Source organism: Beta vulgaris, chromosome 4 (genome assembly GCF_026745355.1).
Source record: "Beta vulgaris subsp. vulgaris cultivar EL10 chromosome 4, EL10.2, whole genome shotgun sequence".
NCBI lineage: Eukaryota > Viridiplantae > Streptophyta > Magnoliopsida > Caryophyllales > Amaranthaceae > Beta > Beta vulgaris.
The window spans coordinates 48,676,804-48,820,982 of NC_079205.1; the positions used below are offsets into that span (position 1 = coordinate 48,676,804).

General features: G+C 35.5%; 6 protein-coding genes across 12 annotated transcripts; 4 read left to right on the top strand and 2 right to left on the bottom strand.

The window, feature by feature from the left end:
* The first annotated feature begins 29,808 nt into the window (after positions 1-29,808).
* LOC104890970 (uncharacterized) lies at positions 29,809-63,716 on the top strand. 7 transcript variants are annotated; one of them, XM_010676594.3, is made up of 44 exons: positions 29,809-30,089; positions 34,493-34,678; positions 35,270-35,359; positions 35,451-35,524; positions 35,643-35,798; positions 36,007-36,121; positions 36,305-36,360; positions 39,149-39,203; positions 39,299-39,355; positions 39,442-39,543; positions 42,897-42,977; positions 43,067-43,119; positions 44,760-44,829; positions 45,031-45,094; positions 45,289-45,437; positions 45,526-45,653; positions 45,730-45,787; positions 45,957-46,054; positions 46,356-46,440; positions 46,557-46,622; positions 46,702-46,761; positions 46,948-47,031; positions 47,131-47,317; positions 49,603-49,646; positions 49,726-49,857; positions 49,937-50,068; positions 50,158-50,210; positions 50,313-50,361; positions 50,766-50,824; positions 51,229-51,362; positions 51,476-51,627; positions 56,273-56,401; positions 56,496-56,581; positions 56,662-56,777; positions 57,239-57,351; positions 57,432-57,555; positions 57,773-57,891; positions 59,424-59,607; positions 59,694-59,901; positions 61,257-61,581; positions 61,779-61,918; positions 62,352-62,476; positions 62,640-62,844; positions 63,350-63,716. In XM_010676594.3, exons 1-44 carry the CDS (start codon positions 29,985-29,987, stop codon positions 63,441-63,443), a joined length of 4,902 nt encoding a protein of 1,633 aa, XP_010674896.2. In that variant the 5' UTR covers positions 29,809-29,984; the 3' UTR covers positions 63,444-63,716. The 7 variants fall into 7 exon arrangements, with proteins under 7 accessions (XP_010674896.2, XP_010674897.2, XP_048499191.1 ...); XM_010676595.3 differs by having other exon boundaries at positions 59,700-59,901; XM_010676596.4 differs by lacking the exon at positions 29,809-30,089 and having other exon boundaries at positions 34,516-34,567; positions 34,647-34,678.
* A 2,812-nt stretch (positions 63,717-66,528) lies between these two features.
* LOC104890971 (late embryogenesis abundant protein 47) lies at positions 66,529-73,728 on the bottom strand. Its single transcript, XM_010676598.3, has 3 exons — positions 73,606-73,728; positions 72,701-73,093; positions 66,529-66,815 (listed from the first exon to the last, which is right to left on the bottom strand). The coding sequence occupies exons 1-3, from the start codon at positions 73,702-73,704 to the stop codon at positions 66,642-66,644; spliced, it is 666 nt and encodes a 221-aa protein (XP_010674900.2). The 5' UTR covers positions 73,705-73,728; the 3' UTR covers positions 66,529-66,641.
* Positions 73,729-109,433: 35,705 nt separating this feature from the next.
* On the top strand, positions 109,434-111,083 carry LOC104890972 (aldehyde oxidase GLOX). Its single transcript, XM_010676599.3, has one exon. It carries the CDS (start codon positions 109,434-109,436, stop codon positions 111,081-111,083), a length of 1,650 nt encoding a protein of 549 aa, XP_010674901.1.
* Positions 111,084-113,158: 2,075 nt separating this feature from the next.
* LOC130591168 (uncharacterized) lies at positions 113,159-114,186 on the top strand. Its single transcript, XM_057394104.1, has 4 exons — positions 113,159-113,210; positions 113,310-113,551; positions 113,647-113,890; positions 114,065-114,186. The coding sequence occupies exons 1-4, from the start codon at positions 113,159-113,161 to the stop codon at positions 114,184-114,186; spliced, it is 660 nt and encodes a 219-aa protein (XP_057250087.1).
* A 5,633-nt stretch (positions 114,187-119,819) lies between these two features.
* LOC104891065 (bifunctional TH2 protein, mitochondrial) lies at positions 119,820-127,613 on the bottom strand. Its single transcript, XM_019249022.3, has 6 exons — positions 127,335-127,613; positions 127,106-127,228; positions 124,127-124,390; positions 122,190-122,490; positions 120,844-121,065; positions 119,820-120,457 (listed from the first exon to the last, which is right to left on the bottom strand). Exons 2-6 carry the CDS (start codon positions 127,166-127,168, stop codon positions 120,090-120,092), a joined length of 1,218 nt encoding a protein of 405 aa, XP_019104567.1. The 5' UTR covers positions 127,169-127,228; positions 127,335-127,613; the 3' UTR covers positions 119,820-120,089.
* An 11,130-nt stretch (positions 127,614-138,743) lies between these two features.
* Positions 138,744-140,075, top strand: LOC104891066 (uncharacterized). The gene has a single exon (XM_010676715.2). It carries the CDS (start codon positions 138,744-138,746, stop codon positions 140,073-140,075), a length of 1,332 nt encoding a protein of 443 aa, XP_010675017.2.
* The last annotated feature ends 4,104 nt before the right edge of the window (positions 140,076-144,179 follow it).

A 144,179-nucleotide genomic window follows, 5' to 3' on the forward strand; every position in this document is an offset into this window, starting at 1 on the left:
ACGTGGTTTATAAAACTTGAAGCCTAATTAAACTAATTAAATAAATTAAGGCTTTAATAAAATAATCAAGCCCATTACTCCACAAACAGTAAACGTGTAGCAGTAAGCTTAAACGTGATATTAGTTTGCTTGGGGAGTAATTAAACCATATAAATTAATTAATACTTGGGAAATAAGCAAGCCACTAAACCCACTAAAAAAATAAAACGTTTAACAGTAAACATTACGTGGTTTTAGATACTTGGGGAATAATGAAACTATTTAAAAATAAATGATTTAAGAAAATATATCTTTTTAAAATATTTAAATAAAAACTGAAAATCAGATTTTATTTAAAAAGAAAATCTTTTGATTTACTTAGAATAAAAAGATAAGATTTTAAAATAAGATATTATCCTTTTCAAAACAGAAAATCATTTTAAAATCTTTTCCTAACAAACTAATAACAAACTCCCTAAAATAGTGGATCTAGTCAAAACTAACCTAAAACTTCTAACTAACCTGTTAGGCGCACAAGTAATGTTAGGCGCACTACATAGGACGTTTTAGGTCTGTTCCTAACATGTGCTCCCAAACTGTACCAACGTTTGTTCCCAACATAGGAACATAACTCAATTCCCAATTCTCAAACTTTGGAAACATTGATTAACATTTAACTCAAGTTCCTATGTGTTTGTGTGTTCCTATATTACCACAGCATGTTCCCATCTACTAAGTTCCCATGCCAAAGGAACTCGTAGACTTAATTAATAGAAACCGACACAACCTTTTTACCATTTAGACTCATTAAACCTAGGAACTTAACTAGAGACTCTAAACCTTCATTCCAACTTTATAACTCAAATTTCCTTACATTTCCGGATCTTGTTCCCTTTTTACATTTAGGAACTTAAGTACAAACTCATGCATTCTAAGCTTCCTTTATGTTAGGATAGTTGTTCCTTTGAATATCTTCACTTCAATCTTCAAGTCAAGCCTCTTCACTTCAACCTTGATTGTAGTATTCTCTTTATCCATATGAACAATGCACCTCGCACACCTTTCATAACAAGCATTCTCAATGCTATAGGCATAACCTTTTACAATGATTCTTGCACACATAAAACTCATAAACTATATTAGTTAAATTACTTTAGTTTGTCATCATCAAAACCATATTGGGTCAACACACGAACTATTGCAAAAGGAGCTTGGAGTACTCCAAATGCTATCTCGACATCTTATCTTGCACTCTCATGTTTTTTTTTTGAAACAAAGTCTTTTAGGATCTTGAGGATGTGAGAAGCTCTTAACAAATGCAGCCCATTCAGGATATATACCATCTGTAAGGTAGTAACCCATGGTGTATGTAGTACCATTAACATTAAAATAAACTTTTGGAGCTCTACCTTGTAATTCATCTTTAAAAAAGTTTGATCTACTCAATACATTAAGGTCGTTGTTGGATCCAGCCACACCAAAATATGCATGCCATATCCAGAGATCCACCAAGGCAACTGCTTCAAGCATGATTGTGGTATGACCATGATCACCTCGTGTATATTGGCCTTTTCATGCTACTGGACAATTTTTCCAGGCCCAATGCATGCAATCAAGGCTTCCAAGCATGCTTGGAAAGCCATGACAATCTTCGTGCATTTGAAGCAGTCGTTGAACATCATCAGCATTAGGCCTTCTCATGTACACCTCGCCAAATACATCGATAATAGTTTTACAAAAATATTTAAACATTCAATTGTCGAACTTTCACCGATTTGTATATATTCATCAAGTATATCAGCTGGGAATCCATATGCAAGCATGTGAATAGCTGCTGTGCATTTCTGCAATGGCGACAATCCAGGTCATTGTGCAGCATCTTTCCTCTGTTTGAAATAGTTACAGCGTTGTTCAACTGCATTTACTATCTTGACAAACAAATTCTCCCTATCCTAAATCTCCTTCGGAAAATTTGTTCCGGATATACCGGATTGGGAGAAAAATAGTCGTTGAAAAGACGATCTGCACCGCCTTCATAATCCCGTGGAATCATTTTCCTGGGCGGATTTGAAATATTTTCAATTATTTGGAGCGCCATTTGCTTGTCTGTTTCATCCCAAAAATCATCATCCATATCCTTCATCCAATCTGTGATATTGGTTGAAGAACCAAGATTGTGAGACATATTGAAATAACAGGTATGTATGGAAGGATGATTATTTGACTTATATGGGAAAGAGAATATGAATAAGTGTTGTGAGGTTATACCAAAGATGATATATTTATAGGGAAACATGATTCCCTTTGTCAGATTTGTAATGGCTACATTCCAACGGCTATAATGTTGTTAAATAAATTCCCAGTTGCTACATTCCAAAAAAGTAGTTTCCAACGGCTATATTCCAACAGCTCAACTATTTGTTACTACATCCCAAAAACTAAACCCCAACAACTACTGTCCAACAGCTAGAATCCAAATTTTTTAATTGAAATACATAGAGGAAATAATTGAAATACATAGATTTAATAATTAAAATACATAAATAAAATAACTTAAACATATTCGCTAAAATAACTAAAAAAACATAGCTAAAATATTTGAAATACATAGCCAGAATAAGTGACATACATAGCTAAAACAACTTAAATTAAACGTTAAAATAACCAAAATGCATAGGTTATTTTTTTCAAATACATTGCTAAAATGACTTGAACTTATCGTATATTGTACTTAGCCTTGAGATCGAGCAAACTTGATTCTGAGTGTTTCGAGTGTTTTCGTCCATATGTGAAGTATCCTTGAAAAGAATTTCAAAATCTACAACACGAATACGCTCCTGGTACATGGCCATTTTTTCCTCCTATAACTCTTCAAACTTATTCCATGTTTGAGTAGCATCCTCAGTAACCTTCTTGCTCGTCGACTTCCCCTTTCCCCTTGCTGCTGCTTTAGCTGCCATTTGACCCGGAGGATGCTCATCCATCATCGTTACGATGATAGTGTCACTTGCATCCGCGTTTGAACTTGATGAAGTGTAAGCGCCCGAGACAGTATTTTTTGTTCTCTTTGACTTACTACCTTCTTTAGTAACAAACTCTTTTCGTTTTTGTTGATCTCGAAGAATTTTCCAACTATGTAGGTAAAGGAAAATTTCTATCAATTGGGTTGCGATTCTTCCAAAGTATGATGGCCATCTCGATTACTTGATCTTCATCATGGCCACTAGGATGTGTATCCTTAACTTGAATGTAGCACCCATTGAACTTTGAAACCTCGACACTCATTTTGTACCAATGATTTGAGGCTTTTTCAACATCAACCTCGAGACCTTCTGTCCTCCACTCGTTGTAGTATTGAACAATTTTCTCCCATAAATCCTCGTACGACTGATCGGTTCCGATAACAGCATCGTTTGAAATTGTCAACCAGCTTTTACATAAATCTTGATCTTGTTCGTTGCTCCACTTAAAATTTGTTCCTCCAACCCCTCTTCCTCTTTTTCTCTCTCTACCTCTACCATTATTGCCTCTTCCTCTGCCACCATTATTCTTCTGAACCTCTACAACCTCTTTTTCTTCATCAACATCGATAGTTGCTCTTGAAATTGGAGAGTCTTGGTGCACGATAGAAGCTCCAATACTCTCTCTTCGTGAACTTTCATGAACCACATATGATTCATGAGGGAAAGGAGGATGAGAGTAGTACATAGGTGTAGTCGGACGATTACTCGGCCTAGGCTGGTAATAATAGGATGGATGGTAATACATTTGAGCGTCGGGGGGAATCACTTGATTTAGATTATAGTAAGATCGGGAAGTTGGGCGAATCAGTGCATTTTGGGAATTTGGATTATTTTGGGTTGGATTTTCGGATGTTTGATATTCTAAATTTTGAAATTTTTTTAAATACGGATAATATTGACTTTATGGATCTTGAGAATAATCATCCATTTGTGGGTATGTTTTTCTGAAGGAAATAATATATGAGACAAGAGATTATAGAAATTTTGTGGGTATATTTTTTGACAACATTGTTACTCATATTTGTAGACTAATATTTGAAAAAAAAAAGTTGCATATACTGTAGCACAACATTACCGTTGCAAATTACTGAACAGCTCAATTATTCTACAGAACTAAATTTTACCGTTGCATAACTCCAATTATATATAGAGAAAGTGTATTGGAAATTAAAATATAAAAGAGAAAAGTGAAAGTGGGGCCCACAAAAATTGACAAAGCTAGTAGCTTTGTGGAGCTACTTGGCTTCACAAAGCAACAAGCTACATTTGTCTCCAACAATAAAGCTAGTAGCTCTATCTTTTGGAAAATTGCAAGCAAGGACTTCCTACCAACCGGCGGAGTTGCTCTAATGGTCACGTCATGCAAAAAAATTGTAACGAAATTATTGAAATTAAAGCTTCTTGTCAGGTGATTTTTTTATATCTTCTCCGTGCTGAAAAAATATCAACACTGGCTAAACATGTAGTTTAAAGTGATAATTTGTATTGTGGTTATCAAATTTTACTTTATGTAAAAGTAGATGTGATAAAAGTTAATGATTTTTTAAATTAAAGGAGAGATAAAGTCAAATATTTTTAGATTGTAGAGAATAGTGGGATTATGCCAAACCGGAAAATTATTCTGAGACCGAACGAACATAAAAAGTGAACGAACTATTTTTGGGAGTTATTCTTTTATAACTAAAAAAATATAAAGAATAAAGCGAAAGTATTTTAATATTATGCATAAAAAATATACAGTTTGGGTAAGCCAACAGTTATAACTTATAAAACCTACAACCTATACTAATTATATTATATTTTGGTTTTATTTTATTTTCGAAATAAATAAAATAAGAAATAGAGATTTGATTTGGGAACAAATCCTATTAAAATTAGTTTTATCATCCTATAAATAGGAGAGAAGAAAAAAAAAATTAAAAGATAGCAAACCCTAAGCCTCAACCGTTTTTCCTCCCTCAATTTTTCTCTCTCCTCTCTCCTTCTCCCTCATCACTCTTCATCCTCCCTTGCCCTAGTTCGTCAGCCTTTTGTGGTGTGCGAGTGTGTCTGTGTGCGAGCGTCGAGTGTGCGAGGTTGTGTGTGTGTGCGAGCATCGAGTGTGTGACGATGTGTGTGCGCGACGAGAGACTAATCGTCATTGTTGTTGTGCGAATGCTCGAAGGCGAGCGTCGTGCTTTGTGTGCGAGTGTGTTGTGGTCGCGCGAGGTAGGCGACGGTGTTGTGCTTCGAGTGTGTTGTGCGAAGTGTGGTTCGAGGGTGTGCATGCAATAGGTTGTGCGAGGGTCGTGTTTGCGAGCATGTGTGTGTGCTGGGCGTGCGAGGCTCCATGTGCGACGAGTTGTGCGAGACTTGAGGCGAGGCTACGAGTCAAGTTGTTTGTCGTGCGTGCGAGCGATGGTGCGTGGCTAGTGTGCTGCTGTAACTCCATCGTCGGCGAGTCTGTTCGGTATAAAAAAATAATAATATAAATTTTCTCTTTTTCTACTTTAAATTAAATTGTATAATCTAAATTTGTAATTATAAGTTGTAATTTGAGTAAGTTGTAATTTGATTAAGTTTGTAAATACTAGCAACTTATAAATTAAGTAAAGAAAATCAGATTTATAACTATATTGGTAGTTCTTATGGTAATTTTATTATTCAAATCTGATTTTTATAAGACTTGTACTGGGTTAAGTTTTGGTTATTATGAATAAGGATGTGTTCTCTTTAACTTATTGGCCTTGAACTTATTTGAACTGAATTTATTGAACCTGAACTAAACTGATTGGAACTTATTATATCTGATTGGACTTGATTCAACTTATTGGACTTGATTGAACCTGATTGAGACTTATTGACTTGATTGAAACTAATTAGACCTTATTGGCCTGATTGAAACTTATTAGACCTTATTGGACCTGATTGAAACTTATTAGACCTTATTGGATCTGATTGAAACTTATTTGACCTTATTAGACAAAAAAATTGACGAGTAATAACATAAATATTACCCCTAACGTAAATACTATCCCTCAAATTTTATTATGAAGTAATAATTATTAAAATTCGTCTATTAAAAAAACAATTATTATTAATTATCTCTTATGATAAATAATTTAACAAAAAAAATTATTATTTATATATTTGCCTATACATAATTTAATATTTTTTAACAATAATATAATCAGCTAATAGTTATATGAATAATCAAATAATAGACAATAATACAAGTATAATACTATATAATCATTGTGGTACTTTAGCTAAAATTCTAATAATAACTTAATAATCAGCTAATAACGATATGCATAATAAAATAATGGATAATAATACACATGTTTATTGAACATTGACTATTTGGACCTGATTAGACTTGATTGAAACTTATTGCACCTAATTAGAACTTATTGGACCTTATTAGACCTGATTGGAACTTATTGCACCTGATTGGAACTTATTGGACCTTATTAGACCTGATTGGAACTTATTGCCCTGATTGGACCTGATTGCAACTTATCTGAACTTATCTGAACTTATTGGACCTGAAACTTAATTTTTTAAGTTGAAGAGAACGCACCTACCCTAAGTATAATATAAGCTAACTAAAATAAGATTTGTAAACATATTATTTATTAGTTCCCAAAGACGTTAGTGTCAATAAAGTTTATGAAAAAGGAAGTTTAAACAACAAGATTGGTTATTTTTATATTTCGAAACACTAAGTTTTACATTGTTAGTCAAGCTACTTTTATTTTAATAATATCATGCACGTAGCACTGAAATATTTCATTATTCGATTAGGTCCCAATTTCATAAGTGGAGCGTTTAAATAGTCAGCGAAGATTCTTCGTTACAAGGTACGTACGCGTACTAGTTCAGTTGGATATGTTAGTATCATGTTAGGTTATGAATTCTTTCATTGGAACCTAGAATCATGATAGGAAATAACTGTATGATTCTGATTGATGAGATTGTTTGGTAGCATGAAACCGATTGGAAATTTGTATGTATTTCCTGATTGAATGACTTGTGAATTGGATTGCATTATTATCGAAATTCGTAATTCTATCGTATCACAAGCATGAAATGTATCGGATTGGAATCCTTTGATTTATTGTGTAGCAAGGATGTTACAAGAATTAAGGAATTAAGCAATGTATCTAAGAAAGAACATTAAATGATTACATGTTTGATGTTGTGTGAATGGACAATACTAAAAAATGATTTTGGCAATAAACTTGTAGTCAGACTCCCTACAAGTAATGAACAATGGGGGAGTGTGGGACTTGCTCTACACTCCTATGCAGGCCTAATGTGACGACAGTAGTGTTCTTATAAATTCTGATAACTCAAGTAGGCGGAAGTTTCCGTGCGATCTTGGGGGGCGGGTATGCATACTAAGGGGATGGATGTGGGACGGAACGAAACCGTATTTGCATTTCATCTAATAGACCAAGTTGTCTATTAAGGATTAAGTAGCCCGTATGATTCTAGTAAGATGACGGTGTCTGTTCGCTGCCAACTAAATTATAAAAGTAATACTATCGTAGTATCATATCTAGGAATGATTCTTATTGTTTCGATTATGCTTAGTTTATTATCTCAATGTTTTAGTATGTACTCAACATATTGTTATTTGTGTTTGTTTGTTGAGTTGTGATGAACCATTAATGCTTCAATGAGGAGCAGACTAGGTTTGCTGGTGTTGCTGCATGAGAATGGGCATACGGGGAATATTCTCTGATTTCTAAGCTTTTAAATGTTTTTGTCGAACATTATAGAACTTATTGGATGATATTATATGTAAAGGGTAGAATGGTGCTTTCATAGTCATAGGTCAGTATTGTAAACACTACATATATTGAATGCTAGGTTAACCTACAACAGGTTAACAAAATTATTTCCCACAATTGTACATGGTATCAAGAGCCTAGGTTTTTCTAAAAGAAACACACACAAAAAAAAACCAAAAACTCAATTTTTTTTCTTCTTCCATCAGCAGTTTCTTGATTTCCTGGACATGGCTTTCACGACCTCGTCTTCCACTGTCTCTGCTGCCCAAACGCCGCCACTGCCGGCAGTCTTTTCCGGCGCCCAGACCACCTCGCCGGCGTTGCTCATCACCACGTCGTTGGCCGACGCTGCTGCCGGTTTCCAGCCTTATGCTGGATCGTATTTTTCGCAACCTCTTCACGCTGCCAGTGCCCATGGTTTCTCACCGGCGTCCTTCTCCTCGTCGGCTTCGTCGAGCCGCACGCCCCCACCTCGATTTCCCCCTGGATTCGGCGCCCTCACTTCGGCCCCACCGGCTGTCACCTCTTCTTCGCCGGCGCACATACCTCACGGCCACCCATATGCAGCCACCACCATGGGGTTCAACTCGCCGACCTCTTTTAATCTTCCCCATTTATCAGCCCCTAATCCGACGAATCTGGTAACGATTACTTTATCTTCCCCTGAAGATTATTTATTATGGAAAACGCAAATAACTTGCCTGCTACTTTCACATCAATTACTTGGTATTATTGATGGTACTGCTATTATTCCTCCTGCCACTATTGTTGATGAATCTGGTAATACTGTTCCCAACGTTCACTTTTATGAATATTTGCGTGTTGATCAACAAGTTAAATCCTGGATTTGTGCCACCTTATCACGTGATGTATTTGTGGATGTTCATGATTTACATACCTCTGTGGATATTTGGACTCGATTACAATCTAGATTTATGCATGCTAGTATGGCCGGATCAATGGAATTAAAGGGTTGGTTAACTCGTATTAAAAATTCTGCTTCCCAGACCATGGATGGATATTTACGTGAGATTAAGGTGATTGCTGATTCCCTTGCTGCTATTCAATGTCCAGTGTCGAACCAGGATTTAGTGTTGTATACCCTTTTTGGTTTAGATCGTGATTCTGAGTACGATCATATAGTTACTACCCTCCTGCATTATCCATTCCCAATTAGTTTTGATGATTTGCGTCCCAAGTTGTTACTGCATGAACAAAGATTGATAAATTCTAAGGATGCATCTGATCCATCATCCCATCATGCCTTACTTGCCGTTAAATCTACTGGTACTGGTTCAAGTTCCTCCTCCCAGACTAATTCTGGAGGGAGAAATCGGGGAAGGAATAACATAAACAGAGGTGGTAATAATAATCGTGGGGCAACAATGCTCGGGGTAATAATGGTGGGAATGGAGGAAACAATAATAATCGTGGCTCTGGAGGAAACAACAACAACAACAATGGTAATCGGGGACGACCAAATGGTATAAGTAAATTTTCTAACTTGTCATCCTATAGTATGCCTTGCCTAGATGATATTACTAATAATTTGTCGTCTGCGGGGAGTAATTCATCAAATAGTAACAATGTTACCTCTACCCCTACTTCCGATACATGTGGTTTGTGTTGGTTTCCAGGTCACCAAGCTGCTATGTCCCAGCGTTTCAATTCAGCTTTGTTCCCTCCTCCTCAGAAAGTGTCACTCGAGCCTTAGCTGCACTGTCTGTTGGTGGTGAAGCTAATGACTCAGTCTGGTACCCGGATTCGGGAGCTGCATCTCACATGACTCCTCAGGATGGTACGTTCTCTATTAAAACTCCTTATACTGGGTCTAGTTCTTTGTATTGGTAATGGTACCTTACTCCCAATTAAAAGTACTGGAATTTAACTTTAAAAACTGCAAGTCGTCCCCTCCGTTTATCATCTGTCTGTCATGTCCCTAATTTAAAACATAATTTATTATCAGTTAACAAGTTGTGTCATGAAAATGATTGTGTTGTGAGTTTTGATAAAAATTCTGTTTATGTTAAGGACCAGATAACGGGGGAAGTTCTGCTTCAGGGAACCAGTAAACAAGGTGTCTACCCTCTTCAGCCCAGCATTGTCCCTCCTGAGCCTTCAGTTCCTGCTTTCCTAGCCATTAAGGAGTCGGGTGACGTGTGGCATGCTCGCCTGGGTCATACATCTTCTAGCATTATAGGAAATTATGTTCAAATAAATATATCACATGTACCTCTAAGTTTCATGATGATTGTTGGTGTAAGCTAGGAAAATACATCGTTTACCTTTTGATTCAGTTGAACATATTTTCACATATCCATTATATAAAATTCATAGTGATCTTTGGCAATCTCCTGTTTTGTCAAATCAATTATTTCGCTATTATGTTGTGTTTGTTGATGATTTTTCACGCTATTCCTGGATTTATCCTTTACGTCGAAAATCGGAAGCTTATTCAAAATTCCTTATGTTTCAAAAGATGGTTGAAAACCTTTTAATTGCAAAATTAAAATATTTCAAAGTGATGGAGGAAGGGAATTTGAAAATTCTCCTCTTCTTCAACATTTTTCTGACAATGGTATTATTTTTCAAAAATCTTGTCCCCACACTCCAGCTCAAAACGGTGTTGCAGAACGCAAACATCGTCATATCATTGAAATGGCTCGTACTATGATTATTCATTCTGACTTTCCTGCGGAATTTTGGGTTGATGCATCATATACTGCCACTTACACTATCAATAGATTACCCAGCTCGGTTTTAGGGGGTGTTTCTCCTTTTGAAAAATTATTTCATCGTCCTCCTTCCTATCAATTTTTGAAAACATTTGGATGTGAATGCTTTCCTTGTTTCTGACTCTAAAAATCACAAACTGCAACCTAAATCTAAAACATGTGTTTTTATTGGATATGCATTGGAATATAAAGGGTATCGTTATTTTGATCCTACTACCCAGAAAGTCTACACCAGTCGTCATGTTCTTTTTCATGAACATAAATTTCCATATCATGCTTTAGTTGGCTCTGAGCTAGTGTGCCTTACACTTCGCCTTTGGTCCTGACCTTTGACTGGCCTTTAACCAATGTTGCTCATGGCTCATCTGCGTCGTCTGGCCCGACGACTCAAAAGGCACAATCGACCCCCGCCCATTCCCCTCTTCTTGCGTCTGCTCGGTCTGCGACATCAGACACGCACGATGGTGCGTCGTCCCACGCGTGCAGCGTCGCCAGCTCCGAGCGCTGGCCCTTCGCCTCCCGCAGCTATTCATTAAGCTTCTTATAGTAGATATACTAGCAGATTATAGTGACTTGAATGGTACAACCGCAATTCCCCGGACACGCATGCTTCAGCGTCGTCTCTTGCTGCGTCCTCTGCGTCTGCCTCGCCCGCTGCTGCCCAGCGCCTAGCGAGCCCAGCAGCCTCGCCTGCCCTCGGTCCCTCGTATCCTATGTCGCCTGCCCTTGGGTCTCCCCCCATCCCCCCTCCTCCCTCGTCTTCAGTCGCTAATCATCATCCAATGGTTACACGACTAAAGAGTGGTGTGTCTAAGCCTAAAATATTCATGAACTTAAAAACTGATCTCACCGAGTCTGAACCCACTAATTTTAAACAAACGTCTAAAGACTCACGTTGGCGTCAAGCTATGTTAGATGAATATAATGCTTTGATTAAAAATGACACATGGGAGTTGGTACCTCGCAACTATGATAAGAATTTGCTTGGTTGTAAGTGGGTTTCAGGATTAAATATCATTCTGATGGTTCTGTGGAGTGGTTCAAAGCCAGACTTGTTGTTTTTGGCAATCATCAGCAGGCAGGTATTGATTACTTTGAAACGTTTAGTCCTGTTGTTAAACCTACTACTGTTCGATTGGTTCTTACTATTGTTGTTTCTCTTAAATGGTCTATTCGTCAATTAGATGTCAAAAATGCGTTTCTTCATGGTTTTCTCAATGAAGAGGTTTATATGCGTCAACCTCCGGATTTTGTTCATCTATCCATCTAAACCTACTCATGTTTGTCGTCTTCGTAAGTCCATTTATGGTTTGAAACAAGCTCATAGAACTTGGTTTTCTCGGTTTAGCAACTTTCTCTTATCTATTGGTTTCAAGTGCAGCAGTTGTGACACTTCTATGTTTACTCTGAAATATCGTGGTCATCTCATTATTCTTCTCTTATATGTTTATGACATTGTCCTTACTGGTAGTAGTCCTCCTCTTGTTGCCAAATTCATTTCTGTTCTTTCTTCTCAGTTTGCTATGAAGGATTTAGGGGATCTTCATTACTTCTTAGGTGTGCAGGTTGTGCGTACTCCTTCTGGTTTATTTTTGTCTCAACATAAGTATGTCTCTGATTTACTACGTAAATTCCATCTTCATACTGTTAAACCAGTTACCACTTCTGTTGTCTCTAGAGTAACATTGTCTCTACTTGATGGAGAACTTCTTGTTGATCCCACAGATTATCGTAGTATGGTTGGTGCATTGCAGTACTTAAATATGACTCATCCTGATATTGCTTATGCTGTTAATATGGTGTCTCAGTTTATGCATGCTCCTCGTACTACTCACCTTCATGCTGTGAAAAGAATTTTCAGATATCTGCAGCGCACTCTGGATTATGGACTTTATTTATATAACAGCATCTCTCCTACTGTTATTATTGCCTATTCTGATGCAGATTTGGCAGGATGTCCTGACACAAGACGTTCTACTACTGGTTATGCTGTTTTTCTTGGGAAGAATCTTATTTCCTGGCGTTCGAAAAAGCAACCTACTGTCTCCAAGTCCTCCACTGAAGCTGAATACAGGGCCATTGCTTACACAGCTGCAGAAACCATTTGGGTCAAGCAACTTCTTGCTGACATTGGCCATTTTCTCCGTCGTCTTGTGATTGTCTATTGCAATAATGTCTCTGCTACTTATCTTACTGCTAATCCAGTTCATCATGATCGTAGCAAACATATCGATGTTGACTATCACTTTGTTCGAGAAATGGTTGCCAAGGGAGGTCTTATTGTTCGACATGTTCCTACTCAGTCTCAGGTTGCAGACATTTTTACTAAAGGTCTATCTACTGACTTATTTACTAAACATCGTACCAATCTATTCGTTGTTTCACCTCGTAAAGATTGAGGGGGTGTATTGGATAATATTTATATGTAAAGGGATAATATTATATGTAAAGGGTAGAATGGTACTTTCATAGTCATAGGTCTGTATTGTAAACACTATATATATTGAATGCCAGGTTAACCTACAACAGGTTAACACAATTATTTCCCACAATTGTACAGAACTATTATAATTTACTTAGTTTGTGGTTTGAATAAAAAGGGGTCAACGATGATTTCCGGATTGTAGTTAACATTTTATTTCCGCCGCAATTTAGTTTTCATAATAATGTAATAAGTTATTGTTTAATTTCATAAAAGTAATAACACTCCCAAAGTCATTGCAACGTAGTTTTGACGTGTATGGACTTTGAGGGTATTACAAATAATGTTTGAGTGAATTGTTTTTTTTGTTGAAACGATGTTCGACTGAACTTAGTCTTAGCCAATATAGGTGAAAAAGGATTCCTATCTAGTTTATATACATCATATAATCATTATATAAAGCAATTTAATATGTGGGGTTTTTATCTATATATAAATATATTAGAAGACGTTCCTAAACAATTTAGAAATTGCATAGTATAGGCTTTGCTCCCATGACCTCATGTATACTAAAGTCATAACCACTAGACCAAGTGGTATTTTTTTTTTTTTTTGGAAAGAGACCAAGTGATATTTAGTGTTATCATTTTAAAGTACAATATTAATAAATGAAAATTTTCCTTAACCGGGGCATAGCCCAAGCCTAATAACTAGTTTAACATTACTTGTCGCGCCATCTAAAGATGTCACTTAAGATAAATGATATGATAATAGTAGAAGCATTAAAGTTTTGACATCAATAACATTTTGTAACATTTCTCCGAGCAAATCTACTATAACTTTTAGTACAAAATTTTATTAATTTAAGATACTTAGGGTTTTTCTACGGTGTATCACTAGCGGCAAAAATGCCAGATGCTCTGGTCAAAAGGGCTTTATTTTCTCCTTTTCACCAGAGCACTTGGCATAAGAGCCAATGAGAATATTCATCTGTTGAACCGGAGCCAATAAAAGTTACTGGCTCTGATTTCCAGCAAAACCCAGAAGTTATTGGCTCCGATTTTCAGTAAAATCGGAGCCAATAACATACTTAATTGATTGAGTTTCAGCAAAATCGAGACCAATATTTTAAAAATTGGCTGCTACGCTAGGGCTCCTGCTAGTATTGTGCTCCCATAGTGCAATGAGTGCAAAATTGCGTGCAATTTAATGTCATGAAAAAACAAGTACGACAAGAATAAACGCAATTACCAAATTTATAATTATCGAAAATCTACAAAGCAAATAGTAAAATTCTACTAGAAATAAAAAATTAAATCAAATAGTTCTTGCAAAATCCTAAGATGTCATATACACTCATTGTAAATAAAGTGTGTCAGCTTGTCTCAAACATGTATTTCTTGAATGGTGAAAGCCTGAACGACTCTAATCTAGCTTGTTTTTTTTTTTTTTTGAAAATTTACGTTGTATCACTACTTAAGTTGGTATCCTTGCACATTTAAATGTGTCTTAAGTGACAATGCACTCTCGTCTTCAACATGAAATTAATGTTTTCTTTAGTTACATACTTCTTTTGTTTATTAACTAGAGAAAAATTTTCATTTATTAATATTGTACTTTGATATGATATCACCAAATACAACTTGGTCTAGTGGTTAAAACTTTAGTACATGAACTTGAGGTCACGGGATCAAAACCTATACCATGCAATTTCTAATTTTTTTCATTGTACATGGATTACATGAACTAAAACTCCCTAGGGAGAGCGACACGTGGCACCGTTCCTGGTTTATGCACGCCTTTTAATATATTAGTACTAGAATTTTTTGCACGCGATGCGTGCTTGAATTTTTTTCGAAACAGAAACTCGATTTTCTTCGGCATAAGAGTCAAAATTTCAACATTAGAAATACAAAGTATAATTGTTTTTAGTTGCAAAATTTGATTAGTTTAGTTTCTGTCACTTAAGTCTCTCACCATTCTTTTTGTTTTTTTTTTTTTACTTTTCAAAGTTAAATTCTATAAACAAAATAGATATTTTATTGAATTTATTTACGTTTTCTAATATTATAATTTTTTAGTTGATTTTTGAATTAAGTACAGTACTTCATAAATTGTAAAGAAAGTGGACACTTTGATTTCAAGTCAATTTTTTCATTGGTTGTAGTTTGTAAGTGAATTTTTAAGTTTTTATAAAGATTCCTCAATTTAGTGATTTGCATAACGTAAATTATGCAATTTTATGATTTTAGTTGACTTGTGAGTGATTGTTATAATTATATTTTTGGTATTTTTGTTTGAAGCCTCCTTTGATTTGTAAGTGAATTTGTAATTTAGAATGGGAAGGGCGCGAAATAGGCATTTCAAAAGAGGACACCATTGCTCCCCCCTTCCCTTATATAATAGAGATAGATAGATTGATGCATCATATTGATCGAGCTTACCTAAAGCTAGTATTATTGTTAGTTATGTACTTCTCTCATCACCTCTTTGTTTATTTTAATTTTTTTAAAAATAAGAGGTGCCTGCAATGGAGCACCCATCACCGGCATAGGCGTTCATAACATATAGTTTTCTTCTTTAATTTATTAAAAGATCATCCAATTTAAAACAGTCGTATGATGAATAGGGGAAGGGTAAGTAATGGAAAGGACCAATGGTATAGCGTGGTGGCGGCGACTCTAACGGTGGTGGTGGATAAAGAAGGGAAGGGAAAGTGAGGGAAAATAAGGAAGATGAGAAAGAAATGCAGTGCGTCTTGCATACAATCTGCCACACGCGAAACTATAGGTGTGGCCGCGCACGAGATACCCTGTCAACTCATTTTTAAATGGCCATATCTCACTCGTTTCTTATCGGAATCAAACTTTTGACCAGGAGTTGGAAAGTAGCTATCGAGCCAAATTTTTATATCCAACTTGAATCTTCCCAAAATATTAAGTGTTGTGTGAGATATGACCTTTTAAAGTTGACACTTGTGCACAAATTCTCATGAACAAATGAAGTTACTTTTATGAGAAAATGGAGTTACTTGTATGAATGTATGGTTATTATTAGTAATAAAAGGGTGTTAGTCTTATAAACATAATGTGGTTACTTTTATTACAAAAGAAAATACTAATCAGTTTACTTTTATGAACGAATGAGGTTACTCGTATGAAGAAAAATGGGTTACTTTTGTGAACAATTGAGGTTACTTGATCAAATAGGGCATCGTATGATTAAATAAGATTTATATTGTGAATTAATAAGGTTACTCGTACAAAAAAATGGGGTTACTTTTGTGAACAATTGGGGTTACTTGTATGATTAAATAGGGTCGTCTAATTATTTAGTAAGGTTAGTTATATGAAAAAATGGGGTTACTTTAGTGAATAATTGGAGTTACTTGTATGATTAAATAGTTAAATGAGGTTGCTTTTATGAACGAACGAGGTTATTCGTATGAAATAATGGGGTTACACGTATGAACAAATGGGGGTTACTCGTACGATCAAATAGCATCATCGTATGATTAAATGAGGTTACTCTTATAAACGAATGAAGTTACTCGTATCAATAAACACTAGTGGGAAAAACCTTATATGTCACTTAGTAATAGATGCGGTTTCACTTAGTAACAAATGCGATTTTATAACCGCATCCGAAAATAAACCAAAAAATGGGAGGGAAATTTTAAATCTGATGCGGTTTTTCATGAACTTGATGCGGTTCATGGGACCGCATCCGAAAATCCGTTACTAACACTCGTGGCCCAATTATAAAAAAATGTGCATCCCATGAAATACAACCCAACTCGGTCTGGCCTCCTTCATTTAAACCCATATCCCCTCTCATTTCTCTCTCTTCTCTAAACCTAATGACCCATCTCCCTTCTCCCTTCTCACAAGTTGTCATCCTCCTTGTCCTCTTTTCCCTTCGCCTTCAATCTCTCTCCTTTACTTTTTCCGCGTTTCTCTCCCGAAAAATTCATCGGACTTCGTTCGTGTTCGTTGTCACCGAAAGCTCGTCGATTTCGTTCGTTGTTCGTCGACAACTCTCAGTTTTGTCATCACTTAAGCTTCGAAAATTTGTCGTCTCTTAAGCTTCGTCGCCGCGCACGAAATCACCATTCTCTTCATCATCGTCGTTCGTTTTCGTCGTTCATCGAAAGCAATAACTACTTTGTCATCTCTCTCTTCGCATCAATTGTAATTTCGTTGGTAAATAGGTTTTTTTTATTTAGGATTTCGTGTATTATTATTAGTTTATAATTAGTTTTTCGAATTTATTATATATTTTATAGATCTAGGGTTTAGTTTTGTATTTTAGTTGTAAATTTCTTTTCTTCTTTTAGATTCTGTTTATATATATGTTACATATATTTTTGTAAGTTTTTATTTTTTTGTACAAGTTTGTCAGATTTTTATATTTTTTGTACACAATTTAATTTTTTAATTTGATGTATAATTTTTTTTCTGTATTTTGTCTATATATGTAAAATTATTGCGCATATTTTATATCAAAAATTGTTGAGCATATTTATATATGTGAAATTGTTGTATGTTGTTATACATTGTAGTATATAAAAAATGGGTGAGGGTAGTAAAATATGACATTGTTGACTTTCTTTGGCGCCCCTTCATGCTTATTTAGGGGGGAATTTGGAAACGTGATGCGGTTTTCATGGCAGCACGCCACTTTTTCTTTATTTTTCAACACCCACAATCTGATGCGGTTATTGTGGAAAACCGCATCAGATTCTCACTATACTGATGCGGTTTTAACCGTATCTGTTTTTTTGGTTAGCTGATGCGGGACCATCTGATGCGGACGAAAACCGCATCAGTAAGCCTGAGTTTGACCGCATCAGATGGGTTTTTTTTCCACTAGTGAAATGTGGTTACTCTTATGAGTGAATGGGGTTACTTATTTGGATAGATGAGGTTACCAATCAGTTTACTTTTATGAATGAATGATGTTACTCGTTTAAATAAATATGGTTACTTTTGTGAACCTTTACAATTACTCATATGATTAAATGAAGTTACTCATATGATTTATTGAAGTTACGTATATAAATAAATGAGGTTACTAATATGAATAAATGAGGTTACTGGATGAATAAATGAGGTTCCTCATATAATTAAACAAGGTTACTCCAAAAAAATTTTAGGGTTACGCATACAATAGAAGAGGTTACTCTTATGAACATAATGAGCTTACTTATATGATTAAATAGGGTTACTAGTATGATTAAACGAAGTTAGTCCAAAAAATAATTGGGGTTATTCATATACTAATTTTTTAAAGGTTACGCATCTAATAAAAGGTGTTACTCTTATAAATGAATGAGGTTATTTATAAAAACACGATGCAGAAGTATTTATCAATTGTTGTGCTCTCCACTCTTCTCCATTAGTAATTAAAATGATTTTCAAATCAACTACATACAAAAACAAATGGAATTCAAATAATAAAAATTAAAATCAAAATACAAAATAACTTCAACATCCTGCTATCTGAAGTGAAAAACAAATTCGAAATACAACATGAAATTTGAATCAAGTGTGTCTTTCATTGATTTGTAGTTTACAGCTTTACATCGCACCAATACAATCTCTTACAAGTATTTTCTTCATTGCTTGGATCTTTTCTTCTCAACAGTTGAACTGTGCAACAAAATATGGCGACAAACTCCCTAAGGTTACTTCCAAATTAATCACCTTCAACTTATTTCTCTTAGTCAGGTTCCTTTTTTTTCATCTTTTGAATCTAGGTCTGAAATGTTTCGTTTGGTTCAAACAACAGATGAGAGCAAGAGGGTTGACGGCTAAAAGGGGGAGGATGAGAAAGAAAGAGCACTAGAGTTAGGGATTTGACTGAGGAAGAAAGGAAGAAATGCATGTATTGTGCTCCCTAGTGCATAATGAGAATTGTGCTTCCAGGAGCACAATGAGAATTGTGCTTCCAGGAGCACAATGAGAATTGTGCTTCCACAATACAAAATAGAACATTTACTGTAACATCTCGATAATTCTCTCTTTTCAGAAATACCTTTTCAATATTAAACATAGAGAACTACCAAAACATTATCGCCCGTGTGATAACGTATCGGCTTATTCAGAATTTTGCAGCGGAAAACATATAACTAAACTACATACCTTAATATAATAAATAAACAAGTACTTAAACCAAACACTCTCTAAATGTCTACTCAAATCAAACTTATTATAATATGTTCCTACTAAGGCAATAAATATAATAATATGTTACACAAGTTCTCCATCCCAGATTCCCAATGATGCAACATTTGCGAACCTGTAAATGTCAATGCTCTAGAGAATCTGCTCACCAAAATGAGTCATCACAGGATCAATAAGGCAAAGCCTTGATCAACAATCACAAACAAAGCACATAATCAGCCAAGCTGAGTACTACATAGTATAACATAAACATTCCTAACATGTACTAATAAATAACATGCAGGGATAAATAATAGGAAAAATTGACATGAATAATCCTAACTTTTACCTGTCTTCACAAAATGATCCCAACTTTAATTCCAGAATAATCCAAACTTTAGGGGTTACCTTCTCAAAATAATCCGAATTGTTAATGTTCAACATATTATGGACCTAAAATGGATTAGTGTAAGCAAGAAAAAATATAGTTTGGTTTATTTTGAGAAGCTCCCCACAAAAGTTGGGATTATTTTGAAATAATTCAAAGTTGGGATCATTTTGAGAAGACAGGCGAAAGTTGGGATTATTCATGTCAATTTTTCCTAAATAATAATATAACATTTTGTAGATAACTTTTTTACTTAACTAAACTTTAAACATCTTTTTATTATTTTAATGGAATAATTATTGAACCGAGTTGTCTCATCTAAACTTACCTTCACCTAGGAAGACGAAGTACGGGCGCGACTCCGTATTCCAGAATGATCTGCGATAACGAGGAACCTTTTGAAAAATAGAAATGGTGATCCATCCATTTCCCAGAAAAAAGCCATGGGCTACCACCATGTATTCCAACTCCTGATTGTCCAACTCTAGACGTGTACCAGTCTGAAGTTTATTACTATCCAAGTTACATTTTACGTGATTTACAATTTATTACTTGTTATGACACACATACACGTAGCATAGAAATATCAAGCTAAACATTCACAACTGAACTTCTTTTATCTTTGGATTTAATTAGTGATCACACAACTTACAATCCAATACTACTTTCCTTAATCTCAATATTTCTTATTTTGTGGAACCTAGCCAACAATCAATCTTAACTTTCAAAGGCATAACTTGTCAACTTACCAAATAAGGCCCACAATAGTCCTTATAAAGGCTATGTTTAGTTCACCTGAAATATTCTGATATGAACTTATCTGATCTGATCTGAACTTATTTTTTCTGATTGGATCTGATCTGAACTGATCTGATCTGATCTGATCTGATTACAAGATCTTATCTTTTAGATTTTTCTCAATATATAAGAAAAAATATAGTCATGTGGGGTCTTATTTGATTCGTCTCAATGAGTACTTTATTAATATTTAATTATTATAATCTTTACTAATATGTAATGAAAGATATTTAATAGTAAAATTATTTTAAAATATAAGCATGATCATATCTGAATAATTAAATTTGAAATAAACAAAAAATAAGGTGAACTGAACATAGCCAAAGTAGTGAAAATAATACTGTAAGGGAACACATGAATAACATGATTCAATCTCAATAATATTATTAATTCCCTCACGTGAATTGATAGCTAAAGTTCTCATCTACATGCTTGCATCAATAATTCCATACAAATATGATCATCTTTAACTCATAATCAATCTCATAATTAACATGTTTGCACACAGGCATAAAACATGTAAAATCCAATCATACAAGAAATCACGTATGAACTTATAAAAAAGTTTTTATACATGATACTACAACTTTCCTTTTTAAATCATGATACTATATGACGTAACACATAGATATGTACGTGTGTAAACCAGTTGATAGGCCACCTTTAATTCCTTAAAAGTCACCTACTGAATATTCTCCGCCTAAAATAATTGATATAAACTAAAATCAATATTCTAAATAAAATACAGCAACTTTAAAATACTTTAAATTCCCTTTAAAAATATTCAAAAGTTGTTTTTTACTATTAAAACTTCAATTACATTTAATATCTAACATAGTACTACCATACGAGTAATTAAAATCCTTAAAACTTCATTATTAAACCCCTTTCTAAAATTTCAGCAACTTATAAAATTATAAATCTCTCTTTAAACATACATAAACATGCTTAAATTCATAATTTTAAAAAATCTCATAGTTTATAACATGTTACTATGATTTTCCAATAAAAAATTCAATTTAAAAATAATAATCAAATCTGAAATTTTTATTCTTTTAATACATAATATATATGAATCAAGATTAATCATTAAAATAGTAATTTAAAGTTAATAATCATGATTAGAATTAAAATAAAGCATAAAAACATGATCTTCAATGGAAACTTGAGGAAGAAGAAAAGAAATTAACCAACAATTCAAAGCACAAAGAACAAGGAGAGGCGCCGGAAACAATGAAGGCACACAGCAGCAGTGGCGCACAAGGGATTTATGATTTTGAAGGTGTGGTGACGTTTCTTGTCGAAGAAGAGCGCTACTTGAAGCAGAAAAAAGAAACTTGAGAGAGAAAATCGAAACTCATGTGGAAGAGGAAGAGAAAAAGTGGCGGCAGCTTATGTGAGGAGAGAGAAAAATAAATCTTGTGTGGTAAAATAATTGGGTATTAAGGTATTTATAAAGAGGCTTTTCTTTTTGGGCTTAGGAAAAGGAGATTGAGTTCAAATAGAGTTTGATGATGAATATAATCAATGAATTAGAACTCCTAACATCAATATAAATCATTTTCCTAATCTACTTAGAATTTAGGGTTCCTCAAGTCCATTTAGACTTCTTTTCCAAATCAAATTAGTATTTCAAATATTTTTCAAAGCATGTCTTAATAAAATATTTTTAACTTCCTAAAATCCTTAAAATAATTTCTTTTGACTTTCAAAATAGTCAACCTTCTTTAAATAATTAAATCATTAAAAACTAAATTATGTTTAAATATAAATATATAAATACTAGAATATATTTATAAAACCCATAAAATTACGGGGAATTACATTTACGAATACGAAAACGAATATTTTACTATTGAAGTGGAACATAACAAAAATTCACTTACAAAAACGAACATTTTATTGTTGAAATGAAACATTACAAGAATTGATTTACAAAAACGAAAATTTACAATTGAAGTGAATGTAACACCCCGATAATTCTCTCTTTCTAGAAATAACGTTATAATATAAAACTTAGAGAATTACCCAGGCATTATCGCCCGTGTGATAACGTATCGGCTTATTCAGAATTTTGCAGCGGAAAACAATTTACTAAAAACCAACTTTATTAAAACTCACTGAATAAAAGACAAGTGTTTGAAACTTAAACACACCAACTTAAATAAACCACAAACTGAAATAAAGATGTTCCTACGAAAACAGAACTTAAACTATGCTAGATATATAAATAGCCTCTCCACTCCAGATTCCGAATGTGATGCACATCTGCGAACCTGTAATGTCAATGCAATATTAACTCTGCTCACCAGAAGGATCATCACAAGATCAATAGGGCAATGCCATGATCACACACACAAACAAGCACGTAATCAGCAAAGCTGGGTACTACATATCAGACATAAATAATCTTAAACATGATACTACATAAATAATATGCAAGGATAAATAATAATATAAGCATATAATAATTTGCATACAGCTTTTACTGAACTAGACTCTAAACTTTATTTCTTCCTTTAAATGGAATAGTTATTGGACGAGTTGCCTTATCTAATAATATGAAATACGGGAGCTACCATGTATTCCAGAAATGACATGCGATATCGAGGAACCTTTGAACTGAAAGAGGGATGATGATCAATCCATTCCTAGAAAAGCCATGGGCAACCACCATGTACTCCAACCCTTAGTGTCCAACTCTAGACGTGCACAGTCTAAAGTCTATAACTTATTCTCGTTATACTTTACGTTATTTACATGTTATTACTTGTGTTGACACTTACAGACAAGTAACACATATTTTATAACCAAACATTTATAACATAACTTCTTTTATCTTTGGATTAACAAGTAATCACAATTTACAATCCAAGACTACTTAATTCCTTTCTATTCTTTACTCACTTCCTTGTTGAACCTAGCCAACAATAAACTTTACCTTTATATAGGTATAACTTGTAACTTACCAAATAAGGTCCACAGTCCTCATAAGATAATCAATAATACTCAAAGAATACATGCATTACATGATTCACTTTAACTTATATTAATTCGTACAAGAATTAATAATTAAACTAACTTAACATGCTTGCATCAATAATTCCATACAAACATTATAATCTGATAACATAATCACTTCTAGATTACATGTTGCACACAGGCATATAACATGTAAAATAAATTTCAGCAATCATATATATGAACAAATAGGTTCCTATACATGATACTAATATTTAAATACTCCTTAGAACATGTTTCTAAACCACGTAGCACGTAATAATGTACGTACCTTGTATATACTAGCTTGTAGGCCACTTTTAAATCGTTAATAGTCTCCTACAACGTAATCTCCGCCTAGAAAATAAAATAACTAACATTAATAACTTGAACCAAAAATTACAGCAGCTTTAAAACGATCAAAACCCCTTAAAACACGTTTTAAAAGTCGTTTTTAAGTGTCAACTTAATTTATTTTTAATTCCGAGTATAGTACTACTATTCTAGCAATTAAAAATCCTTAAAAACTCCATAAATACTTCGTTTCTGAAATTACAGCACTTTTAAAATCTAATAACTCTTCTGAAAATATATACAACGTATTTAAAATTACGTACTAAACAAATCTCATAGTTTATAATATATTTCTTTAGTTTCTAGCAAATAAAAACCCTAAAAACTCTTATTTCCATGATTAAAACTAAAAATAAACTTAATATAATAAATCTGAAATTTCTTGTATTATATACTATCATAACCGAAATTATAAACATAAAGAAAACAGTAATTTAATTAGTAAACATGATAAATAATAATAAAATAACATAAAAACTTGTCTTCTAATGGAATCTTAGGAAGGAAGAAAGAAAACAACCGACAACAATGGAAGAAGACTTGCGCCGGCAGCACAGCAGCAACAAGGACACTCATCGGCAACAACGTTTCTTGTTGAACAAGAAACGTTACTTGAAAAAGAAGAAACGAATTTTGAGAGAGAAAGGCCGAAGAACGACGCACGAAGGAGAGAGAGAAAAGTCGAAGAGTGAGGAGAGAGAATGACGTGAGATTGAGAGAAAAATAATGTGTAGGGTGAGATAATTTGAGTTTTTAGGATATTTATATAAAGGCTTCCCTTTATGGGCTTAGGAAAAGAGATTATAATTAATGAAACTTGATGACTAATAAGATGGACAACGTAAGATTTTAGTCATCAAATGACTCTTTCCCTTTTTATCCTTTTTTGGATTTTCGATTCCATTAAACTTCTTTTTCAATATACTTTAATATTCAAAACCTTTATTAAAACATGCTTAATTAAAATATTTCTAATTAATTGTATTAAGCTATGAAAAATAATTTCATTTGACTTTTAAAATAGTCAACCCTCTTTAAAAGTCAAATCATTTTCCCAAATTCATTTGAATTTAAATACAACTATATAAATACTTAAATATATTTATAAAATTTCTTTAAAATTGTGGGGGATTACAGTGAAACATTACTAGGATTCAATTACGAAAATAAACATTTTATTGTTAAAGTGGAACACTACTAGAATCAATTACTTAAATAGAACATTTGCTTATCAAATAGGAAAAATTGATAGGCATAATCCCACCTTTTGGTGTTCTTCTCTGAACATTTCCACTTTTTATTAATCTCAAAATAATCCCATCTTTGCACCTCTCATTCTTAAAATGGTCCTAACCTGTTTAATATGTAAATTTTGATACATGTCATTTTTAATTCTCTTATACCCCCTTCCCCTCGGACATTGATTGAGTGACCCTAAGGGTTGCCAACCCTCTTATTATTGAATTTTCATTGGTTAGGAATATATTAAAACATTATTTTTGTATCTCTTCTCTCCTCATTTATTACATACATATCAATATTTTAAACTAATGTGTCTAAGAGGGTTGGCAACCCTAAGGGTTACTCAAACATTTTCCCTTCCCCTCAATTGCCTCCCTCTCTCTCCTCCCGTGCCTGCCACCAACGCCTCAGCCACCCTTTCTCTCTCTTCCTACCCTGTCACCAACGATCGTCCATCGTCCTTTCTCTCTCAAACCCCCCCCCCCGCTAACACCCTAGCCGGCCATTAGCACCCCCTTTCACCATCCTTTTGCTCTCCCCTTGTCCACCACCCTTTCTCTCTCTACTCTTGTTGATAATTGCAAGTGAAATTGCAATCCAACCAAACAATTTCCATTATATATAAAATCTTTCCCCTTACTTACAGTCATTTTGGGTAAGACTGAAAAGATGCAGGGAGATGCCAGAACTTTCAGAGAAGACTGGTCACTAGTGAGCGCTGATAAGCGCATACCCGATATTTGTAAATATCGGGCAAAGTTGTAAATAAATACAACTTTTCTTTTTTTCTTTTGTTTTTCCTTTTTTTTTTTGCTTTTTACTTACATATATCTGATCTGATTCACATTGTAGTTGATCTGATTCATTATAGTTGATCTGATTTCTCTCCTACATGTAGGGCCAACTTTTTTTGTCTTTTCTGGCAAAATTTAACATACCCCGGTATGGACACTGTTGGCCCATACCGGGTATGCGCAAATACTTTCTCGGTCACTAGTCTGATTGTTTTGACAAGACTTCAATAACAAGATTAAAAGAAATTCTATAAGACCAAGGAAAACATCAATTTATAATTCAATCAAGAAAAAAAGACATCAATAGTTATGGAAGGACGCTATTAACAATAGTTTAATCACACTCAAGATGATTAGATGGTAATTACCAGTTTTTTGATGCAGAATTACCAGTGGTAACACTCAAAACTAGCATTCAACATAATATCGTGGGCCAATTACCAATAGGGAGAAGATGAAGATGCAAACCTTGCCTCAAGAAAGGCCGCAAAACCACTAATCTAGTCAATGGTTCATCACCAAGAGACCAACCCCAATTCTCTCTCCTCGTTTCTTCATCACACCCAATTTGTTTTGCCTAATTCGAGTTAGCTTGTTGCTTTTCAATTTTTTTCTGTTTTACGTGTGATTGTAATTAAGGAATCAGTTATCTCTATTATATAAGAGAAAAAGAGGGGACACCAAAAATGACAATTTCTTTTATATATCCTTAAGTAATAAAATACAAATTCACCATATTTTATCATTATACCCTTAATTAACAAAATATTTACATCATCCTTGATTTATTGATTTTCAAAAAACAGAAGAAAATTATACAATGAACTTTATGAACAAACTTTCATATATATTATTACGCAATTGACATTTTATTTGTTTTCGCACGCATCGCGTGCATACAAGGCTAGTATTGGTGACAAAACATTTGTAGGTTTGGTTTTTCGTGGATTTTGGTTGCTTCTTAAATTGGATGAAAAATATAAGCAGGTTTTTGGTTGGGTAGGGTGGGGTTTGTGGTTGTGGGTTGGTGATTTTGGTGTGGGACTGGGTGTATCAGTTACTCAGTTAGGGGTACTGGTTGTGGAGGAGAGAGAAAGAGGTAGTTGTGGGGTTGAGTATAGGGAGAAGAAAGAAGGAGCTTAATGAAAAAAAAAACGAAAAGAAAGAAAAGTGATTTGAACCTATTCAATAAGTTTCAGGTACAAAAGTCCAATTAAAGAAGATAAGGTGTAAAGGTAGGATTATTTTGAGATTAGTAAATGGTGGGACTCTTCATATAAGACTACTAAAAGGTGGAATTATTCTTATCAATTTTTCCTATCAAATACAGAACATATTTTCAGGGAAAATAGAACATATTTTTTGCTAGAAAATAAGTTTTTAAAGAATATTTCTTAAAATAGAACATTTGCTTATAAAAAAAACAATTTTCATGGAAGAAGAACATAATTCTTTGCAAAAGATAAGCTTAAAATGAACATTGTTGAAATATAACATTTGCTTATTGAAAATAGAACAACTTTTACTGAATAGAACATATTTTTTTGTTGAAAAATATGCTTAAAACGAACATTTTGTTGAAATAGAACATCTATACTAATATATTAAAAGGCGAGCCTAAGTCAGAAACGGTGCCACGTGGCGCTCTCCCTAAGGGAGTTTTACTCCATGTAATCACAACAATAAAAAATTTAGAAAATTGCATAGGTAAGGTTTGATCCCGGAACTCAAGAACATACACTAAAGTCTAACCACTAAACCAAATAATATTTAGTGTTATCATCTTAAATTATAATTTTAATAAATGAAAATTTTCCTTGCCCGGGGCGTAGCCCGGGCCTAATAACTAGTTTACTCATAAAAAATGGAACAAATTTAATGGGTGCATGGTGTGCACCATGCTCCTGGGAGCACAATAGAATTTTCAAAATGGAAGGAGTAGGAATTTCCTCTTTAATTTCTAACTGGCTTTATATATGGGCCGGCCACACAGAAAATTATAGGCAGTGACGGATCCAGGAATTTGAATCTAGGGATACGAAGTTATGGACACTTGTTGATGGTACATTATTATTTATTTGAATTTTGAACCACCCATTTCCATATTATTTTCTTGACTTTGAGGGACACTTGTTGATGGGAATGAAGGGGAATCATTACTTTCATTCGATACATTTTTATTGGGAGGTGCAAGTGAAGAACAAGAATTACCTTCTGAGGATCTCATTTTTTTACAAATGAATTGTCGAAGATCGGGTTGCTTAACTTGCTTTCCCTGGATTTACTTGACTTGGGTGTATCATTTGTTATTTCCTAATTGAATTCATAAAATTAATTGCCAATTTCAATTTCGAATTTCAACAAGCAAACCCTAACTCATTAACCAACATTGCCCACATTCAACAATTTACATCTAAATATTTAATTAATCTAAGAATCTAACATATATAAACTTGTAAAAGTTGAAAAATATGAAATTAAAACACAAGCTGAAGAAAATATGAAAACTTAACAATTAGCAATTTACTTGTTCGGCACTTTGGTGGTCGTGGTTCCGTCGGAAACTTACTGCTCGAACTTCGAAGTTCGAAGTAAAGACGGCGAAGTGCGAACGTAAGTTCGAATTAAAGGCGACAAAGTGCGAACGACGGTCGCGAAGTTCTCGCTGGTTTGGTGGTTCCGTCGGGAACTTACTGCTCGAACTTCGAAGTTAGAACTAAAGGCGGCGAAGTGCGAATGATGGTCGCAAAGTCCTCACTGGTTCGGTCGTTCCGTCGACCGTCGGTGGTTTGAGTGCCGTTCAGAACTTCAGAGTTTCAGACGTGAGAGAGGAGTGTGAGAGTTTGAGAGAGAGGAGACGGGGGAATTGAATAAATCGCGTGTGGCGTGCCCCTTTCTCGCTCCAACAATTTTTTTAAAAAATGTTTTTAAGCTTATTTTTTTTTTAAAATTTGGGAATACAATTGTACCCCATGTACCCCTCTTGATCCGCCACTAATTATAAAGTATGGTCGATCGCATATAAAAATTTGAGAAAAAATAAAATTCAAAAGAAATTATAGGACACTGAATAGCAAAACACATATCATTGCACTTTAACCGTTTCAACAAAGAAAAAGAAAAGGTACGTTGGCCAAAAGGAATGGAGAAAGGAAAGAACGAAGGGCAGAGCATCTAGCTTCTCAAATCTCAACGCACTTAGAGCATCATTAACCATGAGTGAAAAACAAGAATTATGAGATGATTGAGAAAAAAAGGTCTTAATCATGATTGAAAAAAAGATCATGTGTTGAATGAGAGTGAGTGGGGCAAAAAAATGGAATGGGGTGAGTGAAATGGTGATCAGGCGTGGGAGTGGGACCCACTGCTTGATCTGACGAAAATCAATTTTTTTTGGCTTTCCCCCAGCCAAAACGACGTGTTTTGGCTGAAAATTAGCCAAAAACGCGTCGTTTTGGCTTGGGGAAAGCCAAAAAAAATTGACTTTGTCAGAATTCTGACGCGTGTGTCAGATTTTCTGACGCGTGTGTCAGATTTTCTGACACGCGCGTCAGAATTTGACACTTGTCAAATTCTGACAGGTGAGAGAAATAATACAATTATAAATATTAAAAATGCATTATCTTAAAAAATACAAAGCGAAAAAAATTTAAAAAAATACCAATGGCTCTATTTTTCAGAGATCTACAATTAGAGACCATTTTGTAATATTTGGATAAATTTTTTTTAGCTATTTACAATTTTCTATAATTTTGCTTATTTTATATGAAATATGTCCACTTTTCACTTTAAAAAAAATAAATATTATTTTTGTACATTTAATTTAGTTAATGCTAAAAACGCTAATTATGTATTTATAAATTAATTTTTTTATCAATTAGTAATGAATATTTAATATTATTAAAACGTAAATAATAAAAATATTATATAATGGTGATGGGGTGATGAGAGAGAAAAGTAGTTGGGTGGGATAAAAAAGTAGTTGAGTAAGTAAAAGTAGTTGGGATGATTGAAAAATGGTTCATGGTTAAGGAGATGAGTGGGGAAAGATTGTGGGATGCTATTTTTTAGAGAGAGAAAGTTAGAAAGAGAGTGAGATGATTGAGTTTTTCACTCATGAATAATGGTGCTCTTACAACTTACACCCACACCCTGTTCCTCCATCGTCCTCAATTGCACCTCTTCATTTTCTCTCTCCTCAATTGCACAATGTCAACTACTTTGAGTTCTTGATCTCACCTTTTCGAAAATCTCAAGCATTTTAGCCAAGTAAACTCATTTTACAGCGCGCGATCTTACACAGAAAGATGGCTTTCATGGCTGTCCTCGAATCAGATCTGCGCGCACTCTCTGCCGAAGCTCGCCGCCGTTATCCCGCTGTTAAAGATGGCGCCGAACACGCTATCATCAAGGTTTTTATTTATTATTGAAATTTCTATTTTCGCCACATCATTTTCATTGTTTTTTTTTTTTAAATTTCTGTTTAAATTTGATCCTATTTGAATTTTTTTGGTAATGTTGTTCTTCAATTTGGATTCCTCTATGATAATCGGTTGTTGCGTAGTTTAAATCATACTTTTAGTTTGTTACTAAGTAAAGATGCTAACGAAAATGAATTGAATTTTGTAACTTTATCTGGAATCAAGTGAAAGATGCGGTGGCGTGCGGTTTTTGAGACTGGAGAGTGAGTTTATGTGTAGTGTGTGTTTGATTTTTGATTCGGATTCGATATTTTATGAATGCCAGTCTTAGGGAATGCTGCTCTATGCTTATATAGTTCATTGGTTTGTAATTGCTGACCAATTTTGATAATACTGATTAATTGTTGCAATATAAAGTTGTCAACTCATAATTTTGAGGTTCTTATTGTAGTTGGATCAATTTAAGCGATAAGGTTTAGTTATTCGATGGTTAGTGTGGTAAATGAATATAAGCTGAGTGGAGCATTTATCAGATACTCTTGTATTGGCAGAAGTAGTGTTTTCGCATAGATATTATGTTCATGATTGATCAATAGATATATAATTCCAACCTTAAATGACTGAATGATAAATTGGTCACATGGTTGTTCAATAAAATTTATAAAATTTTTCAAGGTTGCCCTACCCAAGAGAGTGAAAAAATTTACTAAGATGAAGAGATTGAGTTGCAGTTATATGACCAAGTAAAGTTGCAGTGTCCTTTGTATCAATTTCAACATTGAGCCACGTTGTATATGAGGAAGGATTAGCTTGCTTAAATTTGGTGGCTTCTAATTTATGAGGTACTAGAGGCTTGATTGAGGTAGGAGACAGCATTATTGTTTGGATTATTTTGGTTGTGATGTTTTATCGTAAAGAGGTACTTTTTTTACACTCGATTCTGCATCTATAGGATGCGGTGGAGAAGTGAGATGGAGCTTAGTTAAGGCTCAAGGAAAGTGCATTTTGGTTAAATGTAAACCTAATATGATTGGGATTGAAATATTGTGAAGCGGTTCTTTTTTTTTTTTTTCTTTTTCTGTTCTATTTCTACACTCTGAGTTCAATCTCTGAGGGTCCTTGAGTTACTCACCGTACCTGTTATTATATCCCAGACTATCTTACTGGAAAACTGACAGAGAGGTCTAAGGTCTTAGTGTCGCATATTTAAATGTCCAATGTCCATGCTATCTGATTTGGGTACTTCCTTTTGCCCACTCGATCTAAACCTAAAAGGTTGCATTTCTTCTAATCTACTCTAATTGACGGGGGCTTGTGTGGGAGATCTTGTAGCTTTAGCTTTGGCTTGAGTGTCCATGTGGCTTTAAATCTAGAGAAGATTGGACTTGACTTCCTGTGTGACAACAACAAAATGGAGAAGGATTTTCTTCGGTTGAAGTGGGATGATGTGTGTTGCGTGTAGTGTGGTCACAGGTTATTTTTATTTTTTTTTTTTAATTTGAGCATCTAGACCGAGTAGCTTTGGAGATCTATGAGTCTTTAAGTCCTGAGTTTCAAGGCATAGCCACTGTTGCGGTAACGATTACGGTGATGCGGGAACAGGGATGATCGCTGAATATCGGCTTAAACCATGAAATATCCCTAAAACCCGCCTAAAATGCGGTTTTGTTTACACCTTTACGATGCGGGTAATATCGGTTTGGTAGATTTAAAAACCTTTACGACACGGGCGATACGATACGATGTGGCCTTGTTTTGACACCATGTTTCAAGGTCAAATTCGGATGACAGTATTAATATGGCTTGACATGTAATGCAAATATGAACCTTTGAAAGCCTTATCTCTCATATCTGTTTAGGATTACCTTGCTTAAGCAGACTGTTGCTGTTGAAGTGTATAAAGTGACTTCTTGTAATGGTACCTGGCTTCCATGACTAGCTATTAGCTAATCGTGACTTGGAAGAAGAATCTATTCTGAAAGAGCTAATCGTTTGAGGAGGCTGCATGATAAGAGAGCTTTTTTCCTGCTTATATTTTGCTACTTTCTCAAAGGGAATTCCTGTGTCGAATTTCGTTTTAGTGATACTTGGAAGAAATTTTCTCTTTCTGAAATCCTTTGCATCTTTTACTGTTTTTTTTTTTCTGAAGAGAAAAATATAAAATTTGCAATATCTTAAGAAGAGGAAGAGAATATTGATCATGTCTTACACTTTGTTTGGATAACAATCATGGAGGGAAAGGTAGGGGAGGCAGAGGCGAATCCAAGATTTTATATTTGGGTGGTCCTGATCAAACTATCGAAGAACATAATAGGTATGATAAAGAAATAGAACAATAATTTCATGACACATGTATAGACAATGAGAACTGAGTTTTCAGTTTGACGATAGCTAAAACTTGTGGAGGTGGTTGTTGTGGGGTGGTTGTGGGAGTGAGGTGGGTGGTCAATGGGGTTTCCCTTACCCTTGTTTCTAAGTGGAGGGGGGATGGGGAATCAAAGTAGAGGGATTTGGAGTAATGGATGGGGGGAAAGGGAAGAGCAAAACCCTGTAACCAAACAACTTTTTTAAGGGAATGGAATCCATGTTTTCCCTTTTCCTTTCTTGTAAACATGTGGAATAGTGAGCTTGGAAATATGATAAAACATGTCGAAGAAAAATAAAAAGAAAAAGGGTTTGAACTTGGAAATGATAGATAGAAAACAGGAAAATAAAAAGAAAGAGAACAAGGAAAACTAAATGTGACTTCAACATGAATTGGACCCCGACCAGTGGTATAAATGCATGACAACGCAAGGTACAGTAACCGCTGGAGCAATTGCTCTTTGATGAAATGAAGGCAGAGAATTTGCTTATATACGTGGCTTTGCATTTCACGCAAACAGCAGAAATATTAATTTTTAAATTTTGGGGGGCAGGCCCCCTAGGACTTTTCATGGATCCGCCCCTAAAGGGTGGGAAGCAAAAGGATGTGGAGGGAAGTTAATTTGGTTTACTAAGAGAGGAAGGCAAATGAATCCTTGCAATTCTTGGTTTTCCCTTCCCTCATACTGTACCCAAACAAGGAAAATTGAGTCCCCCCACTTTCCCTACAAAATCCCCTATCCAAACAAACTATCACTAATTTGTCCTTGGTAGTTGGTATTTGCATCTTCGATACTTGTTCTTCAGTTTGTTTGGGAAGGGTTGCCTCATACAACCAAAGATATTCTTGTAACATGGACAAAAAGGATGAAGAAAGGTTAAATTCTTGACTCGTAGTTGATAATTATAGTTGATGGTGTTTGTTTTAAGATATAAATCAACAACCTTTTGGGGATAGAGCTTGGTTGTGTCAATGGTAATATTTTTTCTGGAACCTATTGTATAGCTGGAGCAAAGTTTTATAAACCCAGTGACTCTGAATTTGGCTTTCGCTCTCCTTTTATATGTAAAGATTTCGTAAGTACATTTTTTGGTTTTCCTTTTGATATATAAATCTATTATTTATCTCTCCTGCCCACAAATTACCGTTCTTCCTTCACACAAAGAAAGCCTAGAACTCTTGGTATCAAGAAGAGTATGAGAGCTTTATTAGTCCAGAGCTTCATTATGGTTCATGCTAGAACAGATAGATTATGGAAGGGCATTATTCATGTTTTCTTAAGGGTTTGATGTTATTGGTAATGAATTTGAATAGAATGAGCCAATGAGGACATGCCATTTTTACAAAATGTTAGGAATTTGGTGATTTCATCGTCTAACATGTAAGATAACTTGTTATAAAGTACAATGGTATTTCCTGCCGTCCAAATAGGGCCAAACTCATTTCTATCTCTATCTTCCCAATAAATCGTGGAGGAAGGTTGATACCCTGTGAAGTTGGCAGAATCACAACCTTTTTCTTTGTCTATTCATTGCATTTTTGTTTTCATTTTTTCTAGCCATGTTTTTCTTTAAAATTAGATAGACTCTCTGGATATTAATAAAAATAGTTAATCAATTAATCCCTCAAACTGTGGTCTATTGTGATAGCATCATGCGTAGTGGAATTTGGAGCATGTCATGGAGAATTACACGCGAATTATATTAGCCTCATATCAGAATTTTCTGTTTATAGAGCCTAGATGGTTTCATTATTATGCTTTTTTGTTGTTTGTACACTTCTCTTCAAGTGTTGTTATGTTAATATATGTGATAGTCTTTATTTGGCTTTGAGAGCTTAAATTAGTTATCTTCCCGTATAAGACTAATCCTCTTGCTTGGGCTATTGCTGTGAAACTGAGGACCCATATTATTATGCCTTTTTTCTTTTCCATGTATCATCTTATTGATCAAGTTCTTATGAGAGTAATTAAAATTTAATACTCTACTTTAACTATTCTAAATCATCTTGTTTTGGAATTAAAATGCAGCTACGGTCATTGTCAAGTCCAAGTGAAATTGCTCATAATGAGGATATTTTGCGGATCTTTTTGATGGCTTGTGAGGTTAGAACTGTGAAGTTGAGTGTTATTGGACTTTCATGCCTCCAGAAGCTAATATCTCATGATGCTGTTGCTCCCTCAGCACTGAAGGAGATACTATTTACCTTGAAAGAGGTAAGCGGTACTTTATTGCTTTTTGGCGTCCCCTTCGAAGTTGATTTTAAACATATTAAGTAATAGAAGATGGTATAGTGATTATTACGTAATAGATTGTTTACCATGTGTTGGGATTTGAAGTTGTGGTTTGCCATGCTTATTTCTGCTTTGAGGTTGATGTTTGATTGTATTTACCCCTAGCCCTTGTTTTGTGTATAGCTGACATCCTGTTGGGGCCTTTCTTATGCATTTTTCTACCCCCTCCATATCAATTTGAATGTCCATAACTCTGACTTGCACCTGATAGAACTTGTCAAATTGAGGAGGAGGTTCCTTCCTGAAAGTGAATCACATGTGTCTGCTAGAGGCCAATCTCTGTTGAATTTAAGTAATAAGAAATTTGTCAAACAATAATTACATCATCTTTTGCTAAGGCTTCTTTTTCTGCATTACGCGTTGCAAATATTGATTGGTTTTGTAAATGTTGAAGTATGTCTGGTTTTTTATGGTTGTCACAGTTTGTTGCTGTCACCCATTGGTAATTCCCAGGCTGCCTCATTATTGTGCACCTCAATGTTTCTTATTATTATGACTGTTAATTTACTGCAGCATGCTGAAATGACTGATGAGACAGTACAGCTGAAGACCCTCCAGACCATATTAATCATATTCCAGTCTCACATGCATCCAGAAGATGAGGTGATCTTTCATCATTTCTGGTTCATTTCAATTTTTTTTGTAGATAATTTTGTCCGGAAGCACCTAATACTTGTTTATTTGCTCTTCCTAGGATAGTACGGCTCAAGCTCTTGGGATTTGTCTCCGGCTATTAGAAAGTAATCGTTCATCGGATAGTGTACAGAAGTAAGATATTTCTATTTGTTAGCTATTTCCCATCTTTCCAATTACTAATATAAATTTCCAATTTGTGTTTCCTGATCAACTTATATTCCACATCATGAATCTCATTATTAATTTCCAGTACTGCAGCAGCTACTTTTAGACAAGCCGTGGCCTTGGTTTTTGACCATGTGGTCCATGCAGAGTCACTACCTTCAGGAAAATACAGTTCTGGAGGTCAAATCTTTCGAACAAGCTCTGTTACCGGGGATGTTAGCCGCAGCATCCGTCGTTCAGAGTACGTATCATTCTGCTGGCAACTTTACCGTTCTGAAAGTGGCATTTTGTCCTGATCATCTGATTTGATGAATTTCCCGCACGAGTTCTGTATATTTGGGCAAGCTGATAGTCTTTTCCCTGACATACTACTTACTAGTGATGTTGCTCTGTTATTATCTGGATATTATTTCTTTGTATTAGCATCTCACTCACAGGGGTATTGACAGCGAATATGATACTGTAGCTGGAGTAACACCTGTGACAAGGGAAAGCCTTACGAAAGCTGGAACAGTTGGGCTTCGTTTGCTTGAGGATCTGACGGCTCTTGCAGCAGGTGGATCTGTATGTGCTGGTTTGAAACTTGAAGTTCCTTTAAATTATTCCTATCATAACGGAACCTTAGTTCAGCTCAGTTTAGTGGAAGATGAAGATGTCTTTGCTGTCATTTAATTCAAGTGCTCTCATTTAAGAATTCTGGGCTATAGTTTCCTTTGCTTATAATAATGGATCGATACTGCGTTTCAGGCGACTTGGTTACGTATCAGTTCTGTTCAACGATCCTTTGCTCTTGACATACTCGAGTAAGGAATTATCCCTTTCTTTCGCTCTAATGTGTTCTTTCGTATTTATTAGGTTTATATTTTGGTTTACATGATAAGGAGAAAGATCCTACTGGACAAACAACTGTCGTAATTAACCAATTCAGCTATTAATAGGTCAGACCCTTTTGGGTTTAGGAGGGAGGAGGATAAGGCGAAATTCCCAATCCCAAAAAGGCCCTAATTGGGTTTGAATGTTTGATCCCATGACCTTCAGGTCATAGGAGGCATCCCTTATACTACTTGGTACGTATGACTTAAATATTACAACCATGGGGACATTGAATTCTAAAAGATTCATGGTCTTGGTGCATTGCACCCTAGTAAGTGTGTCTGATGAAGATAAATGCGAAGATGTAAGAATTATGGGTGATAGTTATGCCTTTTGAACTCTAGCACGTACTGTTTGATGCTAAATTGAATGCGCCATCTAATTATGAGAATGAAAAGATATGAAATTGATGCTGCACTACATAACCATGAAATTTAGCATGTGCCAACTATAATGATTACAATATCTCCACCACATTATTGTCTTTACAGGTGTCAGGTGATAAATGAACTCCCTTGATTTTGTAGAATAAAAAACTCCATGATGGCATGAGGGATTGAGCTTTTTGTCACTAGCCCTCCTTTCTATTTGGGCGGCACCCCCTTGGTTCTTTCACATCTAATTCTATATGTACTTATCATAAAAGAGAAAATGTTAATTATTATAGTATCATTCAAGTTAACATTAAAGAATAATTACTGCAATACAGGTGGATATTTGCGTCATTGCAGTCAACCACACATGAGCCATAATATACTTTTTTGACCTCATCAATATTTTCTTTAAGCTTTTGCACACTAAGCTTTTGCTCACTGCTCACTGCCACTGTGCACTGCGCGCACAACTCTGTGCAACTGGGCGCCCCACACCTTGCCCGCACACCGCACAGTGCTGAGTAACCTTTTCTAGAATAGAATGTGTTCACTAAAAAAAAAGAAGAAATGAAAGCACAGATATGATTGCGGTAACGGTCACAGTGATGCGGGAACGGGATGATGCGGTTGTCGTACCGCCAAATATCGGCTTAAACCATGAGATATCCCTAGAGCCCGCTTAAAATGCGGTTGTTTACACCTTTACAATGCGGGTAGTATCGGTTCAGTAGATCTGAAAACCATTACGACACGGGGTATACGATACGATGCGGCCTTGTTCTAACACCATGGGACAGGGTTTTCTATGACAGAAATCAAGAATGACAAGTTTGCTAGCAGCATTACAGAGTGTCTGAAGAGTATCCTTGAAAGATCACCATAGAGTTCTGGTAGAGTGACACAACACTACTCTATATTCTCTATCCCACGAATTCTAAGAACAACTCCCTCCGTTTCCAATTAGACTTCCCATTTCTTTCGGGATCAAGTATTGAGGAGAAGTTCTAGGTGGGCCTGAAGGTTGCATAAAATTGGAATAAAAAATTGCAGTTGGTACATTATTCATAAATTCTTTATTGAGGAGAGAGATTGTAAGTGGGTAAGTGAGTGGACCCATGATTGATTTATGGGAAATTGAGTAATATAATAAATAATAGAAGGTAAACAATATTTTAATGAGTGGACCCATGCCAAATAAGGAAATGGAAAATGTATTTGGGACATCCATAAATGGAAATATGGAAAATCTATTGGAGGACACAGGGAGTAATAGTTTATCTTTTCTGAAATCCTCTCATTCCTGTCTAGCCCACAAAACCCAAGGATTGGCCAAGGAAATTAATTGTTCCTCTTACTCCTAGCTAATATGGCATTATTGACTGGCAGATGTTGCAGAAAAGAGGGAGCGGCATTGTTGTTATGTGGTTTATATTCACAAAGAAAACAGCAAATGCCATTTGACAAACTCTGCCCAAAATATGATAAATCAAGAATTGCATTGAAACGGGTAAATGTGAGATGAATTGCATTTAGCGGAGGAGGTTGAGGGTGAACAATAGAAACTGAGACAGAAAGAAGTTTGACAGGCAATCGTGTTCCTGGTAAGAACGGGCCTGATGGAAGTACTAAGAGAAGGCATGGAGCTGAAGAGTGGTGGAAGCTAGGTAAACAACAGTAGAAAGGGATGAATTATTGGCCAACTAGAAGTAGACGGGGAAGAACTGTAGAGGCAGCAGTAGAAGAACTGTAGAGGCAGCAGTAGAAACATAAGGAAGCGGCCAAGGGTTTTTTTTTTTTTTTTTTCCTTCTCAAAGGATGATGGGTGGGAAGAATTGTTGGAGCCTGGAGGTTACAATTGCCATGGGGTTTCTGCCTCTTTTAGATGAATCTTAGGGGGGGGGGGGTAAAGCAGCTACTGAACGGTCTCAAGGGCAAATTTGGATTTGTTTGTGGAAGGTGAAAAGGAGCGGTGAAGAATGGAAGCTTGGATCGTGGATTAAGATTATATAAGGAAGGACGTGAAAGTTGGGGGGCAGGAGTCATAGTTACCGAAGGAGCTATCCCCTGAAACTTTCAGCTGATACTGGAGAGAATAGGTGATTAATTCCATTTTGTCATGTCCCTATACAACAATAGTACAATTAAGCATCTCCACACGCTCATGTAATGCAGGATCATCTTTAATTTTCCATTTAGATATTGACCTAGTAAAAATACAGTTACAACCATTATGATTTGAATCATTCAGTTTGACCTTTTTAATTGGGTGCTTTTGGGATTTGTGCAACTAGCATGACCAAATCTTCTGAGCTATTGCTGCCAAATCTGTTAATCTTTTGTGCAGGTTTGTTTTATCAAATTATGTGGCCGTTTTCAGAACACTGGTTCCATATGAGCAGGTAATTACGTGTCTCCATCAGACGCGCCTCCATGCAGTTGTGTTGGTAAATCTTACTTTGAGTCTATATCCTAAAAGGTGGGTTGAACGATGCAGGTCTTGCGCCATAAGATATGTTCTCTTTTGATGACTTCTCTTCGCACCAATGCCGAGGTAACACCCTGTTGTGTATGCTATTGTTGTAACCATGTAGTTTGAGAGTAATATCAAATTGTTCAATTTCATTATCTTTCTGCCAGCTTGAAGGAGAAGCAGGAGAGGCCTTCTTTCGCCGCTTGTTGTTGCGTTCAGTTGCTCACATTATCAGGCTATACAGTTCATTTCTTATCACTGAAACTGAGGTATATTAGTCGTTTCTACTACTTAATTATGGATGGAAGAGATGATTGATACTTATATATTAGTGCTTTATTACACCCATTAAGAATAGATAGCTTTAGAAATGGGGCACCTGTTTCTTTGTCATAAAAGAAAGTATAATTGTCTTGATCCAAAGTAGTCCTCGCAAATATTTCTCTTGCATATGTATTATGTATATGCTCTTTTTTTTTTTTTTTTTTTTTTTTTTTTTTTTTTGCAGTAGGTTGCATGTGATTAGGGCGGTCAATTGATCTGCATCTAGACTCTGATGGAGCAATTGCAAGTCCAATTGAGATCATGGCGACCAGCTCGCATGGCTATTCCTTAGGTGTTTTGGATGGACAACAAGTCCTCTAATCTTTTTGGGATAGATTTGTTTTTCCACTTTTGCATTTCTCTGGAATCAACTTCTTTGTTGTTATAGGGATCGGGTTAATATTATGATTAAATCGTTTTAAGAGACAAAATGACAACCCTTTCTGAGAACAATGACGAGTGGAAGAAGGTTACATTTTATATAAAGGGAGGATTTCTTTGGTTTTGATATGTGATAATTGAATCGTTTAGCTCATTACGTAGTTTTGCTACAGATTGAAGTGATTGCGATGATTTGTTTATGTTATGATGTCTCGAGGAGTAGAATGATCATATGATTTGGTGGAACTATGTTTTGTAATAACATGGTGAAAAAGAGGCGTGGTTTTGCTTTTATGACATCTTAAAACATGTTTATAGTGTAGATTAGAAGTAGTCATGGGTTGTCCTTGCCTTTCTGTGCCTTTTGAAAAGGGTGATTACCAGTATGCCACCTTGAATATTAATTTATGTTCTTTTAAATTAAGTTCCATCATCTATGATATCCTTTTTGGACCTTTTCCCTATGTCTTTATCAGTGTTCCTATACAGTGTATAAAACAGCGCACCTAGGTGGTGATGCACAAGACGTTTTGGGTCAAGCCTTTTTTTGGATTAGGCGAAGTGATTTTAAAGAGATGCACTTTGGGGGAAAACAAAAGTGCATTAAGGCGCACCTAAGGCCATTATTATTTTTTCTTTTGCATAAAATTTTATTAATCTTCCTTAGGCGCGCCTAAGGCGCTCCTAGGCGCACTAGTATCCTTATTGCCTCAATGCGCCTTGAGCTTTTCTTATGATTGTTCCTATATCACAATCTAGACAACAGCTAATGCAGTATAGTTAATGCGTTAACACAAATTTCCATCATCAACTTGCATGTTATAACCCATTGGACAAGAATTTGAGAAGGGTCTACCAACTATTGTGGTTTTCTGTTTAACATACGGTTGAAGTGATTTGATGATAGCTTTGCGTGTAGATGGCATATTGCTGTTTGACGAGAAAGGGATTCTCACTCCTCATCTGAAATCGTTGTCTAAAGAACTAGCTAAGGAGAGGGGTAGAATGGGTAATTTCGATTAAGGGTAGCTTGATGAAGAAGTAGAGAATTAGTTAGAGGAGAGATAGTGTAGCAAGAAGAAGCTATGGTGGTCGGACTTCGAGACCTATGTTTGACACAGATTTGTGTCCAAGTATCTGACTCGGCAATTTTGTGGAACGTTTTCATTTATTTTTGGCCCAAATGAAGTTTCTTACCCATGTTTGAGTGTAAGGATCTGACACGGGTATCTGAGGTGAATTAAGGGAAAGGGAATAACTTGTCTGTAGATTAAGGGGAATGTAGAGTAAAAGGGATTTGTGATGATTGTCTTGGTTGCTTAGTTGTGGGGGAGATTAAGCATCTCAAAAGCTTGAACCTATTTTTAAATTTTACAGGTTCTAATTTATTATTTCATAATCTTCTTCTTCTCCTGGTTTTCTTTAGCTCATAGTAGTTGGTATCACAGTGGTTCTGTCTAGGATTCTTAATGGAACCTAATAGTGAGCCAAAGTAGATTTAGTGGAACAGAAGGTTTCTAGATTCCAGGAGACTAAACTGAGATAACTCGCAGACTTCTGACTGGCCTTGCAGATCTCTTGAAATTTTGATCCCACAAGTTCGGGAAACTAGATTCCAGAAGTCCGGACAAGGCTAACATGTCAATTTAGTCGTTTGAGTACCTTTTTATCAGATTAGTATACAACCTCATTTAGAGGTAATCAGCATTACCTCGCCGGGCCCAAAAAAACCCGGATTTGGACAAAAAAAGGGCTTTGGGGCTTGGGCAGTACAAAACCAAACTTTATGGCTAAAATTTGGTCCGAGCGGGTTTTGGCGCAAAAAATGGCCTGATCATATCCCGACCCATGATCAGCATCCCACTTCTCACCCTTCTCGAAACATCAGGCGTGCTTCATTTGAGTAGCAGCTCCTTGTTGGAGAGAGTTGGTATTCCTCACAATAACTTAGCCATGAAAGAAAATTTAAGCAAATGGTCATGGAAGGATATTAGGTTTTGAGTAGACTAGGTGTAGAGGATAGTGGAGAGGGATAAGAATCAGAATTGTCCACAATAAGAGGAGAGTAGAGAGAGAGAAAATCATGAAGAAATTTTGAAGAAATAATTTTGATTTAGTTGTTTGTTGTGACTTGTGAGAGTGAATCAAGCCTCTCAAAACCTTGAACCTATATTTGAGGATTTTCTTCTTTAATGTTTGCTTTTGAATCAAGCCTTTAAAACTTTTGAAGTTAGGAAAGGGAAAAAAAGTGTTTCGTGTCACCTTTTGTCCCACTTTTTGTTTCACACTTGTATGCCACTTTATTTTATTGGTTAGTAATATCACTATGGCCCACCAATTTCTATTCAAATTTATACACATTATAATCAACTAATTAGAATAAGTGGCACAATAATGGCACACAAAATGTAGGACAGAGTGGGTTAGCCATAATTTTGCTTGACAAAGGCACCTACTATTTTAAACATTATCATAGGATCACTAACGAAAAGTGATTGTAGTTTATCTTTTGAAAGGCTCCGAACCCACATGGTTGAAATTCCTAGATCCGCCACTAGGCTAGTCTGATTCTTTTAAAGTCCTCTTTGTGAAGAGAACTGACCAAATTTTGATTTGGATTTTACTTTGCGAATCTCACAAGTCACAACTCACAACTCACAAGTGGTTTCCTCAGTGGCTAGGTGTAGAAAAGGTTATTTCTTTACTGTTTCCATTTTTCTCTTAGTTTTGCTTATATCTCTCTGGTTTTAACACGAAGATAAACAAACTGAATCTTACAATCTTTCAGTTGTTTCCTCCCTACTCCCTGTGGTCCCTAGCTAATACAATCTTTATGAAAATTGTTTTCTTTGACTTTCATGGATACAACAATAGTACTTTTATATACTTATCCCATGCGCTTTTGAAATTTTCGCAGGTTTTTTTGAGTATGCTAGTTAGGGTCACAACTCTTGATCTTCCGTTGTGGCACCACATTCTTGTTCTTGAAATTCTGAGGGTATGTCAGATAAGTTTTCCTGTTTCTGCAGTGTTTCTTTGTTAACTTGATGTGGTGTCTTTGTGTATAATATGTGTGCAATATGGCAGGGCTTTTGCGTTGAAGTGAGAACAATGCGAGTTCTTTTCCAGACTTTTGATATGTAAGCATTAGCACCATTCTTTTGTCTTATATGTTCAAATGTAGTGATTGGGTTTTCATATTTTACTTGCTTTAAGGACCATTCTTGACACATAATTTATGATAGGGTTTTCATACTTGCTTACATTTCCTCCTACTTGACACATAATACCATGCTTGACATTAGTAGCTTGATTTGGATTTTCTTGGTAATAGTTTTATCTTTATATCCTTTATATATACTATCTCCATATTTTTTTAGTTGTATGCAAAGACCACACATCTGTTGATCCATGTTAATATCTTTCATTATGTATAAGTAAAATCAATAAAAGTTGATGTTATAATAATTTTATGCAACAAGACAAATTTAACAAGATTCCATATGAATATGTTTTTCCTTATGGATTAATAGAAGTAGGTCAAAGTGGAATATGTGAATAGTGTCAAAAGTCCATGTGGTAGAGCCAAAGGAAAACATAGGAAGTGTATTTAATAAGTGCAGGGAAATATATTAGAAACAAAAGACAGCAAAAGAGTTTCACCTTCCCACAAAGGAGTGACGGGCACAAAAACAGCAAATCCTTTACTGAATTTCCTTTTCTTAGGAACGTCTTCCCTGTGATTCCCTGTTATTGATCCCAGTCTGAAACAGAGTTTTCTGGTCTTCAAGACCATCTACAATGCTTCCTTGTGGAGAAACCTTACTGCTGCCTACAGTAGCAACAAGTCCTTCATGGCCATATTCAATCACAAAAAACTGAAAATAGCTTTCTGTGCCCAATTTTTATCAATTGTAAGAAGGATAAGTTGGAATGGTATTATTCTTATATTAAGGAAACAGCTTCATGTACTGTCCCTCTTAGTAGACGTGGAAGTTCATTTTTCAAAGAATATTCTCCACACCGTAGATTATGCCAAAGTGGAATTCTTGATCCATCTAACCTATCAATCCCATAGTTCGCTATTGCAAATATCTCATATTCCCTTAATTATCTGCAAGACTACAAGCAAATGAATATACATTATTATGTTAACTTTTCTTTAATCCTTATTCCTTATTGAAGATACTCTTGTTACATTTATCTTGAACACCAGAACTTTGAAGATTACAAAGGTGTCGCAGATATTCTTAGATTCCTTTTCAGGTTTGCAACAGATTGAAGTTCCACTTGCATAGAGCTAATCAGACCTTGCACTGGAGCATCTGAAATGCAACAACCTTGTGCAGCAACCCAAATTCCTTTTTGATAATATTTAGTAGATAAGTTCACGACAGCTGTGGCCAAAAATGGACTAATGAGTAATGACAGAAGCACAAGCTACAAGCATTAACAACCGGTTTCGTTTAACCTTATGTAAAAAAAAAGAAGCAGCGAAGAAAACAAGACACTAAGTTGTTGCGCTAACTTGCTAGCGCTGAGTAGTCTGTCGTACTTTTCCTTCCTGTTGCAAGGTGTATTTTCTGTGAAGGTTGAAGCCCGTATTTCAGTACTTTCTGATGTATGATAAAGATGTTTAAGAAATTATCCTTTAAATGTATAAAATTGAAAAAATTAGTATTGCTTGCAAAAGGAGGAAATGTTGAACGAAATCCTTTGAATGATCTTGACCAATTATTACCTTTTGTTATCTAGCCTAAATTATGAACTGAATCTCTAGGAACCCAAGCAATACGAATGTCGTGGAGAATATTGTGAAAGCTCTTGCACGTGTTGTCTCAAGTTTACAGGTAAGAGTTGCAAGGTATCATTGGACCTTGCTCCTCGAAATTCATTTTATACTTAGCCAATGTGATTTTTAAACTTTGGATTTTTTTTGAATAATCCCTTTTAATCTTCTGTTGATCTATGCTGGAAGTAAAAATTTATACACTATTATTCAGTTTAATAAGATATTAAGGTGATTTTGACTGCGTATGTCTTTGGGTAAGGTTCAAGACACAAGTGAAGAGAGTTTGGCAGCTGTCGCAGGGATGTTTAGTAGCAAAGCGAAAGGTGATTACTCTTAAGTTTGATGGATTTGAAGTGGACTTCAAGGATTCTTTTGTTGTAGTATGGGCATTATTTTTTAAGTTATACTATTATCCTTTCCATAATTGGCAGGAACTCTCGTTGATCAACAATTTTTTTGAATCTAATTCTATCCTATTTGACTGGCCTTTATGTTGCTCTAACTTGTGTTATGGTAGGCATTGAGTGGATCCTGGATAATGATGCATCTAATGCTGCAGTATTAGTCGCTAGTGAAGCTCATGCGATCACATTGGCAATTGAGGGTCTTTTAGGTGTGGTCTTTACAATTGCCACTTTGACAGATGAAGCAGTAGATGACGGAGAGGTAACTTCCTTTGGTTGCTGTTAGTTTGATTGTCTCAATGGCTAACCTGCTCATCATATGCTTTAACTTGATTAACATTTGGTGCCAGCTTGAATCCCCTAAATGTGAGTCTGACCCCCCTGCAAAGTTGACGGGGAAGACTGCAATTCTCTGTTATTCGATGGTTGATTCATTCTGGCTGACGGTACTTGATACCCTCTCCCTGATCTTGGCAAGGTATGATGCTTTTCTGTTGAATCTCTTGACCTGAAACATTCCAACCCTCCATTCTAAGTTAAAGTTGATTTCAAAGATCTCAAGGGGAGGCTATTGTGTTGGAGATTCTAAAAGGATATCAAGCTTTCACTCAGGTATGATGATCTTGAACATCCTTGTGAATTTTAAATAATGAAGAAAACAAGAATTCCTTCTAAGTATTATGTTTAGGGTTGATGTCCTGAAGATGCATGCTATGTCTGTTTTTATTGAGCCTTTTTGTACTTCCTGCCTGGACTTAATCACAGAGGTGCTTTTTTACAGGCTTGTGGGGTTCTCTGTGCAGTCGAGCCATTGAACTCCTTTTTGGCGTCTCTTTGCAAATTTACAATCAATATCCCCAATGAGATTGAAAAGAAAAGGTCTGAATTCTTACTGCACATCTATCAAGCAAGGTCTTTTTTTATTTACTGGAATGGCTTTTAGACAATGATATTGGAGGTCTTTGTCGAACAATTACATTACTTGCCAAAGAAAACTAAAGAAGCTTACTTGATTTTGGGTTATGACATCCTTATAAAGTATCACTATTGCAAGTATTTCCTGTTTTTCTGATCCTCTCTCTCTTGGTTATTTTGTTTATCGTTTTTACTTATATTTATTTAGATTGAGGTTATCTGGTGCTGTAATCATCTACTGATGTCATGTAACTTAATTTTTTAGTTATTTACAATCTCCTGGTTCAAAAAGGACCGAGCCTCTCACTGATCAGAGAGAGGGCATTATTTTGACTCCAAAAAATGTTCAGGTACATATCTCTATATGATGAGTCTCAACCTTGAATTATCATTATCCGTTTAGAAAAGTTATCCTGGAAGAGGCCGTTCAATCTTTTATGTGGTTCATCCTTATCCTTTTTGTCAGGCATTGAGGACTCTCTTCAACATAGCTCATCGGCTACACAATGTGTTAGGTCCCTCTTGGGTTCTGGTAATCTGACACACAATTTTTGAGATAATTAAGTGCTTCACGATTACCTTTCAACAATGAATACTGGAAATTGATGCAGGTACTGGAAACATTAGCAGCCTTGGATCGAACAATTCACTCACCTCATGCTACTACTCAGGTGTTAGTGATCATATGTTGGCTGTCTTAGTGTCTTATATATCGTAGTTTTGAGTAACAGTGATTTTATCGTAAAAACCTATTGGATGTATCGTCGTTTTTCTGTAGCTGTTCTGGAGGAGCTTTCCTGTAACTTATTGCGGCATCCTTTGACCTAAATTATTGTGTTTTCATCTCTTATAAACAGGAAGTGTCAACAGGGAGCAGGCTCACCAGGGAGTCATCTGGGCAATATAGTGATTTCAGCATCCTCTCTTCTTTAAATTCTCAGGTAAGATTATCGCTTAGTTCCATGACTGTCACTTGGAGCCCATGTACACATCTTTATTATGGACTAATATTTCACTTATTTTCACTTTACATGTTGTAGCTATTTGAAAGTTCTGCTCTGATGCAAATATCTGCAGTAAAGTCACTTGTCTCTGCACTTTGCCAACTGTCACAACAATCCCTGCCTGGAATTGTTGGTGGTTTTCCTCAAACATCAAGTCAGAAAATTGGAAGCATCAGTTTTTCCGTCGAAAGATTGATATCTATCCTTGTTAATAATGTTCACAGTATGTCTTTTTATTCTGTTGTACATTGTTGTCTAATGTCTACTTCTCTGTTTTCCACCAAGCTAATCTTCAGCAACTTTTGGCTTTTGAGATTTTTTGACATCTCATGTATTCTTTTACGAAGTTTGTTCAGATTAATTGATCAAGGTTATGCTAAACGCCAACTAGTTTATTTGACATTAATATTGTAGCAATTTATCCCTGCCATTTCGTTTACAAATGATGGCCCAATGCTGTCGATCCATTTTCTGGTAATAGAATATGGGAAAAGACATCTTTAGACATTTTTTTCTTTTTCTTCTCCCGATAAGGTTCAATTTGTTTTTCATTCTTTCCCCTGATTATTGTGGGGGGGGGGGGGGAGAAATAAATCACAAGGAGATGTAAGAGCTACTAAAGATACTATGAGGAAGAGGAAAGGAAGATTGGGAGTAAAGAGGAAGGGAAAATTCGAGAGCAAGAGGGCTTCAGAAAGCTAGCCATGGCTTCTTTTCTAAATTTTATAGCTAATTGCTTGTTTCTTGAAGTCATCTAATATGATTTTCTCGTCCAACGACCATTATAATTTTACTAATATCTCTCAAATTAAGGGGGTGTTTGGTTTGCAAAGGGAAAAGGAATGGCATAGAGAAAGGGAAAGAAAGAGAACGGAAAGCAAAACCCTTAGTTGTTATAAGTTGTTTGTTTTAACAAAGAAACAAAGGGAAACCCATCCTACCGTCATCTCTTCTCTTTAATATACAACCACTACCACTTCCCCTTCCGCCGCCTCCTCCTTCCATTGTCGCTTCTCCTCTCCCCTCCGCCGCCGCCCCTCCCCTCACTTTCTCTCTCTTTAGATCTAGTTTTTCTGGTGAACTTTTTTTGATGATTTAAGGTAGATGGTGTGTTTTCCAAGATTTAGAGTTGTTTTTCGAAGGGTTGTGGTGGTTTTTGGAGAAGTTCTGTTTTGAAGCTGGTCAGGGTGAATTTCATGGTGGGAGGGTGATTTTGGAGGAGTTTGGGTGGATTTACAACTTTACAATGGGGGAAGTGTGGTTCAGTGGCGGTTTCGAGGGTGTTGAGTGGTGTTTTGGTGGTGGATGAGTGATTTTGGAGGTTAGTGAGGCAGTGTGGTGGTCAACGTGGTGGCATTGGTGGTTGCGCGTTGTGGAGTCAAAGTGACCATGGGAGTAGAGGAGAGAAAGTGTAAATGAAACCTTGGGGGGGAGTGGGTAATAATGGTCTAATGGATGTAGAGGAGTTTGTGGTGAACCCATTCCAAAACCCTCTAACCAAACAACATATAAGGGAATCAAGATGACCTGACCAATTCCCTTTCCCTTTCTTATAAACTCCCAACCAAACCCCCCGTAACTTTCTTATTGTTTCATGAATGTTCATCTTTGTAGTTTGTCTTATCTAAAATATGAATACATCGCCTGCTTCAAATATCTTGATTTGGGTCATTTTAACAGACCATGTTCAGGTCATACAGATGTTAGCCTGTTGTGCAGGAGCTTCACCAATTTTAGTGTGTGAGCGCCTAGTTCTATTCAGATGCCTGAAGTAAAGTTATGGTTGATGATTTAGCTAGCCTCTATTTAAGGTCGGTGGCTGGAATTCTAGAAAGGTTTGGTTGTATTCCCAGGGTATTCTTAATACTTATATTCTTGTTGATTGAATATAGAGGTTCAATGCACCTCACGATTGTTCTTCTCGACGCTGTTACTGGCTGTCTGTTTATATTTTTTGGCCGTGCTGCATACGTATATTATGTTTGATCACTGCTTATCTGGGAATTTGGAAATGAAATCCTTTGATTTTATTTTCTAATTGTTAGCATATAACCTATCCAAAAGCGTTAAAAGCATAAAAAAGCAATTGTTAATGTTCAGCCCTGTAAACTGTAATGAGTATGTTGGGAGATTAAAATGAGACACTCCACTTTATTTAAACCTTCCACTTTTTTGGGATATAATTCAAAGTTATTCCAAGGAAGCTAAAATTGTAGTAGCTCTAGAAATTATAATAACACGTTCTATTAGATAGGTTATGATAGGATGCAATTTACTCTATACACTTCAGTGTTTTTTTTCTTTTTATGTTTTTTTTGCCAATTTGCTCATCTGGAGCGATGAGCGAAAAAAAACCTTGGGTGCATGGTTTTTAAATTTCTGGTTTAATCTGATTCAAACTCAATCTGTGTTCTATTATATGTTGAATAGCTGTATATTGGTTTTTATTGGTGCTTGTAGGGTCCTTTTTAAATGTAATATGCTCATGAACTTTATTCTTTGCTGAAGGAGTGGAGCCTCTGTGGGATCCAGTCGTAGGCCACTTCCTTGAGGTATTGGCATGGCAATACCACAATAGGCCATTGTTTCTGCTACTCTCTATGGACTTCTGATAGTTTGCCTTGTTTTCAGCTTGCTGAAAACTCTAATCAACACATAAGGAGCATGGCACTTGATGCGTTAGATAGGTCAATTTGTGCTGTTCTGGGCTCAGATCTGTTTCAGGACCGTCTAACATCAGGATCGGTGCCAGATTCGCGATATGTGAGTTTATTTTGACATCAGCGAGTGAACTGAGTTTGATTTAAAATGAGACTAATCCCTTCATATGTTCTGTATGCAGATTAAAAATGCGTCTGTAGATTTGAGATCACTTGAACGTTCTGTTATATCACCCTTAAGGGTATTGTATTTTTCTACTGAGAGTTTTGATGTCCGCTCTAGATCTCTGAAGATCCTTCTTCATGTTCTAGAGGTAAAGTGAAGCTGTTTGCATGTCGGTGTGACTTTTTTCCTTCTTGCTTTTGTTTTATTTCTCTTATTTTATCTGCAAATTATTCCCAGAGGCATGGAGAGAAACTAAATGATAGCTGGCAGGATATACTCGAGATGTTAAGGTGTGCCTTTCTATTTCTGCAAAACTCTTTTTGTAAAGTCTCTTCCCATTGTGTACATCTTCTGTTATTCGCTGAAGTTCTTTATTTCTTTTTCTCGTCAAGGTCTGTTGCATGTGCAGCTGAGAAGGATCTAATCACGCTGGGATTCCAGGTTGGAGGATCAATTTTTTTCCTTTTACTTTGTCTAGTGTCCCCCTTCTTATCATTGCAGTCTTTGAAGGCTGATCTGTATTCATTAAATTTGTTCCTGTTGATTATCCAGCCTAAACTTTCTGTGACTCTGTCTATCTGTCTTGAGTACTATTAAGTTGCATTGGTTTGTGATGAAGTATATTGCAACACAATAATGTGGTGATGTTTTCAAATGGAGTGAGCGCCAGTGATCAAATACAACATGTATCATGCCTAGGAGGCTAGGAAAAGTTTACGCGTTCCCCCCTATTCCATCATATCTTCCCTGTGGTAGTTTATAGAATGACATTGTTGTTTTGAGAAGAATAATATATAATTGGTGTTTATGTGGTATTTGAGCCAATATTTTTCTTTGTTATGCAGAGCCTTCGTGTCATTATGAATGATGGACTCTCAACAATACCGGTGGATTGCCTTCAAGTGTAAGCTTTCCTCTTGTGCTGCAGGCTTATTTATGTTGTGGTGTATCAACATATGTTTTTTAGCTAATTTTTTTTGGGTCTTGCTGATGGCTGAAAACTTGGGCACTGCGTCCATGCCGTTTTTTGTTTCTTTCATGATTGAGAGAGAGAGAGAGAGAGAGTGAAAGGGGGGGGGGGAGCGAGGGAGAAAGAGTCTAGCTTGTCGTCACACATTCAAATATATAATATTTTCTGCTTCTGTAAAGTTCTTTGTGCTTGGCATTCTTTTTTTTTTTTTGTTATAGCTTATCAAATATTTGTCTTCCTAGTTGGCGCTGAACTATTTTCAATGTGTTTCTACAAGCTGTTGCTTGATTGCTGGAAATTCGAAATGTTGCTTAGTTTGTGGAAATTCAAAATTGCAGATGTATTGATGTTACTGGGGCCTATGGTGCTCAGCAGACTGAGTTGAACATAAGCTTGACTGCAATAGGTCTCTTGTGGACTACAACTGATTTTATAGCAAAAGGACACATCCCTCTGAGTGGCGAAGAAAGTGGTATGTGGATCTTTGATCTCAAATACAGTCATACAGAACTGTTGTGGATAATAGTGCACTAAGCTTCTTAAATTGCCATAACATGCAAAGCATATATCTTTCTTTGATTTCAGAGAAAGTAGATGGTGAGAAGAGAGAAGAGGAAACACTCAACTCAAACAAACCTAACAATCAAGCTTCTATTTTTGATGTGGTTGAACGTGACAAGTTGCTGATATCGATTTTCTCATTGCTTCAAACACTTGGAGCAGATGAGAGACCTGAGGTACTAAAGTTAATCATCTTCTTATGCCATGTGTTGCGTTCTGCTGGTCGTCTTAGCTACTTATAGATCACTGGATTGTTGTTTTTTCTATTAATAAATATTCTGTTTTAAGCTATATACTTTCTGAAGCTGTTATCATCCTAGTTTATTTCCGACTACAATGGTAGCAAATTAACCAAAGGCAAATAAAATATTGCCATTATTTTGATAAAGAAATTACACATAAAATAGAAGGCTTCCTCACAAACTGGCAAAAGATCAGCAAAAGCTGATATCAGGAAGCAGACTTCTAATATAAATTTATAACATTGTCATCCACTCTCCTTTGACATTAGGAACCAGACGCTATATATCACTCTGCTCATGCAGAATTGTCCACATGGATTAATATATGTGTGCTTTATGAATACCTTATGTATTTATATGTGATTTGTTCTAGCGAACAAAGAAAAGTGACTTGTGAGCATAATAGAAGTATAAAGATGTGGTGGGCCTCATGTCCCATAATAGAAAAGAGGAGTAAATCTTTGTGAAACGTACCAATAAGGAAAGTGAGTAAATGTTTGTGAAACAGATAAAGTACAAGATTGTTAGATTTGAGTATGTGCATAGTGTTAAAAGTCAATACGGTATATTTTAAGAAATGGAGTTAAAATTGTCCTACTAATACTTACTAGAATGCTGAAGATACGCTTCAATGATCGTCCACAATGAGGCTTTATTTTCCACTTTATGAGGAAATTCTGTAAATCACTAAATTAAGTGGAGGCAGCATAGAACATGAGTTGGAATAGAAAAAGAATCTTAAGGGAACTGGGTAGATAACTGCCAGTGTATTTTTATCTCAAAATGTCTGCATTTTGAAATCTTTATACATACATATATATATATACATACATATATATATATATATATATATACATACATATATATATATATATATACATACATATATATATATACAATATAATATATATATTATATATATACATAATATTTATATATACATATAATATAATATATATATATTTATACATACATATATATATATACATACATATATATGTATGTATATATATATGTATGTATATATATATGTATATATATATATATAGGGGCGAGATCACATGAGAATGCTACTTACATGAGAAATGAGAATAAATCTCAACCACACGATTGGATTAGAGTTACAACACTTGTTCATTAGAGTTATACCTCCCTAAAAAATTTTGAGCCCAAAAAAAAAAAATTTTTTTTGAATTTTTTTTTCTTATATTCATTTTTTGGAGTTACATCACTTTTTCGTTAGAGTTACATCACTTATTCATAAGAGTTATATCAAATAAACTTTATTCTCATTTCTCACATAAGTATGCATTCTCATAGGAACTCATTTCTATATATATATATATTTGCCTCCTTATATGACCTTTATTTTCACAAATAAATTCAAACTAAACCTATTTAAGCAGAAGTTAAATTGGGAATAAGGGTGAGGTTTAAGTGACTGAACCGAACTAGCAAGTGAACTGAAGTTACTGAACTTTATTGAGCTCAGCTAATCAATTGAACTTAAGTGACTGAACATAGATTCGATAATATTCGATTTCACACAACTTAAGTGTGACCTAATTGTCTTTTATGTATGTAGCTCTCATCTTATATGGTTTTAGTAATCAGTGATTTTTGTTTTACTAGTATTTAGCTCTCTCGATAGTGGATTAAATGGTTGAGTAGATCAGGCCTCCTTTTTAGGTGCTCAGTGGCTTTTTTGCAGAAAATATCCTTTCGGAGTAATTTCTGGATTAATCTGAAAGGTGTTACTTTCACTTTTGAATTGTACAACCAAAATGCCTATGGGAAGTTGATGGTGTGGAAGTGTAGCCATTTGCATCCCATGTCATTGATAAGGCATCCATATGACCATATGTCCACATCGACCTTTTTCATGCCCTAAATTGAGAGTATTGTGCTGCAAAATTAGTTACTCGCTGTTCCTTTCTGTAGAGCTCATCTATATGCGATGACGAATTTTCAACTTGCCATTCAAAGCCGCTCCGCTGTTATGACCCACATAAGCTCCTAAAATCTGTACATGTGAATTTACATTGTGATGTGCTATGTAGCACCATGGAATTAAAACACTTACGTTCCGTTATAGAACGGTCTTTTTGTAACGGATTTTGGATTTGCTGTTTCGCGAAATCACGAAGCCATAATAAAAATCACACACCTCTCGCCGCGTTGTCCGTTCCGTAACGCGGCCGCATCATAACGTTTTTATCCCCGTAATATCCGTTCTTTTCAGACATTGGCCAAAAATGTTTTATAAATTATTCTTATAGCTTGTGAAACATGATATTCTGATAGATTTGATTATATTATGCTGTAATAATGCTTCATAAACTAAACAACGCAAATATGGTTAGAACATATTAATGTGAATTTTTTGAAAATCTTCACGTCGCGTCAGCCGCGATCAGTTCCATTCATCCGTTACAAGCCGCTTCCGCAACAATGCAAACCTTACCACGATCGTGACTGCATCCGCATTTTTTCATTGGTAACACCCACAACATGCTGCTTTTGTGACTGTGATTGCTAATGCACCCACTATCTTTTCTTCATGATTCATTGCATCAAATAATAAACCTTAGCCATGTTTGGTAAATGGTTTTTTCATTGGCTTTTAGCTTTTTAATTTGGTCATACAACCAAAAAAAGTGTTTGGTTATTGACTTTTTGGTTGGCTGAAAAGTTGGCTTTTGGCTTGTTGGCCCGCAAACTTTCTAGTAAAATGCCAAACAGCTACAACTAATTTTACCAAACACTTCTCCAAACAATTGGCTTAAACAACCAATTTAAAAAGCCAATACATTCAACCAATGCTTCTATTCAGTCAAACAAGCCAACTAAATCAGTCAAAAGCCAACAACCGATTGCCAAACAATCCACTTATTTAAGTTACTACCGGAAAGTTCCATGCGGTAAGTTTCTGATCTTTCGTTTTTTGAAGTTCTAGTTATTAAAGGCCTTTGTTTTGACAATCCATCTTCTGCATGGCACGTAGCACGTGGTGCTACATTATGAATTATTCCATATTTGCATCATCAGGTTCCTGGCTGTGTTTGTTAGTAACCCCATATATGCATTAACAATTTTCCCATTGCAACCTTAGTAATTCTTATCAGTGACCCCGTTTATCCTGATCAAGATCTATATAGAGTATCGCATCCAGAGGTGGGTGTGGCATGGGGTAGCACATGCTGCACTTATGATTTTTGGGGGCTAATAGTTTAATTGGTTGAAACATACTGCTCATAAAAGAAAAAAAATCTGAAATTTGAACTTACAAATTAAGAAAGACCCAGAAGCAAATTTCTTGATGCATTAATGGAAAGCAAAAAGAATCAGAAGATGTACTCAACTTTTTCAGACCTGTGATATGTGGTGAAAACCCTAAGTTAACTAATTAAAGAATAAGATAATAGCAGATAAGGGTGACTCATTTGGGCTATCTATGGTCAAAGAGATGCGATCCCCATGGTCATGTTTTTGAGGCTGATGGATCTGATTGATGTCATGCAGCGATGCATTTGGTGGCTATGAAGGACGTTTGACTTGTGGACTACAAATAGCTTGAGAGGAGTGCATTTTTCTCTTTCTTTTACAACTCTTGTCTAAAAAGTAGAGATACCACCAAAAAGAAAAACTCTTCTCTTTAGCAAATGATTAGAATTTTTGAGTGAAGAGTGGAATGCATTGTCATTTTTCTTTATGCCTTCTGTCTAAGGAAAATACAAAATTCCAAATATATCCTTACCATCTTACCTGCCATCAGACCACAAGAACCATGATCCTACCTATATTTTTTAGATATTGCCTATGTTTTCTTAAAAAGGTCGACATGGCGACTTTTGGGTTTTTTAACATACGACTTTAATTGTAAATAACTTTAACTACTTATTAGTAGAATTTATAGAAATTCGATATGTAGACAAGTTCAATAACATCTTATATAACATTTATCATTAAAAACAACGGTCAAGGTGGGTATAAGAATTATAAAAGTCAAATTGTTGTAATATTGAACGAACAAAAGGTTGTAAATCATAGTAGCTACCAAACACCCTTTCTCAATAGGCTGGTACCAACAAAATTATGCTCATATAAACGCTTCTCCGGTTTATGATAGGGCAAAGTGACCACAAGGTTAGATCAAAGACAATAAGATCAAATGTTTAAAAAACGTACATTTAGGTTGTATTTTGATTTTCTGTAACCTTTGGTATTTAATAGGAGTATTTTTTATCTCTATTTGATGTTTTTGCTGTTTGCAAGATTCCTTGACAGCTATAATTGGTCGAATGGACATTCTCATGGCAAAGCCAAGGAAAAGTTGATGAATATGGATTATGGATATCTATTTTTATGACTAAATTTGATAGCAGTTGACATCCTTATAATTGGATCTCTTAATTATCTGAAATATTTCTGGCTAGGTGTTTCATTGCATTAGAAAAACTAGTTGAAATGCGTCACTGACTTATATGAACCTGTTTTTCCTTGTTCTGTATTATTTGAGGTGGTTTAGTGAATAATTTTTTCCATTGCATTTCATTCTCCTGAGTACTGTATTTTACAGGTGAGAAATTCTGCAATCCGTACACTTTTTCAAACTCTTGGAACTCATGGACAAAAGCTTTCAAAGAGCATGTGGGAAGATTGTCTCTGGAACTATGTTTTCCCGTCACTGGATCGTGCTTCTCATTTGGTAATATTGATGCCTAATTTTCTATCCAGAAGGAAGCTTTTTCAGCCTGAAGTGAAAGAGCCCTTTTATGATAAATTGTTTATCATCGTTGTAGGCTGCCACTTCATCCAGGGATGAATGGCATGGCAAGGAGCTAGGAACACAAGGTGGAAAAGCAGTTCACATGCTTATACATCACAGGTGATGGTTTAACCTTGTTATGATCCTCCTGAAAGATGCTCTCTGCTCAGTCAGTGCTGAAATAATGCTAAAACGTGCAGTCGTAACACGGCTCAGAAGCAGTGGGATGAAACACTTGTAGTGGTCCTTGGTGGCATAGCTCGCCTCTTACGCTCTTTCTTTCCCTATCTAAGAACTTTGAGGAACTTCTGGTCTGGTGAGTCCTGTGCTGCTGGTTGCTTAGCTGCACATTTTAGTTTTGGAGATATATAACTCATAAGCTTGTAGCTATTGTCAGTTCAATATCTACCATACTACTACCCCCGCTCCAAAAAAAATGCAACACTTGCATTTTTATAGTCAAATTTTATAAACTTCGACCACGACTTCCCATCACTATATAAATATGAACATAGTAATGTAAGATCTTGTTAAATTTATGTCAATTGGTGGTTTCAAAATATTATTTTTTGATTATTTTTTATTTATACATAGTTAAAGATATTTATGGTTTAAGTAGTGCATTGGAGACTGTGAGAAGTCAGGTGTTGCATTTTGTAGAGCAGAGGAAGTAGTAGTATTAAGATATACCATCATCAATGCCTTTAAAAAGGATGTTCACCGCAAACATATAATCCTTCCATGACGCTAAAATGCTCAGATGTTTCTTTGTTGCAGGTTGGGAATCATTGATCAAATTTGTTAAGACTAGTATCACAAGTGGTAGTAAAGAAGTCGCACTTGCTGCAATTAACTGTTTGCAGACGACCATTCTATCTCATTCTCTTAAGGTGATAATAATCCATTAAGCCTTTTGTTCTTCTTTATAGTAATTCTCAAGCTATTTGAAAATTATATTTCTTTGTATCAGGGAAACTTTCCTATGGCTTACCTTAAATCAGTACTTGACGTCTATGAGCACTTTCTCCTAGAATCACCAAGCCGCTGTGATAATGCAATTGGCAGAGTGAAGCAAGAGATATTGCATGGGCTTGGTAATCACTGCGTGTTTCTTTACCAATATTCATTAACTCACTGCTCCCTTCTGACATTTGTGAACAACATTACTCTGTTGACGCTGATGCATGCTATTGTTGTCCTATCAGTCTGTGCTTTCTTCTTTTTTTTCCTCTCTTTCTTCTGGAAATTGATTTAAGCTGGAGATTATAGATTTTGCTTTTTTCATTTTTGTGCCTTTTTAACTTTCTCCAGGTGAGTTGTTTGCTCAAGCACCACAGATGTTTGATGTCGATATGTACAAGCAGCTGCTACAAGTAGTGCATGTGGTAATACAAGCCACCATGACTGTCGATAATGCCGCAGCTGATGCTGTAAGATAAGTTTTAGTGTGAAATGTGTTTATTCTTATATTTTATCTCCTGTCAGCAGTTTTTAGGGAATAAAAAGTAGATTTATTTAAGCAGGTCCCTCTTTGAATTAAGGCTGACCCTAACATGAAGTTTACCAAAGGCCCAATTGATGAAGCTTTTTGGTTCCAGCTGGGCAAAGCACAGTCCATGGAGCCCCTTCCCAGTTTCCCCACAAATTTTTTGGGCAAGACACCCAGGATCCAATCCCAGATGCCTGGGTCGAGGCCCACAAGATGCCATTTGGCAAATAGGCATTTGGCTTTGTCAATGTCCCTGTTTTTCTCTCCCTTCTCCTCTTCTTGTCCTATACTCTTTGTTTGTTCCTTTTTGGGATTTTAATTTTGTGTGTGTTATTCTTACAGTTATACTATCAAATATTGCTTTTCCTTTGTGCCCTCCTTATTACGGGCATATTACTTTTCTTACATAGTACATTGATGCAAACAATATGGCATGAGGGTAATCATAAAATTCTTTGTACTGAATTGTTGTGACTATCTTTTACTGACTCCTCCAATTTCTACAACTTGCTCTTGATCAATTGATGCCATCCCAAGACTCTTTTATGGTTTCTTTTTTAGTTATCGTTGATACTCTAGTTTGAAAATGATTTTCTAGATTTCTGTCTTGATTTGTTTCAGCTTTGGTGTTCTTCACAGCCATTACCATAGTGTAATTAATGTGCTTCTCCTACAAAACTTGTTTATTGCTGTTTTGTTTTTTACTTTGTCCAAATATTTCATGAATATGATAATGGATATGAAGATAAATGGCTTTAAAAGTAAAATTACCTATTCAGTGAAGTGCTTGTTTGGTTTACATAAAAAATATGGGACTTAGAAATTCATAGGAAGTGAAAAAATATGAGTTGTTGGTTGGCAAAAACATAGGAAGTTCACTTCCCACAATTGAGGAAGTTTCTTACCTAAGGTCCCTCCTGCCTCTCCTGGTAAGAGATTTGCCATGATCAAGCAAACAAATTATTTGTAGTTCTTAAATAACGCAATTACATAGAAAAACAACTTCTTAGGAAATATGACTTGCTAGTTCCTATGTTCAACCAAACAGCCACGGATATTGCTTCCTAAGTATTGTGCCGAACTATCGATATTTCTTAAATGTAGTATATCTGATCTGTCGAATATGTAAAAGTTTGAAAAAAATTTAATAAAAAATCTGCTTTGATTGGCAAAGCCTCTTTGCTAAGAGATGTAATTTGAAGACTACAAAACAGAAATTATGGGATGAGAGGGTAACAAATACTTACCATCTCGACCAAAACTTGAAGTAGAGAACAACAGTATATATAAACTTGAAAAAGCACAACTTTGTAGACAAAGGACTAGAATGTCAATTTTTTTCTCTTCCTTTGGCTCCTTTGGCATCAGTGTGGGAGTGTGGGTGACAAGCAGGCATAAATAAATTTGAATTTGGCTCCTTCCCTGAGTACAAGTAAAGCTTCTGATAGATACATTTGTAATACATTTTCTCAGGGATGCATCCCCCCTTTGCAACGTACTGTGCTGGAAATCTTACCACTTCTATGTCCATCAGAGCATCTCTCTTCTATGTGGTCCCTTTTTCTTCAGTTGATCTTGAATTATCTTCCAAGAGCTCCTTCTGCCTTGAAACACATAGAAGATGTGAAGCAAGCTGGGGAAACAGACTCTACCCAAGGTGTTGTGGCAATTTGGTTGATGGTCTCGATATGTTTCAACAGCAGGAAATGTAGACTAACAAACTTAATTGCTATTTTCTTTTAGTTGCAGAAGCTGAAAAGTGGGGAAAGAATGAAAGTCTTAATGGTGTGACGTCTACATCTCTAAGGCTGACAGAAGATCTAGTTGAGTCAGGCATCCAATGCAGTATATTTTCTGAAAAGCTTATCCCAGTGCTTATTGATCTATTCTTGCAAGCTCCAGATTCTGAAAAGTATATTATATATCCTGAAATGATTCAAGCTTTAGGAAGGTATACCATGAATAATTTTTTTTTTTGTTTCCCCATTGCAATTTTAACCGTTGTAGTACTTTGATTGCAGTTTATTTTGTATCTCCAGTTTCTCATTTGATGATGGGACAATTGGATTCTGAACTTTAAGATTAGATCTCCGATTTGTATTTGGGACCTGAAAGAGAAAGTTTCATGAATATTACATGTGAATACTTGTCTTGGCATAAAGACTCATGCTACATGATAGTGTCAATGGAAGTGCTAGATTTCGTTGCAACTTGTGAGTTGTGACTAATGTTTTGGAAATTCACACTTTTCTCAAGGAGTAAGATAGGCATCTAGTTACAGAATGAAATCTGGTCAAGAGAAATCCCAACCCTTGAAGTATCCTATATCATACGTGTCTTTCTGGATTTTGAAATGGATATGTTGTGCCATGCCATTGATGATCTTGTGAATTTAAAAGACAAGAGCTGATAAGTTGGTCTTCCTAAGGTAGATGCATGTTTGTGGCAAAGAGTTGTGAACATCTCTTGGTACAATGCAGTGAGTCCTAGTGCATGCGATAAGGAGTGAGGAATTTCACACATATCTCTGTCGAATTCTTTTAGAGTCATAAGGAGTTTCTATAGGATTCAACAAGGTTATGCGGTGTGAGGAATTTCACCAGTGTCAGGAGGAATCTTCCACCGACCCCAAGTATGTACGAGACTTTATAAGCCCATGGTGTGTAGCTGAAGTTCTTTTATTTAGGCTTTTGTATAGCTGCAATGAAGTATTAGGTTCTGTGCCACACTCGATCTGTAGATATATTTCTTCATGATGGCTTGAGGGGATCCAGTTGTAATATTTTTTTATTAATAATAAAAAAAGATATCGTTTGCGGAAGTTACAAGGTTTCAAACAATTTTTGTGTGGGGAAATACTGAACACTTGTGTTTTTTTTTTTCTAGTATGATCTAGGGGAGTTGGGAGGCAATCAATGACGACCATGAAAGAGGGTTTTTTAAAGTGGACACAACCCAGGGACAAAAGCTGCCAAAGCATGTTAGATCTTTTGTGTGTAGTTGTTTCTTTTGATTTCTTGCTGACTAACGCTTGCACTCCCAAGACATTCCCTTTTATCTTTTTTGTTACTTTGAGTCTAAATGAATGAGAGCATCAGCAGTAAAGCTTGGTTCTTCTCACTCTCGGAGTTTTTGGCAGAGATGCCAATTGATGGTGATTTTTCAGTAGTTACCTTGGTGTGGCTCAAGGTTGTTCTTTTGTAGCTACATCTAAATCCTAATGTGCCTATATTATAAATTAATAAATATGGATATTGGTTGTTCTTGTGGCTCAAGGTTCTTTTACTAAATTAATTTCTTTTATAGGTGCATGACAACAAGAAGAGACAGTCCAGATGGCCCAGTTTGGAGGTTAGCTGTCGAAGGCTTTAATCGTCTTCTTGTGGCTGATGTTGGTCGATTGTCCCAGATTGGTGAAACACATCCATATATAAGCAGATCCACAAGAAATCGTATTTGGAAAGAAGTGGCTGATGTTTTTGAAATATTTCTTGTGGGATACTGTGGACGTGCTCTTTCTTCCAATGTTCTGTCTGCTACTGTACTCAAGGCCGATATATCACTAGATATGGCCTTTTTAACCAGTCTCGGCGACAGGATTCTCAAGTCACAAATTGATGCCCCGTCTGATGTAATTTCCTTTATAATCTTGCATAGCTTTTCACAGAAATGTACTAATAATGGTTCTCTGAGTTTTGTCCTAGAGGTGATGTGATGAGTAGATTTGTCAACAAAATTTTCCCAGCAAACGTGTTTTTCGATTCATCAGTTGGATCATAAGCTCCTTGATTACTATACCAACTGATATCTTGTTCTTCTTATTTTCAGATTTTACAGAGATTAGTTTCCACCCTAGACCGGTGTGCCTTACGCACATGCTCTTTGCCTGTGGAGACTGTTGGACTCCTTCCTTCCCATTGCTTCAGGTTTTCCTTGGCTTGCTTGCAAAAACTATTCATTTTGACCAGGTACGTATAGTTTTCTCATATGTCAATTAGGGAATTTGGTGGTAAATTGGATCATTGGATGATGTCTTAAAAGTAACAATGGCTCCAGAAGAAGGGCATGAAATTACAATTGAATTTCTGTAAACATTGATGTTTATTATAGGGAATTGAGGAGATATATATTAGTTTAAGATATGGTCAAAGTGGAGTATGTAAGTAGTGCAAAAGTCAAACTGTTGCAATTCCATGGAAACGACAAAATTTGATGTTTACTTCTAGAAAAAAAAGAAGAAAAAAGACATAGATGTATACTATAGTTAATTGGGGAAACTTTTTGCCTGAGAATATAGTTCTGGCTTCTGGCGACTAAATCAATGTTCTTATTATCTATGCTTCTGTTTATTGAAATAAAAGTCTTGATACCCAGTGAATGGTATTCTTAATTTGTTTGCAGTTTTGAGGATGAGGCTGATGATTGGAATGCAACAAAATCGGAGGTCAGCAAAATTGCTATCATGGTGCTTATGGAGAGATGTCAACACATATTTGACAGATTTCTCATAGACGAAACTGCTCTAGGTGTGTAGCTTTAAGTTCAATTAATGTACTTCTGATTCAGAAAGCTCGCATATATGGGCTTGGAAGTTCTGCACATGGAGGAATTCATCTTGGGTGGCTGTTGTATTGCTTTTGATCCCTGGATTTCCAATTGGTACTCATGAAGCACTCACTTTTCCTGCAGGTGGTCAACCATTTCCTTCAGCTAGGCTTGAAGAAATGGTATTTGTTCTTGAAGAGCTAGCTAGCTTGACTATTCACCCAGACGCTGCATCTGTTCTGCCTTTGCATCCGCATCTGAGAAATGCTCTTAAAACTGACGGGAATCATTATGTTCGAGTTCACCTCCTTGTACTCCATCCATCTCTCTGTGAACTAGTCATCTCAAGGTGAGATGATTGGCATCTCATGATCTTTTTTCCTTTTTAGGAAATTTGACAGGAGAAAATCATACTTTTACATGGTCATATTTGAGCATTGTCAAAGTTTCAAGAGTTTCTCGTAGCATTTCTTTTGGTTCAAGCCTTTTGCACCCTGAGCTTTCTTACCTTAAGCTTTTGAGTGCATTGTGTGAGTGGTGCCGAACATAGTTATTGCCTTGACCCAAAATCAACTAGCTGTGTTAAGTTGTAAAGTATTCTCAAAAATATTCTGAACTATGGTGCCCTATATCACACGGAATATCTTAAACTACCTAGTCGATAGAGTACTAGCTGTGTTATATGGCAATAAGTAATGCCTATCTCATGTTGGTAAATCATTTGGTAAATTTAGCAATCTCCAATCTAGACTTGTCGCGCATATATAAAAGCATGGATGCGATAAGTTCTTCATTCTATATGCTTTTTTTTTATCAATATGGTAACATACAATTGGTAATTCATTCATTGACAGGGAGCCTAAAGTGAGGGAATTGGTACTGGTGCTGCTTAGGCTTATTAGTGAGATTTTGGGTCTACAGAAATCAACTCAATCTGTTAAATCTTAAAGAAGTCATGAGGAGCAGTTGCGCGGCTAGTCACCCGGTTCTTTAATTAATGATGTAGGCGAGGATTTTTCTTTTTGTCCTCCATAGTTCACTTCACTGTATTATAGTTATTCTTTTTGCAGTATTTCATGTAGTAAATGTTGTACATTATATAATAGAAAAATGAAAAATATTTACGATTTGTTGTAAAATTAGCTCTTTTTTTTTTCTCACACTGATTAATCATTATTGTCACATTCATATCATTTGATTTATAATTAAGATTCCTCTTTAGATCTGGATCAAACACATACTGTTTATGTTGAAGTAGCAAGTGTCAAGGGTAAAAGTACGCAGAGAAATAGTTCTACAGCTTAAGGGCATCTTTTTTCACGATCGGACAACATTGTTTTTCTTATGTATTTCCAATCCGTAGATGGTATATATGTCTTTATGGTGAGCAAGGTGTACGCATAAGGCATAACAAGTCAAATATACATGAATAACAAGTTAAATGAATACTGTACATGGCTAACAAGCCAAATGAACATATGTACATCTCTGTTAGAATATATTCACTGTATTGGCCTTTATGTTGATAACCTAATGCTTGATGTTTATCGTGCGCACTTTATTTTATGCTGGTAATGTATTTCTTTTTGATATAGCAAACCTTGAGAATATATCGGGAATGGGTTATTATGTGCAGCTTCCTCTAACAATGCATATATGACAACGTCCATTCACATTCTCTAGTATCTTTGTGGAATTACGTGCTCATCTCATATGATGTAAATTTATATATAAAAAAATGAAGTAGATTATATAAATATAAGGATATCCTAGATATAATGTAAAATTCCCCAAATTATAAATCCTTATATAATCCCAGGCCAATATGTTGTAGCGTAGTAAATACGTGATTTAGATACTTGGTACAAAGTTTAACGTAATGATAATATAGATGTTTACTTTCAACTTTGAAGTACTTACTCTCGAGATCGTAGATAGCATGTACGTCAATGAATATTTTTATATACAGAAGTTGGAATCTTTTCTATGATAAGGATGCTTGAAATCTCCACATATTTTTTCATCTTGTTGACTTGTTACGTCTATTTAACTATAAATGGGCCTAATGGTTGGAGTATATAGTATATAGTTTCAAGAGGAGGGGTTAATTAGTGCTTCAAACAGGATTCCTCTGCATTTAAGCTCAAACTAGTTATTAGGTCCGGGTTATGTCCGGGTAAGAAAAAATTTCATTCATCAATATAATACTTTATGATAATAATACTAAATACAACTTAGTATAGTGGTTAAGATTTTAGTATATGTATTTGAGGTCTCGGGATCAAATCTTATACTATGCAATTTCTAAATGTTTTTATTGACATGGATTACATGAACTAAATTCCCTAGGGAGAGCGCCACGTGGCACAGTTTCTTTTTTATGCACGTCTTTTAATATATTTGTATAGATAGATAAGACATGCAATTTTGTGGATATTGTCAGGTACCAAATGATATTAACCTCCATTTCTTAATGCCCATTTGTTAGATTTTATTGTTCATATTACTGAAGATCATAATTGAAGTACGATCATTAGTTGTTGGTTTAATGTACAACTCAATGGTACAATTATGTATTCACAATTGCCTCTACAGTGGAGAACCTTCTCACAAGTTCAACAAATTAACAATTCCAAAATTCTAATTTAAGGGTGTGTTCTCCCCAACTTATTTTCAGTTCACTTCACTTGCAATCAATTCAGTTGCAATAAGTTAAGTTTAGTTCAGTTCAACTCAAATTATCATTTCTATTAGTTATAATTTAATTCAGTTCAGTTAATTTCAGCTGCAATCAGTTCGATTCAGTTCAGTTGCAATTAGGGTCTGTTTACCCCAACTTATTTTCAGTTCAATTCAGTTCAGTTGCAATCAGTTCAGTTAAATTCAGTTCAGTTGCAATCAGTTCAGTTAAATTCAGTTTAGTCCAGTTCCTAATTTATTATCAACATTACTATTAGTTATAATTTCATTCAGTTCAGTTCAGTTGCAATCAGGGCCTGTTTACCCCTAATTTATTTTCAGTTCAGTTGCAATCGGTTCAGTTCAATTCAGTTTAGTTCAGTTCCTAATTTATTATTAGCATTACTATTAGTTATAATTTAATTCAGTTCAGTTTAGTTGCAATCAATTTAGTTTAGTTGCAATCAATTCAGTTCAGTTGTTCTATGCCGAAAAGAACAAACCTTCACAATTCAATTTAGTTGGTTTATGTCGAAGAAAACATGTCCTATAAGTAATCATGGCGAAATATAGTAGTAAATAACTAGTTTTTTGCCCGGGCGATGCCTCGGGTCAGTTACAATAAACAAATATGTTATTATTTTATATTTCATATTTTATTCTGCTACTTTTTGTAATTTTTAATTTATCCATTAAGAAATTGAAAAATTAACGTCACGACGTGATAAGTAAAAAAAAAAAAAAAAGCTTTGAGTTTGAAAACAATACCTTAAAAAGAATTGTGGTAAGAGAATATGACATCAAATTCTCTTGGAAGTTACGTAATAAGATTGTTAAAGATGTACTCTCTCCGTTTTTTTAATTCGTACATTTTCCTTAAATGGTTGTTTTTTTGAAAAATTTCTACATTTTTCCTATTTGGCACACCATAAATTGATACGTTTATATTTGTTTTTCTCTTTTTCGACCCAAAAATACAACTTTTCACGTTTTCTCATTATTATACATTAAATGGATCAAAAAATACACTCTAATTTGAAAGTGACATGGCATAAATGTAGCAATAAAAAAACGGAGGGAGTATATACTTGTTAAGTCTTTTTAGTTAACTACAATTATTACAAGACTTTTTCATATTTTATTTCAAACATTAAACAACAAAGTCATAGTGTACTGATGGCTAAGCGCTTACTTTTCATTTCATAGGTCACGTGTTCGATTCCTTTCGCTTACACATTTTTTTAAGAGTGAGGAGTATACATGAACATAAAACATTTGCATTAGAAATTTGTGGAGAGTGCCACGTGGCACATAAACGTTCTTTCGCACGCCTTTTAATATATTAGTATAGATGTGACATAAACAAGCTCAAGAGATGTTGACTATATATCTACAGGAATTAACAGAGATTAATAATTCTAATTTAATCATATTTGCAAAATTCCTAAATACATACAAGGAGGTAAATTAGTTTTTATGCTGTTCAAAACTTTGGTTCATTCTAGCAGCTTCCACCACAGAAGCTGCAACGCCACCAGGGTATGTGCTTATGTTAGGGTTGTTCCTGAACTCAGCACCCAGCACACCTTCTGCATCTTGTCGCGTCACTGGCCGATCTTTTGGTAACTTTGATGCTGCATCCTGATAATTAAACAATAAAATTTGTCAAATGATTATGTCTACTAATTTTTTTTGCTTCCATGAATAATGCCAAAAAGAATATTAATTCCTTCTGATAGTCAATGTAATTATAATATGTTAATATTCTAATTGATAACTGATTAGGGAAGTGCACATAATTAGGTGCTGATTATTAGGAGAGGATCATGGGCTTCCTATTGTATTCTTTAGTATATAACGTTAGTTTGTAATCTGCATTAGGCAAGGAATATATTTCCAATATTCTTCATGGTATCAGTTTTGCTTAGGGTTTCACGTATCCTATCTTCCGCTGTGCCCTAGCAAATAACCGCGTCTCCGACGCCGTTCTGCCCACGCGCCACCATGGTTGGCACCTCTTCTTCTACAACCTCTTCTTCTTCTTCTCTTTCTTCTTCTCATTCTTCTTCTCTTTCTTCTTCTCTTGCTAATTCTAATATCAAACAAAGCATCCCTATTACACTTGACATTGAGAACGTGCAATACTCCACGTGGGCGGAGTTATTCAAAATTCATGCTCGTTCTAATCGTGTGATTCATCACATAATTCCTTCAACCACGGTTCAAGGACCCTCTACGGATGCTGAACGAGAGGAATGGTCCACCATTGATGCAACAGTTTTGAAATGGATTTACGGGACCATTTCCGCGGACCTCCTCAATACCATCCTGGAACCCGACTCCACGGCATTACAAGCGTGGGAACGTCTCCGGGATATTTTTCTGGATAATAAATCTTCCCGTGCCGTTACTCTTGAACAGGAGTTTTCTAACACTATCATGGAAGATTTTCCGAATGCTTCCTCGTATTGCCAAAGGTTAAAGATGTTGGCTGACCAACTCAAAAATGTAGGTGCTCCGGTATCAAATAACCGTCTTGTTTTACAGCTTGTGGCGGGTCTTACCGAGGCCTATAATGGTGTTGGCACTCTTCTTCGTCAAAGTGATCCTCTTCCTCCCTTTTATCAAGCACGGTCTATGTTGGTTCTTGAGGAGGCGGGCTTAGCTAAAAAGGCCGCTATTGGTTCTTCCTCGGCACTTTTAGCCGACACAAACAATGGTTCTGCCTCGCCACCTAAGGCTCATGGCACTAACAGTGCGAAACCGGGCCAAAAACGCTCTCCTCATCGAGGCCGGAATTCCGGCGGTGGTGGTAAGGGAGGCAGCGGCGGTGGTCGGGGTGGTCGCCAGCACGGGGGTGGTGGTGGAGGTCGTCCTCCCTCCCAGCCACAGCAGCAGCAGGCTGCATATTACCCGCAAGGGGGTCCGTGGGCTGCTCGCCCACCATTCTCTCCTTTGCCTCAGTGGCCCTATGGGTGGGCTGTCCCTCCATCCCCTTACCCAGCAGCAGCGTGGGCCAGGCCCACTGGACCAGTCAGAACTCAGCAGCAGGGCAGTGGCAGTGTATTAGGGGCTCGTCCACAGGCTTATAATGTGGAGCTCCAACAACCCACGGATATCGAGGCCGCTATGCATACTCTTGGTCTCACTCCTCCGGACCCGAATTGGTATATGGATACGGGTGCTACCTCCCATATGACAGCTACTCAAGGTAACTTCTCGTCTTATTTTAATTTGAGCACAAATAATGGTATAATTGTTGGAAATGGCCATAGTATTCCTATTTGTGGTTATGGTGACACTCACTTACCCCACCCTCACCCTCCTTTATCGCTTAAAAAGGTCCTTCATGCTCCTAAACTGATTAAAAACTTAGTCTCTGTTCGTAAGTTTACTACTGATAATTCTGTGTCTGTGGAATTTGATCCTTTTGGGTTTTCTGTGAAGGATTTACAGACGGGGAGTCAAATCATGAGATGTGAGAGTCAGGGGGCCTTATATCCTGTCACGTCACTCATCTCTCCAGCTTACACTGCATCTAGCTTTGCTGCTCTTGCACCTTCTTTGTGGCATGATCGTCTGGGTCATCCGGGTGCTTCTATCTTAGATACTCTTAGGCGGAATAAAAATATTGAGTGTAATAAACTTAGTAGTAATACTGTTTGTTACTCATGTCCTCTTGGGAAACATGTTAAGTTGCCGTTTGTTGCTTCTCCTATTAGTACTGTGATGCCTTTTGACATTGTTCATTGTGATGTTTGGACTTCCCCTGTTTTGAGTTCTATGGGCCATCGTTATTATCTTGTTGTGGTTGATGATTTCTCTGATTTTGTTTGGACTTTTCCCATGTCTAAGAAATCACAAGTTTACTCCATGTTCTTGGCTTTTCGTGCTTATATCAACACACAATTTGAACGGGAAATTAAATATACCCAATGTGACAATGGTCGGGAATTCGATAATCAACCTTTTTGGGATTTTTGTAAGGCTAATGGCCTCTCTTTTCGTTTCTCTTGTCCATATACTTCCTCTCAAAATGGTAAAGCTGAACGCAAACTCCGTACCATAAATAATATGGTTCGCACTCTTCTTGCTCATGCTTCTATTCCCCCCACATTTTGGCACCATGCTCTACAAATGGCCACATATCTTCTTAACATCCTTCCCAACAAGAAACTCGCCTACCAATCCCCTCTTCACATTCTTTTCCACAAAGAGCCTTCATTTGCTCATTTAAGGGTGTTTGGGTGCTTGTGTTTTCCTCTCCATCCTTCCACCACTATTCATAAATTACAACCTCGCTCTACTCCGTGTGTGTTTTTGGGGTATCCGGAAAATCATAGGGGGTACAAATGTTACGATATTTCTTCCCGTAAAATCATCATTTGTCGTCATGTTATTTTTGATGAACAAAAATTCCCATTTTCTGATATTCACACCCCCACTGCCTTCTCATATGATTTTCTTAATCCATTAACCTCTCTGGATTCTCCAGCCCTGCCATTCCCTTCTCCTCCTGGCCCAACTTCTTCCACTCCAGCCACGCGTGTCACGTCTGCTGCTGGCCCAAGTGGACCTGCTGGCCCTCTCTGCTCCCCCGTGTCCAGCTCGCCCCTTCTGTCCACGCGTGTCATTGCGCCTGGGCCTCCCTCCCCTCAAACCGGCCCACTCTCTTCTTCTGGGCCAATCCTCCCTCTCACCAGCTCCCATACTTCCCCTCATCTACCTAATGAGCCACCACCTGCTCCTACCCGTCGGCCCACTACTCGTAGTCAAAATGGGGTTTTTCGCCCCAAACACATTCTCAACCTCCACACTTCTATGATCCGTTCTCCTATACCCCGTAACCCAGTGTCTGCTCTTCGTGACCCAAATTGGAAAATGGCCATGGATGACGAATTTGATGCTCTAATTAAAAATAAGACGTGGGAGTTAGTCCCCCGTCCTCCTGATGCTAATATTATTCGTTCTATGTGATTTTTGCTCATAAAAGAATTCTGATGGTGTCTTTTGCGAGGTATAAGGCTCGTCTTGTAGGTGATGGCAAGACTCCAACAGGTTGGCATTGATTGTGGGGAGACTTTTAGTCCTGTGGTTAAACCTGCTACTATTCGCACTGTTCTCAGTTTGGCTCTCTCTAAGGGGTGGGATCTTCATCAACTTGATGTCAAGAATGCTTTCTTGCATGGTGAGTTGAAGGAAACAGTTTATATGCATCAGCCCATGGGCTACAAAGATCCAAATTATCCGAATCATGTGTGTCTTCTCAAAAAGTCTCTCTATGGGCTTAAGCAAGCCCCTCGGGCCTGGTATCGACGATTTGCTGATTATGTTTCTCATATTGGGTTCCAGAATAGCAAGTCTGATAACTCATTATTTATTTACCGAAAAGGTACCGACACTGCTTATCTTCTTCTTTATGTGGATGACATTATCTTAACTGCATCGTCTATTGAGCTCCGTCAGTCCATTATGTCACTTCTTGGCTCGGAATTTGCTATGAAGGATCTTGGTCCTCTGAGTTACTTTCTTGGGATTGCTGTGTCTCGCCATGCAGGAGGTCTATTCTTATCCCATCGCAAGTATGCTGAAGAAATTATTGAGCGTGCCGGGATGACTTCCTGCAAATCGTCGCCTACTCCTGTGGATACTAAACCAAAACTCAGTGCTCAGTCTGATCTGCCGTGTTCTGAGTCCTCTCTCTATAGGAGTCTTGCAGGGGCTCTCCAGTACTTGACTTTCACTCGGCCTGATATCTCTTATGCTGTGCAGCAGATTTGTTTATTTATGCATCAACCTATGGAGGCTCACATGGCAGCATTAAAGCGCATCATTCGCTATGTGAAGGGGACTCTTCATCTTGGTCTGCACCTCTATCCCTCCTCTGTTTCAACTCTTATTTCTTACACTGATGCTGATTGGGGTGGCTGTCCTGACACTCGACGGTCTACGTCGGGTTATTGCATCTTTCTTGGAGATAATCTTCTTTCATGGTCGTCTAAACGACAGGCTACCTTGTCTCGTTCCAGTGCCGAATCTGAATACCGTGGGGTTGCAAATGTGGTTTCTGAGTCCTGTTTTCTTCGCAATCTTCTCCTGGAACTACATTGTCCTATTACTAAAGCTACATTGGTTTATTGTGATAATGTGAGTGCGATTTACTTATCTGGCAACCCAGTTCAACATCAACGCACTAAACACATTGAGATGGACATTCATTTTGTTCGGGAAAAAGTCGCACGGGGTGAAGTTCGGGTCTTGCATGTTCCCTCTCGTTATCAAATTGCTGATATCTTTACGAAGGGTCTTCCCCTGATTCTATTTGAGGATTTTCGAGACAGTCTCAGCGTTCGTCCTCCTCCCGTTTCGACTGCGGGGGTGTGATAGTCAATGTAATTATAATATGTTAATATTCTAATTGATAACTGATTAGGGAAGTGCACATAATTAGGTGCTGATTATTAGGAGAGGATCATGGGCTTCCTATTGTATTCTTTAGTATATAACGTTAGTTTGTAATCTGCATTAGGCAAGGAATATATTTCCAATATTCTTCACCTTCTATGTGCCGAACTTTAAATTAATTTCATGGATACCATCCACACCAGAATTTTGATTTTTTAATAAAACCGATACTTTAGATAGCGGTTAATGCCAATAATGTTACACCGAAGTTGACCGCTATTTCAAATAGCGGTTATATTGTGTCCTTAACACAAGCTATAAGGCACGCATGTAAACTGCTACTCAGAGTAGCGGTTTATTACAAGAACGAACCAACACAAGAGGAAGAATGCAAAGCGTGCCACGCAAGCTTGGTGCGTCCCGCGCACAAGCCTTGTGCAGCGCGCAGCAGGCCTCCGCTGAGCTCAAACTTGCTGCGCTCCCCGCAAGGCTTGTGCGCGGGACGTACTAAGCTTGCGCACGCTTTGTATTCTTTCTCTTGTGCTGGTTCGTTCTTGTAATAAATCGCTACTCTAAGTAGCGACTTAACTTAAAGTTAACCGCTACTCTAAGTAGCGGTTTGCTTTGCCGAAAATAAAATTTCGCACTTGCTGTCCTACATGGACGATATCCATGAAATTAATTTGAAGTTCAGCGCATAGGAGGAATTAATATTCCCTTTGACATTATTGATGGAAAAAAATCAAGAATTGAGATGGTCATTTATTCTTTATTTTGTTGTTACAACGAAGGTACATTGGCCAAAATATGTCGAAATTCACAAGTTGGACACGTCTGGACTTATGTTTAATGAACCTAAATCTGTATCTAGATTACTAGATATCTAGAATTGCCTAACTTGGTTTTCCTTAGGCTGACCATTGGTAATTTGATATGTCATCTACCCAAAACTATATATATTCTTGCAATTAGTATAAATGCCAGTTTTCCTTGACTTGTTTGGTATCACCAATAACTTTCTTTCTAATATGGCTAGAATAAAAACCCTTTGAAAGTGAGGGAAACTTTAATATGGGACAGAGGAGGGAATAATATATAAGCAAGAAAGTAGATAACATTACCGAGAGAACATCAGCAAGAGTAATCTTTTTCGAAGTGGTGGATCTAGCATTGATTTGTGCGGCAGATTGAGCAGTGGCAGCTAGCCCACCAGGCATGATATTTGTTTGGCCAGTGGCTCTAACCTCTGCTGCTTGAATGGCTGCAGCATCACTTCGATCCACTGCCTTCTGACCGGCCGTGAGCACCGTTGCTTGGAGAGCCTCCCCTATTGTTATTGGACTATGTTTTTGGCCAGTGGCACTAACATCTATCGGTTGATTGTTTGCACCATCATTTTGATTCACAACCTTCTTACCTGTTTTGAGTACAGTGGCTTGAAGAGCTTCACCCATCGTTAGGGCTGATGGGGGTGCTAGTGGTCTTGTTTCACTCTCATTGCTACTTGCATCAATCTATTCATAGACACGACATGATAATAACTAACATGTAACTCCGTTGTTTTGCGTTGTGCATAAGAACAAAAACAACAAGGTTTTACATAGCTATTTTCTTATGTATAAATAACGAAATACATTTAAAGTTGCAAAATCGAAAATTTTTTAATAGCAAATGAGACTAACAAAACAAATTAGAATAAAATATTCTTATATCAAGTGTTGAGACTTGACTAAATTGGTTGGTTTTGGAGAAGTCAGCTATAAAAAAGTTGTGAAGAATAAATTTTTTACAAGGACGGATCTATATATTGTCATTTCTTTTCAAAATAATGATATAACTTTAAGGGGGTCTTTTTATTTAGAGATTAGAAAAATGTTTTGATCATCTAAAAGTGCCAATCTCTAATAAACACAACTTGGGTTCTCGTAACCTTTGTTATTGGATTGTTTCATGCTCTCACATATACCAAATTTCACAAATCAACAAAATAAAGTTTTAGCGAAATAGAAAAAGAAACTTGAAGAACCTTTTGTACTAAGTTGTCTTGCACGATTGAGGAAACATCACCATATTTGATTAACTCTTCTTGGTCTTCGCAAGGCCTTTGTGGTTGTTCTTGGCTCATCTTTTATCAAATGTTGGGTCTCTAACTTCTTTTTGGTAGATATATCCAACTTCAATTCAATTATTAAGCATGTTATTTTAAGAAGATAATATTAAGCATATTGTTAATAGAAGCACAAGATCACATTTTTTGCCTTTTGGAATTCAAGTTTTATCGTTATTTTTCAGATTTACTTTCAAAATTATGTGATTCACTAATCAATTATGACAAGTTGTGCACTTGAGATATATTTAGACTTTACTATGACAAGAAAAAGGTTGCTACAAGTGGGGCGCATTTGTTGGATTGGTTATATTGTCCATTGACAGTTGAGATCTATTTCTTCACCAATTACCATATCATTTTTAGAATTTAATTTACATGATGAAGACATATTAGGTGAAGTATTTATTTGAGCAGAAATATAAAGAGTAGTTGTTAAATTTGAGAAGATAAACTTATGAGCCACATACAAAGACTATTTCAAAAGCTTATCATAAATAATTTAACATGATATACACAAATCAAGAAAATAAATTGTTGAATGAATTTTATTTTATTAGAAATTATTTTATTGCATTATTACATAATACAATTTGACTTACGTGGACCCATTTCACATTAACATTAGTGTGCAATATTAGAGCCATTTCATTAATTGGTCTCGTGAACCCAATTTCTACCAATGTTTATCTTCCTATAGAGTTTATCACGTAACTTATGTGTCTTGTGATCACATGATATCCTTTTATTATCCCTAATTACCGTGATTACAACAAAATAATGCATGCATAAAAAATTATCTTTCTCCAAAATCGAAGCTAATGCCATACATAACATACAAAACTCAACACATTTTGATGATAATAAAAAGAAAATTTTGTGAACAACCACCTATTAGTTGCCTCATTTTTTTGATAATTACTAAGTAATAAGTTTTATAACAACTACCTATTTAACAAGTATTTCTTTGATTCACAAGTTCACACTACCCATTGACAGATTTCTCTAGCTATTTTCGTTTGTGGACCCTTCATTTCACTTTCCTTCAACTTTCAATTGTCCAATTTACCCCTAAGTTACTCGAATTTTCATTATCACCCTCCTGATCTTCCTCTTCAAATAAATGCACTCCATCTTTCTTCTCTCTTTCTCGACTATTTTAGAATTATCTAGATAGGATTCCTCTACTTCTTTTGTCTTGTCTCGTTTCATCTTATTTTTAAGTCTGATTATGTGAGTTTAAGATTCATTAGATAACATTCCTCAATGAAAACTTTTACATTCGATTTTTTATTGTAGTTTTTTTCTTTGAGATAATAAAACAAAAGAACACAATGAACCACAAACTATTATACACGTCTTTACCTCGACTAACTTTTAGCTGCATTTTTTTCTTCATTAATTTCATAAGAATTAATTGGCTTTCTTTTTGCCAGCTATCCTTAAGTCTTGCTTAAATTCACAAGGTGCCCTCACAGTTTAAAAAATGTACAAGGTGTCCTAAAGTCTTGAAAAAACATTCGGATACTCTTAATGAGTGATTACAGTCAGCTCCGGTAGCCATCAAACCCAAATTAACCTAACTATTGAGCCACTATGGGGTTTGATGATGACAAACTAAAGTAATAACTAACAAAGTTTATAAGTTTTATGTGTGTAAGGTTCAGTTATTAATAATGGTGCTTTATAAAGATAATAAGTGAAGTTCCTGAGTTGGAACTCCAAAAGAAGAACGAAGTTCCTAAGCGATGATTCATAATTATAGTTCTTGTTCAATAGTTCTTCAAGGAACTGTCTGCTGTTCCTTTCCAGATGCGTTTGGTTTCACAGTTCCTCGGGAACTACCTGCTGCATCATTTCCTCAGGAACTACCTGCTGCATCAGTTCCTCAGGAACTACTTGTTGCATCAATTCCTCAGGAACTACCAGCTGGTAGCGGCTCTCTGGATCGTTAAGGATATGACTGACAAAATATATGGGTTGCTGCGTCTTCTCTTTCTCCACTAACAACACAAACGTGATTGTTCTAGGAGAGGCCGAGATATATAATTGCAGCGTAGTATCTCCAGTCTCAAGCCTTGATATAGTTGGCAGACTCTTTAAGTGTTCCTTGACTGCCGAGAAGGCTTCACTCTGCTCAGCTCCCCTCTCAAATTTCTTGTTGCCTCTTAACAAAGTGAAGAACGGTAGAGCCTTATCGGCCGACTTCGAGATGGATCGCGTTAAAGCGGCCATTCATCCTGTCAGCCTATGAATATCCTTGACGCCTTTTGGCTCAGGTAGATCCATGATATCCTGAACCTTGTCCGGGTTCGCTTCAATACCTCGTTTTCTTACCAGAAATCCCAAGAACTTCCCGACTCTTGCCCGAAAGACATATTTTTTTGAGTTGAGCTTCATGTTGTATTTTCTTAACGTACTGAATGTTTCTTCTAGGCCAGCTAGATGCTTGCGGTCTGTTTTGCTCTTTACTATGGAATCATCCACATAAACCTCTATATTCCTCTCCTTCTAGTCCGCGAACACCTTGTCGACCAGCTTTTGGTATGTTGCACCTGCATTTCTGAGGCCGAAAGGCATGGATTTATAATTATATACCCCATTATCCATTATGAACGTTGTTTTCTTTCGATCCGCCTTCAGCAAGTTGATCTGATGATACCTCGAGAATACGCCCATAAAACTCAGCAACGCATGTCTGCTGGTGGAGTCCACCAGTTGATCTATTCAGGGAAAAGGGTAGCAATCCTTTGGACAAGCTCTGTTTAACTTTGTGAAGTCGACGCACATCTTCCACTGACCATTGGCTTTTTTAACCATCACAACGTTAGCCAGTCACTCAAGATAGTCACATGGCTCAATGAAATCAGCCGCTTATAGCTTGTTCACCTCTTCCTTAATTGCTTTTTTTTTTCTCGATCGCGAAAGCTCTCTTCTTTTGCTTCACTGGGCGAATAGCGTTGTCGACGTTTAGACGATGCACCATCACGGCCAGGTCTATTCCCGGCATCTCATCCCCCGAGAATGCGAAGACATCAGTGTTGTCTCAGAGGAACGTCACCAGGTTGACTCTGACCTCTTGGTCCATGTCCATCCTGACAGCGACCGCTCTTGCTGGATCATCAGCCATCATTTCTTGCTTTATTTCTCCATCTGGCTTTGGTTTCGGCCCATCATCTGGCCGAGACTCCAGATCTTCCATAGAGACCTCAGCCTCTACCTCAACTATTTCCTCCTAAGCCTGAGCTTTTCCCTGAGCTGTTCTTTGTTTTCGCGTTGGCGGATTCAAATTTTCCACTTGAACTCTTCTAGCGGTCTGTTTTGTAGCTGTCAGGTAACATGATCTCGCCATTACTTGGTTTCCCTTCAGCCTTGATGTTGTTCCTCCATTAGAGACGTACAACACTGTCAAATGATACGTTGACACAACTTCTGAACGTCATGGATGAAAGGACACCCTATTATGGCGTTATATGCTCCTGGCACATCTACCACCAAAAACTCCGCCATGACATTTCTGGCAGTTTCATCGTCTCCAACTCTTACCGGTAGCGTTATTAGCCCTTCCGACACTACTAATGCTCCCGTAAATCCTATAACTGGATACCTGACCGGTTTTAAGTGCTCCCAAACAATCATGAGTTTCTCAAATGTTGAGAGATAAAGTATGTTTGCGAAACTACCTCCATCCACTAGGATTCTATGTATTAAACAATTTGACACTTTCACGGTGACCCCTAGCGGGTCATCATGGGGGTAGACAACATGCCTAGCGTCCTCCAACGTGAATGACATGGCTTGCATCGCTGGTGGCTTCCTCCATGGCAAGCTCTCAGTGAAGTTCACCTGATGCCTGAACTCCTTCCGACTTGCTTTAACCCCGGACATGCTGCCTTCGTGAATGGGACCGCCATTGATAACATGAATCTCGCCTATCCGCTATTGCACGTTCCGATTTGCCGGCTTCTTCAAATCCCCATGCTTAGTCTGAGCCTTATACTGAGTGAAGTAGCCTCTTCTTATAAGATCCTCAAGATTATCATTCAAGTGCCTGCAGTCTTCTGTTAAGTGACCGTGATCGCCATGAAAGTCACACCACTTAGTTTTGTCTCAGTTCTTGTGAAACATTTGATTGGGACGTTGCCATTTATCACTGTCTTTGTTCAGGGTATATATTTGTGCTCTTGATATTGTTAGCTGAAAGTCTTTCGGCCGAGATAACTCCAAAATGACGACCCTTCTTTCAACCTTGTCATCAGAGCTAGTAACCTAGCATAGTCTAGAGGTGATCATGGGCCGGGCCGGGCCGCGGCCAAAAAAAATTGCCCATTGGCCGGACCGGGCCTAAATTCGGGCCGAATTTTTGTGTCCAAAGCCCGCTATTTCGGGCCGGGCTTAGCAGGCTTTTGCGGGCCAAAACGGGCCGGGCCAAAAAATAGACTAAAAAGTCGTTTTTAGCTTGCCCAAAGCCCGCCCAAAAACAAAAAAAAAAACGACCGGGCCGGGCCCCAAAAACGGGCCGGGCCGGGCCAGCGGGCCGGCCCAAAATGATCACTTCTAGTATAGCCACATCTTGCTGCAATCGAGGAATAGAGATCGCTTTAACATTGAAACGGGTTCTTTAAAAATGAGAATCTATTATGCTGAAAATTTTTGTTGCCAGGTACGAAAATATTTTTTTTAGGTTCGAATTTGTTTGAAACTTTTTTATATAGTTAAAATTTTATTTTCGTTCGAAAATTAATTTTGGTCCGAAAATTATTTTTGGTCCGGCAATTATTTTTGGTCCGCAATTTTGTTTTGGTCCGAACATTATTTTCGGTTTGGAATATTTTTTTCGGTATGAATATTTTTTATTTAGTTCAATTTTTTTTGTAAAAAAACTAATATGAACCCGGTGCACACTAACTTAGTGTGCACCCGATCCATATTACGTGAGTTTATTTTATCATTGTAAAATGATATAGTGTATGTTAAAGTGATGTAGTGTATGTCAAAGTGATATAGTGTATATTAAAGTGATATAGTGTATATATTAAAGTGATATAGTGTATGTTACAGTGATATAGTGTATGTTACAGTGATATAGTGTATGTTAAAATGATATAGTGTATATTGATATGATATAGTGTATGTTACAGTGATATAGTGTATGTTACAATGATATAGTGTATGTTTAAGTGATATAGTGTATGTTATAATGATATAGTGTATGTTACAATGATATAGTGTATGTTTAAGTGATATAGTGTATATTGATATGATATAGTGTATGTTAAAATGATATAGTGCATATTGATATGATATAGTGTATGTTATAGTGATATAGTTTATGTTTCAGTGATATAGTGTATGTTAAAGTGATATAGTGTATGTTATAATGATATAGTGTATGTTAAAATGATATAGTGTATGTTATAGTGATATAGTATATTTTAAAATGATATAGTGTATGTTATAATGATATAGTGTATGCTACAATTATTTATTGCAGAGCACATTGGACAGCAGGATAGAAGAAGTGATCCTGGTGTTAGTGAAAGAACTAATGTTGGTCAAATGGTAGTAATAAAAGAAGTACCAAAAGTCATGAAGAGGGTAAGAGATTCAAGTCTGAATCAAACCTTGCAATCTTTGAAGAAGAAGAAAATATCCAGTGTTGCTTAAGAAAATACTGTAAACCCGTTCAGAACTAATTGTTGTGGTAAAAGGCTTTGTGAGTTGAATGAAGCTTTTACTTCTGAGCAGAAAAAAGCTGTTACTGAAATAGGTTTTGGTTCTTTGTTGCATTTGAAGATTACGAGGACTAACAATGCTTTGAGTGCATGGTTGGTGGATAGGTTCGATGGTGGTTCGGGGATGTTTAAGGTGGGTTATGGGAAAGAGTTCAGAGTGAACCAATATGATGTTTATGATGTCTTTCAGTTCCCTATGGTTGAAGGACAGGATGTGCTGGATGTCTCTAGGGGACCTAATGCGGATAATCCGCATTTTGATTTAAAAGCAAGTTGGAGGGAGTATTTTAAAGTTGATCGGGAGAAAGGTCAGATTGGTTTGAGTGTTGTATATTCTGAGCTAAAGAAGTTAGTGGATGGTGGGGAGGTGTTTAAAAAGCTTTATGTTTTATTTGCCTTTTCTTCTTTTTTAGCTCCAGTTGCAAATAACACGCTTGATTTGCGACTTGTTCTAGCTGTACACGAGGTTCGGAAAATTCCTCATTACAATTGGTGTAAATATATTTTGGGTAGATTGATGTATGCAAATGTTCTGTTTAAGAACTCGATGTGGTCTAAAGCTGGTCGGGCGCATTATAGTGGTTGTATAATATTGTTGCAGTTGATTTACTTCCATCACCTACAAATTGGTGATGGGGTGCCTCCAACTCAACTCCCTCGTTGGCTCTTTGGGATAATGAGTCAATTTCGAAGAGAGTTCGTCGTGAAGTACTCTGTGATAAGTTTGGGAGTGGTTTGCTCGATGAAACTTATCCAATAAGTGCCAAGTTTTACTTCACTGAAGATGGACAAATTGATTTCAACTGGATGAAGCCGGTTCAAAAGAAAATTGAAGTTTAGTATGTACCACGTCTTGTATTGAGTGATGATACAGGAAGTGGTGGAAGTAGTGGTGGTGATGCAACAAACAAGGCTGCGCCCAAGAGGAAGGTGAAGGGCAAGCTTTATATTCAGTTTGAGCTTCCGCTAGGAAGTCAGACTGATGAAGAAATAACTGCTCAAGCTAGAGATGTAAGTTCAATTTTCTGATATAGTAGAGTTTTGACTGATATAGCCTGGTTATATGTGATATAGTGTATATTGGTATGATATAGTGTATGTTAATATCATATAGTGTATGTTAAAATGATATAGTGTATATTGATATGATATAGTATATGTTAAAATGATATAGTGTGTGTTAAAATGATATAGTGTATGTTAAAATGATATAGTGTATGTGAAAATGGCATAGTGTATGTTACAATGATATAGTGTATGTTACAATGATATAGTGTATGTTCAAATGATATAGTGTATGTTCAAATGATATAGTGTATGCTACAATGATATAGTGCATGTTACAATGATATAGTGTATATTTGAATGATATAGTGTATATTGATATGATATAGTGGATGTTCAAATAATATATTGTATATTGGTATGATATTGTGTATATTAAAAAGAAATAGTGTTTGTTTGTATATGATATAGTGTAGTTTATACTTGTTTCCATTTTGTAGGTTTTTTTTCCTGTTTTGGTGAAAGAAGGTAATCATTTTGTCCTGTTTGTGCTGGACACAAATAAAAGGACTGTTTTCTACATTGATAATAAGATTTGGGATGATGATGAGGAATATAAGAAAATGATGGAGACTCTCAGTTCAATCATTGCTGATGGAGTTTCAAGTCTTTTTCCAATTTTATGAAATCCCACAATCTCAAGGTGATGATATGGGTTTATGGAGAATGACAGAATCAAAGGAAGCTGGAAAAAAGGTGCATATGATTTGGATTGTGGTGTGTACATACTTGTCCTTATGCTACTTTTTGAAGGCTCTGAAGAGTTTGAATGCCCATATTTGAATGATGTAAGTTTAATATATAATTATTTTTAAGTGAGTTATCTAATCTTTTTCTTATATATAGTTTCTTACTTATTTATTTTATTTTCAGGAGAAGATTAGGAAACAACAAGAGTCTCTTTGTGTGGTTGCATGATTTTTTCTGATCTGAATAAGAAGAGAAGTGAGCTTGTGCAAAACATGATATCATTCAGATCAAAGAGATCAGAGATTGTTGCTTTTATTGAAGAAAATAAAAGGAAGAAAGCTGAAGAGAGTAAGAGATTGGAAGAGGAGTTGAGACAGATGATGCAGCAGGAGAAGAAGAAGAAACAAGTTGAGGATGCAAAGAAGAAGAAGACAACAAAGAAAGAGTTAACTGTCAAATTTGGAAAGTAAAACTATATTGATGTATTTCACTAATTTTACAAACAATCTTTACTAATCTAGTAGTATGTTGGTGTTGATATAATAGGTTTACAAACAATGTAATTATGTAGTCTTGAATGATTTTAGAAATAGTGTTAGTATTCTAACAGTAGTTTGTAGTGATATAGTGTGGTTTTCAATGATATAGTGTTATTCTACATGATATAGTGTATATTTTTATACAGTGTTTTTCTATACATATCATTCTATATGATACTGGGTGTGAAAATGATATAGTGTATGTTAAAATGATATAGTGTATGTTAGAATGATATAGTGTATGTTAAAAGGATATAATGTATGTTGAAATTCTAGTGTATGTTAAAATGATATAGTGTATGTTAAAATGATGTAGTGTATCTTAAAATGATATAGTGTATGTTAAAATGATATAGTGTATAAGATAATTATATTATGTTAGTGTTGTGTTAGTCTTTTTGGCTATGACAGTTTTAAAAATTGATTAATGTCCGTTTTGATATAGTGTATGTTACAGTAATATAGTGTATGTTAGACTGATATAGTGTATGTTATAATCATATAGTGTATGTTAAAATGATATAGTGTATCTTAAAGTGATATAGTGTATGTTAAAATGATATAGTGTTTCTTAAATTGATATAGTGTGTGTTAAAATGATATAGTGTATGTTACAATGATATAGTGTATGTTAAAGTGACATAGTGTATGTTAAAGTGACATAGTGTATATTAAAATGATATAGTGTATATTAAAATGATATAGTGTATGTTACAGTGATATAGTGTATGTTTAAATGATATAGTGTATATTATAATCATATAGTGTATGTTAAAATCATATAGTGTGCTTTAAAATGATATAGTGTATGTTAAAGTGTACTTCATAAATATATCAAATGATTTAAAACATTGTATAGTTCTCTTGGTAAAGTATTTTAGAACATATGTTCTTTTGGAGTTATGCTTCCAAACTCCTTGTGTCTTTTTTTCCCTTTTTTTGAGGCCTTCTTGTATAAATCATAGTGCCCCTTTATTCGCTTGTTGTCTCTTCCTTTTGTGACTGCTCTATCTGGATCCAAGACTGTTGGTATTGGTGGTGATTCTTGTGCGTTGTTTTCTTGACTCTCATTAGCTTGTAATGCTGCAGCTGCTTCTTGTAATGCTTTCTCATGAGCTTTAGCTTTTTCTGCTGATGCTTTTGCTTCTTCTATCTTTATTAATTCTTCAACTCTTGAATTTGTTTTCTTGAAACTTTCCTCTATCACTGCTCTAGCTGGTTCTATTCTGTGGCTCTTTAATATGAGGTTATAGTACCTTATGGAATTAATGTGTTAGTATATAGACAAACATATAGTGTATTTCTATGTGATATAGTGTATGTTAATATCATATAGTGTATCTTAAAATGATATAGTGTATGTTAAAATGAAATAGTGTATGTTAAAATGATATAGTGTATATTGATATGATATAGTGTATGTTAAAATGATATAGTGTATATTAAAATGATATAGTGTATATTGATATGATATAATGTATGTTAAAATGATATAGTGTATGTTAAAATGATATAGTGTATGTTAAAATGATATAGTGTATATTAAAATGATATAGTGTATATTAAAATGATACATTGTATAGCGTGTTTACATACCTCCTTATCATGTGCAGCCTCCATGGTGTGAAGCTGTTTATTTCTCCTTTTTCTCTCAATTGATTATCAAATTTCTCCCAATCTTCTTTTTTTGCAAATCTTGTCCACCTTGACGATATGTATTTCTCTGGAATTTTTTGGACAGAATGTAAGTGTAGAACTCTTATGGCATGAAAGCACAACCAACCTAATTCTTGAAAATTTCTGCATCCACACTCAATTGTCATCTCTGGGTAATTGAATGAGACTTGTTGAGAAGAACCATCAATGCCATTGAGGAAAACTCTGTATGTCAGAGATGTTCCCTTGTGTACCAACTAGTTCAATTGCACTTTCCATTGCATGTTTGAATTCATCCTCAAAAATCTCTGAAAAGAGTATGTGTGTACACTAAAGCAGCATGTTTTAATAGTGGACTCATGCAGAGATCTGATTTTGGTATTCCTTTTGTACAGTCAAAATCATCCCTTTCTTCCTGTCTTCTCCACATTATTACTGTCTGTTGGAATATTGAAAAGAAGTCACTTAAGCTAGTGGTTTTGCTTGCCTTAAACCCAATAGCATGGTTTGCGCTTTCACTTCTCTGTGAAGATAGTATTCTAACAGAGAAGAAGTCTTTGCTAAATGCTGTACACCATTTTTCTTTCAAACTATACAATCGGTTGAACCAGCGATCATCTTCTAGTTTGTATTTTGTTGTCATTGTGGTCCAAGTTTGTTCAAATTCTATTGTTGTAATGCAACCACTGAGACACTTGTGAAAAATGTTCTTGAATTCCTTATCAGCTTTCATCAATCCAAATTGTTGATTTGCATTTTGACTCAAATGCCATAAACATAGCATGTTGAGGTTGGGAAAGCTTGTCAATGAGTTTATTTAGTTAGTCTTTGCTCTTTCAATAGTACATAACAGAAGTTGTGCAAATGTCACATAAACATGAGTACCTTTTTTATTGCTCCTGCAATTGCAGCATCTTGGTCGCTAAATATAGTTATTGGACATTTACCTTTCATTGACTTCTTGAATGTTTCAAAAAGCCATTCAAATGATAGTATTGTCTCATCTGCAAGAAATGCACATGCAAACATTGTGTTTTTCCAATGGTTATTAATTCCTACAAATGGTGCACAAATAAGATTATACTTGTTTGTCCTATATGTAGTATCAAAAACCATAACATCTCCAAAGATTGTATAGTCCTCAAGCATCATAGTGTCTCTCCAAAACAAGCAGCAAACCTTTCCTTCATCATTCAATCTTACTCTAAAGAAGAAGTTACTATCTGTTTGCATCTGCTCATAAAGTTATCAACAACTTTTTGTGAATCCTTTCCCTCAATTGGTTTTATTTTGAGTTTATAACAGCAGATGAAGTGGTCCTTCATGGAATGACCCAATACATCTTCACCACCTGCTTCTGTACTCATATATCGGAATGAATCTATCGGCCTCAGTCCACACTCTTGCATAGCTTGTATGGTTTGTTTCTTTGGATCACTCATCTGCCGCTCAGATCTATGAAGGTAATTTAATGGATCTCTAGTAAGTGGATGATTGTGTTTTATAAGCTGCACAATTTCATAATGTCCTTCAGTGTTCATCCTTGCTCTAATCAGCGCAGGACATTCATTTCTTGTGATCATAACTCTTCGTGTCCTTTGTTTCTTTGATTTGCCGTCTTGTATTATTATATCTGTATTATTCTCTACCTGTTTTTCTTTGATTTTGGTATTTCGTTTCCCTTGAGCAGAGCAGACATAGTACTTTTGATGCACAACTGATGTCCCTTCTTTTTTTCTGTTTTTGGATTTTCTAACACTGAATCCTCCTATAGCAGCATGCTGACATATAAACTCATGTATATCATCCAATGTTGATCTTACTTGACCAAGTAAACTCCTCCAATTTCATGTTGATTCAGTGATTGGCCAATTGAACCTGTTATAAAAGAATGAAGATATTTTTGTCACTTTTACTATAGTGTATATATATATGATATAGTGTATCAATTTATGATATAGTGAATGTTAAAGTGATATACTGTATGTTAAAGTGATATAGTGTATGTTAAAGTGATATAGTGTATCTTAAAATGATATAGTGTATGTTACAGTGATATAGTATATTGTTAAAATGATATAGTGTATATTAAAATGATATAGTGTATGTTAAAGTGATATAGTGTATGTTATAATGATATAGTGTATGTTAAAATGATATAGTGTATATTAAAATGATATAGTGTATGTTAAAATGATATACTGTATGTTAAAGTGATATAGTGTATGTTAAAGTGATATAGTATATCTTAAAATGATATAGTGTAGTTACAGTGATATAGTGTATTGTTAAAATGATATAGTGTATATTAAAATGATATAGTGTATGTTAAAGTGATATAGTGTATGTTATAATGATATAGTACGTGTATGTTAAAATCATCAAGGTGGACAAGATTTATGATATAGTGTATGTTAAAATGATATAATGTATATTAAAATGATATAGTGTATGTTAAAGTGATATAGTGTATGTTATAATGATATAGTGTATGTTATAGTGATAGTGTATGTTAAAATGATATACTGTATGTTAAAGTGATATAGTGTATGTTAAAATGATATAATGTATGTTAAAATCATATAGTGTGTGTTAAAATCATATAGTGTATCCCCTTCAAAAAAAAATCATATAGTGTATGTTAAAATCATATAGTGTATGTTAAAATGATATAGTGTATATTAAAATGATATAGTGTCTGTAAATGTGATATAGTGTATATTCAATAATGTGCATTTCATATAGTGTTTTTGGCTATGATTTTTAACAGGAGCTTCATGGTATATTAAAATGGTATAGTGTATATGGATATTATATAGTGTATGTATATATATATTATATAGTGTATTAACTGTATTTATAATATAATGTAACTATGTATTAATATAGTATATGAACGTTATAGTGTATCTGATATAGTGTATTTATATTTTATATAGTTTATTTATGTATGATATAGTGTACGTAAGGTTTTATTTATAATATAATATAGTGACTTAACATTTGGTATTTAGAACTTTATGTACGTAACGTTTTATTAGTATGGCCATAGTTAAATAAAACTAAGCCAACTGTAGTTAAGCTATGGTTTATTAACATTAAGTAATAATTACTTGTGTTGGGTACCGCGCATAATCTTCTGATGATTTCCTGAGCTGCAGTCACTTCATTTAAAAAGAATGACACCCTTTCATTTCTTCTCAGCTATTTCCACTAAGAAACCCACCATACTAAGCAAGGCAATTTGAAGCCATTTGAAAGCGATTTTTAAGCGATTTGAAAGAGATTTTGAATCATTTTGTTACTTTAGCAAGGTACATTCATAATTCTCTTTTTTTGTTGTTTATGTTAAATTTTATGTGAATTTTTTTTTGGGTTATCATAGACTTTAGGTTTTTGTGATAATTATTTCAATTTTTTTAGCGAATTGTTATTAATTGTTAGTAAACAAGTATAATTTACATTTGCTGTGAATTGATGAAGTTAAACTCAACAAGTTAAAATTAAAAGAAGGTGTAAAACAGAGGGTAAAACAGGGGGTAGTGTAGTGGTGGTTTGAAATTTGTTTTATGCTGATTTTTTGTAATTTTTCGAAAGTTAAATGGCTTCACTTGATCAACTTCACCTAGTCCTCTCAATGCATGAGATTCTACGTTTCCATATTTTTCCTCGACTTTCTGACCCAAAGGACAGAGAGTGTGTGGAAAGTGTGTGCAGAGAGTGGAGGACCATTGCAAGGTATGGTTTAGAAGATGCCCACGAACTGTTGGGTATGAAACAGATTATGTCCTTTCATGTGTTCTCTAAAGTTTCATGTTGGAATTCTGAAGATGTGATGAATGTTTGTAAAACATGGAGGAAGATGTGGAAAGTAAGGGAGTCAGTTCATTGGACGCCCGAGAGGGAGGACACCTCCATGAAGGCCTGGGCTCTAAAGTCCATAATTTTTGGTGATGCTGTTGATTTTTGGGCTCACATTAGTGGTGAGTGGTGGGCTTACTGTGATGGGTTCCCAATTTTATTTGGTGAAGAATAAAACATTAATTAGAGTTATTTAGGGGATTAGGGCTAGGGGTTTTATTGTGTTTTTTTTGGCTGGCACTGTAAGTAAAAGAGCCCTATTAATGTAAACAACTCCTTTTTTCGATGATGAAGAATCTTTAAACTATTATTATTTGTCACTAAATAATGACATTGTTATGTCATATTAGTGACAAATCTTTTGTAATTAATTGATGAATGCTAAATATATATATGAAGTTGGTTATTGTTTTTTTCTGTTATGTATATATGAATTATTGTGTTCTATTTCATATATTGTTTTTTAGACTGATATAGTGTTGGTATTTTTGATATAGTGTAGTTTTGAATGATATAGTGTATGTGCTTCTGTTCTAATATAGTGTATTTTGTGATGATATAGTGTATGTTAAAATGATATAGTGTATGTTACAATGATATAGTGTATGTCAAAGTGATATAGTGTATAATAAAGTGATATAGTGTATGTTAAATTATATAGTGTATTTTGTGATGATATAGTGTATGTTAAAATGATATAGTGTATATTGATATGATATAGTGTATGTTAAAATGATATAGTGTATGTTAAGATGATATAGTGTATGTATATATTATATAGTGTATTTATAGATTATATAGTGTATTTATTGATATAGTGTATGTTAAAATGATATAGTGCATATTGATATGATATAGTGTATGTTATAGTGATATAGTTTATGTTTCAGTGATATAGTGTATGTTTCAGTGATATAGTGTATGTTAAAGTGATATAGTGTATGTTATAATGATATAGTGTATGTTAAAATGATATAGTGTATGTTAAAATGATATAGTGTATGTTATAATGATATAGTGTATGTTAAAATGATATAGTGTATAATAAAATGATATAGTGTATGTGCTTCTGTTCTAATATAGTGTATTTTGTGATGATATAGTGTATGTTAAAATGATATAGTGTATGTTAATGATATAGTGTATGTGAAAGTTGATAGTGTATAATAAAATGATATAGCGTATGTTAAATTATATAGTGTATTTTGTGATGATATAGTGTATGTTAAAATGATATAGTGTATATTGATATGATATAGTATATGTTAAAATGATATAGTGTATGTTAAAATGATATAGTGTATGTTTAAATGATATTGTGTATGTATAGATTATATAGTGTATTTATTGATATAGTGTATGTTAAAATGATATAGTGTATGTTACAATGATATAGTGTATAATAAAATGATATAGTGTATAACAAAATGATATAGTGTATGTTACAATGTATTAGTGTATGTTAGAATGATATAGTGTATGTTAAAATGATATAGTGTATGTTAAAGTGATATAGTGTATGTTTTTGTAATGCGTTTAAGTAAATATTTTCTATATCTCCTATTATGTTCCTATATGGTATAGTGTACGTAGTTTATGATATAGTGTACCTAGTTATGATATAGTGTATCTATGTTTGATATAGTGTATGTTTCTGTAATGCATCTAAGTAAATAATTTCTATATTTCCTATTGTGTTCCTATAGAATATAGTGTAACTCTGTATGATATAGTGTATCTCTGTATCATATAGTGTATCTATTTTTGATATAGTGTAACTACTTACCTGGAATGACAGCTGAATTAGATTCATCACTTGAAACAAATGAAGTAGGATATTGCTCGCCAAATTGATTTTCTCTCTCATCATGAAACAGAACCACATTACCTACATAAAGTTATAGTGTTACTCTTTTGCTTAATGAAAGAAATGAAATTATTGATTTGGATGTTGTTACCTTCAACACTTGGTGTATTATTGAGATCTATTATCAGTGAATCTTGATGCTCATTTTGTGTTGAATTGTGATGATGTTCGTCGTCGAGTGCTTCAATGCTGTTCGTCGTCGTCGAGTGATATAGGTTGTCTATATTACATGCTTCAATATTCTGATTGAGATCTATTTGATCAATTAAACCTGAATTTTCCATGAATTTTTCGCAATTGTTGAAGAATCAATTTAGTTTGTAGAAATAATTTCAATGGAGAGAAACAATAATTTGCATAAATTTAATAGCGATTGAAACTATGGTTTTTGGAAATATTGAAGAGAGAGAAAGTGGCGGATTTTGGAAGTATAAGAGAGAGAAAATCGCGCATTTTTGGTAATTAAAAGTTAGTAATGTTTAACGGGTCACGTGCCTGGGCCTGGTCCACACTATTTTTAGTGTGAACCGGGTCCACGCAAGTCGGATTATTTTTTTTTGTTTATATTGTCGAACTTTTTGTAGTAGTTTGACACTTTTATTATATTTGTTATTATAATTAGCGTATGTATTATTTTATTACCTATAAGTTTTACTAGTTGTATTGTGAGAATGAGTAGTATAAGAAGGGCATATATGATAGAAATATTATATGGCTGCATTTAATAGTTAGTTCAGCATATTAGTTTTTATTCCCTGCTAACTATTTATACTTTTCTTGTCTGCTAATTGTTACATTCTTGTGCTTATGCTGTTAAATTGTCAATGACAACTCTTTCATGTGTCGGTGTGTATAGGAACATATGACCCTCATAGGTTGCAACGTGATCACCCGGATTAGAGATATCATCATATTTGGAGGACGACATTTTGATTCGGGGCAGAGGATGATTCAAGATCTTCGGGGTGAATAGAGAGAGCTTTGGCTTTATGAGCAGATGCCCCTCGATCGAATAGTTACTAGCATCATTGGTGCTGTACTCACGAGGGGAATGGTCTTGACTTTCTTATTCAGAATAGTAGAGTTCTTCTGTCTCCAGTATCGGTTCTTCGTACTCTAATTGATCGAGCCGCCTTTCAAGCTCTTGTCCTCTCTGTTAAGAGAACGCATCTTCCTGATCGGGGTGATGTCCGTGTTCCTACCGGTCATTGCTAGTGGTCGCTTACAGTTCCCGACCTCTGCTTGCTGAGAGGGAGGATTATTGGATTGAGGAGTGCCCGCTAACATCTCGATGAAAGATGCCACAGGCTGGAGCTGCCCTGGGGCGAACTGACTCAGTTGAGCCAAACTGAAAGGAATATTGTTGTTTGGGGTCGGCTCCCCATTTCCCGTGTCCGAAAGTGAAACTCAGGTGCTCCAATCGGCCCGATAATGGGAGGTTGGGAGGACCGCTGACCGATGTCGAATCCTTGAGGACCGTGACCAGTGTTGTTCTCTGTATCACCATTGTTACCTAGAAAGGATAGGAGGCCCCTCCTTATTCTAGCGCCAAGTTGTATAGGTTACGAAACGGTAGCGGACCTAAGAGTTGTACGTCAGTGATTGAGGGTTATCTGCAAGTGGTGAACTGCACAAGAACAAACGTGAGCTCCCCTCGGGGGATGCGAGAAAACCCCCTCCGACGCTCAAGTTAGCGAATGTCCGATAAGGATTAGAGAGAGAAAGCTTAGAGCGAGAGATAAGCTATTTTTAGTATGGGAGAGTATGTACATGCAGAAATAGTATCATTGGCTATTTATAGATGTACTATTCATCTAATAGGACAGGTAATCCTTTGTCACGACTCACGTGTATGACTATGATGAGTTTGTCAGAGGGAAGATTCCCTTCTTTTGTCCGTGACGGCAGTCTCGGACTCATATTGAGGAACACTTATTTCCCTCTTATGAGTTCGCGTCCTAAGACATTTCCCATCGAACTACTGCCGTGACAGACAACAGACTTGGGTAGTACTCATACACTTACATTTTTTAAGAGGTAACAAGTTTTCTCAGCTACATTTTGATTTAGGATTGTAGTGTCCAAGAAATGTGATAACATGGAGCACTTTGCTTCTATTTTGTTGTTTGAATAACAAGTTACCATGTTGCAGGTGCCAAGTGATAGTGATGATGATGAGGATGAAGATGAATAATGAGGTGTCAAATATGATAGTGGATTTACCATGTCCCTTACCAAATACCAATGCTTCTCAAACTTTGAAGAACAATAGCAGACACCCGCAGATGACAAAAGCTGAATATGGATGGACAATAGCTCCCTCCATAAAGAGTAAGGGTCCAAAAAGTTAGCTTGGGACCTAATGATGCATATATCGATTGGTGGATGTACATGTACCCAATTTTGTTTTCCTTTGTCTTACATAACATACATTTAATATATATTTATGTCATATTCATGCCTTGGTGTATAGTATTCTCTTCATCTTTTTTTAATTGCTACATTTTATTTGGGGATAATATTCACATGACAACTTTAATCTTCTTTAATCTTATATACTTCCTTCGCTCTATAATAATTGCAACATACTCCCTCCGTTTCCTAAAGATCTGTTGAACCCTAGTTTTGATAATGACAAAGAAACAAAGGAACAAACTAAGTAGTGAACTAATGAATTATTTAAGTGTATGGTGTTTAAGGTATCAATGCAAGGAACTGGGAGAATACGAAGTCAATGAAGAAGTCAAGAGAGGATTTCAAAGGCTAAGTAAAGAAGTTTCTATGTTGATACTGGAGCAAGCATTGGATCAAGAATAATAGAAGCTAGGCGTTTTATTTTCTAGTTCCAATGTAAAGGAACAAAGAAAGAATGGTAAGGAACTGTTGAGAATGAGCGTTTGTTCCTTTGTAAGGAACAAACTAAGTGGCACTTAGAAATATGTTAAAGGAACTGAATTAATAAAGGAACTAGACTTAGGCGTGTAATTAGTGTAACGGTTAAAAGATAATGGAGTAAGTCATGCCTAGATTATAGGAAATTAGTTATTTCTAATTTCAAATGATAAAATCAGTTTTAAAAAGAAAATCTGTTTTGGAAAAGATTTTATTTTTCGGAAAATAAGAAAATAAATTCCGTTGTTAGAAAGATTTTATTTCAAAATATTATTTTCTTAAAGATTAAAATTCAGATTTAAAGATAAAAAGAGTTTTAAAAACTGATTTTCGGATAATGTCAAGGAACTCCTATTATTAGGAGTAATGGCTGCATTTTATCCACGTTCATTTATAGTTCATGGGATCATGGGACATGATGTAAAACGTGTTCCTTAGGGGAAGGAACATCATGGGTAATGGATTAAAACGTGTACTCTAACATTAATCCCACGTTCTTCATGATTAACACTATAAATATAGAAGTCTAGATAAGTTCCAAATTGTGTCTGACTAAGTAATTAAGTGAGTTTAACTTATTAAGTGTCAGTGCCTTCATTCTCTCATAATAGCCATTTGTTCTTTGCCTTCTTACTCTAATTCCACTAAGCTTATTTCGATCAATTGTATTTTGGTTTTTGGGGTAAGGGAACTTTGAGTGAAGTTCTGTAAGAGAAAGGCTTTGAGTGAAGCTTGTATGTGTGAGAAAACTTCGAGTGAAGTTGAGAGGAACTGCTGTTAAGGGAACAGTGGTTCAGGAACTTGAGTTTAGGAACTCAAGGTGTGGCTCGAGTTAGAATTAGGTTGTAACAGAGTTGTTTGGCCTAATTAGTGAAAGTGTTGAGTTTAAAATCCCTAGTGGTCGAGGTTGTTTCTTCTTGTTGGGCCCAAGAAGTTTTTCCTCGTAAAAATCCCTTGTGTTCCTTTAGCTTGTTTATTCGTTTAAGTTTTAATTTCCGCAAAAAGTTACGTTTATTTCTACACCTACAATTCACCCCCCCTCTTGTAGTGTTCCTAGGGAAATAACAATTGGTATCAGAGCTAGAACTCACGTAAGATAGGAAACCCTATTGAGAAAAAGATCCAAGGAACAATGAATACCACCGAGAAACTTGAAGAAGGTTATTCCACTCAAAGGCCTCCTATGTTCAATGGGAAGTACTACAACTATTGGAAGAACCGCATGGAGATATTCATCAAGGCTGAAAACTATCAGGTATGGAGAGTCATTGAAGTTGGTGATTTCGAAGTCACAACTACAAATGACAAAAATGAGGTAACTCTAAACCCCTCTCTGATTATGACAAATCTGATTTTGAAAAAATGGAAGTAAATGCCATGGCTATTAAATTATTGCATTGTGGACTTGGACCCCATGAACTAATAGGATCATGGGATGCAAATCCGCAAAGCAAATATGGGATTTACTAGAAGTAACCCACGAAGGAACTAATGAAGTTAAAAGATCGAAAATTGATTTACTTATGAATCAATATGAACTGTTCTGCATGAAATCCAAAGAAAGCATCCGAGACATGTTTACTCGTTTTACTAACATTATAAATGAGTTGGCTTCTCTTGGAAAGTTTATTTCATCTGAGGAACAGGTTCGAAAGGTTCTTAGGAGTCTTCCTAAGGACAGATGGATGGCTAAAGTCACGCTCTTCAAGAAACAAAAGACTTCACTAAGTTCAACTTAGAACAGCTGGCAGGGTCACTTATGACTCATGAGCTTCACCTTGATACTGAATATGGTGAAAGCTCCAAATCAAAATCAATTGCTCTCAAAGCAGATGATGAAGATGATTCGGACTCTGAAGAAGAAGAAGCAGCCCTCATGGTTCGAAAATTTCGAAAGATGTACAGGAACATGAAGAATGGAAACTTCAAAGGTAAAACTAAGAAATTTTCTAACAAAGCTGCTTGTCATAAATGTGGAAGTACAGATCACTTCATCAAGAATGTCCTCTTTGGGAAAAGACAAAACCAAAGAAAGGAACAAGGAACGCTTTGCTGAAAGGAACAAAGAATCAAAAGCACCTTTCTCTAAGGCAAATGTGCGCAAAGCTATGATAGCTGCTTGGGGAGATTCAGAGACGGAAGAAGAAGAGGAACAACCAACTGAAGAAACAGCAAACCTTTGCCTCATGGCAAACACTGACGAAAAAGAAGATGAAGAAAAATTGAGGTAAGTCAACATGGACTTGAGTCAGAACTAGATGGTAAAACTAGGACTGAAATATATGATCTTCTTTATGATGCAATTCTTGAATGTAGAGATGAACGTGAAAAACGTGAACAAACGGAACAAGCCTTAAAGGTTTGCAAGGAACACATAGAATGGCTTAAGAAAATGAGAACAGATGTAAACTAAGATTTTTGATTTTTTGATAAAAACTTAAAAATCAAAGAATGTTATGAAGTTTGAAAAATGAAAATTATCTAATTAATTTAGAGATTTCACACTTGAAGGAATTTGTCCCTGTTCTGAGTTCCTTTGATATAAGATCAACCCCTTTGAAAGGATACAGATCTGAGATTGAAAAAATAAATAAAGAGAAAAATTATTTTAAAGGAACAGATCTGTAATCTTAAAAAGGAACTGGTTGTCGCAAGGAACAGAGGCAAAATCATGAAAGTTCCTAAGTGGATTGAGAAACCACAGACCAAAAGGAAGGAAGGTCTTGGTTTTGAAAATACAAGAAAAGGAACAAGACAAAGAAATATGTTGATCTACCTAGTGATAAGTTTGTATGTATTGTGGCAAGGTAGGTCATTACATAAATCAATGTCAATAAAATCTGAGATGATTGGGAAAAAGTGACAATAAGTAAGAAAAAATGGGTTGTCAAAACAAATCCTAGTCAAGAACAGGAACCCACGAAAGATGGGGTTCCTTCAACTAACAACTAGTTGATTTTTGCAGGTTGGAGTGAGGGGGAACAACACTTGGTATCTCGATAGTGGTTGTTCCAAGCACATGACAGGAGACAAAACGAAGTTTCTCTCACTCACAACCTATGAAGGTGGCAGTGTAACATTTGGTGATAATAAGAAAGGTAACATTGTTGCTATGGGTAAGGTCGGTAAGTCACCATTACACTCCATTGAAAATGTATTTTTAGTTGAAGGTCTAAAACATAATCTATTAAGCATTTCTCAATTCTGTGACAAAGGAAATACTGTAAAATTTGATAAGAAAAATGCTTAATCATCAACATTAAAACTAAGAAGGTTATTTGGAAGGAACAAGGAAAGGGAACACATACATTGTGGATCTAGACCTTGTTCCTCAAATCAATTTAACTTGTCTTAGTGTTATTGAAGATGATTCACTTCTATGGCACAAGCGTCTAGGACATGCTAGCTTTTCATTACTTGAGAAACTTAGATCAAAAGACCTTGTTTTAGGATTACCATCCATAAAATTTCATATTGATCAAGTTTGTGATGCATGTGCACGAGGTAAACAAGTAAGATCCTCTTTCAAATCTAAAACGATTGTAAGTACCACTAAACCATTAGAGTTAATTCATATGGACTTATGTGGACCCATGAGAATTCAAAGCAGAAGTGGAAAGAGGTATGTACTTGTGATTGTAGATGACTACTCTAGGTACACTTGGGTTATTTTTCTCTCTAGTAAAGATGAAACTTATGATGAGTTCCTTGTCTTTGCTAAAAGAGTTCAAAACCTAAGTGGACATAAAATAATGCACATTAGATCAGATCATGGCAAGGAATTCGAAAATTATAAATTTGATGACCTAAGCAGAGATAATGGCCTAGATCATAATTTTTCTGCCCCTAGAACACCACAACAAAATGGTGTTGTAGAAAGGAAAAATAGAACTTTGGAGGAAATGTCTAGAACCATGTTAATTGCTAGTGAACTTCCAAGGAACTTTTGGGCTGAAGCTGTTAATACTGCTTGTCACATAATTAATCGTGCCATGATGAGACCTATCATTAATAAAACTCCTTATGAACTTTACTTTGGAAAGAAACCAAACATCACCTATTTTAGAACATTTGGTTGCAAATGTTATGTGCATAATAATGGAAAAGATAATCTTGGAAAATTTGATGCAAGGAGTGATGAAGCAACATTTTTAGGATACTCCTCACATAGTAAAGCTTATAGAGTATATAACAAGAGAACTATGTGTGTTGAAGAAAGCATTCATGTAATCTTTGATGAATCTGACAAACATAATCCAAGCATACAGGTTGATGACTATGAGATAGGGTTAGCACAACCTAGTACAAGGAACACAGATTCACAAGAAGAAGAAGAAGTGAAAGAGGAAAGGAACGAGGAATTGAAAATAATGAATACAATGATTTCCTGTTCCTCAAGGAGGAGAAGATGCTCCTGTTCCTCTAAATGAAGGAACTGAGTCCACCGAGGCTAACAGAGGAACAACTGAGCAGAGTTCCTCATCACTCAAGGAACTCATGAGGAACAACATGTTCCTATAAGAGAGTTTCAACCAAAACCTTGGAGATTACAAAAGTCACATCCTGTGGAACTCATAATCAGCGACATATCCAAAGGTACGCAAACTAGATCTCAGTTAAGGAACTTTTGTGCATTTCATGCGTTCCTATCAATGATGGAACCAAGAAATCATGAAGAAGCCTTAACTGACTCTGATTGGATTACGCAATGCAAGCTGAATTAAATGAGTTTGAAAGAAACAAGGTATGGCATCTAGTTCCTTCATCTAAACAACAAAAAGTAATTGGCTTAAAATGGGTGTTTAGAAACAAACTAGATGAATATGGAACCATTGTAAGAAACAAAGCTAGACTTGTAGTAAAAGGTTATAACCAACAAGAAGGAATTGATTATGAAGAAACCTTTGCTCCTGTAGCTAGATTAGAAGCCATTAGAATTTAATTGCATTTGCTGCTTACATGGGATTCAAATTATATCAAATGGATGTTAAGTGTGCATTTTTAAATGGCTATCTAAACGAAGATGTATATGTTGAACAACCCCCTGGTTTGAAAATAATAATCTCCCAAATCATGTCTACAAGCTTGATAAAGCTCTTTATGGGTTAAAACAAGCACCTAGATCATGGTATGAGAGATTATCAAGTTCCTTTTAGAAACAACTTTAAAAGAGGAAAGGTTGATAAAACCTTGTTCCTAAAATCTAAAGGAACTGATATTTTGCTTGTTCAAATATATGTTGATGACATCATATTCGGAGCTACTAATGAAACATTGTGCAAAGAATTCTCAAGTCTCATGAGCAATGAATTTGAAATGAGTATGATGGGTGAGTTAAATTTCTTTCTTGGACTACAAATCAAACAAACTGAAAAAGGTATAATTGTTCACCAACAAAAATACATAAAGGAACTATTAAAGAAATATGGCCTCGAAAATTCAAAGATAAATCACACTCCTATGGGAACTTCAACTAGATTAGATGAAGACTCCATAGGAACAAGTGTTGATCAAACAAAATATAGAGGAATGATTGGTTCACTTTTGTATCTAACTGCTAGTCGTCCAGACATAGCTTTCAGTGTTGGTTTGTGTGCTAGATTTCAAGCAAATCCAAAGGAGTCTCACCTCACTGCTGTGAAGAGAATTCTTAGATACCTTAAAGGAACAGATGATCTTGGACTCTACTATCCAAGAAGTGATACATTCGAACTAAAAGGATATGCAGATGCAGATTATGCTGGAGATCTTGTAAAAAGGAAAAGCACCTCAGGTATGGCACAATTCCTTGGTCATAGTTTAGTTTCTTGGAGTACCAAGAAACAAAACACAGTTGCTTTATCCACTGCTGAAGCAGAATATGTAGCGCTGCTGCATGTTGCTCTCAAATGCTTTGGATAAAACAACAACTTAGTGACTATGGAATAAACTTTGAATGTGTTCCTATTTATTGTGACAATACAAGTGCTATAGTATATCTAAAGATCCAGTGCATCATTCTAGAGTAAAGCATATACATATTAGACATCACTTTTTAAGAGAAAATGTGAAAAAGGTTTGATTAAACTTGAGTTTTGTCAAACTGATTATCAGATTGCTGATATCCTAACTAAGCCTTTGCAAAGAGATAGATATGAAAATTAAGGCTTGAGTTAGGCTTAATAAAAATTAAGTGATTGTTCCTATGTCATTCCCCCATGTTTGAATCAATTTGAGTGACTTTGTGTGCTAAAAATAATTGTGTTTAATTGCCTAAGACCATTGCAAATTGGAATGTTGCAAAACATAAACATGAAGTCAAAGAAATAAACAACTCACAAATGTCACATAATACTCCCCTTACTGTTCCTAAGGTCAAGAAACATGCATAATGAAGGAATTGATATGTAGCATTAGTTGTTCCTATAGCACAAGTTCCTTAGCATTTATTTTCTTTCAAAAATTAAAATTCATAAAAATCCGAAAAATCCGAAAAATCCCAAAAAAAGGGGAACCAGTTTAATTAAATCTTGGTTCTTTTTATCTTTTCGTTTTCTTCTTTTTATTTTTTTTTTTCTTTTTTTTCTTTCCCGCGTGTCTTAATTACTATTACATGCAAAACTTCCTTCTTAATTCATCTAAGAAACCGTGTTCCTCTAAACGCTTCATCTTCACCAAACCGAAACCTCATCACACCCTTTGATACTCCATAAAAACCTCCAAACCTTCAAAATCATGGCAAAAACTTCAAGAAACTCCCTTTTCCAACACCAAAAACAACCGACACTTCAAAAATGGAAATTTCTTCATCTCCAACTAAAACCCTTGAAACCGACATAATTCAAGAAAACCCCATAGAGGAACAGCAATTAGAATCTCCTAGAAGGAGCATGGAGAAGAAAATTGATTGGGGAAGAGATGAAGAAGAAACCCCGGAACAATCTCAGGGGGAAGAAGAAGAAACTGCACCTGTTCCTTCCAAAGGAACTGTTTCTTCGTCTTCCAAGAAAAGGGTCGAACGAAGTGAATCTAGGTATGTTTGGGTTTTGCGTCGATTTAGAATGGGCAATAAAATTGAATTTCTAGAATTAACCTCCATTCTAAAGGAACAAGGCATGGAATTCTTGTTTGAATTCGCCTTTAATAATGCTCTTGTTCCTCTAGCTATGGATGAGTTTGTGCAAATTTGTTAATACTAATGGAACTTGCACAACTGAAGTTAGAGGAAAGAAAATAAGGTTTAATCAAGCAACTTTAAGCAAAGTATGGGAAGTTCCTTGCAAAGGAACTGATTTGTATTTTAAAAGGAAAGGAACTGTTTCCTTTCCGAATTTTCCTCAAGACAAAATCTTAGAATATTTTGGAGGAACAGCTGGCCAAAACAAACTTAACCATAACCTACTCTCTCCCCTTCACAAAGTACTGTTTAACTTGGTTTGGAGAGCACTCATTCCTCGAACTGAAAAGAGGAATGAAGTGGGTCTCTTGGATATGTGTTACATGTTTTGCTTGGACCACAACATACAAATCAATTTCCCTTCCCTCTTCATTCAACACTTAACCCACTTTATTGAGAAAATTGTGTATTGGTACGGTGCCTTGATAACTTCTTACTTCATCATTTTGAAGTAAGACTTACTGGTTGGACCACAATTGGAGTCAAACAAGGGAACATCTTGAATGAGAAGACCCTAAATGGACTTGGCTTGTCTGTCCAAGAAGGTGTTCTCATTCAAGGAAGAATGGCTTCCAGTTCCTCAGGAAAAAGAAAACTGCCCAAACTGGACTTAGAAGAGGTAATGATGTAATCTTGGATAACCTGTTCCTAACCGGAGGAACAGAAACCTAAGAGGCGCAAACACATTGCCATAAGCCTAAACCCTCTGTTCCTTGAGAGTGAGAAAGAGCACTCGTCGAAAAATTGCTCCGTTCCTGTTCCTTCCAACGAGGACTCTCCTTTAGTCCTTTCGGATAATGAGGAACAGGTACCCTCACTCTCAAGGAACCTACTCCACCACCATCTCCCAAACTCTCTGTTCCTTAAAACAAATACCCTCCATTTCACCTTCGTCCTTCTCTGTTCCTTCCAGTTTTGAGCAGTTGAAGGATGAAATAAAAGGCCAAATCCTTTTGCTTCCACCTCCACAACTCTTCCACCCACACCACCATTTCTTCCTCCCATTTATCACCCTTCACCTTCTGTTTCCATTCCTGGAACAGATGAGCCTTCCACTCAAACCTCCCCAGTTCCTTCACAACATCCCCATCTGCCTCTAGTTCCAAGGGTAAGGAACAGGAAATCCGGATGACTAACTGGGTTAATGAAGTCTGCCTTCCTGCACAACATATGATAAAATTTTACAATCATCTTCATTGGACTTTGGATGCCAAAACTGATACTATGATAAGTCTTATGAAGAATTTGAGTGATACCGTGGTTGCGCAGCAAAAGAAGATGGACTTATGGCTCGTACCTTGGAGGAGCTGAAGGAACAGGTTGAACTCATCATGGGGTGGTGAATGAAAATTGGAGGATGTGGTTGAAGAAGAAGTTGTAGAGGAACACCATTCCCCTTCCCTTTCTTAGTTTTTTTTTTGTTGTTTTGTTGTTCCTGTTTCTTTCATCAAGGAACACAACTTTTGTTTCTTCTTTTTCTTTTCTTTCTTTGTTTTGTTATGGAACAAGTGCTATATAATCAATGACTTTTGCTATATTGTCTATGTTTCTAAATGCTTTGCATAATTTCTTCCTTGGAATGGCTAGTATTATGTGATTGATGTTTGAGCAAGTTTACTCTTTGATTTTCTAACTTAACCACTAATAGTGCTTGTATATTGGTCTTAAGGTGTTAAATCAATTCATCAATTCATGCAGAGTCTATTCTTTTTGAGGATGACAAAGGGGGAAAAGGATTTAAGGAACAAACTGTACAAAAACTTAAAAAATGAAAATTGAAAAAAATTAAAAAATGGATAAGGTAAATGAAAAATCAAAAATAGGTTAAGGTAAATGAAAAATCAAACTTCAGTTATTTACATAATTGTGTTTTATTTTTCATTTTCTTCTTTATGTTTTTATTTTTATTCACTTATATTATTTGTTATTTTCCTTAGTTTGTACCTTTGTTGTCATCATCAAAAAGGGGGAAATTGTTGAACCCTAGTTTTGATAATGACAAAGAAACAAAGGAACAAACTAAGTAGTGAACTAATGAATTATTTAAGTGTATGGTGTTTAAGGTATCAATGCAAGGAACTGGGAGAATACGAAGTCAATGAAGAAGTCAAGAGAGGATTTCAAAGGCTAAGTAAAGAAGTCTCTATGTTGATACTGGAGCAAGCATTGGATCAAGAATAATAGAAGCTAGGCGTTTTATTTTCTAGTTCCAATGTAAAGGAACAAAGAAAGAATGGTAAGGAACTGTGGCTGTCTATTTGAGAATGAGCGTTTGTTCCTTTGTAAGGAACAAACTAAGTGGCACTTAGCAAATATGTTAAAGGAACTGAATTAATAAAAGGAACTAGACTTTGGCGTGTAATTAGTGTAGCGGTTAAAATGATAATGGAGTAAGTCATGCCTAGATTATAGGAAATTAGTTATTTCTAATTTCAAATGATAAACTCAGTTTTAAAAAGAAAATCTGTTTTGGAAAAGATTTTATTTTTCGGAAAATAAGAAAATAAATGTCCGGTTGTTAGAAAGATTTTATTTCAAAGATATTATTTTCTAAAAGATTAAAAATTCAGTTTTAAAGATAAAAAGAGTTTTATAAAAACTGATTTTCGGATAATACTCAAGGAACTCCTATTACTTAGGAGTAATGGTTGCATTTTATCCACGTTCATTTATAGTTCATGGGATCATGGGACATGATGTAAAAACGTGTTCCTTAGGGGAAGGAACATCATGGGTTAATGGACTAAAACGTGTACTCTAACATTAATCCCATGTTCTTCATGATTAACACTATAAATATAGAAGTCTAGATAAGTTCCAAATTGTGTCTGACTAAGTAATTAAGTGAGTTTAACTTATTAAGTGTCAGTGCCTTCATTCTCTCATAATAGCCATTTGTTCTTTGCCTTCTTACTCTAATCCCACTAAGCTTATTTCGATCAATTGTATTTTGGTTTTGGGGTAAAGGAACTTTGAGTGATGTTCTGTAAGAGAAAGGCTTTGAGTGAAGCTTGTATGTGTGAGAAAACTTCGAGTGAAGTTGAGAGGAACTGCTGTTAAGGGAACAGTGGCTCAGGAACTTGAGTTTAGGAACTCAAGGTGTGGCTCGAGTTAGAATTAGGTTGTAACAGAGTTGTTTGGCCTAATTAGTGAAAGTGTTGAGTTTAAAATCCCTAGTGGTCGAGGTTGTTTCTTCTTGTTGGGGCCAAGAAGTTTTTCCTCGTAAAAATCCCTTGTGTTCCTTTAGCTTGTTTATTCGTTTAAGTTTTAATTTCCGCAAAAAGTTACGTTTATTTCTACACCTACAATTCACCCCCCCTCTTGTAGTGTTCCTAGGGAAATAACAAGATCTTCCCTCTTTCCGTTTAAGGGTGTTTCCAAAAGATCTTCCCTCTTTTGCTTTATTCCTTATTTGGCAAAATAAATTTCCCTATTTACCCTCTCATGTCACTATCATATGGTCCACCATTACATTATTACTTCAATTTTACTCCCTTTCTCTCTCCTACTTTAACCCCTTTTATTTGTTTATATATCTTAACCCCTTTCTCTCTCCTACGTACTTTACTCACACCATGCCCCACACAACTTGATTTTTCTTGGTATCTGTAGGAACAGTAAGTGGGAAGATCTTTAGGAAACGGAGGGAGTACCTCATTGACACATTTTTTTAAGAATCTTTTGTGAAGAGGAGAGAGATAAAGATAGATAGATAAAAAGTAGGACTCATGTGATAGGAGAGAGATAGAAAAAGATATTACCAAATAAAGATATGTTGTTGTTAATATGAAACTTCTAAATAAGGAAATTGCTGCAATTTAAAAAGAACGGAGGAAGTAAGTAAAGAATAACATAATCATGCGAGATGTTGATTGATTCATCTCAATATGTACTTTTTAACTATATAATTTTTATAATTTGCTCTTATATAACTCAAGATATTAAGGTTTAAAGTTGTGTCTCGAAAACTTGTGAAAAATAGAAAAAGAGATAGAGAGTATTACCTAGAAGTTGGTATGTTTTGGTTCTCGGAGCAGGTGCTAGAAAGAGTTCACTATATCTCATTGTTCGAACTTCATATCTCATTTGTTCTAGGGTTTTGTTAGAAATTATGGGTGGATGTGTTTGATGGGTTTTGAGTAATATGATTGTTGTAAGTAAATATAATGCTTGAATATGAGAGTTAAGGGAGAGAATATAGATTTGAGAAGTTGAATGCTTTTATTGATGATTTAGCTTGACACTCATCATGCATGCTTCATTACATATTTATACTTGGGTATGTCGGTGGTGTTGCAATTTGCAAACACATCAATACACTTGCATGTTCTAGAGTACTCTAGACTAATTCCTTAAGTGTCTTAGGTTATATTTTTCTAGGTACTTACTTGTCTAGATATTTATAGGATATTGTCACTTAGTATTTTCCTAGGATTAATCTAGAATACATAGGATTAATCTAGAATACATAGATATTTAGAATTTTCTAGATTAATTATCTAATACTCCCCCTTAATCTGAAAATTCTTGTACTTTGAGTTGTCTTCTGAATTGGATAAACTTCTCAGTTGGAATTGCTTTTGTGAATATGTCTGCAAGCTGCTCCCCCGTTTTGCAGAATTGAAGCTCGATCTTTTGTTTGTCGACCAACTCTCGGATGAAATGATGTCGTATCTCGATGTGCTTCGTGCGACTGTGAAAGACTGGATTCTTTGTCATGGCTATTGCAGACATGTTGTCGCAGTAGATAGTTGTTGGTTCTTCTGATGTCTGTTGTAGATCATCGAGAATTCTTCTAAGCCATACTGCTTCACATGCTGCACTTGTTGCTGCTATGTACTCTGCTTCTGCTGATGACAGAGCTACTGTAGCTTGTTTCTTTGATGACCAAGAAATAGCCTTGGTTCCCAGCTGGAAGACGTAGCCACTTGTACTCTTCCGATCGTCAATGCTTCCGGCCCAATCGCTGTCTGTATATCCTGTAAGCTTGTGATTTTCCTCTGTCTCGTACATAATTCCATAACTTTTTGTTCCCTTGACATACCTTAGAATCCTTTTTGCTGCTGCCAGGCGAGCTTTACTTGGTTCACTCATGAACCTTGACACAATGCTTACAGAATGTACTATGTCTGGTCTCGTGTGTGTGAGATATATGAGAGAGCCGACCAGACTTCGATATATTGATGCATCGACCTTCTCTTTGCCATCATTCTTGGATAGCTTTTCATTAAGTGCCATTGGTGTAGCCAATGGCTTGCATTCACTCATGTTGAACTTTTTAAGTAGGTCGTCTGTATATTTCTCCTGTGAGAGAAATATTCTTCCTGGGCTTTGCTTGACTTGCATGCCAAGGAAGTACTTCATGGCACCAAGGTCGGTCATTTCATATTCCGACATCATTGTCTTCTTAAATTCTTTAATCATTTTCGGATTTGTGCCTGTGTAGATTAGATCATCTACATAGAGACACAATATGAGAAAATCTTGTGATCCTTGGGCCTTGATATATAGTGATGGCTCACTTGGGCTTTTTATAAACCCATTTTGAAGTAGGTACCCATCTATTTTGCTATTCCGGGCCCTGGGTGCTTGCTTAAGCCCATAAAGGGCTTTACGAAGGCGATATACTTTGTCTTCTTTGCCTTCGATGAGATATCCTTGCGGTTGCTCAACATATACTTCTTCTTCAAGGTCCCCATTTAAAAATGCTGACTTGACATCTAATTGAAAGACTGGTAATTTAAGTTGAACAGCAAAAGCAAGGACTGACCTGATAGTCTCCATGCGGACAACAGGAGCATATGTCTCGTTAAAGTAAATCCCTGGTTGTTGGGAGTAACCTTTTGCAACGAGACGAGCCTTGTATTTCTGTATGGAGCCATCTTCGTTATACTTGACCTTGTAGACCCATTTGAGACCGATGACTTCTTTGTCTTCAGGTTTCTCAACAAGCTCCCATGTGTTGTTTTTCTCGATCATCTTGATTTCTTCATTCATGGCCTCGATCCATTTCTCTTCTCGTGCTGCTTCTTGAAAGCTTTGTGATTCGCTGGTGAAGAGAGCCATGATAGCTTGATTGCACTAAAAATCCTCCAAGTAGCTTGGTGGTCGCCGATCTCTTTGTGAACGTCGTACTACTGGAGCTGAGCTTTGAGAGCTTGATCCTGATGTTGGACTCACCGATCTCGAGAATGTTGTTGGAGATCTCGGTGATGATGGACTGGAGGATTATTGTGTTGCTGGATGATTTGGGCCTTCATCCTCTCTTGGACTTGGTGGAAGAGAATCTCCTTCACGTGGCTGAGATTCATTCTCCATCCACGTCCATTGAGCTCCTTCATCGAATATGACATCTCTTGAGATTATTAGGCTCTTAGATTCGGGTTGATAGAGACGATATCCTTTAGATCCGTCACTGTATCCAATGAAGATACATTTTTCTCCTTTTTCATCGAGTTTTTCCCGACTTTCTTTCGGGATGTGGGCATATGCGATGCACCCGAATACTTTGAGGTGCTCAACTCTTGGCTTTCTTTTATGCCAAGTTTCATAGGGTGTCATACCCATGACGACCTTCGTGGGAGATCGATTGAGAATGTAGATAGCCGTATGTACGGCTTCGGCCCAAAAACATTTGGGCAAGTTTTTGCCTTGCATCATGCTTCGGGCCATCTCAGCAATGGTCCGATTTCTTCTCTCCGCAACACCATTTTGCTGAGGTGTGCGTCTGACAGTTAATTCTTTTTTGATACCATCCTCCTTACAGAAGCTGTTGTTTTCTTTACTTGTAAATTCTCCCCCACGGTCTGTTCTTAGAATTTTTATTGAATGCCCACTTTGTTTTTCTGTGAGGGCTTTAAATTGCATGAAGTGGGAAAATGGTTCTGATTTTTGCTCCAAGAAATAAACCCACATCATGCGAGTGAAATCATCGACAAATAATAGAAAATATCTTTTTCCGCCAAGAGACGGATTTCTGGTAGGGCCCCATATATCTGCATGAACAAGCTCTAATGGAACTCTGGCCCTCCATGATGAAGTAGGGAATGGCAATCTATGCATTTTGCCATATATACAGCCCTCACATATTTTTCTTTCATTAGTTATAGGTGGAAGTCCTATCACCATTTCTTTTTGTTTTAACAGTTTTAAACTGTTAGAATTTAGATGCCCGAATCTTAAATGCCACAATGTGGACTCATCCAACATAGAACTTAGGGCAACATTATGCTTCAATTGCATTCTTAATGGAAATATTTTATTAGGAGCCATTTGAGTAATGGTAATTAATTACCTTTTTTTCTTATCAAATATGAGGCATTTATTAGCATCAAATTTCACCATATAGCCTCTTTGAATTAGTTGGCCTACACTTAAAAATTTTGTGCAAGCCCGGGGACATAGAAACATCAAAAATAAATTTAGACGAGCCGTTTTTTGTTCTAACGGCTATTGTCCCCTTGCCAGCAACCTCTTGGTTGCTTCCATCACCAAGAGTAATTTGTGTTTTTATGTTTTCGTCCAGACTGACAAATGAATTTTTGTTGCCAGTCATGTGGTTTGAACAACCACTATCATATACCATATATCATTTGACTCTTGGTGAGCATTTAAACATGTATAAAATAATTGATCTCTAGGCTCCTTATTTTCCTAAAATTGGCCTCTCCTTTTGCCGGAACCAACAATCTTTTTCAAAATGAGTGTGCTTTTTGCATCTTTTACACTTATACCGCAATCTTGTGTATTATGGCCATTTTTCTTACATAAATTGCAATAGGAGCCAGATTGATTATTTTCTCGAGTTCCTTGATTTTTATAACTTCCTCTCCCCCTGCTACGGTTATATGAAGTACCCCCTTTACCGTAGCCATTTCTACTTTTATTTTCTCCATTATTAGAGAATTTTAATTTTGCTTGAAAAGCTTGTTCTAGTGGCTGCTCTATAAATCTACGCATTCTATCTTCATGTGCTAGAAGGGAGCCCATTAATTCAGTTAAACTTAAATTAGATAAATCTTTATTAGACTCTTCTATAGCAGCCACTATATGATCATAATTTTTGGGGAGACTTCTTAATATTTTCCGAACAACTTGGACATCTTCAATTTTATCTCCATTAGTTCGGATTTGATTTATAATATTTGTTACTCGACTAAAAAATTCTTGAATTGTTTCATTTTCCACCATTAATAAATTATCAAAGTCTCTCCATAAAGATTGGAGTTTGAAGAGTATTACCTTTTCGGAGCCCCTATATTTTGTCTCCAGGATACTCCAAGCCTCCTTGGCCGTTGTAGCAGCCATGATGGTAGGGAGAATAGTTTCATCTACTCCCCGATAGATCAAGGATAGGGCATAATTATCCCTTATCCGATTTTGTTTATATTGCTTGCGGCGTGCTTCATCCCAAGTAGCTTCTTGGTAAAGTCATTTGGTTGTTCATAACCATTTTGTACTAACTCCACAAATCTTGTGAGATAAATATGGATTTCATTTGGATAGACCATTGTTGATATTTTTCTCCCTTAAATGTGGGTACCCAATTTACTTGGGGGTAGTTAAATGTGTTTGAGGTTGAAGTGTTTGGGGAAGTCATTTTAATTTATGTGGTGTTTGGGTTTTTTTTTTAAGGGAGTTGGATTATTTTGTGTTTAATTGTTGAAGGCTTTGGATTATAGTGGCTCTGATACCAAATGTTAGAAATTATGGGTGGATGTGTTTGATGGGTTTTGAGTAATATGATTGTTGTAAGTAAATATAATGCTTGAATATGAGAGTTAAGGGAGAGAATATAGATTTGAGAAGTTGAATGCTTTTATTGATGATTTGGCTTGACACTCATCATGCATGCTTCATTACATATTTATACTTGGGTATGTCGGTGGTGTTGCAACTTGCAAACACATCAATACACTTGCATGTTCTAGAGTACTCTAGGCTAATTCCTTAAGTGTCTTAGGTTAGATTTTTCTAGGTACTTACTTGTCTAGATATTTCTAGGATATTGTCACTTAGTATTTTCCTAGGATTAATCTAGAATACATAGGATTAATCTAGAATACATAGATATTTAGAATTTTCTAGATTAATTATCTAATAGGTTTTAGGAGAGAGAGTTTGTAAGGGAGTTGTATGTTCACCATTGTTCTCCATTGATTTCGTAGTGCAAGTTTGTGAACTCGGGTTTCCTACGTTAATATTGGTGTGTTCTTTCTTTGCTTCTACTTTTCTTGATTTGCTTGGTTGTTGTTTTGATTTCTTGGTTATTGTTAATTGCCAAACTAATTAGAACTTGTTTCTAAATCACAACAACTTTCCTTGAAATGGATCTATTGTATTTATATGTTACATATTGCACTCCTACGTTGTTTATATTAGTATGCAAATATTGATGTTTGACCTATTTCTTCCATTCTAGTTTTGACTTCTTCAAAAAAAAAAATTAGAGGAAGTATTTGTTTCCTCTTGGTGGTACCTTTTCTATCTAAATTTGAGTTAAAATTAGACCAACTCAATGCTCATAGTGTTGGTGGTATACAAGTGATAATTGGTTTATTAATATATATATATATATATATATATATATATATTATATATATATATATATATATATTATATATATATATATATATATAATATATATATATATATATATATATAAGCTGATGAATATTTGCAGTCTAAATAATTCAAGTTACTATTAAATGGCTTTGGTTGAAGGTTGTTTTATTTGATCAAGTTAGATTGTAGATGTTGGATTCATCTTCTCTCCCCCAAAAAATAAAAGATTATTTTTTCGTGTGTTAAACTTGTATACTGTACCTTTATATGATTAAAATAATATTGAAAAAAGGATTGACGGTTAGAGGGTGGTTGTTCCTTTATAATTTTGAGTGATTTCTTTTTACAGGCATACATTTGGGTGGGAATTAAAAGAAGGGTTAATGAGCTATATCTGCAAATAAGCAGGTTTTATGCTACCATATTCTTTGAGTTAGGTGCAATCTTTCTCTCTATCCTTCTATGCAGCCTAATTCAAGGATGTTACGTCCTTCAACGTGGTACGGTGTATATAGAGGGATCACAACTTATTCATTCTGTAAAATTTTATACTACTAATTTTCAACTTCATCCTACCAACTTTATCAACTAAAGACGCCCTAACATTCCACTTACCTGCAGAGTGTATGTGATCAAACAATCTACCATCATTATCAACTAAAGACTCCCTAACATTCCACTTACAAGAGTGTGATCAACACAACAATCCATATTACAACATCATGCTCACCTTGCTCCTTTTGCTATCTTTGGCTATTACCTCTCTTTCTCCAGGAAAATGCCAAAGCTCTATACCAAACTTCCAAAATCCAGGTGAGTGGCAAGTCTTGCAAGAAAACATTGGCATATCAGCCATGCACATGCAACTTATGCAAAACAATAAGGTTATAATGTTCGATAGAACCGATTTCGGACCCTCTAACCTTTCCCTTCCTTTTGGCCGGTGTCGAAATGACTCCTCCGACATTGTCCTCAAGATTGATTGTACGGCTCACTCAGTAGTATACGACATTGCTACCAACACTTTCCGCCCCTTGACGGTCAATACCGACACTTGGTGCTCTTCAGGCTCTCTCCTTCCTGATGGAAGCCTAGTTCAAACAGGTGGATATAACGATGGTGATCGTGTGGTACGTAAGTTTACACCTTGTAAAGATGATAATTGTGATTGGATTGAGTATCCTAATTATTTATCAGACCGTAGATGGTACGCAACTAATCAAATTTTACCTGATGGTCGTGTTATTATAATAGGTGGTAGAAGAGTTTTTACCTATGAGTTCTTTCCAAGTAATTCTAACTCTTTTCCTACTTCTACATCCACTTTTTGGCTAAATTTCCTCTTGGAGACTCACGATGATGAGGAAAACAATTTGTACCCTTTTGTTCACCTATTACCAACTGGTAACTTATTCATCTTTGCAAACACCCGTGCTATATTATTTGATTATACTCTAAACGTTGTAGTTAAAGAGCTCCCTTCAATCGACGGTGGAAATCCTCGAAACTACCCTAGCACAGGCTCGTCAGTACTCTTACCTATAGACGAGAATAAACCCATTGAAGCAGAGATCATGATATGTGGTGGCTCACAACATGGTGCATTTACACAAGCATCAACAAATAGGTCATTTATACGTGCAAGTAGCAATTGTGGACGCATAAAAGTCACTGATGAAAACCCTCATTGGAACATGGAGGATATGCCAATGCCTCGTGTTATGGGAGATATGTTACTTCTTCCAACCGGCGACATTCTCATTGTAAATGGTGCAGAACTTGGCACTGCAGGATGGGAAAATGCAGCTAATCCAGTAACTACTCCGGTAATTTATCGACTATATGATAACACTGACAAGCGATTTTATGTTATGAGTTCATCACCCAGGCCTAGGATGTACCATTCTGCGGCAATTTTATTAACGGATGGGCGAATTCTGGTAGGAGGAAGTAACCCACATATTTACTATAACTTCACCAATGTGGAATATCCCACAGATTTAAGCTTAGAAGCTTATTCACCACCATATTTGGCCATTGAATATGCACCCATGAGACCTAACATTATATACGGTGATCAAGTTGTTGGTTATGAACAACCTTTTACAGTCACCTTCAACGTGCAACAATACCAAGCTGATGAAGTTGTGTCTGTTAACCTTGTCGCGCCATCGTTTACAACACACTCATTAGCTATGAATCAAAGGATGGTGGTATTGAGGATATCAAAAATTTCTCAACTTTCCTTAGGGATGTTTAATGTAGGACTTATGGGACCAACAACGACAAATATTGCACCTCCTGGCTATTATTTGTTATTTGTGGTTCACGCTGGTATACCAAGTTCTGGCTTATGGGTAAAGATTCAGTAAGGCTAGTTGAAGCTTGAATTGTGTTGATGCTCAGCAGATAATTTTTTTTGTTTCTTTTTGTTTTGTAAAAAAAAAAGTTAAAAGTATGATTAAATTTTTTGCTGGTCTTTGCTTTTAAATTAAACCTATAAGGATTACTATGTGATTTAGTATAGAAGTACTGCATGATATCAACAATATAATACTTATCATAATTCTAGGCTTCTACCCCAATTGCAAAAAGTATCAAATTGACAAATTCTATGTACTTATCCTAGCATACAAATGTTAAACAAAACCCAATCATTTCTAAGAGGGAAATTATCATTGCCTTAATTATTATAGTAAAAACACGATTAAGAAATAGATACATCATTTTAAAAGCACCCTTTTATATTACTAGAAAAAATCCTTTTCAGTACATTGATGGTTCAATATAATTTTATCGAGAGTAACATTTTTTGTGATATTACTTGATTTAATTTGATGTGATTAGATATTGGATGACTATCATCAATAAACGCATATTGTATGTTTTTTCAATAAAAAAAGTAGCTTGATATAAGGCCAAAGTTAATCCTCTTGTTATTATTCGAATAGGGGATTCATAAAACCATCAAATCATATTGTACAAGTGTGGGAATAATTGTGTGTTAACCCGTTGTAGGTTAACCCGGCATTCAATATATATAGTGTTTATATTACAGACCTATGACTAGTAAAGTACCATTCTACCCTTTACAATATAATATTATCCCTTTACATATAATATTATCCAATACACCCCTCAATCTTTACGGGGTGAAACAACGGATAGATTGGTACGATGTTTAGTAAATAAGTCAGTAGATAGGCCTTTAGTAAAAATGTCTGCAACCTGAGACTGAGTAGGAACATGTCGAACAATAAGACCTCCCTTGGCAACCATTTCTCGAACAAAGTGATAGTCAACGTCGATATGTTTGCTACGATCATGATGAACTGGATTAGCAGTGAGATAAGTAGCAGAGACATTGTCGCAATATACAATCACAGGACGACGGAGAAAATAGCCAATGTCAGCAAGAAGTTGCTTGAGCCAAATAGTTTCTGCAGCTGTGTAGGCAACTGCCCTGTATTCAGCTTCAGTGGAGGATTTGGAGATAGTAGGTTGCTTTTTAGAACGCCAGGAAATTAAATTCTTCCCAAGAAAAACAGCATATCCAGTAGTCGAACGCCGTGTGTCAGGACATCCTGCCCAATCTGCATCAGAATAGGCAATAACAACAGTAGGAGAACTGCTGCTATATAAATATAATCCATAATCCAGAATGCCCTGCAGATATCTGAAAATTCTTTTCACAGCATGAAGGTGAGTAGTACGAGGAGCATGCATAAACTGACACACCATATTAACAGCATAAGCAATATCAGGACGAGTCATAGTTAAGTACTGCAATGCACCAACCATACTATGATAATCTGTGGGATCAGCAAGAAGTTCTCCATCAAGCAGAGACAATGTTACTCTAGAGACAACAGGAGTGGTAACTGGTTTAACAGTATGAAGATGGAATTTCCGTCGCCTTTTGCTGCCTTCACTACCCCCCTTCCGGCAGCCACTTCCGTCGCCCCGACTATCTCGTCGGCGCCGCCTAACGCCGCACCGGCCTTCGCCGCGGCTGTTGCGACCCAGCGCTCTGCTGGCTCCTTCTTTTCGCAGCCTCTCTTTGCTGCCAGTGCCTCGACGCACTCCTCCGGCTCCTCTCAGGCGACCTACTCCGCCTCCTTGCCGTCAACGTCGACCCGCACGCCACCACGGTTTCCACCTGGGTTCGGCACATTCACCACAGCTACACCGGCAGCCTCTTCTCTATGCCGACGCAAACTCATGGCCTCCCGTACAACGCCACCACCATGTCGTTCATCCCTTCATCGCCGGCGACAGCATATTCCGGCCACCCCTACCATGCCAATGTACCGCCTTCATTCGGTCTTCCACAGATTTCGGCCCTAATCTTAGTAATTTGGTAACGATTACTCTTTCTTCTCCTGAAGATTATTTATTATGGAAAACTCAAATTACTTGTTTATTACTTTCCCATAATCTGCTTGGTATGGTTGATGGTTCTGCTATGATTCCCCCTGCAACTGTTCTTGATGAACATGGTGTCTCTATTCCTAATAATCAGTTTTATGAATATTTGCGTGTGGATCAACAAATAAAATCATGGATTTTTGCCACACTGTCTAGGGATGTTTTTGTAGATGTGCATGATTTATCTACCTCTGTGGACATTTGGACTCGTTTACAAACTAGATTTATGCATGCTAGTATGGCCAGATCTATGGAATTAAAGGGACGTTTAACTCGGATTAAAAACACTGCTTTTCAGACAATGGATGGGTATTTACGGGAAATTAAGGTGATTGCTGATTCCCTTGCTGCTATTCAGTGTCCTGTGTCGAACCAGGATTTAGTGCAGTATACTCTTTTTGGCCTAGATCGTGTTCTGAGTACAATCATATAGTTACTACCCTCCTCCATTATCCGTTCCCCATTAGTTTTGATGATTTGCGTCCCAAGTTGCTACTGCATGAACAGAGATTGATAAATTCTAAGGATGCATCTGATACATCATCCCATCATGCCTTACTTGCCGTTAAAACTACTGGTACTGGTTCAAATTCGTCCTCCCAGACTAATTCTGGAGGGCGAAATCGAGGAAGGAATAACAGAAACAGAGGTGGTAATAATAATCGTGGGGGGAACAATGCTCGGGGTAATAATGGTGGGAATGTAGGAAACAATAACAATCGTGGCTCTGGAGGAAACAACAACACCACTGGTAATTGGGGACGCTCAAATGGTATAAGAAAATTTTCTAACTTGTCATCCTATAGTATGCCTTGCATAGATTATATTGCTAATAATTTGTCGTCTGTAGGGAGTAATTCATCGAATAGTAATAATGTTACATCTACCCCTACTTCCGATACATGTGGTTTGTGTTGGTTTCCAGGTCACCAAGCTGTCTACTGTCCCCAGCATTTCAATCATAACTTTATTCCCTCCTCCTCCGCAAGTGTCACTCGAGCCTTAGTTGCACTGTCTGTTGGTGGTGAAACTAATGACTCTGTCTAGTACCCGGATTCGGGAGCTGCATCCCACATGACTTCTCAGGATGGTACGCTCTCTATTAAAACTCCTTATACTGGGTCTAGTTCTGTTGTAGTTGGTAATGGTACCTTACTCCCAATTAAAAGTACTGGAAATTTAATTTTAAAGACTGCAAGTCGTCCCCTCCGTTTATCATCTGTCTGTCATGTCCCTACTTTAAAACATAATTTATTATTAGTTAACAAGTTGTGTCATGAAAATGATTGTGTGGTGAGTTTTGATAAAAATTCTGTTTATGTTAAGGACCAGATAACGGGGGAAGTTCTGCTTCAGGGAACCAGTAAGCAAGGTGTCTACCCTTTATAGCCCAGCATTGTCCCTCCTGAGCCTTCAGTTCCTGCTTTCCTAGCCACTAAGGAGTCGGGTGACGTGTGGCATGCTCGTCTGGGTCATACATCTTCTAGTATTATAGGAAACTTATGTTCAAATAAATACATCACATGTACCTCTAAGTTTCATGATGATTGTGTAGGATGTAAGCTAGGAAAAATACATCGTTTACCTTTTGATTCTATTGAACATATTTCCACATATCCTTTATACAATATTCATAGTGATCTTTGGCAATCTCCTGTTTTGTCCAATCAATTATTTCGATATTATGTTGTGTTTGTTGATGATTTTTCGCGCTATCCCTGGATTTATCCATTACGTCGAAAATCGGAAGCTTATTCAAAATTCCTTATGTTTCAAAAGATGGTTGAAAATCTTTTTAATTGCAAAATTAAAATATTTCAAAGTGATGGAGGAAGGGAATTTGACAATTCTCCTCTTCTTCAACATTTTTCTGCCAATGGTATAATTTTTCAAAAACTTGTCCCACACTCCAGCTCAAAACGGTGTTGCAGAACGCAAACATCGTCATATCATTGAAATGGCTCGTACTATGATTATTCATTCTGACTTTCCTGCGGAATTTTGGGTTGATGCATCATATACTGCCACTTACACTATCAATAGATTACCCAGCTCGGTTTTAGGGGGTGTTTCACCTTTTGAAAAATTATTTCATCGTCCTCCTTCCTATCAATTTTTGAAAGCATTTGGATGTGAATGCTTTCCTTTGTTCCTAAACTCTAAAAATCACAAACTGCAACCTAAATTAAAACTTGTGTTTTTATTGGATATGCATTGGAATATAAAGGGTATCGATGTTTTGATCCTACTACCAAGAAAGTCTACACTAGTCGTCATGTTCTTTTTCATGAACATAAATTTTCATATCGTGCCTTGGTTGGTCCTGCCTCTCCTGAGCCTTACACGTCTCCTCATGTCTTGTCTGCTGGCTGGCCTATTACTAACATCGCCCCTGACAGTTCCTTGATTCCTGTGTCTCGAGTCGCCTTGGCCAACCCCCCCGCCCGCAGCTCTGCTGCCCCGCACACTTCCTCGCCCATCGTGGCTCCCCCGTCCCCCGTGTCGGCTAGTGTTGAGGACCCAGCAGTTGTTGGCTCTCCTCCTTCGTGCGCTGCCTCCCTTCCCGCTATGCCCTCGTCGCTCCCCACTCCTCCTCGCCCAGCCCTCGCACGCCGCCTGTGCCGAGTCCGTCCCTTTCGTCTGTCTCGCCACCTGTTGCGCGTGCCTCAATATAATATTATCCCTTTACATATAATATTATCCAATACATATGCGTGGATACATAATTTCATCAATTATGACCAATTAGCCTTTTAGTCTTTTTAAAAAATAATTCTTACTATTTTCCATAACAATTCTACAACAAAAAGAACATTAGTCGATCAACTAAAACAATCATGGAAGCCATTACTACAACATATAAGCTATAGACTGATGGAAGAATATACATGATAGTCCTTGCATCGATTAGGACGTACACTAGTTGACGAGTTTGATCAACCTTAACAACATAAACAACTTTTTAACCATAATGAAAACCTTTTTATTAGATGAAATCATGAAATAATTTATGTCCGGAAAGACCTTGCAGTCAAAAATTCCTCAGTGAGGAGAAAAAGCCCTCTCCCTCATGACTCTGGATCCTCTAGAGTTGTAGTGAAACTCTACAAGGTAGAGTTGTATCTGAGCCATATATTTTAAAATAAAGGGCTCATATTGATGGAAGGAAAAGATTTAGGGGTGGATTTTGATGAGATAAAATAGGAAGGATTTTTGAAAGAGAATATAGGAGTCATTGATTTTTTATTCAATGGTTAATGTTGCTCAAACTCTACCTTGTAGAGTTATTTTACAACTCTAGAGGATCCAAACACCTCCCTCATAGGATGATCTCCAAATTAAAAGAGATACTTGAGTTGGGTTCTAAAAAGAGGAACCAAGACCGTATACATTCGGAGAAGATCAATCCAAACCACACTACTTTTTTACAACCTAAACTCGAAAGGAGACGAACTTATAGACAAAACTCTGAGACTTTCTCTCTATGCTTTCTCTCGTTGCATGATAGTTTATCATGCGCCGTCGCCATGGCAAGAACATCCGGTGGGAAAACTCAAAGTTCTGGGGATGAAAAGCAGAAAGAAAAAGCTCGAGGTCCAAATTCTGATTCTCAAGCTCTTCGTACTCGTTCAATGGATGAAATTTTGGGCATAGAAGCTTTGGATTTTGGATTAGGCATTGGAGAGGTGGTAACTCTAAAATCATCGATTCACCATTTGCAAGTTCAATCGAAAATCCGGCACACTTTCAATGAATGGTTGCAATTCATTCATGCTAGTCATGAACTTGGTGGAAAACTGGTTTAGGTAATTTTTTTCCTATATTACAAAACAAGTTGATAATTCGAAAATTAATGTTGACTTAGATGATGATGGAAATGTGATAGAATTGGATGTGAATGATAATGAGGATAATCTAGATGAAATTGAGGTGAAATCGAATGATGCGATGGTGGATTTAGAACCGATTCACATTGATTTTGATGATATTTAGGAGGTGGTGGATTTTTGGAGTTCATCGATTATATGCTATGTATTACGTTCAAATCCTCCAATTCAGGTTATAGAGGGATTCTTAAGGAGAATCTGGAAGGCATAAAATGTTGATAAGGTTGCTTTGATTAAAAGAGGCATTTATCTTATTCGATTTAATTACATGGACCCTAGAGACAAAATTCTGGATGGACATTTCTTTTTTGATAAGAAACCTTTTGATTGTGAAACCGTGGACGCCAAACATGGATATTGAGAAGGAAGAATTGAAAACTATCCCAGTTTGGATCCAATTGAAGTTGAACCTGAAGTACTAGGGTGATAAGACTCTCCATAAGATTGCATTATAGATAGGAGACCGAATTAAACATGATGAAGCAACTAGAAACAGGGAAAAATTACAGTATCCTAGAATACTGATTGAAATGAAGATTGATCTTAAATTCCCTGACTCAATTTAGTTCTGGAATGAGTATGGTAATTTGACTGACGTGCCTGTAGTGTTTCAGTGGAAACCTAATAAATGTCAGATGTGTTTTAGTTTTGGACATACAACACAAGAGTGCAGGAAGAAGAAGGTTAAGAAGATATGGGTGCCAAAAGCTGCATAGCACATGCTGTAACTGATCCTCCAATAGTTACACAATCAGTGGAGAATTCTCAACATAAAACCTTAGTAGCACATACTAAGAAGGTGCAAGTTGACCAGGATGGTTTCCAAAAGGCTTTGAGGCCCATCAAAGTCATGGTAAACTCTATCAAACCTACACAAACTCATAATCATTTTCAATTTGTGAATGTGATAGGTAAGGAGACTGAGTGAGTTGGGCAATTTAATGTAGCAGATCAATTACCAAGTAAGCAAGCAGGCTAATCCACAGAAGGGAAAGGGAGAGGCTCTTGATATCAATGGATAAGCTTCTTTGTTGGAATTTTAGACGCTTGAATAATATTAATAAGAAGAAAGATGTGCAACAATTTGTTCACAAGTCTACTTTTGGTGTTGTTAGTCTCTTGGAAACTAAAATAAAAGCCAAGAATATGGGTGGTTTGTATCAGAGAGCATTAAGAGGATGGTGTTTTACAAGTAATCCAAATTGTCATGATGGAGGAAGAATTGTGATGGCTTGGAAATCATGAAGTTTGCAGATAACAATTCTACATGTTACAAGTCAATTAATTCACTGCTTTTTGCAAACTACTAGCAATAGAAGTGTATTTTATCGCACTTTCATTTATGCTTTTAATGAAAGAAAAAATAGAATTGCATTATGGGAAGATCTTAAAAGTTTTAAAACTTTAGATCCTTCGATTATGTGTGGAAATTTTAATTGTGTAATGTAATGTGATGAAAGGATAAGTTCTTTTGTTAGAGAAGTTGAAACTAGAGATATTAAAGAATGTATGAGCTATTGTGATATGTTTGATGTCAAACCATCTGGTGATTTCCTTACCTATAACAATATGTAACAAGGAGATGCTAGAGCATTTTCAAAACTAGACATAAATTTGTCAAATCAAGCATGGCAGAACATATTTCCTTCAGCAGAAGTTTACCTCCAGCAGGAGAGGGGGTTTGATCATTCACTCGCCATTTTAACTGTTTATCCTGAAGTAATATATGGTAGAAAGCCATTTAAATACTACACTATGTGGAGATTATCTCCTCAGTTTGATGACAGAATCAGAAGAGAATATGACATCAATATTCTCTTGTAAGTTACGTAATAAGAGTGTTAGAGATGTATATACTTGTTTAAGTCTTTTTAATTGATTATTATTATTATTACAAGACTTCATGATATTTTATTTGAAACATTAGACAACAAAGTCATAGTGTATTGATGGTTAAACTCTTACTTTTCATTTCGAAGGTTACGTGTTCGATACCTTACACTTACACATTTTCTTTAAAGTAAGGAGTACACATAGACAAAAAACATTTGCATTAGAAATTTGAGGAGAGTGTCACGTGACACATAGGCTTTCTTTCGCACGTCTTATAATATATTTGTATAGATTAGTTAGCCCGGGTAAGGAAAATTTTCATTCATTAATATTATACTTTACGATGATAACACTAAATGTTATTTGGTCTAGTGGTTAAGACTTTATTATATGTTCTTGAGGTCCCAAGATCAAACCCTGTACTATGCAATTTCTATTTTTTTTATTGTTGTGCATTACATGGAGAAAAACGCCCTTAGAGAGAGCGCGACGTAGCACCGTTCCTTGTTTAGGCACCCCTTTTAATATATTAGTATAGATTAATAACTTTGCATTATGGTTTCAACCTGGCTCGTCAACAACATGTGTCTCATATCATTATTGAAGGAAACAGTATTCTAATATTCAATGTTCTCACTAATGGTTTTTCTATTCCATGGAAAATTCAGCCTTTGATTCATGATCTAGATATTACATCCATTTTCAACAATTTGATACATATTCCACAGTTGCTGATTGGGCAAAAAACTGCGGTAATTTGGTTAGCAATGAGTTTATTTTATATGATATGTCATCTTCAAAACTTTATAATAATTCTATGGATGATAGATTATGATCCTCAAGTGGAGGGGTACCTAATTCTTCGTATCACAACTTAGCTTATGCATTTAAAAGAAAAAAATAGGAAATATAAGACTAACAATAACATATACTATAAGCTAAGGGAAAAAAGAAAAAAAATCAACCAAACATATCAACTAATTTATCGACTTTACATTAGTCCACTAATCAATCTTTAATATGACATTTTTAATAATAAAAAAAAACATACAACTTTTTTTTATCCACGTGTAAACACCTTTACTCTAAGAGTAAAGCAAAACCACGCAGAAAGTTTCTAAGAAAACAACAAAACGATAATATAAGATGTGGACGACATGATTATTTATATTACAATCTAACATTTATATTAATATATGTCAATCTTATCCTCAAAACTTGAATTTTACCTTAAGACCCTAAGATGAATGCCTCAATTTCAGCCCAGTGAGTGAAATTGTAAATAACACCAGGGCTGGGTTTCCATGATAATAGAGATGTTTGTTCCTTGTATTCCATCTGCTTGTGAATCAAACCTTTGAACAATGGGACAAATGTAACTAAGAAGTGCTCCTCAACATGTTCCAAATTTACATTTGATCCATAAACAACTCCTATGTTAGCCTTGAGTAGGCAAAGCAAATCACCAACTGAATCTCCAATATACAAGCTCAACATATTATTTTTCTGCAATATATTGTTGAATGCTTCAAGTTTATCAATGGAAGATTCAACTGATCCTTTGTTTCCAGCGTGTGATATCTTATCAACCAAACCTCCTGGTAAGAAACATAGCAACTCGCTAAAAAAATGACCATGAAAGCCAAAAGATCCCAGATTTCAACATACCAAACAGCACAGATTATGGTTGGCCTAGTAATATAGTATATGAGATACTCCCTCGTCCTCTATTAGTTTACCCCTATTATTTTTAAGGGTGTCCCTTATTAGTTTACCCTTTTCTTTTCTTTTTTTGCTATTTTTGGAATGGGACTACAAATTTTTCATCACACATATATTCAACTTTAAGTATAAATAATCTTTTCTCTCACTTTGTATTCCCCACAATACGATTCCTTCTAAAACTCTGTGCAAAAGAAAGGGGTAAATTAATAGAGGACGGAGGGAGTATAACAAAATGATACTTAAAATTTACGTACTTTACCTTCTGTTAAAGCTGATTTGATTTTATCATCGCTCCAGAAAGCTGAAATTACATAAGCACTAGCATCCAGATTCTCTTTCTGTAAAACTTTCAATGACAAACTGATACAACCACTTTCAGCCTTAAATTGTCCAACTCCAAGGTTAAGACCATTTTTTTTCTCTAATGTAGTAACTGACGCTGACCCGAAAGCTTCATGTATTGCCTCGAAGCTGTATTTATCTACACAGAACGATCAATGTAAATAATCACCAATGAATGAAAATTATTTGTAAACAAATACGTTTATATTTAACAATTTAAATGTTATAAGGGACCAGAAGGATAAATATCGAGCCTTGAATACACTGATTGACTCGTGGTTTTGTCATAAATTCTCAACTGCGTACTTTCTCCATCCCATAATATAGTGTTTGTTACATATTTCATGTTCAAACTTTATAATCTTTTACCAAAATGAATGTTCTTATTACTCCCTCCGTTCCAATTTAGTTGTTACATTTGCTTTTTCACAATTTACGAGATGCAACTTCAAACACCAATATCTTAAGTTATATATATGAAAAAATTATAAAAATTATATATTTGGAAAATACAAATTGGGACGAATCAGACAAGATCCAACATGACTGTTTTTTCTTATGTTTATGGAGTAAAAGATGGTCAAAGTTATGACGTGAATAGTGCCTACTGTCAAAATGTAGCAATTAAATTGGGACGAATGGAGTAATATATATCAAAAAAGACAAAATGATGAAAGATCTCATTAGATTCACCTCAATATTTACTTTCATAATATCAACTTTTATAATTCTCATTAATACGGAATTGAAGATGTGGATGGTCAAAGCCTCAAAGCTACATCTTGAAAACCATGCAACAAAAAACATTACTCCCTCCGTCCTAATTTATTTGCTATATTTTGCCATTTAGGTGTGTCCCAATTTATTTGCTACATTTGCAACTATTTCCATATATAGTACATAGGTCCCACACTTTATTTACAAATTTGTCATCACTCCCTCTTTGGTTTTGTAAATATTTCCATATATAGTACATAGGTCCCACAATTTACCTATTTGCTTTTTTTTGTTAATTCTTGTTATGGCAATGGTCCCCACTCCCTCCTTGATCTTTGTGATAAAGCAAATGTAGCAAATAATTTGGGACGGAGGGAGTATATCATAGCCCCATAGGTTTATAGGAATGAGAGAGTACCATTTTAGTAAATGTACCCAATGCGTATATATAGCCCTTAATAACCCTTTTCGAAAAAGAGCACAGTATTAAACCCCAATTAAACAATTTAGTCTCGATAGCTTGATGGTGTTAACTTTTGTAATTACCTGGAGGATGAACTATTAGAAGTGCATTAGCTACACTTTCCTCATAATCTTCAAGACGTTTCAACTCTTCAGGTGTTTTGATGCAACAGAGGTCAAAATTTGAAACAAAAGGGAACTTGAATCCTTTAAGCTCCTTAAATAGAGGAACCACAACCTCTTGACCATCTATTAGTTGTGCTAGATTGAACTCTGTCTCATGTTCCAAACCCTCCTTATAAATCTTCTCAATTTCGTCAAGTTCTTTTTGGGGTAGTCCTGCACTTAGCTTATCGAGAAAGTAGTCCATCTCTTTAGCAGTTTTCTACATTTTAGAACAAATCACATAATGTTAGTTATTGCTTGGCTAAGAAAGAAAATCCTATAGTAGTATACGGTAAAAGGGGAAACTGTTTCACGCACGGTAGTCACAATGAATAGTAGCATATAGGGAAATTTTGGAAAGAATGGGGAAAAGTAATTACAGGGTATGTTGGGAAGAATCCAAAAGAAAAATAAGGTTTTCACCTAATTGATAAATAGTACTTTCTCTGTTTTTTATCGTTTTCACTTTGAATCTTGAAACTATTCATATTAAGAGACAATCTTCTTAATTTATTTCAATTTATAAGAAAAAATATAGTTATGGGGGTCTTGTTTGATTCGTCTCAATTAGTATATTATTGATATTCAATCGTTATAATATTTTACTAATATATAATGAAAGATATTTAAGTTCAAAGATGTGCTGAGAGATGTGCACAGAAAAGTGAGAAAGATAAAAAACAGAGGGCATATATGTGATATTTCCTTTGTTTTCTAATAGGTGACATGTTTTACTTTTAGGAAAATGTCATACTAAGTGACACATAGCTCAAATTAGTAAAAAAAAAACGTGTTTTTCACCAGATACCTTTGAGGTTTTACGAAATTCATGAGATACTCCTACAATTTCAAGAAGTCGTCGCCTTCGCTTTAAATTTGTATCTAATGTATGAAACACCCTCAATAACTTAATGGTGTTAATTGATTATGTTAACGTAAATGAACCGAAATCAGTTGACCCATATCCTAATTCTCCTAATATTTCATATTATGCCCAATAAGTCTTTTAAAAACGGACAAATTTTTGTAATAGGTACTTAGGTCATTATTCAAACTATTTTGACCGCATGAAAAAAGAAATTCACATCAATATAAAAGGACATTTTTGGCATAGTGTGGGTTAATAGGCAAATTAGGTTGGGGTTCAAATGATTTCAGGTCATTTAAGTTAACATAATCAACACCAATGAGGGTGTCTGATACATTGCAAACTTAAGGGGTACTCGATGAATTTTCGAAATCGCATGGGTACTTGATGAATCTTGTAAAATCTCTGGGTACATGGTGCAAAATCCGTAAAAAATACTTCTAATTTATTACATCTTTGTCTTCATTTAAGCGTTTTACTTACTTACTTTATCCAATAACCAAATTTGATTGGGTAAACAAGTGGTCCAAATTTTTTCTCTCTAGGCTCATTAGTATTCCTGTACTTCCTATATTTGTCACTTATTAAAAAATCTGGTAGGTCATTGTTCATTACAACTATAACTCCCTATATCTCAGACGTGGTTCTCAAATGTTATTTTATTAGAAAAAAATAGATGTAATAGGAGGTTGTGTTGTATTTTTCTTATTGGAGGACAGAGAAAGTTGGGTAACCTTAATATTAATTTATAAAGGTAGAATGTGGACCAAAAAAGTGTAAAATACATCTAAATAGTATAGCAATGGTGGGAGTAATTATAAAATGCAAGTGTTCAAATTAATTTGAAACAACATAGAAATTTAGTGTTGATAGTATTTTAGAACTGAAGGGAGTATGAAATTATGCTTGCTCCTTTTTAAACAATTTTTTTCTTATTTTAGAGAACCACAAGGTAGGGTGAGAAACGAGGATCTAATGAAATTTTTACCAAGTTTCGCAACTTTGACGGCTGTGGATCTTCAGATGAATTTTCTATAATCCACCTCTTGTATTTGTTAGCTTCGAGCTCTTCTTTGTTCAACGCGTTCTTAACCTCAGAACCCAGATAAGCATATAACTTTATGCAAGGCGTTATTGCTGCAAACGCGAACGCTGTGTTTTTCGTTCTCGCTGCAGCTAGCAAGGAATCAATATATCTTGCTGTTGCTCCATTTTTGGGAACACTACCTGGCTTATACTCTAAACCCAATTCCTGCAATATTTGCAGAAAGAAGAACAATATGTCGTCATTAGTCAATTTTTGCACAAGTGTTAAACTGCTTATGTAAATGTACTATCTTATCTCTTTGAAATTATGTTACCATGCATCTTTTTCCGGTGGCAGTTGCAAACTCAAAGGGATGAAAGTAGTAGTTCATAGTAGGGGTGAAAGTTATTCGGATGAAATTCAAAATCCAATCCAATCCAATTCGGATTGGATTCGGATTGAAATTTTTTAAACATTGGATTTTTGGATCGGATTGGATCCGGTAATTGGATCGAAACTTTCAATATAACCAAATAGTAATATGCCTTGTATTATGTATCCGGATTGGATTTAAGTGGTTAACTGAATTTTTATATAAAAAATAGCCTAGTTCATAACCCAATAGACATAGAACTTCAACCCTTCCCCTAAACACCTAACAACACTTAATTCCTCATTTCCTAAATCTACTAGGTTGCTCTTGCGTTTGATTTATTTCATTGAAAAACTAAGTTTTAAAAAATCGAATTTTCGGATTGGATCGAATTCAATCTGAAGTATGAAAATTCTAATTGGATTAGATCGGATTCAAACTCTAATTGGTTTGGATTCAGATTGAAAAATTAAAATCCCAATTTTGTTCGGATCGGATTGGATTAGGCCCTAATTCAAACCGTACATCGAACTTTCACCCCTAGTTCATAGTAGTCAAAATATTGTAGCTAAAAAGTTAAGGACAAAAGTACAACACAAATTCATAATGAAAATTGTTTTTTTAATTAAATATTCAGCTAGAAAAAATTTATTAGGTTTATGCAACTTATGTTATATTTAAAAACTAGTTTTTAAAACCCATACAAAGCACGGACTGTTTTTCTTATGTGGTAGAATATTCATATGTCATTAGCTTATAATGGATAAGGTAAATAAAGTATTTTCTCAATTATTTTTTGTTATATACACTTCTCTTTTTTCTGATGTATTTGGGACATTTTCTTACATAGAGTATTAATGATTAACATTGAAAATAACAAAATTATCAATGTAAGGATTGTCAATTTCTTAGGTAATTCAGTAAATCCAAACTCTAATTTTATTTTGTGGAAACAATTATGAATCTATTTTGATTTCTTTTTTTCAATTATGAATCTATTTTGATTTCTTATTTTCAAGTAATTTTATCACTATTTTTAAAAATTAGTTTCCTTATTGATCGGTTGAGTAAGGCTAATATTTTAAAAGACATATTTGTTTAATTCTATAAATTACGCCTAATGATCATATGTTATAATAACACATAATACAACATTTTATTATATGTATCTAAAATAAGGACTATATAATACATTATTTTTCATCTAAATAAATATGTATTTTCATACATTATAAAGCTATTTTGTAAATGGATATTTTTTTGAAGTGCATTTCGAGCATCGTCCAATGACACAAAATTTTTAATATATTTTGAATTATGTAGCAATAAATTATATTTAATTTACATAATATAATAATTTAGATTGTTTATCTAAAATCAAACTCTAATTTTTGCTACCCCAAAACTCCTTTATGTATTTAAATCAATGTAGAACTTTAATTTTAAAAAAAAAAATTAATGACATGGAAATCCTATGTGATATACTCTATGCTTTCGAAAAGTTTCTCTAAGTGTATCTTATACATACACACACAAAAGCACACACGCACACCCCGCACACGCACTCCGCTTCACGCTTCTGGATGCATTATCCGATCAGATCTGCGGATGCGCTTTAAGCGCTTGAATGCATCTAGCGCGCCAACATTGCGCACACGCAACATCGAGACAGTTTGCAACGCCAACATTGCGCACACGCAACATCGAGACAGTCTGCAAAATTTAGAAGCCGCAGAAGCATATACGCTCCGCTTATTTAATATATTACCATTCATTTTAAAAATTGTAATTCTTAAATGTTGTAAGCACTTTCAATGGTATAATATTATTTATGTCTCGAATTATAAAGTTATACTTATTTTATATCGTATAATCTTTTTAAGTTTATTTAATCAAAATCAAACTCTAATTTTTCAGCATCCAAAACTAAATATATGTACTTTATCCATGTATGTCTCTAAATTTCAAAATAATGAGATGGTATAATTATGTGATAATTAATGTGAACATAATTTGATGAATATTTTGGAAGACAATCCTCTAAAATTTGTCATAAATTATGTTGTAACAACAAAGTAATTTAATGAATTTTGTTGCAATAAGGCCAAGATACTGAAATATATTGAAACATATTTTGTTTTTATTCTATAAATTGTACCTAATGTGCAAATTCTATAATAACATATAATATTCTTATAGCTATTATATACCTATTAGAAACAATTACAACTATATGTTGCCCTCCCCTTCTCTCTCTTTTTTCTCTCTAAAACCATAGCCTCCCTTATCCGTTCTTCATCAGTTAGAGGCAGTCATGGATGATTTCATCCATGATAAGCGCTTTTTTTCCTTTTATTTTTAGTTTTTAGTTCATTTTCTTATTTTGTTGAATAATTAGTATCTCTTTATGAGATTTCTTCAAACTATGTTATATGGGGTATTTAGTCTCAGTTTTGGAGATCTCATTCTCCTCTATGGGAGTTGTGAGTATGGTTTTTTTTTTTTTAGGTATGAGAAATTATATAGTTCGCATTGATTATGAAGCTAGGTTTTCCAAACATTCCAACCTCAAAGAAAGAACCATAGCTTTCGATGTATTCGATCGAATCATCTCCCAATTTTTGGAGCATTTCTTTTGTCTCTGCATCCGCATCTGATACATACTCATAAGCTATGTAGCAGTATAGCACCTGATCAAACAACAAAAATAAATGAGACAATGAGCTAATAAAGGCATTAATGGAAGCTATCTAGGTAAGCTTAGCTTGTCAAAGATGGTGGTTAGTGGTTACTCACGCTCGAGCATAGCCCATGAGGTAATGGATATCTTGATAGAGATAACCTTCAAAAGTCTTAACTGGAAGAGTACCTGCAGCCAAAGAGATGATGAAAGGAGTATACTGTGAGAATATAGCTTGACCTTTGTGCTTCTTCCATAACTGCTCAGAGAAGCTCTCGTTAATGTTGATATTGCTAGCCATGATATCAAGCAATTAAGAAGTATGCTGATAGTAAATTGTGTATTTACAAAATTAAGCAGTCCACTTATATAGGATTATAGGAGGCTCACATGGCTAGATTGCTACTAGTTATTCATAAACACGTTTTTGTTTTGGAAGGATATAAAACAAGAGGGTTTGCTTAATAATGAAGATGTATGCATTCATGCATATGGACTTTGTGCACCACATATACGCACAGTGTTACGGGAGTCTCACAAGTCACTTGCAGACGCGTATCTGGCCAAGGCTACTGCCTTGTAAATTAACGACAAACACGTTTTTGTGTCCTTTGGAAAGTTGAGCAGCCAACGGTAAATTAGAATTTTTATCTGGGCTAGGGCAATCGGGAATTTTACGTCCATGATTTAAATCACTATCAGACTGTAATCACAACATTTTATGACTTATGTAGCATAGAAATATCGGGAAATCAGATTCTTTTTTGTATTATCATGTCGGCAGCCGATTATGTGGTGTTCAAATTCAAAAATGGCTAGAATTTTGGGTTACATTCCTATAATTATAATATAATGTTTGCAATTTTTTTGGGTATCTCAAAATATTGTGCTCGGATATATTTTGAGTGTCCTAAAATATTGTGGTTACTAGTTATGAAACTTGTGCGTTGCACACGTTGTTGTTTATTATATTTTTTTGCAAATTTTTTTATTAACATTTATTGTTGATTTTGTGTTGATGTGAAATGAGATTTTTCAACACCATTGTATTTACATACTTCCTACATTCTTTTTCTATTACAACAATTATTACTTTGGTTAGTTTCATCTATTGAGATCACTCCACTTTTGGTAAAAATTAAAGCAGCAATAGTTAACCATATTGCCTTTACTTTATGTTAATAAAACCATCATTAATTACTTAAATTTCATTATAAAGTTACATTTACTTTATTAAGAATTTACTTATTCCCTCCTCTAGTTAATTAAAGGGTACATCTATTCTAAACTACCTATTTTTTTTCATTTTCTTAAGAACCATGCCCAAACCCATTGTGACAGTTGAGAACGGGAAAGTATTTACCATTATACTCTCTAATTTCTAGATTTGTTATTCCGATTTATAAATTTGTTGTTTTTATTATTCAATTGAATATTGTAGTTAAATCTATTATTAAATTGTATTTCAGTAATTGGTATAACTAACAATAGCTAACACATTTTTAACATGAAGAATATTCGAGTGATATTTGAAGAAAGTAGAGGGTAGTAATTTAATGGAAGCAGGACAGAAAGGATAGAGAGAAATATGAGTGTCAGCCACAACTTCAACTTTCAATATAGCACATAAACACTAACGCATACATGACAAATGGGAAAATAAAAATAAAAATAAAAAAATCATAATGATGGTATAATGAATAAAATTAATTAAATATAAATCTAACCTCTATTAATAATCAAAAATATTACCTACGAGAAAAAAAAATACTTCTTCATCAATTATGAGCATGAATCAAACTTTATCCTGTTTTATGATCCGTAACCTCAAATAGTCTAGAAATGCAAACTTTGAGTTAGTTTTAGTAGAATTAAATTCATGAATAAAAGAACAAAATATGACATATGGATATGTAAAAAAGACAAACATAAAGCTAAGAATTAGGTATACAATAAATATTCTAGGAATAAAATAATTAATTAGTTGCATAATACCTTTGCATTGTCGTTGACAAACTTTATTTAATTCTTCATGTAAGGCTACCATGGTATGCTATATGTTCAAAATTATAGAGATGTATTTTTATCTTTATATAACTCAATTTTTAAAAGTATGATTTTGAAAGAAATAATTGTTGTTTTCACACATAATAAGCTATTTAGAAAGAGTAAAATAAACGTTATTGTTCATCTAAATAAATAAATTTTTATAAGTTGTAAAACTATATTATATATGGAACTTATTTCGAAATACCTTTCAAACAGTCTCTCCAATGGTTAAGAAAATAATAATAATGCGAATTTTTAGCAAAAGTATATTAAATTTACATAGTATCATAATGTAGGTTGTTAATTTTTAATCAGACTATAATCTTCACTTCTCTAAAATACCTTATATGTATTTTACATCTATTTTGAACACTATTTCTTATAAAAAAATGAAAAATTAAAAAAAATGACATGACATGCTTAGATGGAGCTATCCATAATATTCTAAGATTGTTTTGTTTAAAATCTTACTCTAATGATTTCATCATTCAGTATTCTAATATACATGTAACATTATCGCTATATATATAGATTTTAGTTTTTATTGTAACAATAAAGTTTCCTTAATAAACTTTGTTGTAATACTATATTGTGTTTTGGTTCAGTTGAGTAAGACTGAGTTTTTGAAAGATAATATGCATTGTACCCCCACATTTTTTCACCAATTCAACCAAGTACCACCAGCACAGTTTATCAGGGTCAACAGGAAAGGGCCTAATTCCCCCCATTAACATACTCTAAAACACCCAACTTATTCTTCATAAAAGTCCCTCCATGATGGAAACGAAAAGTAACTATTTCATCCATTCCTAAAGTAATAAGAAAATTTTCAAAAAATAAAAATGGATCCCGACATTATACTATAACACAAAAGCTCTGGCGGCGTAGGATACAATTCTTGTCTATCGTGCGCACCTGTGCTTTATGGGCCGGAAATAGAAGGTTTCGGCGCCGGGGAACGGCTCTCCGGCACCGGAAACATCATCCAGTAACATTTTTAGTCCTATTGGCGAAGAAGATTCCAATAATAAGTCTCAAGTAAATGGAACAGTTCCTGCAACAGATACCTGGAATGACTCAAGGATTATGACTGGAGGCTCCTCTCTGGTTAATCGGCCACCTATCCCTCAGCATTTTGCAAAAGCTAGCCAGAAGTGGAAGGGTTGAAATTTTGTTGCTCCAGTTATTGTTGGTGGTAAGCCTATTGCTGAGATGGATAGAATAGAGATTGAGCGAGTAAGTGAACAATGGGATAATGCTCTAATCATGTATGTAGTAGGTCATAATAATCCTACTATTAACGCGATGACTACTTATTTGAAATCTCAATGGAGTTTGAGTGTTGATCCTACAATATATAAGCATGAAGTAGGCTATTTCATTGCAAGTTTGGTTGCCAAGAGGATACAAATTCTATCATCTATGTTGGTCCTCACTTGTTTTATGGAAAACCTTTAATTATCAAGCAATGGACAGCTAGCTTTGATTTTCATAAAGAGATGTAGAAAGTGATTCCAATATGGGTTAGATTGCCTAACCTGCCTCTGAACTACTAGAGTGATGACTCACTTAGTAGGATCGGTAGCTTACTGGGGGTTCCAATATATGCTGATGAGTGCACTGCTAAGGTGCTTAGAGTGTCATTTGCTAGGATTATGATATAGATGGATGTTACAAAATATATAAATCCCTAATGAATTGAATATAGAAGATCCTAATGGAAGGGTGTTTTCTCAAAAAGTCATTTATGACTGGCTCCCTACTTACTGTAATAAATGTCAACTTCTTGGGCATAATGTGCTAAAAGTGTGGCCAAGAAGCCTGTGAAACAATTGCAAAAATGGGTTCCCAAGGGCACGATTCCTCCTCCCACTACAGTTGAGATAGTCACTGATAATATTGGTGCTTTTGGTTGTTTGAAGTTCGATTCTGAAATAGGCTGAAATTCTGGGGGAAAATGTAGAATTTAGTTAGAAGGAGAAGTTAATTTGATCATTTTTACCAACATTAACCTAAATGTTAGATTGCATTGTGATTGTGCATTTGATTTGTGAAGTGGGTATACTTGAGAAATGCAATTGTAAGAGAATTCTTATGCCAATTGAAGGATGTGTAGGATTCTTCACTGTTACAAGAGATTTTGTTGTTACATACATAATTTGGGCCTTCTTTTGTATAGATTGAGCTGTGTAAATCGGCCTTCTTTCGAGATTGGTTCAGCGAATTGTAACCAGGTCATAAACCAGGGGGATGATAAGATCCATTTCATCACTGCGATTCAAGTGTCTGATTTTTTTAAAAAATTATAGCTTAACATATACTTCATCACTGTGATTCCAATTTGTTAGAATGAAGACTGAATATGCCTTTTCTGTAGATAACCCGCAGTAGAAAGAAGAGAAATTTTGAAGACCTAAGATGCTTTTCATTTCAATTTCATACATTACACCCTCTTTAGTCCTTTACATAGCTGACCCCCTCAGTATTTCAATGACAGTAAGTGATTACAACGGAACTGAAATACCGACAGAGTGAAGGCGTGCAAAACTGTGTTCGGATTGTTAAGCATTAACGGAGCTAAATTCAATTGTTGGAGATATTCTTTCTTAAGGTTCTGTAATATTTCACTAATACACACTAAAATCTGTCTATAAAGCACTTAGATTTCCAGGTTAAGTTAGTGTTCTCTATCTCGATGCTAGGGGAAATGTTTTTGAGTTAATAAAATAAAGCATAGCATTGTCCAAGAATATGTATCAATATGTACGATTCAAGCTTATTTACTGGCTGCTGGCATAGTTGCCATATATCCTGGCCACTTATTAATGTTGGAGAAAATGTGTAAAGATTTGCTTCTGGGTCCATGAACATAAGGTTTTTGTATCTCCAGTTCATGTAACTTGTGAGCTTTACCCTTATCTTTCAAATTATGTTGTTCTAGACGCTAATTGTTTCCTTGTAATAAGGTCTTAGACTCTTAAGTAGAAAGAATTACTATGTTCTCAGTGGTGTCAGAAATGTAGCAATTATCTTTAAGAGGGAAACCAGGTCCAACCTGAGGTTTCTCTCTGAATCATGATTGCCACATCTCTGGGTGGTAGTTGATAGGCTTTCTCGTGTTCTATATCTCAGTGAGTTCATGTATTCCAGAAAAGGGTGCCAGTTTTAGTATCATTGTGAAAAGTTCTTGCACTTACTTCAGAAGCTAGTCTATAGATGTGGCGATCTTGTTAGTTGAAGGGCAAGGGAGAAGCAATAGGTTTAGACATTTTATTTTCATTCCAGTTTGAGTTTTGGGTTTGCACAAAGAACTATCACTACTAGAAATAGAGTAGTTTCTCAACACAATTATTTCAACACTTTACTTAAGCGTTAAATACAATTAATAAATCCCTTATTTTCTCAACACTTTTTTGTGTTGAAATATCTCTCATCACAATATAGCGTCTAGAATTAATGCACTACTCTATTTTCAAATATTTGATAAAATATAGTGTATCTTTAACCGCGTATTGAGCGGTAAGTCCGGTAACCACCTAAAGTAGTGGAAAGAAACTGGAACACTAGACTAGCAAATTGCTCATCGTTTAACCGCGTATTAAGCGGTAACCACCTAGAATTAATGCACTACTCATCATTTTTTTTGTTAGCAAATCGCTCAATAACGAACCGTAATCTATCGTGGTTCAATCTGCTAATCCATACTTGATTGATTTTCTCTGCAAATTACTCAAGGTGAGTGCTTTTAAGGAAAATCTCCATATTTTGTTGTTCATGAAACGAAATAAGTTCCAGATTAATCCAAAACGAAGATAAGTTTACTTAATTTTTAGTTTTGTTTCGTGTAATTCTTGTGAATTTCGTTGAAATTCAATGGCTTTCTGTGACTTTATGCTATTTTTCGTTTTCTAGGTTGAATTTACAAGTTCTTTGTTCGTTGAAGGAGAGTTTCTGAAAAAGGAAATTATCTGCGCTACATACTCCATTGATTCAACTGCAATTACACAAGGGTCGGTGGCTCGGTACAACGGGGATTCAAACTGAATTGTGCTGCACTACGTATTCCATTGATTCAACTGCAATTACACAAAGGTCGGTGCAATCCCGGGAATTCAAACTGAACTGAATACTCGATTGATTAAATCTGCAATTACTCAAAGGTCGGTGCTTTATTTTGAGCAAATTATATTTTTGTTGTTTATGAAACCAAAAAAATCAGTAATATAATGTATTTCTGTGAGCAGTAATATAATGTTCATTAGGAGGAATCATAGTTTATAGTTGTTGCATTATGTGAAGTACATGTTTCATGGCTTTCCATGAGGTACATTCTGTTTTCATGAATAATTCGGAGACTTAATTAATCCCCGAATGATGGACATGAATATGGTACAGGAATTAGTTTATTTCTGGGGTTCTGATTATTCGTTAATTATATCTAATAGCCTTGTAAGTAACCAGTAATGTTAAGTTTTATTGAAAATGTTACAAATATGAGTTCTAAGTCTGATCATATCAATTGATTGCTGTAGGAAATAAAATCTTTGCATTTGTGTCCCTGCACTTTCTAGTGTTCCAGGTTCTCTTCTCTTCACCATCTGCTCGTTCAGTCAAGCCCACGCCCACGCCCACGCCCACGCCCAGGTTATCATATGTCACAATACCTAGCTACCGGAGTTGAATCGTACTAGTTTCAGTCGTGCAGGTGATTAATACAATTTGTGTTTGCATTTTATGATGTTTTCTCTACACATTCCTTGTTTGATTTTTCTGATGCCATCGCTATACCTTATATGCTAGTACCTCTGTAATTAGTCTAAGTTATAATCTACACATTCCTTGTTTGAAAATGGTACATCTTTTGGAAAAATTGGTAGGCTGTCAGATGAATGATTTAAAGTAGCACAAAATATTAATATAGTGACTTGTATATCAATAGGTTAGAATATATTCTAAGTTTCTAATTCTCTAAATGGTTATAGCTTGTTTAGGAAAGGTACTAGTTGTGTTTCTCAGTAATCCCATATATGTATCAACACCAAGGACATGTTCTCTTCTTAATAAAACAATTGAAGTGAACTAAACTGAATTGAACTTATTGCAACTGAACTGAACTGAATCAAAATTATAACTAAGAAATGATAGTTTGAGCTAAACTGAACTGATTGCAACTGAATTGAATTGAACAAAACTGAGCTAATTACAACTGAACTAAACTGAATCAAAATTATAACTAAGAAATGATAATTTGTGCAGTCTAGCCTGATGTGTTGTATCATTTTGATATTTCGTATTTTGTATTGCTTATAATGAAATGAATAAATAAATAAAGCGAATTGAAGGTGAGAGTGTTTTTAGTTGTAACTTCTAATATTCATAGATTAGTCAAGTATTACTTGGCAGGGTTGTTTTAGGGGGACATTTTTTTTGTTTCTTATTTTTTTGGGGGGTGGGGTGGGTGGGGTGGAGGGCGAAGGACAAAGTAGAAAAAATCAACTTATGTTGAACTAATAATGAGGTAGAGTGTGGTTGTTTCTAGTTACTTTGTTCTGTTAGAATGGTTTCGAAAGAAGGCGATACATATTGTTTGGGTTCTAATTATTTGTGGGGTAAAAGAACTGTCTTACAGCAGGAGTAGGTATAAACTAGTACACGTAGCAGTTGAAGAACGAGCATGAAAGTCATACCTGTGCAACTGAGTACCCTTGCGTGTAGTGGAGTCAATCCAGACGACCCATTTAAGCTGTAGTAATTTTAGTATAAATCATGGCTCTCTTTCCCTTTAAGGGTGTGTGTTTCAACTTTCATTCTCTTTGCCCAATTTTCCTAAATGATAGACCCCAAAGTAGGTCTTGCTTACTCCCCTTTTCCACCCCAATCAAATTCTCCTACTCTTGATTTTGAGACTTAAGCTAGCTGTCAGTTTTAAATTTCCAGACCACAAACCCAACGCAGCTAATTCCTTGATCAATAACCACCATCCTAGCGACCTAGCCCTTCCCCAACCTAGATTGCCAACTACTAGCTCAAAATAGGTGAGACAATTGATTCATGGTAGTGAAAGTTGAAACTGGAAAGATGAATCAAGGAGTTCCTGAAGTTCAGATCTTTTTTTGTTGCAGACTGAAGAAGCAAGGAAGGGGAGCAAAGCATAGCAATGGTTGCAGAGCCTTGATTACTCTAAATGGGGAATAATGTAAGTAGCATAGCAATGTTCTTTTACTTTAGACACTTTATTACACGAATAGAGATAAGACAGAAGCAGCAACTTGTGATCTTCTGGTGGTCTAATTTATATTTACTGCTAATGTTTTTTATGGGATAGATTGCCGTGTTATCTTCTGCATAATTTTGTGTTACATTATCCTTAATAAGACATAAACCTAGTTATTGATGTTTTCTGTAATCTTTTTCTAGGATGGGATGAAGGTGTGCTGGGAATGCAAGTCGGTGAAGTTGCTCGTTTAACAGTGAGTGTCACTCCTCTTTTGTTCTCTTGTCACTAGTGTGTGTTCCCTCTGCTATACCAGTGCATGAATAAGATTATTGTAGCTTGAGCATAACTCTCAGAAAGTCAGAATTCATCAGTTATTTGAGGTTCAACTGTCCGAACCCAGACTTAAGATACCCCTTTAGGATTTAGAACTGATCTGAATCCTCCTCCTTATACACCAATCACTATATGGCCTGCGAAACCTCATTCATACAGTCATGCCTGATTACCTGATGACCGTCCCAACTCCCAAGCCTAAACTGTATTATGATGTTACGTGTCTCAGATTTTATACAAATCATAACTATCCGAAAATTGATGAGTACTATTAATGAACTTATCATAATAAGTTGATTGACAATATATTAATATATGACCCTACCCCGAGTTAAGTCAGTAGACATGAAATCGAATACAATAGGAACTCACTTGATTTAAACTAATCCCAAGGAGAACTACTTGTTTACCACCTATAAATGCAATCTTTAATTCATCGGTCTCTTGTATAGCTAAAGTTTACCTGAGCAAAATTCATCAATATCATAAGAAAGCTGATTGCTTTGTGATATGCTGTTTGAATTTTACAAAGCACTCCTTGTTGGACTAGAATATCATCAAACCTTTAAGTGAATCTTTTTGTTTCTTGTTGGACTAGAATTGGACCCAAAGGCTTTACGCCGGACAGGCAAGAAAGCCCTGAGCAAGTCGTTGTTGTTGTTGTTGTTGCAGAAGATTTAAGCAAATAAACATGACTAGTTTTTGAATCCACCGTATCTACAGGTCACAAATGATACTGAGAAACTTTTAATATCATCTATAGTATCCTCCAGAATAATTTTGTGTATCACTCTTCTTCTTTTTTTTTCACACTTTCTATTAACTTAATAAAGAGGTAGAGATAGATATGGAGAAATTAGAGCAAAATATACTATTTCAGTTATTGTAACTTGTTATCATGGAGTATATTATCAAAATCAAGTTGCTTAGTAGTTACCTATTTTCTTTTGTCATTAACTAACTTTTTTACATCTTTTATAATTGACCATCACTATAATATATATCACATTATATAAGATTACTTATTATGTCAGTCTTTGTTTTTTTTGAAGGATCAAGATGATGGTGAAGGAAAAGAAGCCAAGGATCCATTAAATTAGTACAACTCTTAAAGCTATTAATGATTTGTAAAGGTCTTGTAAAAGATATATTTCTTTTGTTATGTTTTTTTGTAAGGTTTTAAGAAGTTAATAGTAGACATTAATTGACTTATTTGTGATCGAACAAAATATTATAGTGTGTATTTAACCATTAGTTTATTAAGACAAATATTAATATTATATATATATATATATATATATTATTGGTCATTTCTACTTAAGTATTTTTTATTGGAAAATCGCTTATAATATATTATATTTGATCCATATCCAATTAAATAATGGTTATTATTATTAGATGTTTTTTCTAGGCTAAAATCTCAACACTTTTTCGTGTTAAGAGTTATTTTGGCTCTAAAAATTTATTTGTGGAGGTAAAATAATCTTGACGCTAGAATGTGTCTAGAGCATATTGCGCGACGCAAAAAAGCGTTGAGAAACCCAACACAAAACAGCGTCACGCACATTTCAAGACGCAGAAAAGCGTTGAGAAACTCAACACAAAAAAGCGTCACAAGTCATACTGGACGCGTCTCTGCGTTGAGAATCTCAACGCAAGAAAGCATCGAGAATTCTCCACGCCTAAAATCTCGACGCTTTTACAAAGCGTTGAGAATCAATTTCTCAACGCATTTTTCTGTCTAGAATATTGAGGAAAAGCGTTGAGAAAACACTCTTTTTCTAGTAGTGTATAAAATAAGACATTTTATAACATCAATAAGAAAGGCAAAAACGATTGATGGAAAAAAATCGTTCAACATTATGAGGCATGTCATTTAGGAAGACGACTGCTATGATAATACCCTTGTCCAAGTAAATGATAATAAAGAAAAAAAAATCATGCACCACCTTTTTGGTTATATAAATGCACTGAATTAAGGACCTAAGCTTTTGATGTAATACCAAATGTTAAGTCCTGTATTTATGCTTAACTTAATTTTTTGAGAGGGAGTATAGTATTAATACTAACTATATAATTTTTTCACTTATCGTTCATATAATATACATTAGACAGGTTTTGTTTATCGTGTACATATTAAAGTCAACTAATTATATGCAATTTTATCATATAACGATTTAACTTGTTTTATGTGTTTATTGTTCATTTTAGGTGTGGCTTGTGTTGTTGCTATCACCTTGAATTGCATTGTCTATACGTGGATTAATTAGGTAATTAAATTTTCCTACTTTTCTGTTTGCTTGCATATATTCATTTTGCATTAACCTAGTACCCATTCAGGGTTTACTCATTAGGAGTAGGCTCTAAATTGTCCCCTATTTGGGACTGTCCTTGTAAGTGTAACCTCACTTGGATGTGAATGCTCTACATTGTGTATTTGGAGAACTGAGGTTGCCGAATTTTTCCTTGAAAATGATAAACAAGTACGCATTCACTGGTGAGGTTAAATGTTCAAGGTTAGGCTGGAGTGAAGGACCCAAGGCCTATGATTACATGTATACAAATTTGTGCACATACGTAAATATACAATTATTCTTTAAATATGTTAAATTGTTGGTGTGTAGATATGGATCGCAGTTGGATATCAAAGTCAAAACCGGGTGATCCCGAATATATGGCCAGAGTAAAGGAATTTATCGATTTTGCTGTTAAGAACTCTGGAGATCATACTAGGTTACCTTGTCCTTGTTTTAGGTGCCATAATTTTATGCATAAAATAGTACATGAAATACTTAATCATTTGAGCAAATCGGATTTTGATAGAGCATATACTGTTTGGATGTGGCATGGGGAGGATAAGGAGGGTTCTTCTAGAAAAAGTGTGTAGGAAGGTCCTACTGTCGATGAAGGTGATAGGTTAGAAGACATGTTACGAGATGTTCATTATAAGTTTGAAGAGAATCCCTCTACGTTGGAGAAATTGTTAGTTGATTCTGAAAAGCCTTTGTACATAGGGTGTGAAAGGTATACAAGATTGTCAAGTGTACTTAGGTTACATAATATGAAGGCAGGTCTTGGGTTGAGCGATGCGGGTTTTACTGAATTCCTTGAATTAGTGAAAGATACGCTTCCTAGTGATAATGTCCTTCCGAGTAATACATATGAGGCAAAAAAGATTTTGTCCTCAATGAGCTTGTCTTATGAAAAAATCCACGTTAACGACTGCATATTATATAGAAATGAACGTGAATCATTACAGAGTTGCCCAGTTTGCAATGCCTCACGGTATAAGAAGAAAGAAGGAGTTTCAGCTAAGGTTTTGTGGTACTTTCCTATAATACCAAGATTTAAACGTTTTTTTCTAAATGCGGGAGATGCTGAAAAGTTGACATGGCATCATAATGGTCGAATTAAGGATGATAAACTTAGACACCCAGCTGACACCCCGCAATGGAGGTTTATTGATGGAAAATTCCCTGAGTTTGGTAAAGAAGAACGAAGCCTACGCCTTGCATTATCCACCGATGGTATTAATCCATTTCGCTCCCTTAGTTCCACCTATAGTACTTGGTCAGTAATTTTGGTTACCTACAACCTACCTCCTTCACTATGTATGAAAAGAAAGTACATGATGCTTTCATTGTTGAGTTCTGGTCCTAAACAACTAGGAAATGACATTGATGTGTACTTCGCTCCCCTCATTGATGATTTGAAGATGCTCTGGGATTCAGGTGTAGAAGTGTATGATGCACACCGAAATGAGACGTTTAACCTTAAAGCAATGTTATTTTGCACCATTCAAGATTATTCAACCTATGGTAATCTTTCTGGGTATACTACGAAAGGAAAACACCCTTTTCCTATATGTGAGGATGGTACAAGGGGAAAGTGGCTTCCATCATCTGGAAAGGATATCTTTGATGTACATCGTCGATTTTTGCCATATGATCATCCTTATCGTAAATTGAAAAAGGCTTTTGACGGGAAACAGGAACTAAGGGGACGTCCAAGAGTCTTGAGTGGTACAGAGGTGTTTGAAAAGGTTAAAGATATTGAGATTACATTTGGAAAGAACCGTGGGACCAAACTTCCTAAACAGGGATATAAGAAATGTTGCGAGTTAAGGCGTTTGCCTTATTGGAGATTTTTGTTTGTCAGACATTCTCTAGATATGATGCATATTGAGAAGAATGTGTGTAATAGCTTAGTTGGAACACTATTGAATATATATCTCAGGAAAGACGAAAGACGGTGTTAGTGCTAGAGAAGATTTAAAAGCATTCGGGATCAGAGAAGAACTCCACGTCGTTGAAAGAAACAATAGAAATTTTTTGCATCCAGCTGCTTATACACTGTCGAGGAAAAAGAAAAAATAATTTTGTGAATGTTTAGCGGGTGTAAAAGTACCTGAGGGTTATTCTTCTAATATTCGAAGTCTTGTTTCAATAGGAAATATGAAGCTCGTGGGTCTTAAGTCTCATGATTGCCATGTTTTGATGCAGCACTTGTTACCTGTGGCTATTCGTTCAATTTTACCTAAAAAAGTCCGTTTGCTATTATCAGATTATGTTCTTTCTTTAATGCAATATATAGCAAAGTCATAGATCCTAAAGACTTGAATTCTTTGGAATCTTCAATTGTCATCATTCTGTGCCAATTAGAGATGTACTTTCCTCCATCATTTTTCGATGTCATGGTTCATTTAACTGTTCATTTGATGAGAGAGGTAAGATTTTGTGGTCCCGTTTATTTGAGAAATCAATATCCCTTTGAAAGGCAAATGAAAACTTATAAGGGATATGTCAAAAATCACTTTAGATCGGAAGGTTATATTGCTGAGCGAGCCCTTTATGAAGATGCTGCTGGATATTGTAGTAAATTTTTTGGAAATGCGAAGACGATTGGGCTTCCTATATCACGGCATAGTGGAAGAATGGAAGGAAAAGGTACTTTAGGTCGTAAGCAACTTGATTTGTCTCATGAGCAGTGGTACATGGCGCACACTTATATTCTCTTTAACGAGGATGAAGTTGCACTGTATATTAAGCAGCACATCGCTTATTCAAGGCAATACAATCGAAGAGGAAATGAGAAATCATTACTTAGCGAACATAACAAATCATTCAGCACATGGTTGAAAACTCAAGTTATGAAAGAGCTTGAAGATTCATCCCATTCCATTTCTGATCGACTCAAGAGTCTAGCTTATGGACCTAATTTCAATGCCTCTTTTTATTCGGGATATGTCATAAATGGTTGTACATTCTACACTAGAGATCAAGATGAAAATAGCACAATGCAAAACAGTGGGGTAATAGTTGAAGCTGAGGCTATGCATTTTGCTAGTTCTAAAGACAAGCATCCTGTATGTGGTAAAATGTCATACTATGGGGTCATTCAAGAAATCATTGAGTTGCAATATATTGGATTTTTTGTACCAGTTTTTAGATGCAATTGGGTTGATTCACATGCCGGAGTCGAGTATGATGAGTTAGGCTTCACTTTGGTCAACCTTGACAAGCTTGGTCACAAGGAAGATCCATATATATTAGCTAGTCAGGCGAAGCAAGTATTTTACGTCACTAATCCAGCTGATAAGAAGAGGTCAGTCGTTATAACACCAAGATCTCGATAAGACATTGATGATTATGATGAGGATGAGACATATGAAATAACTAACCTTAGGTCAGAGATGAGACATATGAAAGACAACCAACAATTTATGATGACTTTTATGATGTCATGCTTATCCCAGGAGCAGATGAAATAATTTATGGCCGGTGCAAGTCTAATAGGGACTTTTGGTGGCCAAGGTGGTGGGCAGTTTAGTGGTTTCGGTGGTCATAGAGATGGCCAAGTATCTGAAGGGAAACAACAAAGCAGCTTAATTGGACAAGGGCAAAAAGATGGCTTCTTCACTCAATTACTAACTAGAGGTGACGGGTTTTCTATATTGTCTAAAGGTATGTTAAGCCCTTTGAAATCTCAACCTCAAAACCAAGAGCGAGAGCCCGAGCGCGATCCTAAACCCGAGCCCGGGCTCGAGCCATATGTTGTTCGTTGGCCTGAGGATGCTGTGACTCAACAAGAACCTGACCTTCACTATGAGCTGCCCAATCCTTCCCCCACGAGTATTCATTTGCGCGAAATGGATTATGACACTAAACCTATTAGTGAACATAAATTGCCTCAAGTATGAAGACTCTATAGCTCCTCCATATCTCTCTTATTAACTTTAATCTATCTAATATGTTTTGCTGCTGTTTTGCTCCTCCATACCTATGCCTTTCTTAAAATGATGTTATTTTGCACTTATTCCAATATTTTGCTGCATAATTTACCATTGTGTTAGTTGTGGGAGAAACATTATGATGTAGCTCTATGATATTGACTCTATAACTCCTCCATATCTTTCTTATTTCCTCTGTTCTATCCAATATGTTTTGTTGCTGTTTTGCTCCTCTATACCTCTGCCTTTCTTAAAATGCTGTTGTTTTGCTGCTATTTTGCACTTATTCCAATGTTTTGCTGCCAAATTTATCATTGTGTTAGCTGTAGGAGAAACATTATGATGTTAGCTTTATGATACTGACTCTATAACTCCTCCATATCTCTTTTATTACCTTTGTTCTATCCAATATGTTTTGCTGCTGTTTTGCTCCTCCATACCTCTGTCTGTCTTAAAATGCTACTGTTTTGCACTTATTCCAAGAAATTACAAATGTTGTTGTCATGCATGTTATTCACATGTGTTCTCAACCATATAAGAAAGTTGTATTGACTATATGATTATATTTAGTGCGGGTATTTAAGATATTATTTGGGATAAGAAGCTGATGCTTACTGTTTTTCGTTACATGTGAGCTCTATGAGCCAAGAATGGTATACAGTACATTCTGCTGGATTTTGTGGATATTCTAGATAAAATATATACGTTGGAAATAATAGTCTGTTTAGTATATTGGTCTACAGGGAGTCATAATAGACAATGATGCATTATAAAAATGATCATACGTCTTGAGTACCAACTACTTGCCATTTGTGCATTAGTCTGTTTAGTCATAACTATATCATTTCGAACTTATAGGAATCAGTTACACACTTTGGTATATATTTTAAAAAAGAAGAAAGGGTAAAGCTTATGGCAGAGTTAAAACTATATACCCCCTCCCCCTTCCCTACTCAGAACATCACCATTAAAAAAAACATGGCTGCACTGTTGAAGCAGTAATGGCCTAAAAGTCGTTAGCTTATGCTATTATAGATACTACTGGCTGATACACCATTCCTATCTTATACATTTGATATATTCGTTAATTGTCTATAAAAATCGGACCAGGGTATTCATGATTGTTGCTTGGCGATTGAGAATGAGTTTGAGATTCAAATTGTTGCAATTGGACAAGTGCACATACTGGGGTCAACAGAAGTGACTTTGAATCACTTCACCTCTTTATCACACGATTATCGTCGAGTCTCTATTACCAAAGATATTGTGCCAACTGCACCATTGCCATGTCCCAATGAGGAGTGTAGTGTAGTGTGCCATGCAAAGTGTGCCTTTGTTTCTTGGCCTGCTCACTTAATTTTTCCAAAGACAAAGGTGCATTCCTATCAAGGTTATGCAAGTACAAATTCCTTAATTACAAATGTAGCTTTGGCAACTCAATTAATCATTTTTTTTTGTTTGCTTGTAAGTATGAAAAGCAGGCAACAAATGACGTTGTCTCAAAATCACCAGCTTTAGAAACATCAACTACTCAGAAGTATGACGTTACTGATAAGGATCATGCCAAGGTGACCATTGATTTGTTGAGGACTTTGAAGAAAGAAGCTATGGTGATAAAAAAGACGCGTGGAAACATCATAATATCGATCCTGGATTGCGTTTTTTACAACGAGCAAGAGGTAAGGCTTGATTATGAAGACATGCTGGATTGGTGCTTCCAAAGAGAGATGGGATCAACTCACATGTCGATTCTCATGAAGTATGTATTTTTGTTTCGAGGGACATGAAGTATTTATTTAGTTGACTTTTAATTGTGATTTTTTTCTGAATAATTAATTTCAATAAGTATCTCTATGAACTTAATTTTTTTTGTTATGCTAGGCACTTAAGTGAATCATGTTAGAAAGATGGCATATCTGAGGTGTATGGATTTTGTGATCCTAATTATCTAGCTCCATGGACTCCAACTATAGAAGAAGACCGAACTGACTATTTATGTCGTGTTTTCGGGTGTAATAGAGGCAAGAACCTTAATCAACTATTTTTTGCACCTTTCCATGAAAAGTAAGTGTGTATGCGTAATATATTGAAATTTGATCTAAATTAGAGTATACGAGTATTTTTTTTGCCTTT

Excerpts from the sequence above, each read along its gene's own strand:
- LOC104891065 (XM_019249022.3), bottom strand. The coding sequence starts at position 127,168 with ATGCTCCAAAAATTGGGAGATGATTCGATCGAATACATCGAAAGCTAT. Across the intron at positions 122,491-124,126 it reads CGTCAAAGTTGCGAAACTTG|AAAACTGCTAAAGAGATGGA; the intron begins GTAAAAATTTCA and ends TCTAAAATGTAG. Across the intron at positions 120,458-120,843 it reads CAAATCAGCTTTAACAGAAG|GAGGTTTGGTTGATAAGATA; the intron begins GTAAAGTACGTA and ends GTTTCTTACCAG.
- LOC104890972 (XM_010676599.3), top strand. The coding sequence starts at position 109,434 with ATGCTCACCTTGCTCCTTTTGCTATCTTTGGCTATTACCTCTCTTTCT.
- LOC104890970 (XM_010676594.3), top strand. The coding sequence starts at position 29,985 with ATGGCTTTCATGGCTGTCCTCGAATCAGATCTGCGCGCACTCTCTGCC. Across the intron at positions 36,122-36,304 it reads CTCTTGCAGCAGGTGGATCT|GCGACTTGGTTACGTATCAG; the intron begins GTATGTGCTGGT and ends ACTGCGTTTCAG. Across the intron at positions 47,032-47,130 it reads TCTCTTCTTTAAATTCTCAG|CTATTTGAAAGTTCTGCTCT; the intron begins GTAAGATTATCG and ends TACATGTTGTAG.
- LOC130591168 (XM_057394104.1), top strand. The coding sequence starts at position 113,159 with ATGGTTGATGGTTCTGCTATGATTCCCCCTGCAACTGTTCTTGATGAA. Across the intron at positions 113,211-113,309 it reads AACTGTTCTTGATGAACATG|ATGTGCATGATTTATCTACC; the intron begins GTGTCTCTATTC and ends ATGTTTTTGTAG. Across the intron at positions 113,891-114,064 it reads AGGAAACAACAACACCACTG|GTCACCAAGCTGTCTACTGT; the intron begins GTAATTGGGGAC and ends GTTGGTTTCCAG.
- LOC104891066 (XM_010676715.2), top strand. The coding sequence starts at position 138,744 with ATGTTACGAGATGTTCATTATAAGTTTGAAGAGAATCCCTCTACGTTG.
- LOC104890971 (XM_010676598.3), bottom strand. The coding sequence starts at position 73,704 with ATGAGCCAAGAACAACCACAAAGGCCTTGCGAAGACCAAGAAGAGTTA. Across the intron at positions 73,094-73,605 it reads AAGACAACTTAGTACAAAAG|ATTGATGCAAGTAGCAATGA; the intron begins GTTCTTCAAGTT and ends GTCTATGAATAG. Across the intron at positions 66,816-72,700 it reads CTCTTGCTGATGTTCTCTCG|GATGCAGCATCAAAGTTACC; the intron begins GTAATGTTATCT and ends TTTAATTATCAG.